The sequence below is a fragment of the Hibiscus syriacus genome, unplaced genomic scaffold (genome assembly GCF_006381635.1).
Source record: "Hibiscus syriacus cultivar Baekdansim isolate YM2019G1 unplaced genomic scaffold, ASM638163v2 tig00112528_pilon, whole genome shotgun sequence".
Taxonomy (NCBI): Eukaryota; Viridiplantae; Streptophyta; class Magnoliopsida; order Malvales; family Malvaceae; genus Hibiscus; species Hibiscus syriacus.
In genome coordinates, this window is record NW_024063356.1 from 345,348 (window position 1) to 489,526 (window position 144,179).

At 34.5% G+C, this 144,179-nt stretch overlaps 7 protein-coding genes, 1 long non-coding RNA gene, 1 other non-coding gene and 1 pseudogene across 13 annotated transcripts; 6 read left to right on the top strand and 4 right to left on the bottom strand.

Moving 5' to 3' along the window:
• Positions 1 to 1,911: 1,911 nt before the first annotated feature.
• Positions 1,912 to 5,684, bottom strand: LOC120181554 (U-box domain-containing protein 33-like). The gene is made up of 9 exons (XM_039186649.1): positions 5,371 to 5,684; positions 5,184 to 5,284; positions 4,961 to 5,082; positions 4,761 to 4,865; positions 4,537 to 4,681; positions 4,259 to 4,405; positions 3,412 to 3,930; positions 2,536 to 3,279; positions 1,912 to 2,400 (listed from the first exon to the last, which is right to left on the bottom strand). Exons 1-9 carry the CDS (start codon positions 5,537 to 5,539, stop codon positions 2,197 to 2,199), a joined length of 2,256 nt encoding a protein of 751 aa, XP_039042580.1. The 5' UTR covers positions 5,540 to 5,684; the 3' UTR covers positions 1,912 to 2,196.
• Positions 5,685 to 24,665: 18,981 nt separating this feature from the next.
• Positions 24,666 to 38,707, top strand: LOC120181487 (mediator of RNA polymerase II transcription subunit 12-like). 3 transcript variants are annotated; one of them, XM_039186596.1, is made up of 15 exons: positions 24,666 to 24,931; positions 25,623 to 25,659; positions 25,771 to 25,961; positions 26,276 to 26,335; positions 27,008 to 27,113; positions 27,712 to 27,780; positions 27,938 to 27,991; positions 28,134 to 28,241; positions 28,380 to 28,529; positions 28,635 to 28,979; positions 29,093 to 31,458; positions 31,882 to 34,434; positions 37,351 to 37,603; positions 37,889 to 38,392; positions 38,475 to 38,707. In XM_039186596.1, exons 3-14 carry the CDS (start codon positions 25,837 to 25,839, stop codon positions 38,339 to 38,341), a joined length of 6,642 nt encoding a protein of 2,213 aa, XP_039042527.1. In that variant the 5' UTR covers positions 24,666 to 24,931; positions 25,623 to 25,659; positions 25,771 to 25,836; the 3' UTR covers positions 38,342 to 38,392; positions 38,475 to 38,707. The 3 variants fall into 3 exon arrangements, with proteins under 3 accessions (XP_039042527.1, XP_039042526.1, XP_039042528.1); XM_039186595.1 differs by lacking the exon at positions 25,623 to 25,659; XM_039186597.1 differs by lacking the exon at positions 25,623 to 25,659 and having other exon boundaries at positions 38,541 to 38,707.
• A 531-nt stretch (positions 38,708 to 39,238) lies between these two features.
• LOC120181532 (rop guanine nucleotide exchange factor 3-like) lies at positions 39,239 to 41,503 on the bottom strand. Its single transcript, XM_039186630.1, has 7 exons — positions 41,098 to 41,503; positions 40,897 to 41,013; positions 40,552 to 40,706; positions 40,380 to 40,454; positions 40,014 to 40,304; positions 39,570 to 39,917; positions 39,239 to 39,405 (listed from the first exon to the last, which is right to left on the bottom strand). Exons 1-7 carry the CDS (start codon positions 41,429 to 41,431, stop codon positions 39,286 to 39,288), a joined length of 1,440 nt encoding a protein of 479 aa, XP_039042561.1. The 5' UTR covers positions 41,432 to 41,503; the 3' UTR covers positions 39,239 to 39,285.
• A 2,028-nt stretch (positions 41,504 to 43,531) lies between these two features.
• LOC120181541 (transcription factor GLABRA 3-like) lies at positions 43,532 to 46,210 on the bottom strand. Its single transcript, XM_039186637.1, has 8 exons — positions 46,042 to 46,210; positions 45,719 to 45,970; positions 45,515 to 45,611; positions 45,392 to 45,406; positions 45,248 to 45,304; positions 44,335 to 45,168; positions 43,805 to 44,260; positions 43,532 to 43,705 (listed from the first exon to the last, which is right to left on the bottom strand). Exons 1-8 carry the CDS (start codon positions 46,167 to 46,169, stop codon positions 43,637 to 43,639), a joined length of 1,908 nt encoding a protein of 635 aa, XP_039042568.1. The 5' UTR covers positions 46,170 to 46,210; the 3' UTR covers positions 43,532 to 43,636.
• Positions 46,211 to 80,359: 34,149 nt separating this feature from the next.
• LOC120181528 lies at positions 80,360 to 81,329 on the top strand. The gene is made up of 3 exons (XR_005521767.1): positions 80,360 to 80,785; positions 80,900 to 80,970; positions 81,075 to 81,329. It is a non-coding gene; the product is annotated as an uncharacterized LOC120181528 (long non-coding RNA).
• Positions 81,330 to 82,188: 859 nt separating this feature from the next.
• On the top strand, positions 82,189 to 99,307 carry LOC120181549 (annotated as a pseudogene).
• Positions 99,308 to 99,919: 612 nt separating this feature from the next.
• On the bottom strand, positions 99,920 to 100,731 carry LOC120181550. 2 transcript variants are annotated; one of them, XM_039186648.1, is made up of 2 exons: positions 100,378 to 100,731; positions 99,920 to 100,285 (listed from the first exon to the last, which is right to left on the bottom strand). In XM_039186648.1, exons 1-2 carry the CDS (start codon positions 100,628 to 100,630, stop codon positions 100,095 to 100,097), a joined length of 444 nt encoding a protein of 147 aa, XP_039042579.1. In that variant the 5' UTR covers positions 100,631 to 100,731; the 3' UTR covers positions 99,920 to 100,094. The 2 variants fall into 2 exon arrangements, with proteins under 2 accessions (XP_039042579.1, XP_039042578.1); XM_039186647.1 differs by having other exon boundaries at positions 99,920 to 100,291.
• A 1,881-nt stretch (positions 100,732 to 102,612) lies between these two features.
• On the top strand, positions 102,613 to 105,737 carry LOC120181548. Its single transcript, XM_039186646.1, has 3 exons — positions 102,613 to 102,884; positions 104,519 to 104,573; positions 105,285 to 105,737. The coding sequence occupies exons 1-3, from the start codon at positions 102,684 to 102,686 to the stop codon at positions 105,647 to 105,649; spliced, it is 621 nt and encodes a 206-aa protein (XP_039042577.1). The 5' UTR covers positions 102,613 to 102,683; the 3' UTR covers positions 105,650 to 105,737.
• A 256-nt stretch (positions 105,738 to 105,993) lies between these two features.
• Positions 105,994 to 106,065, top strand: TRNAC-GCA. The gene has a single exon. It is a non-coding gene; the product is annotated as a tRNA-Cys (tRNA).
• A 2,755-nt stretch (positions 106,066 to 108,820) lies between these two features.
• Positions 108,821 to 115,117, top strand: LOC120181547 (acyl-CoA thioesterase 2-like). 2 transcript variants are annotated; one of them, XM_039186644.1, is made up of 17 exons: positions 108,821 to 108,962; positions 109,125 to 109,217; positions 109,424 to 109,491; positions 109,709 to 109,790; positions 109,985 to 110,031; positions 110,154 to 110,279; positions 110,484 to 110,561; positions 111,158 to 111,245; positions 112,264 to 112,376; positions 113,041 to 113,103; positions 113,204 to 113,259; positions 113,619 to 113,723; positions 113,887 to 113,943; positions 114,153 to 114,242; positions 114,347 to 114,395; positions 114,477 to 114,545; positions 114,691 to 115,117. In XM_039186644.1, the coding sequence occupies exons 1-17, from the start codon at positions 108,947 to 108,949 to the stop codon at positions 114,766 to 114,768; spliced, it is 1,278 nt and encodes a 425-aa protein (XP_039042575.1). In that variant the 5' UTR covers positions 108,821 to 108,946; the 3' UTR covers positions 114,769 to 115,117. The 2 variants fall into 2 exon arrangements, with proteins under 2 accessions (XP_039042575.1, XP_039042576.1); XM_039186645.1 differs by having other exon boundaries at positions 113,622 to 113,723.
• The last annotated feature ends 29,062 nt before the right edge of the window (positions 115,118 to 144,179 follow it).

Genomic DNA, 144,179 nt, shown 5'->3' on the forward strand with positions numbered 1-144,179 from the left:
AAAACCAATAAAACAGTTCAGTAATAATTAGGGAACACACCTCGATAATAGGTTCAAATAGTAGATCTACTGATTGCTGGTTTCACCACGCTCTGCTACAATTTTTGAACCTATTTTATAATAACACTATATTACTTATGGGTAACATAAATAAATCTCTAAAATCATAAAATTTACGGGTCTTACGGGTGAATACTGGCACACGTGGTTTAATTGATCTAGAAGAGTTGGGTCGAGCTGTCGAACGATACGGAGAGTCTCTTGTACCTTAAAACAATAATAATTTATCAGCCTCAAATCTTACTTAATTGTTCAAAGCTAAATTCTTAAGTATATAAGCATTTTCATGGTTTGACTATCAATTTGGAAGATTTCGGGTTTGAATTTGGCCAAACGGATTGCGGAATCAAAATCAGGACGTCGAAAAACATAAAGTATGTCTTTTTGAAAATTTAAATTCTTGGTCAAAGTCAAAGTCAACCACTTTGACCGTCGATTGGGAGGCCTTCGGGTTCGAATTTGATGAAACGGACTTCAGAAACGGATTCGGGACGTCGAAAACTATCAGAATAGGTATACGCGGAAAAGATTAACAGTCGTTTAATGGTCGGTCAAAGCCATTTTAAGTTTTGGTCAAAGGAAGTTAACGGTCAACGGTCGGGTCGGGTCGGGTCAACTGTCGGGTCGGGTCAGACCGGTTCAGACCGGTCAAATCGGTTCGAACCGGTCGAAACCGAACAAACCGGTCAAAATCGGTCAAACCGGTTTTCAGCCACTCACTCTCCCTGCGGCGGCGCGTGAGGCCTCCTCCGGGGGTCTAAAAATTACGGAAAAATTTTTAAAAATTATTTTGAGCGATTTTAAGATACTTACAAAGATCGGTTCAAATTTTTGAACGGCGGAGAGCTCGATTTCAACTCGGCCGAATCTTTGACTGCTCCACCTCCTCACGCGCCGTCGTCGACAGAGACCAAGGTTGACACCGGCGGACTTGAAACGGCACAAGGAACACGATGGTGCGGGAGGTGTCGAAAACTGATCAACGATCGGAGATGAATTTAAGATTTTCTCGGCGGTAGTGCTAAAAAAAGGTCGAGACTTTGACTCGAAATTCACGTCGTTTGGCAGCGTTTCGCTATAATTGATTTACTGGATTTTGTTCACGGGTCGAAGATGAACACGATGGTGGTTTTAATTTGACGGTCGGAGGTCAGACGGCGTTGGAGTCAGGCTTTAAAGTAGAGTGAGGAGGAATTTCACAATTGTTTTCTGTTTTGAAAACAGAAAACCATACATACGTATATATTAAATTTTTTGCCGACACTAAAAGAAGTAATTCAGAGCTTGGTCCCTGAATTTCCTTCACTTCTAATATTACCTACAAGTTTTGAAGATTAAAAAAAAAATTCCCCGGTTTGTTACAGCCACTCAGGTCCATCCTGTATTGACAACGTGGCTCATTTTAATGGCTAGAAACGAATGCAGCCAATAACCAACTTAATATGGCCAGTCATGGCTTATAGAAAGAACCAGTTTTTTACCCTTTTAAGTTGTAGAGAATATGGATGGGATCATGGGACCGTATTGACGGATTTTGATTTAATTCAATTTTATCGAATCGGATATTTTTTAAAATAAAAAATTAAGTTTAAAATGAACTTTTTAGAGTATAAATTTAGATCGACTTTAAATTTAGTTGTCAAAGATATCTTACCCTATCCGAACAAAAAATAATATAATTATCCTATATATTAAAGAATAACTGCAATTAAACTATTCTCGATCTTTTTTCAATTAAATTCTTATTTTATCAAATAAAATTAACACGTTTAAAAATCAACCTCTAACAGACTAGTTTTAAGCTATTTCACAGCTAATTCTCTATTTAAACAAGTATAAAACTAAAAAGTATAAATAATATAACATAAAATTCCATTCATATATATATATATATAATATTTATGTGCACGTATATACATAGTATTTAAACTAGCAACGACATGAAAGTACCGACTTAGCAAATTAAGATATATTTTTCCTTTTTGCTAGGCAACTAACGAGGATACCAAGACTAAAGAAAGTAGAAGCATGCAGCTTAGAACATGGGGAAAAGGACACTAATCGGATATCTCTGGAACAAGTAACAGCAGCATGAAGAAAACAGTGCCAAGGATCAACACCATGTACAACGTTCAGTTAACGCTGCTGCTGCTGCTGCTGTTGCTGCTGCCGCCACTCCAAGATTGCTGAACGAAGCACATAGTTAGGGTTGAGAGTGAGATGAGGGAGCTGATTTCCGATCACAGGAGAGGTATTGTGACCACTATCCAGCCATCTCCGCAAGTCTCGTAATTCGTACGTGTATCCATCGGCTGCTACGTATGGTTCAGCCATCACCTCCTGCAAACATAAGCAAACCAATCATACATGTAGACCCTTAAGACATATTCTCGTTTATATGTTGCGTGACAAAGTAGCTGATTAGTCCTGGTAAGTGATAAATACGACAATCGAAATGGCATGACGTAAGTTAACCTGTGAAATGGGGCAAATGAAGTAATGAGGAGGCTGGTTATGCTCATTAGACCCCGCATGGAATGTTGTTAAGGGTCCAATATCATTTCTAATCTGCTCAAGTATCTTGTAAAAGTCTTCAAGGTCCGGTCGACGACTTTGGTTAGGATCACAACATCCCAAAGCCCAGCGAGTCAACTGCTCAGCTTGTACATAAGGCCAGCCTCCAGCAGAAGGATCCAATAAGTCAATAAGATATTGTCCATTTATTGCAGATTGTACTTTCTCTGCTAAAAGCACGGGTGGTTTCCCAGTAATCAACTGTAGTAATATAAGGCCAAACGGGTATCTATCAGAACTAGGAGTCAATGTTCTTGTGGAGCAAAACTGAGGATCCAGGTAAGGAAATCTGCGGCTTATATTGGTCGTATCACTTGAATTCTCAAGAGAAGAAAGTGCACGGCATACTCCAAAGTCGCTAAGTTTGCAGCCAAAGTTGGTATCAAGGAGTATATTCCCAGGTTTTAAGTTTCCATGAACTAACCTTTGAGGCTTACTGGAATGTAGGAAGACAAGCGCAGCACATATCTCAGTGGCAATATGTATCCGAGTTTGCCATGACAATGGGGGAGTATTATCCTTGCGGCTCAAACGATCTTCAAGGCTTCCATTAGGAAGATATTCATAGATCAAAGCCCATATTTCCGGGCATACACCAATTAGTGTGACCAGGTTTGGATGCCTCAGCTTACTCAAAATATCAACCTGAATATATATATATATATATATTGAATAACTTGTAAGTTTCAGTTATCTTGGGATTGAGAGGTCATGCTTGCCTTCAAAATTTTGAAATCAAGGTCACTAAAAGCAATAATTCAGATGATACTAGCTTACCTCCTGCTGAAATTCCAATGGCCCTTGTAAGCTATTTCGATGGAGCACTTTTATAGCCACTTCGGTGTGACGAAGGGTACATTTATAAATGCTCCCATATGCTCCTTCTGCAATCTTAAAGGAAGGGTCAAAATCCTCAGTTGCACCATGAATTTCGGCAACGGAAAACTCTGAGAAGAATTGCTGCATATGAACATTGGAAGTGTCTTCTTCCTGTTTCATAAAGTGATCTTCAATTAGCTTGCAAGCGTTTTCAAGCTTTATCTGCAACGCATCTCGTTCTCTCTCGCAAACTTTTAACTGGTCCACTGCTGATGAAACCTTAGCTTCCAATACTTCAACACGATCAGAGTTGGCACCTTGATTATCTAATAATAACTTTTGAGTTCTGGCAATGTTGCGTGCTTCATCTCTCTGCTGCTTGATCTGTTCAAGATCCTCGTTCTGCTTCCGAAGTGTTGCTTTGGTTTCCTTCCGGCGTATCAACTCTCTAACATATGAGCTTTTCATTTCACTCACCTGCAAGTCGATAATGGCTATCATTATAGAGTTGTGGGATCAGAAAAAGCAGTTTTGAAACCTATCGGTTGGCGAAAACACCAAAACCTCAGGTCGGAAACCGGGTAATTGGAACTTCGAGCCAAAACTTGATACAGTACATATCCATCAAAATAGACAGAATAAGCAGTAACATGAAATGTCTACTTAATTTTATCCATTCTTCCCTATAAGAATTAGTAGAAACATGTCTCAATGCAACAATCAATTATAACTCTATAGGTTTGAGGCAAATATATACACACAAATTGAGAGGAAAGAAGAGTAAAATCAAGAAAGAGGACATTACTTGGCGTATTACAGCTTTAAGAGCATCCTTATCAGCTTTCATACGCCTATCCAACTCGTCCAATGCCTCTTGATTTGAATTTTCAGCAATCACTACTAGAGCTTGTTCAAGCTTATCAAAGTGTTTATCATCATCACTGCTTCCTTCCTGGGAAAACTCATAAACCATAAAAAATAATTTGCAGAAGGATTAATCTGATCAGATGCTAGATGTATATGTTTAGTTCATTGACGCAAGCTATTAAAGTAATCAATAACTTCGCCTAATTAGAGCAGTACATGGAACTCAAGCCAGTCCGGACTATCGCCCGGTGTCTCAGACGCAGATAGATCCGAATTGCTAGTCACTTTGCCTGAGAATGTCGAATAACTAGAACTGGAAGAAGGGTCACTCAGGTGTGATTTTCCAGTTTCAACAAGCGACCTACAGCAACTAGTAGTTAAAATAGGAATGCAGAAACTTCAGAACAGAATAAAAACAAGACTATAATCGATCGGCGAACCTTGTGCGTACGAGTTGCCCCGCGCAAATAAACCAAATTTTGCAGGAAGTTGGAGCGTTTAGATCCACGTACTGAGCCTTTTCAGACTTTAGATCAGTCATTCCCCTGCAATGTTGAGGCCAATTTGGGCACTAGCATAGTTGTAAAACAAAAATAGGTTTCAGGAAAAAATAATCAAAGTCGAACAAATTAGTTTGTACTCTGAAAAATGCTTGTTAGCTGCAGCTCCCATGACAAGTTTCTTGATGTTGTAATCACGGATTAGCTCAACAATCCCCTTTGCAGCATTATCCATCTCAATATTTAGCTTTGTCGCATGCACCTACACGAAAAGACATAAACAAAGGCCAAAAACATTAGCAGCAAAATGGCTTTCAACTTCTAAAACAAATTCCTTCAAGGAAAAAAAGAAGAGATATTTACACTTCTTTGTTCACATATAAGAAGGTAATCATCCATGACCCTATCTAAAATTTTATTCCCATATTCCTGTGGTTGAAGCCTGCTTGAAAAACTCGTACGACCTAAAACACCGAAAAATGAAAGAAAGAAAAAATCATCAAAATTTTGACATATTTCAAAGAAGTGAAGACGCCCAATTTGAACTTACTCATGTTGAGGCTCAAGTTGATGAAGCTGGCAGGCTGATGAACATGAAGAACGCGAATTTTTGCGGGGCAAAGATTGTTCAACGCCCATGATAAAATGTGCTTGCTTTCTTCTACTGTTTTCCCCACTGCAACATATATGGTTTCATCACTATTATGCGTCCGATCCATTGCTAGTGTTCTCCACTTATTTGCCCCTAAACTGATCACTGATTTTCGTGTTTAAAGGCAATTTTTTAAACATCTGCTACTGGGAAGAAACTTTCATGGGAAGTTTACTAAAGTCAATCCAAGGTATGATTACTGTCCATATTGGAAAAGAAAGAGGACGAGAATCTTTGCCTTAGGACCTAACTGGCTTCTGCTTGGGTCCACACGCCTATTCCCCTACTTTTTGCTCATTATTTGTTTTGTCTTTTACTTTCAGCTTCTTCGAGATTTGTAGGAAGCTACGGAGCATTTACGAAAAAGAAAGTCCAGCTTTAAAAAAGAAAAAGGGGATTTTGCATATGATGATTAATGCTAATATAGTATTAGAGTAAATAATTTTTAATATTATCCATTCGTTCTATTATGATCCCTAATGTTATTAATATGTTCAATTTTAATCCCTTTATCGTTTACCCTCAAGAACCTTTTAACAGAAATATTATGTGATAATTAAAATTTTAAAAAAAAATCCACGGCCTTCTTCTTACTGCATAAACTTTTAATATAAATACTTCTTCTTCTTCTTCTATGAACTTGTCATTTTTCACTATTATTTTCATAAAGTTAAAAAACTTGCAGTGATATTGTATTTCTATTTCATTGTATCTGATGTTTATGGATTTTGATGGCTGTGAAGGGCAACGTGATATGCTTTACAATCAGATGTTCAATCTTGATCTAGTCGACTAACCCATCACCTTCCCAGTTAACATCGTCGTCCTCTGCAAAAAAAAAAAAAAAACCACCTCTTCCCAGTTGGAAAGCGACCAACCCATCACCTTCACCATTTCTCCATAAATATCTTTCTTCTCTTTTTAGTAATACACTTAACTTCGACAATGGCGACTTTGGTTTCGTTTATTGATTATCCCCTAAATGGCCAGCAGCTTGTAATGGTAATGTTTAGAGTCTGATTTGTAATCTTTGATTTCATCTTTTCTGGGTTGTCATTCACATGTTTCTGGGTTTTGAGCTTTAGTTGAGATGAAGATTGTAACCGTAACCTATCTTCAAATGAAAGCGTTCCAGACGAGTTCAAAAAAAAAAAGATCAACCAAACGTATCATTATCGACATTTGCCTTAATACAAATACTTTCCCATGAAAAATTAGGGAGTAATATTAATTACTTTCAGGCTTTAGCGTTGGCTAGTTCTGCATCATCATGAGAAGAAAGTACTGAATTAATTTCATAGTGATAATAATCCTTAGATTATTGGGTTATCTCTTTAACCGTTTCACCATTTCCTCTGATGAACCCCAGAATGGTCATTCAAATCAGGAAACCGTGATCAGGAGTTAAACGCGCTCTCTATTTTGCATGTAAGCCAAGATAATATCATGAGAAATACCCACACTGCAAACTCCTGGATGCACGTAAAGAAGAAGAAGACGACCCCTGGCTTTTGTATTATTTTTTAAGTGCCACGTAAGATATCTGTTAAGGAGTTAAACGCGCTCAAATGCTCCTTATCTATAATGATCGACAAACATCCAATTAGAAAAAAAGGAACGGAAATTTGGGGGTTTAGGGTTATAAATGCATATAAAAATTAATGAATTATTATAAAACCAGAATACGAACCTCTTGTAAAGCAAAATAAAATTTTGGCTGTTAAGAGTGTAATAGTAAAAATTATAAAAAGTTTGATGCAAAGGCAACTTCCACTACACTGCCATCAATCATTCTACATCATTTTCTTATGAAATGTAGATACGAACGAAGGGGTTCATATTATTATAATATGATCATGCTAGGTTAAGGTTATTTTGCATAATTTCTGTTGGGTTCCTGGTGCTGTTCTTGAAGATTTTATTGTTTCTCTCCTTCCATAGCCCCCAATTAATTGTTCTGAAAAGAATTCCCCAGCTGATTCCTTCAAAACTCGTTCTTTTGGAAGTATTGTTTCCCTGTAGCCATTCTTTAAAATCGCTTAGGTGGCGTTTCGTTCGTTAGAATATTCCTGAGAGAATTGAAATCTGTGAATGAATTGAAATCTGTAGGAATTGGAATTTGAAATCTGTTTGGTTGGCAGGAAATTGAATTGGAATCCAATTTCATATTCTGTTTGGTTTGCAGACATGTCAGATAAAATGACAGAATTGATTTTCTTGTTTTTTTGCTTAATTTTAGTTTGTTTTATAACTTACCTGTAACAATATATTATAAAAAAATTAAAAATATTAAATTTTTATTTTATTGATTGATTATTCATTTAAATAAATTATCAAAATCATAGTAATAAACATCATAAGATAAAATCATCCCAATTAGGGATGGCCATGGGTTGGGTTTGGTCGGGTTTTTGGTCCACCCAATCCGACCCGAGAACAAGAGAACCTCCATTCGAGACCCAACCCAACCAAAATAAAGTTTCACCCGACCCGACCCGAATATATGAATTAGAAACCCGACCCGACCTGAAATAATAAAAAAATTATTTTTATTCAATAAAAACAGTGACTTAATTGAAAAAATTAAATATTGAGGTGTATTATTGTAATTATTCCTAAATATATAAGGTAAAATTATATATTTTTTTCTGGGTCGGGTCGGGTATTTTTCACCCTAAACCTGAACCCGACCCAAAAATCACACTTAAAAAAGCCCGACCCGACCCGAATATTAAACTTAAAAAACCCAACCCGACCCGAACTCGAATTTAAAAAAATCCAACCCGATCCTGAAATTTAAAAAAAAATCTGACCCGAATACCAAAATATTGATAAGGGTAGTATGATCAAATTTCACATTCAATCCTCCAACGGATTTCAATTCCATCATATTATGGATGTAATTTTCTTTCTCTCCCTTGATGGAATTGGATTCCAATTCCTCATTTGAAAATTTGAACCAAGCATGAGAAAGTTGTGGAATTGGATTCCAATTCTCTCTAATTGTAAGGGATTCCAACGAACCAAACGATACCTTAATTCAAAACGTGGATCTCCTTGATGAACACCAGTTTTCTCCAAAACAGCTTTGTTGTAAAGCATCTTCTGAACAAGTGATCTAAGCTTTCAATTTCGTCCTGGCAGCTATTGCAATTTGGATTTTGGGTCATCTTTTTCCTTTCCCAAATCTCATTTGTATTCAACCTATTAAGGATCCATAGCCAAATAAACATTCTTATGCGTTCAGTGGTTTCCAATCTCTAAATCCAATCAAGCTTTTGCGACTGCTGTTCATGTGGAATTTTATCAACAATATCTCTAAAAGTTGATTTCACTGTAAACTTTTCATCTTTTGAATAACCCCAGCCGATAACATCTGAATCGCTTATCTGATTAGTCACAGGTAACGGAATGCTTCTGATCTGATTTACTGTCTCACTCGAAACTAAGTTCTGTAACTCCGTGATTTTTCAATTATTATCCTCCAATATGTAGATAGCCACTTTTTCGTTCCTATAGGTTTCTCTTTCTGGATAATCATTGATGAGACCTGATGATCCCACCCACCAATCGTGCCTAAGCCTAGTCTGATATCCAGATCTTATTTGATGTTTACAGCCTTGTTTCACAATACCACCGGTTTTAACTTTTAAGGATACCTTTCCAAGTCGAAGAGCTTGTAGAGCGGTTTTCAGCTTCCATGAAATTTGTGTTTTTTTTAGATATTTCTCTTTGAAAATTTTGGACCACAAAGTGTCTTGGTCTTTAAACAGACTAAATTACATAATTGATACCGTTTGCTTTAAATTTTTTCTTTCTGACATTGTTTGATCAATATTTTCAGAAGTAGCACTCTTTTTGCTGAGTTGGCAAAGGCGTATCCCCGGGGACGCGCTTTACCCGCGGTTTCGCTGAGTTGGATGCCACGTGTGGAAGGCGCGTCCCCGGAGACGCGCCTTTGCCAACTCAGCAGACACGTATTTTGTTTTATAATAAATAGTTTATTTTTATTATTATTATAAATTAATAATATATTATGTAAAATGTTTCGATTATAATGTAAGAATTATTAAATGTATTTTGTTAATGTGTGTTAAAGGTGGAGTGAATTATCTACATTAATATGATATAACAATATATGAAAACCAGTTTTGACTTTATTGTAGTTATAGGAAAAATGTATGAAATTATAATATTACACATATGGTTATATTATTATTTTTGATTTTGATTATCGATCTATTAATTTTATCAGTTAATTATTTAAATGTTATCAATCTAGTCATCTCATATAAATATTTAACGAAAATATTGATGCATAAGTTAATAAATTAGTATAATTACATATTTAATCTTCAAGACTTACATATTTTATAAAATTAGTCTTATTGAAAATTTAATTTAATAAATTTAATCCTCCAATCAGAACATGAAATGTGTCATTGTATACATAAAATTTTTAATAACTTTTAATTTGTTTAATTTATATTTTTCTCTACTTAGAAGGTGGAATTATTATTATATTTTAAAAAAATATATAACTAATAATATTAATTATTATATTAAATAAATATATTAAATATATTTATGTATTTAAAAGTTAAAAAAAATTATTTAGGTGTACATACATTGACAAATTATATAAATGCAATAACATTAAATTATTAGAAACAAAAACATTCATTTAAATACAATATTAATTACATAAGAGTTAACGGTTATATGATGATAACAGAGCTGGACATTTTTTTCTATTGTGCCCGATGTTTCTACAATGCCCACATCGTTTTTGTTCTGTTGACTTCTCCCGAATATCCATATCACAATGTATTCTAGTAGATTTTGGACGACCTGAGTCCCTCAATAGCAATGGATCTGGTACAATTGTAAGCCAAGTTTGAATCTCATTTGGGGGGGCGCCTTCCATTATTTCATCAGAGAATATGTTATCATTGCTCTATTATGTCACTCATGTCCCTCGGGGACACTAGATATATCAGTACCTATTATTTCACTATTCACATGAAGGCGCGTTCCCGGGGGCGCGCCTTCCATTATTTCATCAGAGAATATGTTATCATTGCCCTATTATGTCACTCATGTCCCTCGGGGACACTAGATATATCAGTACCTATTATTTCACTGGGGACATGAAGGCGCGTTCCCGGGGGGGCGCCTTCCATTATTTCGTCAGAGAATATGTTATCATTGCCCTATTATGTCACTCATGTCCCTCGGGGACACTAGATATATCAGTACCTATTATTTCACTATTCACATGAAGGCGCGTTCCCGGGGGGCGCCTTCCATTATTTCATCAGAGAATATGTTATCATTGCCCTATTATGTCACTCATGTCCCTCGGGGACACTAGATATATCAGTACCTATTATTTCACTATTCACATGAAGGTGCGTTCCCGGGGGCGCGCCTTCCATTATTTCGTTAGAGAATATGTTATCATTGCCCTATTATGTCACTCATGTCCCTCGGGGACACTAGATATATCAGTACCTATTATTTCTCAGGGGACATGAAGGCGTATTCCCGGGGGGGCGCCTTCCATTATTTCGTCAGAGAATATGTTATCATTGCCCTATTATGTCACTCATGTCCCTCGGGGACACTAGATATATCAGTACCTATTATTTCTCAGGGGACAGGAAGGCGCGTTCCCGGGGGCGCGCCTTCCATTATTTCGTCAGAGAATATGTTATCATTGCCCTATTATGTCACTCATGTCCCTCGGGGACACTAGATATATCAGTAAATCAGGTAAATTATAACCAAAATTTAACTTCTTTTGAAAGTTCAGCAAGTTAAGAATAACTTAAATTAAAACGTTATGTGAAGTTTGAATAAATTAGATAAAATGTTATGGATAAATTGAATAAATGTGAAGTGATAAGTTGATTGTGACATTGAAATTGTATGGAATAAGCATTGAAATGTGACATTGAATAAATTGCCAATTCACCCCCCTCTTGGCTGATTCCGTCGATCGATGAACTCAACATAAGTTGATTTTAATGTATACGTTTTAATATATATGTTAATGATAAAATCATATGTATGGATAAATTTAATTTCAATTTAAGTATTGTGTACTATAATTGGAATATAACTTTTAATTTCGAATACAATTGGAATATTAAGTTGAAATTTAATGTTAAATTTTGAATACTATAATTTATATTTTAAATTTAAATTTGAATAATATTATTTTTATTTTTATTTTAAATTTCGAATAATATAATTTGTATTTTAAAAACATTTATCAAACATTTAATGTTAAATGTGAATAAAAAATAACATTAAAAATATGTATGTAACAACCATGAAACATTTAAATAACATAACCAAATTACATAAAATTCTGAAATATAATTATTTAAATAACATTAAATATAACTGGATCACCGATGTCGTCTTCTCGAATGAGTTCCACATGGCGGTGGTTGTCTATTTCGTGGAGGATTTCTTCGTGGAACTTGTTCTTCAGTCTCCTCATCTTCACTATCATCATCAGCAGCATTTTCTTCATTTGGTGTAGATGACGCTGAAGGGGCTGAAGGGCCTGTATAAAATAACGACCCTGGAGGAGTGCTAGTAACAATCCCACCGCTCCCCGGGAACTGTGAAAACTGTAGAAATATTGGCATCGATGTATGTGATCCAGATGGAGATTGAGGTGTCTGCGGAGAAGCACCACCAGCCAAATAAGATGCATATGAACCATATGCTGGATCATTAAACATAGTCGTATATGCACCTCCATATGGTATAAAACCCTGCGCGCTAGGCATGTAACCTGGCGGGCTAGGAATGTAACCCTGCGGGCTCGGAATGTAACCCTGCGGAGATGGCATATAAACTGGTGGGCTTGGCATATGAAGTGGAGGTGGGCATGTACCCCTGCGGCATCGACGAATAAGGATGTTGTGGTGGGACTGATGCAGAACCGGTAGCGCCTTCTCTCCGTCCACGCATCGGGGGACGATGATATTGAGACGGTTGACGTCTTTCTCGGCGCCTAGGAATGTTAACCCCTCGTGCTTCCGCCGAAAGTAGAAACGGCTTCCCATTTTCATTAAACTAGTCCATATAGTTATCCGTAACCATATGACCAGTTTCAGCGTAATATTGTCGATGGGCTAACAGTGTATATTGGTTCTCCCAAAGCGCAATCCAATCTCTGTGTCTCACCACCCAGTTAACATCTTTCTTTCCTCGTCTATCTATGTTATGCATGTCGTCTAAATTCCTAGGAGCTCCAGGAATATATTGCGTACAACCATACTGACGGAGCACGCGATCAACTGGATGCCACTCAATAATAGCATAACATATAAGATGTATAACCGATATCCATACCTCTAATGACCCACTAAGGTGGGGTGGGATGCAAGCTTTCACTTCATCGCTCGCATAAGGTATCCACTGAAACTGAAATATAAATATACAATTCAAATAAATAAAATATTCTAATTATATCTAACATTTTAAATTAAAATATTAATAATTAAACAAATTTAAAAACATACCTCAGACCCAGCTTTCGTATCAATAAGTAAACGAATTTCCTCTAACCCAGTAGGTATACTTTTATGGTCCTTTCTTTTCATCAACCACCTATGAAATATAATATAAACTAAATATCACCCTATTTAATTGAAAATATTTAAATCAAAATTTAGTTCGAAAATTACCTCAACAATAAGGGGAATACGTATGGTTCATTCACGATCGGGCATAAGAAAGGCATGCGGAACCACGCCCATGATTGTAGAAGCATAAGACATCCACCGATAGCAGTTTTCTTATAATTCGTCGCCCGACACATTTCTCTAAATAGAAATGCCAAAACTGCAGCACCCCAACTATATCTTCCAGCTTCATCAAAATCGATCAGATGCCGCAACCACATACAATGCACCTGGTTGCGAGATTTGTCGGGCATCAATATTCCTCCAATTATTCGTAGAATATATGCCCGAGCACATGCCTTTGCTTGATCCTCTGAAGCATTTTCATTTAAAACCTCAAAATTAGCTTTCAACCAAGATAAAGCTATTCTACCTCCATTAAACTCTGGCGGAGCAGCTCCAAGATAATCAATGCACATTGATTGCCAATCACCATCCGCCATACCACACATCATATTTCCGTCGACGGGAAGCCCCAGATGCATAGAGACATCCTCCAATGTAATTGTCGCCTCTCCACATGGAAGGTGAAAAGTGTGTGTCTCGGGCCTCCACCTCTCAATCAGTGCAGAAATTAGGACAGGTTCGAGTTTGCAACCGCCTATAATTGTTGCAATATACCCGAACCCGGCAGAAGCCAAATATGGCAAAATACGTTCCGGTATCGGTATACGTGGATTTTTAATAAAAGTCTCTAAAATACGATCATCATCCTAAATAATATACATTATAAAAAATAAAAATTAATATAAATTCATAATAACTTTAAAATAAAATAAATTTAAATATTAACATTAATTATAAAAATATTACCATATCGCTAAAATGTCTGGAGATATGATCAATATCCAATCGCAACAGCATTTCGTTTTCCATTATAACTGTAGACAAAACAATATAATTAGCAAAAAAAATAATAATTCTAAATAATAATAATATATAAATATTATTTTAATAAAAAATAATATTTACATAAATATATTAATATAAAAAATAATAACTATTTAAAAAAATACTAACATAAAAATAAATTTCTTACCACTAATAACAAATTTAAAACTCAAATAGTTGGAGAATTTGAGTTATATAAGAGAGGAGAATATGATTTTGGTGTGAAGAATGAGGGAGGGTTGAGGGGGTTTATATAGGGGAGGAGGAGGGGTAGTTAGGAAAAACGGATGGGGGCATTTATGACATTTAATGGAAGACGCGTCCCCGGGGATGTGCTTTCCACACGTGTCTGCTGATATGGCAAAGGCGCGTCCCCGGGGACGCGCTTTCCACACGTGGCATCCAACTCTGCGAAAACACGGGTAAAGCGCGTCCCCGGGGACGCGCCTTTGCCAACTCAGCAGAAAGGGTGCTACTTCTGGAAATATTGGTCAAACGATGTCAGAAAGGGAAAATTAAAAAAAAATGGTGTCAGTTATGTAATTTAGCCCTTTAAACATCCACCAGATGTTCTTCGCCATTAAAACTAGATTCATCTGTCTTGTCTTGCGTATCCCCAGTCCCTCAACTGTTTTAGATCTTCACACAGTGTACCAGCTGACTAAATGGTTGTGGGAGTATTCGGTATTCCCACCCCAAAGAAAATTTCACTTGATTTTTTTGACGATTTTTTTTTATATATCACTGTTGAACATAATTTTTTTTTATTAGGCACCGTTCAAATTATATTTCTCGATCTAACACTTTTTTGCAAAAAGTTACGGTCACTGCAACGCGTTTTACGTTGATTTTGTGCCACGTGGGGTAAGGCGCGTCCCCTGAAGCGCGCCTTATGCTGACATGGTATACACGTGTGTACAGAGGTATAGCATGGTGCAGGGATCGCTCCTTACCCCATAATCTGTCACGCGTCAGTAAGGCGCGCCCCCTACGGCGCGCCTTGGATAATTACCCACCTACCCCGACGTTTCACACCCCAATCCCTCCCCATAAATACCCACATCCTCAATCACTTTCATCACACCAAATTCTCTCAACTTCTCTCAAATACTCTTATAATCTCTGACTAATGTATGTTTTATTATATTTTTAATATTTTATATTTAATTTATTTAAGTATTTAATTTATTTAATATTTTATTTAATTAATTTTTTTTTGCATATATAAAATGGAAGACGATCTACTTCGCTTGGATGGAAATCATATATCTCGACACTTTGCTAATACGGTAACATTTTAACGTTTTAATTTAATTTAAATTATTAGTAATTATTTGTTGATTTATTTAATGCATGATTATTAGATTAATAATTAATTTTTGTAATTATTTAATTTTAGGAGAATGACCGTATATTAGATCCATTTATTAGGAATCTTAAGTTTTTGATACCTAGTCGTATCTTGTCATATTTAGTAGAGGTTGGATTCGGTTACATAGGTAGATATCAGGGTCAATATAAGATAGAACCAGACCTTATTTCTGCCTTAGTAGAGCGGTGGAGGCTGGAGACCCACACATTCCATCTTCATGCGGAGAGTGCACGATTACACTTGAGGATGTTGCTATGCACCTGGGGCTTCCGGTGGATAGAGATGTGATATCGGGGATCGCGCAGAGTTCTTGGACTGCTTTGTGTCGGGATAATCTAGGATGTGTCCCGGAAAGTTTTAACGGTGATCGAATACCGTTAAATTGGTTAGATGCCAATTTTCGGGAGTTTGAGCGAGGACGCGTCAGATGATGAAGTTAAAATGTATGCACGGGCATGCATACTGCAACTGATAGGAGGGTTGTTGATGCCGGACAAATCGCGCAACCAAGTTCACTGTATGTGGTTGCGACATCTTCTCGACTTTCGAATGGCCGGATCACTCAGTTGGGGCTCGACAGTTTTGACTTTTTTGTATAGGGAGATGTGTCGAGCCACTGACTATAGGAGAAATACTATCGTTGGATGTCTCCTCCTACTGCAGTCTTGGGCATGGTATCGATTGCCCTTTTTATGTCCCGTTGTGAATAACCTATTCGTATTTCCGCTACTCTTGAGGTAATTATAAAACTGATTTTGTATATTAATCATTTTATATAGCGTATAATACATTTTTTTCTTAAATAGGTGGCCGACTGATAGAAAATATCATCAGGAGCTACCTGATGATTTAAAAAAAATTAGGGTGCTCATATATCAGAAGGCTGACACACATGTATGAATTTTAATATTTAAAAATCGATTTTAGATTATAGTTATATAATTAGATTATTATTTTGATAAAAATTATATATATATTTGTTTTAGTTTGAATGGGTGTCATATTCTAATGATGATGTGAGGACGGTGATCCCACCTGAGTTGAGGGGTCCATCAGATGTTTAGATGGCGATAGTCCATTTGATATGTTATGCGACCGTCGAGTGGTAATCCATTGATCGCGTGCTCCAGCAATTTGGTTGTTTTTAACCAATTCCGGAAGCACCTCGCAATATGGACGAGTTGCATAGCACAGATAGACGCGTCAAGACCGATACAGATTGGCTGGTGAGGCATCATGAATGGGTCGTGTTGTGGAAGATCGACATCGACGCCTTTCCCGCAGAGAGCTCATTTTTACTGACCTCTTGATGGTTGTTGAGGGTTATTATGAGTGGTTCAACAGTAACGGGAAACCCTTTCTACTTCCCGATGATGCACGAGGGCGAACCTTTCCACGACGTCGACAGAGACGTTCACCGACACAGCAATATCATCCCCCGACTCGTGGACGGAGAGCATGTACTTTCAGTTCATCCTCAGCTGCACCAGCAGGACCTTCACAACAACCACCGTCTACAACGACTTACATACTGCAACCATATGTTATGTCGCCACCGCCATTCTCTTACTCGATGTCGCCACCGCCACCATCACCTGGTTTTATGACCCCGCCGCCGCCACATTCACAGAGTTATATGACCCCTCCTGAAGGCTATTTTGGGTCTATGTTTGCAGATACGACTTGGGGTTCATATACTGGATATTTGGCGGGTTCAGCCTCATCACCCATGGTTGCAGCACAGACACCTCCTGTACAGTTTTCTCACTTAGCGATGTCTGGGTTTTATGAGTTTTCCCAGTTTTCGCAGGCCGGAGGGATAGTCAGTCATACACCTCCAGGGTCCTTATTCTATGGAGGTGCTTCATCGTCATCAGCTCCTCATCAACAAAATTTAGTTGCTCAGGACGACGACGATGATGGTGATGATGATGACATCGAGGAGTCACAACCAGTGATACGAAGAAATCCTCCTCGAGACCGACAACCACCGTCCTGCGGAACACATTCACGTTGCAGACATCGATAGATTCTGTTTTTTATTATATTTGTATTTAGTACTTTTTATTATAGTTGTTTATTGGACTTTTTTATTGTAGTTTTTTTTTATTATTTATCATTTAATACTTACTTTAATTCGTTCGTATGGTTGGATTTATTTTAATTTATTTTGATAAATTTATTTGACTTTTTGTTAATTTATTTTGTTTATTACCATTTAATATTAATTATTGTAATTTGGTTATCATTTACCATTTAATACTTATTGTATCGTTAATATCAGTTATTTGTTAATATAACGTCAACGTCCAATCTCGTATAATTGTATCATTTTTTTAATCTTCATCAGCGGTTATCGAATAACATTAACTTAAAGTAAATGCAAATTAAAGTACAATAATTATTAAATGATAAACAACTACATCATTTCCTCATCAATTGTTAGAAGTGGACATGTTTTTCTAGTGTGTCATGGGTTTCTACAATGCCCACATCTTCTGTCTTATCTAGATCTTTCTCGAATATCCATATCGCAATGAATTCGATTAGATTTTGGATGACCACGGTCTTTCAATAAACTCGGATTTGGTACAATCGGAAGCCAATCTTGAACCTCATAAGGGTCTTTGTCATTACCTATGGGGGGAACTCAAATTCGTATACCTTAAAAACTTCAGATAGTAGGTATACGTGATCCAAAAAATAGTTATAGTCTTAACGTGTATGCGAGCAAGCTGCTATCACATGAGAGCATGAATATTTCAGAGCTTGAAAAACCCGCAGTCGCACGTTCTATCCCTTAGATTTACTCTTAACGACAAAACTTCAATCCCTTGAAGAGGTCGCTGTAACTCTGTGACAAGAAACATTTCATGCTTTCTAGAGAAACTTGTTACAGACATCCCATTTGATGCAACAATTATTTTTATGTAGATCTACAACTAATCTAGGGTGATACACATGATCGCCTTGCATCCAGGTTTGAGCTTGTCCCCCGAGCTTCGCAAAAAGCGCCCCAAACGAAAATATGTAGTCTTTATCAAAGACGCTAAAGGTAAGTGACGTGCACCCTTTAAGGTTAAATTGATTGCCTATGCCAAGTTGGTCGTCATGTGTCCATATCGATATCCACCATCATATGCGTTTGTCCACATTTCTTTATCGATGAGGCTAATGTAATCGTAACCTTCCTCGTTCTTCGCCTGCAAATCTTGAAGCATTGATTCAAAGATTCGAGGAAGTAGTTCGTAACCTGATCAAAAAATGTATAACGTATTAACATGATCAAAAGGATTGAAAGAAAACAAACTTCATCGGTTTCACTTACCCATGCGCACAAGTAATTGACGCTCATCATTCTTCTTGTATTGATAGTTCGCAACAATGTGTCGAAGATAATACATATGTTGGACAAAGGGTAGTTGCCACATTGGACCCAAAGAGTCCATTGATGCTTTGATCCCAGCTCCGCGATCTGAAATGACACAGATTTTTTCCCTCGTGATAACATGTGCACGTAAATTTCGGAGGAAAAAAGCCCAAGAATCTATATCTTCTCATTCGACAAGAGAAAAAGCAACTGGAAGAATGTTGCGATTGCCATCTTGGACATCTGCCAATAATAAAACTTGTTTGTATTTTCCATACAAGAAAGTCCCGTCGATCTGGACCACAGGCTTGCAGTATGACAACATTAACGCACTGTGGGTAAGTCTAAAAAACCATGTAGAACATCGATCACGGAGAACTCGATCATTATGGTATGCATAGGAGGTTTCGAAGTCCACAATTGTCCCAGGATTCAACCTCCGCACCAGCCTAAACCAGCCTGGATGTTCGTTGTAAGATGCATCCCATTCGCCATGAAGTTTGACAATGGCATTTTGTTTTGCCAACCAAGCTTTTTTATAGGAGACAGTGTATCCATACTGCAATTGTATAGCTGAAATCAACACAACAACAACTATACGAGAGCTTGCTTTTACCATGGGCATGATGGTTTGGCATATCACTTCATAGTCCAAGTTGGGATGATCTTGGTTAACCTATCCAGCACAACATGTGTGAGGATCGTTGTATACTATTAGTTCTCATCTGTTGTTTTTCCTCTTCATCTTTGATACGCGAACCATCCAATTGCATCCGTTTTCACGTCGGGCACAGTAACATACATATTTTTCTGTCGTGGAGCGGTCGACTCTCGATTGAACAGAATTACGAATATTATAATTTTTATAGCCATCATCGCTTCTTCTTTGCTTGAAAATTCCATGCCTAAAGATAACTCACCATTATTTATTGATGAGTAATATCCATAGTCACCGAGATAAGGCATATCCGCAAATTCTGGCCCAAACATTGCACCATAATCAACTTCATACATGTGTGCAGGAGGGTCAGTTTGTGCCATATTTGCTGAAACTTCATCCACATCATCATCATTATCAGAGTTGAATTACGGTGATTCTGGGTGAATGAATAGTCCAGTCTCAGCACCATCCGCACCAGGCTCACGAAGCGGTTCTTCTGGTGGAGATGATGGTTCCTCTATGCTCTCCACATTTAGGTCGAAGAACCTACTACTTGCGCGCCTTCCCCTTGAACTGGAAGGTATATCGACATTCAGATCGAAAAAGCTTGCAGTCGAATGCCTCCCCCTGTAGCTTGAAGCCATCATGTCAAATGGAAACTGCACAGATTATTGCGTTGATGGCATTTCCATATTAAGGTCAAAGGGATTTGCAGATGAATGCCTTCCCCTTGAACTGGACGCGATGTTGCCATACGGATTGTTCGTCAACCCACCTCGGTACATATCGTAAGGAGTTGCGGATGAATGTATCCCCATTATGGCATTAAAATTATTACACATTACTGTCGTCGGGCTGTCAACTTGTTCAGCCAGCCCATAGTGAGAGCTTAATGATTGACTCCGAACGACACGTACTTGAATAAAATTTGCATACATCTCAATATCGGCGTCTGAATAATTACTTTGAGCTTCAACCATAATTTCAACATCATCATTGTTCAAAAGTTCGAACGCTGTATAAGTTAATGACAACAATGATGGTGGAAATTTGTACTACAACGACGACATTCTTCTACTACTTCCAACATGAATTTTCCTCGAAATCTTCGTTATCAGCTCCTCAAGATTTATGTTTCTCTTCAATGATATTTTAACACGCTCATTTAATACGAAAAAACGCCGATTTCATCTTCTCGAATTTCACCATCATAATAAACAATAGCTGAAAGTCATGTCATTCTTTGAGTTTAAAAGTACTGCAATATTATATCTGCAAAAAAAAAAACAACGGAAACAATGCTGATTAAATAAATAATATATGAACGAAAATATAACACAATAAAATTTTTACACATAAACGTAAATAATTTAAATAATATAATTTTATATTATTACTTGTACCGCAAAACTATTTCGACGTATATTCCCGCTTTCTAATTTTACAAACACAGAAATTAATTGACAACAATTAATATAATATTTGTTCAAATAATCATAATAAACAATAAGTATAATAATAAAAAATTATTACAAAATTACCTTATAACGAAAAATCGCATGAACTTCTGAATCAAATATGAGAAGATTGTCGGAGATGTGAGGAGTTACCCCGGGGGAAGGGTATTTATAGTGGGAAAAGCTACAAGACGCGGTACCTGCACCGCACCTTACATAATTATATCAAATAAAGCTAAGGTGCGACCCATGTTCCGCTCCTAATATAATTGTGTTAAAGGTAAGGCGTGACCCCTGCCCTGCGCTATACTCCTAGGTGGCCTAAGGCGTGCCACGGGGCCGCACTTTACACACGTGTATACCATGTCAGCGTAAGACGCGCTTCAGGGGACGCGCCTTACCCCACGTGGCACCAAATCAGCGTAAAGCGCGTTGTAAGGGATGCACCTTTCTGCAAATAATGTTAGATCAAAAAATATAGTCTGAATGATGCCTGATCGGGAAATATACTATTTAACGGTGATATATCAAAAAAAATCACCGATTTTTTCAAGTTTTTCACAAGCAGCCAATGGAAGAATAGTAGATTGCATGGTGTGAATAGGTATCGCAAACAGCTTTGTTATTTTCACAAGTTGATTTAATTAAAATTCTTTTAAAATATTTTATGATTTATCATTAAATCTTACATTTAAAAAAATAAATAAAAGTCTCAAATTATTTTACTAAAGTCCATCCATGTTCCAAACTTTGTACATATAGATATAAAGTAGAGTCATTGCGTCTCTAGAACTGTCTTATCTTCTCAGTTCCCACTACCACAGTGTTTTCCTTTTCATTTTATCCTGTCCATGAAGCTCAAATCTAATAAATTAAAGAAATAAGTGGAATCTGAAAGAGTTGTCCACAAACAAAACAAACTTATCTTGAGATTATTCAAGACCAGAACAAACTCGTAAATTAATATTACTATTAGTATTTATATGTTGTTGTTTTTTAAAGTAATATAATATTATACTTTTATGTACTTTAAGTTTAGGTTCGATTTCGAATTTCAATCGAGTTAAGTTTGAGAATATTTCGAGTTTAAGTTTTTTAACATCGAGTTAAGCTTCAATTTTTTGATTTCGAGTCGAACTTATAAATTTTAAGCTCACGAGCTTTCGAGTTGAGTCAAGCTTCAATTTTGTACTTCAAGTTCAACTCAAGCTCAATAATTTTACACTTATAGATTTTCGAATCAAATAAAACTCAATTTTCTATTCTTCAAATCAAATAAAACTCAACACTGCTCAAACTCATTTACAACTCTAGTTCTTACCCTATTCACTTTATTACTGTAGAACACCTACATGACAGTGAATTTGAATTCTTGAATTCTTTTATTAAGAGACACAATGTTATTTAAAATAATAAGCAAAAAATTAAAGGAAAAAAGGGTTTTTTTGATTGATGAGAAATCACTTAAAATAATAGTAGTAGCTTAATTTAAAGTTGAAACTTCAACTGATGTCTTTTCTTTTTTGGAATATTAAGTTGGGGAATTATTGCATAGATTTGAAGAAAAAATATTAAAAATGAATAATTCCCCTCTATATTATGGTTAATTTTTTATTTTGAAATACAAAAATATTATAAAAACAAATATTTTTATTTTTATATGATATTTTAAATAAAATAACAAAAAATATTTTTTAAAATATTTTAATTTTAAATTTATTAACTATATTAGATTTCTATTAGTTGATATCACTAAGTTCAATAAAAAATTTTCAATATATATCTCTATATATTTACACAATGTAATTTTTAAAAGTCACAATTATAATAATTTACATCTATATAATTACAAATAAAATGATACAATGAAATATATATACACGTATTTATATAACATTTTTATTAATTTGTAATTGTGATTATATTATAGTATATATTTATTGTTTTCTTTAAATAAACTTACACATATTTTATAAATAATATTATTCAAACTTAAACTAATATACATATATATATATATATATATTTTTAAAATTACTCATTTAAATTCATAACCCAAAAATTAATAGAGTAGAAATCGTGATCAATTGTTTATTTTATAAAGAACTCTCTGTTAAAAAAATAATTAATATTATCGATCAAGTATATTTTAATTTTTAAAAGATTGTGTGAGCTTCTTTATTTATGCAAATGATACACATTTCTCCTGCTTGGGAGACTTTCAAATTCGTCAAAAATGGTACACATTTCTCACATCTTTTCTTTGCAGATGATTAATTATGTATGCAAGAGCTGATATTCTAAATGTCAATGTTATTAATTCTATCTCCTGCTTTGGTCAACACTACAACGCTCATCATCAAATCTTTGGGAGACTTTCAGACCAAACATTGCATGGTCGATTGGTAATAGCTCTAGCATATAAGTATGGGACGATTACAAACAATTTTGCTCTTCGCGATCATGTGCGTGAATCCATGGAAATTATCCCAAACAACGACCTTGCTGACTTTGTTGATCAAAATGGCGAGTGGAATATAATCATGCTTTATAACTTGCTAAATGAGACAGCAATTGATCATGCGCTAAGCATCAAACCCCCGTCACCGGACGATTGCAATGATATATGTATTTGACGATGGGGCTCTGATCATACCATTAGTGTTCGTTCAGTGTACGAATCTCAAATACAACACTCTTGGGCAAGCTGCGATCCCAAGTGGCTCAGTCCATGGAATCTTGTTGTTTTAACACTGATTTGGCAGAGAAAAAATGCCTTCACTTTCAACCAAGATCATCTCCCCAATTCAACGACTCTCCAAATTGGTTTTGCCTGTGCAAAACATTTCCATGGCTGCAATATTTCTAAGCAGGATTATGAAGCTCAACTAGGTGCGGGGGACACAATCTCATGAAGTAAGCTGTCACATGGTCGGTGTTGTTTAAATAATGATGGAGCGACATCCCCGAGTTCTAAAAATAGTTAAACTGGCGGTGTTATTCGGGACTGCGAAGGAAATTGGCTTGTTGGCTTCACAAAAAATTAGGAGTCTGCAACCCAATCGAAGCTGAGTTATGGGGCATAATTATCGACTTAAGACTAGCATGGGAGCAAGGTTTCGAGAAAGTAATTATCCAATCCGACAACCTTAATTTTATTCGATTGATTGAAGAGAAAGACGTACTGTGAACTCACATTCTCTAGTTCGGACAATTCACACGCTGAGACAGAAAAGCTGAACAACTATAATTTAATGGACGTCTCGTGAAGGAAACATGGTATTTGATGCTCTCGCCAAACTTAAATCTATCGAACTTCTTCGACATGTTGGTATTCACCTCAACACCGTTGAACATTCTCGCTTTAGTTACGAAGGATATATATGGTCCCTTATTTAAGATTCTACTCTTTCCAATTTAAAAAAAATAAAGACATATATTTATAAATTATTATTGGTTTGGATGGGTGCATGATATTTAAACAATGTAGGTTTGAAAAGTATGCCACGCCCACGCTCTCAACTCCAGAACTCCACGGCAATTAAATCCACTTAATCAACACTTTAAAACAATTAATTCCCCATTATGGCCCCGACATTTTCCTCCTAACCATCCTGTGGAAGGCAGACAAGAACAACAAACGATTCGAGGATAAAATGGGAAACAAACATGAAAACAATAAAAAAAAAATAGTTTTTTTATTTGATTAGATCCCATCGCCCCCCGTCCCCCCAAATCCCTCTCTCCTCTTTTTAATTGTTTGAGAGCAAAGCAGGAAAACCGAAGGCCAATCGCCAAAGCTAACAAAAAAGAATCGCATCGATCACACAAAACGAAAAGGAAAAAAATAGTCAAAGCCCCACACCTTCCCTCCTTCGTGTTTCCTCTCTCTGCATCCCTCCCCCTTTTTTGTTTCCCTGTTTTCTCTCTCTAAATTCCCCTTTCTATCCCTCTCTAGGTTTCGCCCCCCTTTCTGCTTCGAATCCCTAATTTTTATCGGAGGTAGGGTTCATTTCTTTGCTCGCAATCTCAATTTTCTTCGTATGTTTTTTTTTGTTCCTCGTTTCATCTCTTGTCTCATTATTTTACGAATTTGCCATCAAAACCCTAGTTTCAATAATCTGCGAAAAGATAGAAAGTTTCTATCCTTTTTAGCTCACATAAACCCTAGCTCTTGTTTCGTACTATGTAATTTGTGTTTCCCATAGTCTTAGGCTAAAGATTTGGTTTCTAATTTTAGTTTTTTTTAGCATGTAAAGAACGTCGCACGCGTTTAGTTCAATTTTATGGGTTTGCTTGATTCAGTAGATTTGGTTCATCGCTGAAACAAGTATGTAAGTTTTCTTTTAGATATGTCTTCTGCGCTTTGATGGTAAACTGGATTGAGTCACCTGGGGAGGGAAGCATTATGAATTTTGGCACGTGTTGGTTGTTTCTCTTGGTTTATTTTAATAGATCAAAGCCATTTGATTGTTTAATGCTGTTGTTTTGTCATGCGGTGTTTGAGTTTGCCTTCCTGGTCAGCATTTCAGAGTGTTGTGTTATTCACGTAAGATCTAGAAATGACTATTTCCTCAGTTGTCATGGTTTTTGGTTTATTTCATCGATGGTTGCTTTTGTTTGTCTCAAAAACATTATAAAGACATGAAATTTCCCCAAAGATGTGATGTTTTCCTTTTCAATTTGTTGACAGGTCAGAGTAATGTTAATTTGTACATTTCATGTTTGAGGTGACACACTCATTGAATCTGTTCTCTCAATTTTTTTCAATGCCACTTTACTAGTGCCTTTATATGGTAGTTCTGATTTCTATTTCTTTTTTTTTCTTTTGCACTGTGCAGTTTTGATTTGACATTTCTTCTTAGAATTTGATGCTGGAAGAAGTATGCCGCTGATAGTTGGGAGAAATGCAAAGGTATCATGCTACCAGCTGCACTAGTGCAGTCAATAACAGTATAGGAGGAGCCACAGCTAGGGATAATTCCCGTGCTGACTCATCTTCACTACCATCCAACTTCTCATTGAATTCTAGGTATCAAAATACCATATTGTTTGGTGTTCTGTTCAAAGATACTCATTTTCTTGAACTGATTCTAAAATCCGTATTTGATTATATTTTAGGATATTTTTCTTCGATCAATTTTCAATTAATGATCATATTTTGAGAATATTCTGCTCATACTTCAAGAAAACTTTAGTTTGGAATCAGTTTTTCTAAACCTTGTACTGCATACTCTTTCTCTCTTAACATATTATCCTTGACATTTTTGAGAATTGTGAAGCCATCTACTTGCGGGAAGTACACCTTTTTTCTACCCAATGATATTTTTTTATTTTCTTTTGTAGGCGGCATTCTCAGTTAGCATCCTACAAGTTAAAGTGCGACAAGGAACCTCTTAATTCCAGGTAATTTATGCAATTGAATTGAATTGTTGTGTTAATTATATTTATGCAGAGTGATTTAGTAATGTCTCAGAATAAGGTTGTATGCTACTTATAATTGCTTTGTAATAGCAGATTGCAAAACTGACTGAGTTGATTGTCCTATTGACTTGACTCTTACGTAATCTTTTTATAGCTTTATTTAACGGGATGCAAAGCTGACTAAGTTCATGGTCTGATTGGTTTGATTCTTACACAATGTTTGGATAAATAATTATAAAGGAAAAGAAAGGAAAGGAAAGTTAAGGAAAGAAAGGAAGGATAAGTAAGGGAAATGACACAAGGAACTTAGTCTTTATAATGGCCTTTTCCAATTATAGCTTTTTTATAAAATGAATTACTTGGGAGATTAAAAGGATAGAGAAAATATTCTATATCTTAAAAGAATTTTAGTTTCCGTTCCCCAACTTTCCTTTAAAATTGGGATAAATTAAAATGAAGGGTTTCAAGGGATATTCAACTCCCTTCACTTTTCCTGTTTAGATAAGAAAATCCAAACAAGAGAACGGTGTTTACTTTCCCTTCCCTTCCTTTCCTTTCTTCTCCCTTGTTTTAGTCCAATTCAAACAGAGTCTTAAAATGCATTTTCTTAAGTTATTGAACATCATTTGTACCAACTTTTTTATTCCTTTCCAGACTCGGCCCCCCTGATTTTCATCCTCAGACCCAGAATTGTCCTGAGGAGACTCTCACTAGAGAAAATGTGCAGCAGGGATATAAGGAGACCATTGATGGACTGGAGGTATTGTCTTGTGATTGATTAAGATTCACTACTTATGTTTTGCCACAACATCTGTATGTGGATGTTGTGCTGCATGCATGGAAGTGGTTGGTAACTATGGTTTCTTTACCAATCCACATGAATTGCACACACACACACACATTGAACTTAGTGTCATTGTTTTTGAACTCGAGTAAAATGATTGTAATTGAGTCTCCATAAAATTAAAATATTGGGTCATGAATTCTTTGTTTTTTGATATTCTTAATTGAAGTTCAAGTGTAAAATCCATATTTATCACTTTTACTTGATATAGGAATTGACTGAGACCATGTTTTTCTAATATACCAACTTTTCTTAATGTTTGGGAATTAATATCTGATGCATATGCTCCTAGCACTAGCACAGGATTCTCATTTTGTTGTCTTTGTCTCTGTCAAACATTACTTTCTTCTTCCCAATGATGCTTTTTCCTTTGTTTTTATGTAACATTTGTGCTTTCTATGCTTATCTTAGATTGAAATCCGATAGTATCTGTGTGAGGGCTGTTTTGACTGCATACTGATTTAGCAACTTAGCATCCTATTTGTTGTATAACTTGGTACTGTCATCTTTTCAGGATTCAAAAGAGATTTCATTGACTCAGGTTCATGCATTTACAAAGCCAGTTGTTCTAAAATGCAAAGATGTAAGCCATTTTATTGGGATGCTATGGTCATCAAGCAGACCTTTCTATGCATGCTTAATTTCATTTTTCTTAACTGAAAAAAAGGTTTTCCCTTGTAATGTAACTGTCAGTTTTTTTTTTGACTTTTTGATAAGTAGTTCCTTTATCATCTTTGCAGGCAATTAGAAAGTGTCTAAGGGCTATCAATGAATCTCGTGTTCAAAAGAGGAAGGTAATACAAGTTTTATTTTCATATTTATTAATCTATCTGTTTCCTTACTTGTTTCTTGTTTATGTACATGTTTTTTGTGCCCACCACCTCTTTTCTATTCTATTTGCTCCCTTTTCGAAGTCCTATATTTTGTTCTTATCAGGCTGGTCAGGTTTATGGTGTCCCCCTCTCTGGTTCACTGTTAAGTAAACCAGTGGTTTTCCCTGAACGAAGGCCGTGCAATGAAGATTTCAGAAAAAAATGGATTGAGGTAAGTTCATATTCCCTTATGTGGTTGTACATGACTTTCTTTTTTTTCTTTTTGTTTTTGACTTCATTAAATTTGGTGAAAGGCAAACGCATACTTTTTGTGTGAACACAAGGACTTGTTATGTTCATGTTTTGTCAGGGCTTATCACTGCAACACAAGCCTTTGTGTTCTTTGGCTGATCAAGTACCTCAAGGGTATAAGAAGAGAACCCTAATAGAGGTTCTTATCAGGAATAATGTTCCATTGCTGAGAGCAACTTGGTTTATCAAAGTAACATATCTTAATCAGGTACAACAGTCTTAATTTATTTATACCCTCTGGTCATTCTTTCCATAATTGCGCGAATTTATTCATAATATTGGAAGGTGGTGGATTTATAGTTATCTTTTGCAGGTTCGTCCTGGTTCTGCAATTTCTTCTGGAGCACCTGATAAATCTCAATTATCGCGCACAGAGCTATGGACAAAAGATGTTATTGATTACTTGCAGTATCTTTTGGATGAGTTTTTTTCACGAAATAATTCTCATTCTGCTCAACATGGTAGAGAACGATTGCCACAAATGGTTTATGCTGGGTCTTCACACCATAGGAGTGATCAGGCACCAACAATTATTGATGGTGATGAACTGTCTCTTCACTTTAAATGGTGGTATGTAGTGCGGCTTTTGCAGTGGCATCACGCAGAGGGATTGGTTCTTCCTTCACTTATCATTGATTGGGTTCTGAATCAACTGCAGGTATCGTATTCGATTTGTTCATATAATTTTTCCACTGTGCTGAGAGATTTGTTCATATAGGAAATTTGAGTTTATGAGCATTTTCTGTTTTCTGATTATTTGTGCTCTTCCAGGAGAAGGAATTGCTTGAGATTATACAGTTGCTATTGCCTATAATTTATGGAGTTTTGGAAACCATCATTCTATGTCAGACCTATGTACGCAATCTTGTGGGTGTAGCTATTCGCTTCATCTGTGAACCTTCCCCTGGTGGTTCTGATTTGGTTGACAACTCCCGGAGAGCTTACACAATGTCTGCGCTGGTTGAGATGCTTCGCTATTTGATACAGGCTGTGCCGGATACATTTGTTGCTTTAGATTGCTTTCCTTTACCGACTTGTGTACTTTCACATTCACCGAGTGATGGTGGTTTTCCATCCAAGTCCTCAGATGATGCAGAGAAAATAAAAAATCACTTGGCAGATGTGTATGTTGTCACAAGTAAAGGGTTTGATTCTCAATACCAAGCCTTGTCGTTTAATCATGTTGTTTCCACCATCTGGAGACGCTCTGATAATCTTGCTAAAGGTGCAAGTTCTGGATATCCTAGCCAAAGTGTGGCAAAAGCTGTGCAGACCCTAGATAAAGCCCTTTTGCAAGGAGATCTGATAGATTCTTATAATCAGGTCTTCAGTGATCTTTATGATCGAGCAGCTGGCGAAGGTTGGGTAGCAGCAGTCAGTCCATGCTTAAGATCATCACTAAAATGGCTTCAGACTGTGAATTTGTCATTGATTTGCTCAGTTTTTTTCCTTTGTGAGTGGGCAACTTGTGATTACAGAGATTTTCGGGCTGCTACACCCTGTGATGTGAAGCTCACCGGTAGGAAAGATTTTTCACAAATTTATCTTGCAATTCAACTTTTGAAGCTGAAAATGAAGGAGCTGCAGAAACAACTGAAGAAGGGAAGGGCATCAAGAAAGAATACCAGTCAGCAGAATAGCTATTCCAGCAGGGATTTGTTGGGAAATACACATGAGGCTAAAAGCAATGGAAAAGGTGTGAATGGAAGAAACTCTTCTGATATATTTGACAGCCCAGGTCCTCTGCATGATATTATTGTGTGCTGGATTGATCAGCACGAAGGGCATAAAGGAGAAGGTAGCAAGCGTCTTCAGCTTTTTGTGTTAGAACTCATACGTTCCGGAATTTTTTATCCTCAAGCATATGTGAGGCAGCTGATAGTTAGTGGAATTATTGGTACAAATGGATCAAGGGCTAACCAGAGAAGGAAGAGACACCAACAAATCTTGAAGCAGCTCCCAGGGCAGTTTTTACTTGATGCTTTGGAGGAAGCAAGAATTGCTGAGGGCTCAGAACTACTTGAGGCTGTAAATGTTTACAAAAATGAGCGTCGTCTTGTCCTTCGTGAACTTTTTGATTTGTCTAACAGTGTAAACGACTCTCATGTACCAGCTAAAAAGCAAAACTATCACTCTACCTCGGGAAGAGATGTTGCTTCCCAAGTTTCATGTGATCAGAGGAAAACTGTTCAGGCTTTAAAGACTTTCAGGAGAGAAGTGAACCTTGAAGAACTGAAGGCTTCCATCTCATTTTTGTTGCAATTTCCCAGTTCAACATTTACTTTTTCTGATGGTGGAGTGGATGAGTCTCAAGGGGGTGTCAAAAGATCTATCGGGTCAACTTACAATAGGGCGGATTCATTGGAAGGTACTCCTGGGTGTGAAGACTGTAAAAGGGTAAAAAGACAGAAATTAAGTGAGGATAAGAGTTTATGTCTACAAGTATCGTCACCAATTCCATCAGATGACGAAGATAATTGGTGGGTGAGGAAGGGTCCCAAAAACTTGGAGTCTTCCAAAGTTGATCCCCTACTTAAGTCGGCAAAGCAAGTATCTCGTGTTAGGCAAAAGCCTGTCCGTAAAACTCAAAGTCTCGCCCAGTTGGCTGCTGCTAGAATTGAAGATAGTCAGGGAGCATCGACAAGTCATGTATGTGATAACAAGATAAGCTGTCCACATCACAGAACTGAGGTGGAGAATTTGAAACCATCTGACGGGGTCAAAACAACCCATCATGGAGATATTCTTTCAATTGCAAAGGATTTAAATCAGCTTCGCTTTGTAGAGAAGAGGATTGTCACTGCTTGGTTGCTATCTGTAGTTAGGCAGCTTGTTGAAGAGTCCGAGAAATCTATTGCCAAGGTTGGCCAGTATGGGCGGCCATTTGTTGCAGCTGATGAGAAGGGTCCTTTAAGGTGGAAGCTTGTTGAGGATGAGCTATCAGCCATTCTGTATCTATTGGATGTTTCTTGTGATTCAATTTCAGCTGTCAAGTTTCTCCTTTGGCTGTTGCCAAAAGCTATTAGTAATCCCAGTCCTACTATTCATGGTGCGAGAAACAATATAGTGGTGCCCAGGAATGTGGAAAACTATGCTTGTGAAGTGGGGGAGGCATATCTTTTGTCATGTCTCCGAAGGTGAAATCTTTTGTCATCTCTTACCTTTTTTTATTAAATTTATCATGCAAATCATATCTATCATAATTGCTCATCTCTGGGTTGGTTCTTTGTTAGTGACCATTGTATTGCAGTATTATCTGGTGCTCTTGTTGGTTTTTTTATCTTTAACAATAATTTTAGCCTCTTTTCCCTCTTTCCTCAGCAATTTTTTTAAAAGCAAACTGTTCATTTGTTTGCGAATTGTGTATTTTAGTGCATGGAACAGTGTAATGATGCATTTTTGGGGGTCTGGTTGGAATAGAATGCTTATTTTTTTTCTTATTCTTATTGCTCAAGATTGGAATATTGAGCCACTGCAATCATGGCAAAATCTTGTCATTGCTGTCTATGTTTCATGACCTTCATATCCGTCTTACATGCTTAATTATGAATCTTGTTCAGGTATGAGAACATACTTGTTGCCGCAGATCTTGTGCCTGAAGCTCTGTCTGCTACAATGTGTTGTGCTTCAGCTTTTATAGCCACAAATGGAAGAATTACAGGTTCTGGAACCCTAGTTTTTGCCCGTTATTTGTTGAAGAGGTATGGCAACATTGCCAGTGTGAATGAATGGAAGAGAAATTTCAAGGGGACTTGCGATAAAAGACTTCTCTCTGAACTTGAATCTGGACGAACAGAGGGAGAGTTTGGGTTTCCACTTGGAGTTCCAGCAGGGACTGAAGATCCTGATGATTACTGCCGTCAGAGGATAACTGCTGGACGGTTATCTAGAGTGGGTTTAAGCATGAGAGATATTGTTCAGCGTCATTTTGCAGCCAATGCCCCGAAAAGCCCAGTCACTGAAAAAGGGGATGATGATTATCAAGTAGCACAACAAATCATCATGAGACTAATGGATTGTTTTAGGCAGACTGGTGGCGCTTTTCAAGAAGGAGACCCAGGTTTGGTGTCTTCTGCTGTTTCTGCCATTGTTAGCAATGTTGGACCCACCCTAGCAAAGATACTTGATTTTACTGGTGGTAGCAATTATTCAAATTATCAGCCGCCTATGAATTCCTTGAATTTTGCTAAGCGCATATTGCACATTCATTTATTATGTTTATGCCTGTTGAAGGAAGCTCTTGGAGAGCGCAAAAGCCAAGCGTTTGAGATAGCTCTTGCAACAGAGGCTTCTTCTGCTTTAGCAGGAGCTTTTGCTCCTGCAAAGTCCTCTCGGGGTCAGTTTCAGCCAGATTCTCTTGATTCTAATCTAAACATATCTAGTGACAATTCACACGGTTCTGCCAAAGCAACTTTTGGGAAAACTACCAAAATGGCAGCTGCTATTTCTGCCCTTGTCATTGAGGCCATTATTCATGGGGTTATTAGCTTGGAGAGAATGGTAACGGTCTTAAGACTAAAGGAAGGTTTGGACGTTGTTCAATTTGTTAGGAGCACAAAAACCACTTCTAATGGTAATGCCCGATCTGGTGGGGCTTTTAAGGTGGACAACACAGTTGAAGTATATGTGCATTGGTTTCGATTGTTTGTTGGGAACTGCAGAACTGTTTGTGATGGACTAGTTTTGGAACTCTTAGGTGAACAGTCTGTTTTAGCTCTTTCAAGGATGCAGAGGTTGCTCCCGATTAATTTGGTCTTTCCACCAGCTTACGCAATATATGCTTTTGTTATATGGAAGCGATTCATTTTGAATGTTAACATTGCAAGTCGTGAAGATATCCATCAATTGTACCAGTCTTTAACAATGGCCATTGGTGATGCCGTAAAACACAGACCTTTTCGAGATGTTTGTATGAGGGATACTCATGGATTTTATGACCTTGTAGCTGCAGATACAACTGATGCTGAGTTTGCGGCCTTGCTAGAGTTGAATGGTTTGGACATGCATTTAAAATCCATGGCCTTAGTCCCTCTTCGTGCAAGGCTCTTTCTGGACACATTAATTGATTGTAAAATCCCTTCTGCCTTTACACAGGATGATGGGAGCAGGGTTTCTGGACATGGTGAGTCTAAAGCGCTGCGTGCAGAGACTGGGTCTAAGCTTTTGGATGAACTTGTCCGTGCATTGGACACTCTGCAACCGGCTAAGTTTCATTGGCAATGGGTTGAGTTAAGGCTTCTTTTAAACGAACAAGCACTCATTGATAAGATGGAGAACCATGACATGTCCTTGGTGGATGCTATTCGCTCTTCCTCACCCAGTTCTGAAAGAGCCTCGCCTTCTGAGAGTGAGAAGGTTTTCATTGAGATTATCCTCACTAGATTGTTGGTCAGACCTGATGCTGCTCCCCTTTTCTCAGAGGTGATTCATCTTTTTGGGAAATCGTTAGAGGATTCAATGTTGATGCAGGCTAAATGGTTCTTAGGTGGCTCAGATGTTCTTTTGGGGCGGAAAACTGTTAGACAACGACTCAGTAATATTGCTAAAACTAAAAACCTTTCGACAAAAACACAGTTTTGGAAGCCTTGGGGATGGTCCTATTCAGGTGTTGATACTGTGACAAACAGTAGAGTGAAGAAAAAGTCTGAAGTCGCCTCTCTTGAGGAAGGTGAAGTCATTGAGGAGGGTATGGAGTCAAAGGGGTGTGTGAAAGGGTCCACACAAGTGGATGTTGAAGGTTCCAGTAACAGCCAGCAGCATGTAACCGAGAAGGCTTTCGTTGAATTGGTTCTTCCTTGCATAGACCAAAGCTCTGCTGACTCGTATAATATATTTGCTAGTGATTTGATAAAGCAGTTTAACATCATTGAGCAACAGATAAACTCTGTTACTCGTGGCATAAGCAAGCAGACTGGCGCTGCTGCTTCTGGAATTGAAGGTTCTACTATTAAAATTAATAATCGCAAAGGTACAAGAGGTGGTAGTCCTGGATTGGCTAGGCGAACGCAGGCACCTGTGGAGTCTTCACCTCCTTCCCCAGCAGCTTTGCGAGCCTCTATATCATTGAGATTGCATTTTATTGTGAGATTGCTGCCAATAATATGTGCAGATGGGTAAATATGATCTATTTTCCCCTTGTTTCATTTATTCCACTTTAAATAAACATGATCAGTTTCTATCCTTACTGCTTTGTCAGACATTTTTTTTTGTTTTCCAATTTACTAAGCAGCTTTTCTTGTTGCTATGAAAAGATTTCATTGGTTTCTGTAAATTTGTTTGTTTAGCGTCTTGTTTTGGTTTTCTATTAGTACATGCATATTTCTGCTGGAAATGAATAGGTACTAGCAGGGTTTCAAATCGAGGTCACGGTCGCGTTTTCGGTTATTTCGGGTTTACCGTGATTGCGGCCGTCGCGGGTAACTCGGACGGCGGCGAAACCGCAGTTGCGGATCGTTTTTTGAAACCCTGGGTACTAGTTTCCTTCTTATTTCTTACGAAGTCCCCATGGTTAATTGTTTTTATCTTACGTCTGAAGCCTTTATAGTTCCATTTTTTCTGTTGAAAGGAATCTCAGAAATTAGCTTTCATTCTGTGTGTTATCTAGCCATAACACTGACTCATTTTTGTAATACTTCGTAATTGCAAGCCATTGTTTTTTAGGGTAAGAACCTTTAATTTCAGTGATTTGTCAGTCTTTAACCACTTGAATTTTTTTAATCTCTAGTTCATAAAATTCTTAATTTGAAAGTCTTTTGAAACTTGATAGGGATCTTTCTGCTTTGTTTATGATATTTTTGGGGGATTCATTTACTTTTAGGCATCCTCTGGTAATGGATTTTTTCATCTTAATTGATATAAATGGTATTTGGTAGTCCAGGTGCAACACTTTCACGGAATCTTTAATTTTATTATTTGGTCGATAGCTTTTTGGACTGATGTTTGGGTTACTAATCTGTCTCTAAAAGATCAATTCCCCAGAATTTATGCTTTGTCGACCAATAAATGGGGGCAGGTTTTTGAGTTTGGTGAGTTTGTAAATAACTTTTGGGTCTGGAATATTCAACTTAGGATAAACCTATGTGATTGGGAGTTGGACCAGTGGATTGTTTTAATTTCGTTGATTGACCCTATTAAGCTTTCTGATTCGGTGGATGATTTTCTGGGTTGGTCGGGAAAGGGGGATGGCATGTTCTCGGTCAAGTCTTGTAGATTGACGTTATTTGGCACTTATGAAGGGAATTTTTTTTTTGATAGGAATGGTAGGCCTCATTAAAAACTCCTTCATGATTAATGGATCACAAGGTGCTCCTTAATCAGCGAAAGGAGTAAAAGAGTGCCTCAATAATTCATTGATAACCCCAAGATACAAAAACTTAAAAACAACCATACACTTCTCTTGCAGATAACCAACCCAAAACCTAACAGGTAACCCAAAACCCAAACAATAACTGCTTATCTAACCAATACCAGCCTTCGCTAAACTATCAGCCTCAACATTGGCTGACCTAGCAACTCATCTAATACTACCATTCAACCCCCTAAACTTCTCAGCAATATCTGTCACAATGTCTAAGTAAACATTGGGACAGCGGTCGATATTCTTGACCCATTCCACTGCTAGTTTACTGTCTGATTCAACAATTAACCTGTCCTTAAAACACTGCTGAAACGAAACAAAGTTATTGTTTGGGTTTGGGCGGGGTTGGCCCCTCCCAAAGTTCAAAGCTTCTTGTGGCAGCTCTGTCATCGCAAGTTAGCAGTGAGAGTGGAACTTGTAAAAAGAGGGATTCCTTTGGTGGATGTGCTTTGTCCCTTATGCCACTCCCATGAAGAAACAATAGAACACCTGTTCCTCTTGTGTTCTGTTGCTAGAGAAATCTGGACTAAATTTCTAAGGCTTTGGGAAATCTCTTCTGTTCTGCCGCAAGATCCTTCTTCCCTTCTCTGTTCTTGGCCGAACCTAAGGCAGAATTCTACCAATTTGGAAGTTCATCCCGGCTGTTGTTTTATGGTCAATCTGGAACGCAAGGAATCTGGTTGTGTTCGAAAATGGGAAACTTGACAGCTCGGGTCTGTATTTTATAATTAGATTCAGGTTGGCTAAATGGTATTTAGCTAAGCACCCTACTGTTCAGATTCAGACTGACCTACTAGTAGGGGATCCTACGCGGGCTGATAATTTTCATCGTCCTTCTACTCCAAAGAAGAGTATTGGCTGGACTCCTCCACCAACGGGTGCGTTTAAATTTAATGTGGATGGGGCAGTCAATGGAGATGGTATGCAAGGTGGAATTGGGGGTATTTTGAGAGATTCTAACAGTTGTCCCTTAGCCTCTTTCTCTTCTGCAGTAGGGCTTGGTCTTTCTACTTTGGCAGAATTGAAAGCTATTAAGGAAGGAATTGATTTGTTCTATTCGTCTGATTGGGCTAATAAGGGAAGGCTAATTATAGAGAGTGATTGCAAAAATGCAGTGGAATGGATTTTAAAACTGCATTCTGTCCCGGTCTTTTTCAGTGATCTGGTGGAGGAAATTGGGGCTGCAATTTATGATAAGGGCTGTGTTCTTAAATGGATTCCTAGGAGCTGTAATTTGGACGCTGACAGGCTAGCTAAGCAGGGAATTGGTTGAGTGTAGAAGGCCTTTTGTTGTTTGTTTCCTGTCTGTTCTTTGGGTTGTATAGGCTCTTATTTTGTATTAATCTCACCGGTTTGACAATCAGGACTCACCATCAGTTGATGGGGACCTAGCTTAGGAGGTCAAGTCTAAGTGTTGCTGTTTTTTGTTGTTTAAGGGCTCTGTTTGGTTTTTTTGCTTTTGATAGGGGTGCTGTCCTGGTTGTACCTTATGTAATTAAGTTGATGAATGATACTTTAAGGCACTCTTTTCCTCCTTCCAATGATTAAGGAGCTTTCTTTCAAGCTCCATTAATTAAGGAGGTTTTTAATGAGGCCTTCAATTCTTATAAAAAAAAATTAATTCAATAATGTGATAAACTAGTTACCGAGATTCTTTTGTTGGATTATTCAGGGAACCATCCGCACGAAACATGCGGCACATGCTTGCCTCTGTAATACTTCGATTGCTTGGAAGTAGGGTTGTACACGAGGATGTGGAACTGATGCCATCTGTTGTATCCTCAGAAATGTCTGGAGATGGTCTTTTTGATCGCTTATTGTTGGTTCTACATGGGTTGCTGAGCAGTTGCAGACCAAGTTGGCTAAAGTCCAAGGATGCTAAGGATTTTTCTGGACTTGACCGTGAGTCAGTGGAGGGCTTGCAGGTTTGATCTTTTTCATTTTTCTGGTTGAATCTATTGCTGCTTGTTTTTGTAAAAAATAATAAATTATTAGAGCTTTTGGTAGTTCTGGAGGTAAAGAAGTCATAATAATGTGCAGAAATGAGGTTATGAGGTGTTAATGAGAAATATAAAAAGGGTGCATGCTGCATATGCTAAAGATGTGCATCGTCATAGGCACTCAAATTTGGCCAAATGTTTTTGTTGGTTTATGGACTTCAATTGATTTTTACTCTCAGAAGTGGTTCCTTTCTTTTCCTGTGGATGCAGAACGAATTAGATTCTATGCAATTGCCAGAGAGGATTAGATGGCGAATCCAAGCAGCAATGCCAATATTATTTCATTCTCTTCGCAACTCGATCTCCTGCCACCCATCTGCTGTTCCTATTGGTGCTCTTAGTTCACTTCAACCTAGTGTGTCTGTCCCTGGATCTTACACTGGAACTATGAATGCCCCTCAGAGACAGGCTGCATTGGCACGAAATGCAAATAACATGGCAGGAAAATCCAAATCAATGCCAATACTGCAGGAGAATGAAATGGAAATTGACCCATGGACACTTTTGGAAGATGGAGCAGGATCAGGTACATCTTCTAGTAGCACTGTGGCTATTGGCAGCAGTGACCAGGCTAATCTTCGAGCCTCTAGTTGGCTTAAGGGGGCTGTGAGGGTGAGACGGACGGACCTTTCATATATTGGCGCTGTGGACGATGACAGCTGATTTTAGGTTCAACTTCATTTTAGATTTGGTTAACGAGACCCCTCACAACAGGTAATATAATGTGTTATTTGTTGTGGACATTGGCCTTGCCTGTCTCATGTTTGTAGTGGTGGGTCCCCCTCTTAATGTTTAGGGGTGAGCATGCTGGAATCCTTGTGAAAGAAATGTGGTGATGTAGGCCATGTATTCGGCATTGCAGATTTACTGTCATTTTATGCCTCACCGCCATCTGGGCCGTGTACTCAGAGGTGCGGTTCGAGCTTTGTTGTATATATAGAGATAATTACTTCAGTTTACCAATTGATCAGGTATAATATCTCAAGAATTACATGTAGTTATTCTTGCTAATCAATCTTTTAGTGCCTTGAAGTTATCTCTAACACACTAAAACACACAGATGGACGCTAATGCATCACCATCCCATATACATGAATGCTTATGTTGCTGTCATGCATACATTACTGCAAGCTTAAATAAAGTTTGTCCGCGTACATGCGAGGAATACTGTGTTTAAATTTGCATGAAGATGGATGGGTATTTGTAGTTCAGAAAATACATAACATACGGCGGGCTACCGATGGTGATGTTTAAGGCCAGCTTTTGCTTCATTTCAAGTTTTGGTATAAGCTAGAAATTTGTATGCAACATTTTGTCTGTATTTTTAAATTTTGATCTTAATTCGATTGTGTAGGGTGTTGATTTTAGTTTTTATTAATTGTATTATTTGGGGCATTGTTAAAATTTCAGGATACCATAAGGACTAAAATTGATTAAATTATATTACATGAACAAAATTAACAACTGAAAGGACTAATGATAATATTTCCCCTTAAAGTGGTCACTGCTATAATTTTCTCTTCCGACGAGAAAATCCTCAAACTCAAAAAATGCATTCTCTGAAAGGTAATGTAATGTAATAGTAGATAAAATATGCAATAACATTTTCATTTTTTACTTTTAATTGTTGTATCTACAAAAAACACATCTTCAATCCAAGCTACAATGTTGAAAGCTAGACCTTCCAACACTCTTGAATAACTCTCAAGTGTTGCTTGCCCCACATCCTGCAAAACAGAAGAAATTCCATTAGAAACTCCACATTTTATGGTAAAATTCCTCTGAATTTCAGTGCTTTGACAAATATGAAAAAGAATTGGGTTACTCGGACTCCACTCAATTTCCCGGATTCAGAAAGCTGTAACAGCCTTCTTTTTTATCTCCGACTTACCCGATTGTGTTGAATCTTGCATGTGTCCAAGGTGGTCTGTGAAAGTTCAGGATACCTCTGCTTCAAGGCGAACAACAAGCTTTTTGCTCTTTCAGCCATTACATGGTTTTTGTCACTTCCATCGACGTCAGACATCAACTCTTTTACCTTACCCCATGACGATTTCGAATGCTTTATGCATGCTTTACGTCTCCATGTATACATCGAAGCTTCCACCCGGTCCGCTAGTTCGAGTGCTTCGTGTTCTGATGCTATACTCAGACTATCAAGCAGATAGTCTGGGCTGAATTTTTCTTCTGGCGCATGCATGGACCGGGAAATCTGGTCTCCAATACTGTCTCTTCCGCTCTGTACAAGTTTCCTCGCACAAAATTGGGGTCCAAATAAGAAATTTGTTCAAACTTCGGAAGTACTTGCTTCAACTTGATGAGCATGAGTACCAACCTTTGGAAGAGATTCGACGTACGAGTCCGGGATTTCCATTTCGGCAAGAACACCGGTGTTGATAGCCATAGCTGCCTTGTGAATCTGGTTGGCGCAGTCACGTTTGTGTCGCAAGTGTTTCCTTGCTTTCTCAGGGAGACCGAACGGAGGAACGCGTGGCATTGGCACCCACCATTTCTCGTCGTCTCTCTTAACAACCCTTCGAAACGAGCCCGTTCGGCTTGAATTCAACGACAAATTCCCTTCCTCTGCGTACCAGAATTCTCTGTCCTCGAAACTGTCCAGTATTTCCTGTCAAAGGATGTCATAAGAGCTATGAGATGAACCTTTGTAATTAAAAAAGGATTATATATTTTTTGGCATTACAATGAGCATTGCATCCAACTTTCTAAGTGCAGGAAGATTGACATAAATATCTGGTCTTGGTCTGCTTTCCATAACCTAAAAATATCTCGCAAAAGAAAAGAAAAACATCATGTTAAAGCAGGCAGGCAGACAAACATTCAGACAGCTTTGGTCTGGATTATGAAAAAACTACCTCAATAGCTCTTCCGTCGCGCAAATTCTGCGACTTGGTAGTAAATTCGACAATATAATCGCAGATAGATATATGGCAGTTCATCTCTCTTTTCCACATTGCTTTCTTTTCAGGGTTCAAAGGCTCCAACCTCAAATTTTGTCCAAACACAGTTGCTGCAGAAACAAACATAATTAACTAAATTTCATAGATTCGAAACATAAAAGGGAGTGAAATCAGTGATGAAAGTGAATCTTGTTTTCTCTAGAGGACTTCAGTTTAAGCAGTTGTCCCCCCGCGCGCTAGTCAATTGACTGAGAAAATAAAAACAAAGTCATTTTCTTTGTCTGAACATGTTTATGTTACCGTAGAGATTGGTTATGGCGTTCGAGATTGTAACTGCTGAGCAGACCCCTCTACCATTCCCTGACATATCCTCTCCCAGTAAAAGCTTTGCAAATCTTTCCCTCGTCGTTTCAAGTTCTATCAAACAAAATTTTACAACAGTTGGCATAAAAAAGAAACATCATAATTCAGAACAAATACAGTTCTTCCAAATATTTTCACCTAATTCCAATGATTCCAGATACTCAAGCTGCTTTTCATCTGCATTATTTTCGAGTTTCTTTGTTCCAAGCCTGCTAAGAACAGCTTGATTCTGTGCCCCGCCTCTTGTTGCTGCCCAGTGAAAAGGCGAAGCTTCACTAAAACAGCTACGATCATCAACAGGTTCCGAAAATGCAGATCTTCCAGAGAAAGTTCTGTCATACACGAAAGAACCGCCACTAAACGTGGAGTATCCAAGGGTTTCTGGAATTGACTGGTTGATTTGATCGACGGAAGAAGGAGAAAGCTGATAACCCAGATCGTAGTTTTCATCAGAATTTGATAAATTCTCCATTTGAGCTTAAATCTAATCACTATTCCGAGCTCTGCAAATAAGCCATGGAAATTTGGTCAGTGGGGGTTCAATCTTTGAGGACTTTTTTTGAATTTATAGCTGAAAGTGATCAAAGTGAAAAGCAAAAGATGCTGCTTTGTTTACAGTCACAGGTCGTTGTTTCCATCAGATTTCTAAAGCATAGTTCACCGGAAATAATATGAAAAATAAAAGCTTATGCTTAAAGTAACGTTTGCAAGCAACGGTCTTTTGCAACATTCTTTTTCCTTCAAACAATTTACCTTTAAAGGGTTTTAAATAGATTTGAGTTCGAAACCATTGAAGATATTAAGCAATCTGAGGACCATTTGAAATCGTTCCCTCCTAATCATCTTTCCAAAAGGAACACACTAAAAACACCCTCTTTTCTGCGTATAACAAAGGAACAAGGAATCTTGACCGTACGATTTCTGGGTCTTTTCTCAGTTTTCTGATCGGACGAGAAAAAATCCAGATGCAAAATTTGCTGCAAAAGGTTGAATCAAAGAAAATAGAGAGTGGGTTTTGGAAATTTTGCAAGAAGTTTGTATAGCTTCTTTGGTTGACACGGAATTTTTTTATTATAGGACAGGCATGACATGTATGTAATTGAATATTTTAGAGAAATTAATCCCAAAACAAGGTTTTGGATAAAATTTCCTTTTAGTCCCTATATTACCCATATCTTATAAATTTAATCTATATATTTTAATTTAAGGTAAAGTATACATATAGTCATGTGTGTTGTTTTGTTGAGTCCTCCAATTATTAACAAATATAAAATGGTAATTTGATTATAGGATGTTTTATTGAGTCTCCTGACTATTAAACATTATAAAATGGTCACTTGAATGTCCATGTGTTACAAACTCGTTCTTTTCTGTTAAAGAATTGGAGTTTGTCTCAGCTAGACGTTAACTTCGATACGATAAAATCTGATATCATATCCATTTTAATTGTATTTTATGGATTGACTGATTGACTCTATGTTTACATTATGTCGTCGAGCTAATGCTTGAAACCAGAGACGAATGTATATGGCTCCCTAGGGGAGTCACTGCACAACTATTATTTCGAGAAAATTGTTAAATTTAGTTTAATTTGTTAATGAAAATAGAAAAAAAAGAAAAAGAAAAATATGCATACCCAAAAGTTTTAGAATAGAATAATAAAATTTTGGACCCCTATTTTTTAATTTCTGGATCCGCCACTGCTTGAAACATTATACTGTCGAGCAAGTGTTTGAAAGCAACGGCGGTGTCAGTAGACATCATTAAAATATGATTTCATCATATCTCAGTCAGCAAGTTAACGTCTAGTTCAAACATCCGCCATTTTTAACGGAAAATGATGAGTTTGGAACATATGACTAATCAGTTGACTATTTTGCAACTTTTAAAAGTCGGTGACTGAACAAAATAACGCCCTATACTCCGGAGATCATTTTGTAACTTTTTATAGTTGAGGAACTCAACAAAGCAATATCCTATAGTAACTTGACCATTTGTGTACTTTACCCTTTAATTTATAATATTTGTTCAAAATTTATTTAACTAATTGATAACATATGCACATTCTATACACATAATTACTCAAACTTTTTAGCTAACCGATAACGAACACATTCTCAACCTACAACTATACAAATTTAAGACTTCTAAAGATAATAGTATTTTATTACCAGCCATTCAATATTATTAACGTATAACTATGGAAAAAAAAACAAAAATAAAATTTTAAGTGACCTACTTTTTATATTATTAACTATAATTTAATATATTTTGTGAATTTTTTTCATATTGTATATGTAAACGATGTCATATCATTTATCAATATTTAACTGCTGGTTTAAGGGTGGGAAACCAAGCATTAAGAAGATGAAGTCTGGTTTAATATTTTTAGACGAAATTAAGTAATTTCTTGACTGAGATTCAACCTAAAGCCTTGTAATAAACTGGAAGTGGGTAGTGAAATAAATTGAAGATTTTGGTCCTCTTTAACACTATAGTAGCCAAGAGGAAGGCTACAATGGCTGACAACAAATGATTTGTTATCAGTCTTCTTCATTTACCACTGCATTTGCTTGGTTACCAAGTAACCCAAAAACAAGAATTCAGCATACTGAACCCTGAAATCCTACAAACTAGACACCGGTAGATGATTAGTTTATGATTTGGTTTCTCATCCTCACTTAGTTGCAGCTCTTTGAAGCGCTTGTTTGATCATCCCTGCAGGTGCAATTGCGGCTCCTCGAAACTGTGAAAATAAAAAGAAAAAGATTGGTTATCCTAAAGAGTGGAACAATAAAGAACTGGGGATTCTATTAAGAACGAGCCTCTGATCGATCGAATGAACCTTAGATTTCAGGGTTAATGCAACGAGACCGTCGAGAGTTCTCGATTGAACTGTATAGGCATCCAAATGTAGGTTGTTTATAGCTTCCATGATATCCAGCAACAAGAATTCCCTGGAAGGACACCTTATTTCAATTATAACTTCCAGTTCTTTTATGCTTACTCTCACATCAGGTGCAAAGCCATCTTTGGGAGTGCTCCGCTTTAAATCTGAACCGGTTTCGTGGAGGCTTTCACCAACGTCACAAGCCTTCCTCTTGTTTATCCAAGACTTCTTGACATTGTAGACTGTCCCGTTTTCGTAATTATCCGACGTCTGCTCCACCGCATCCCGGCAATTTCGTCTCGGCCTTGCCTCGAACTCCATCGAGTTCTTGCAAGATTCCAGTTCTTCTATCCTTGCTTCTAGTTCTTTCAAGTACTTAATCGTATCCTTGAGAAATGATTCTTTGTCAACCTGCAAAACCAAGCTCTATGTTTGTAGAACACTATATGTATGTTTTCTGTCACAGTGGATGAAAGTCTATTAACCTCACTGATGGAAGGAATCATTGACCCGAGGATCCGGAACTTCTCTGGTAAGGCACATCCTATGGCATTCTCATCGTTTCCCGGTTTCCGAAGGCAATCTTTTCTACCATTTTCCTTCACATACCTAAGAGAATTGCTTCCATGCATTAGAGGCACTGCAAATAGAATCTTCTTAAATATGTTTTGTTGTACCCTTGGTCTATGAAAATTTCCCATCCCTTCTTTCTTCCATCTGATAAAACTAGATTTATAGCCACAGGTATGAAAACTGGGGCTTTCGATCGACCAGTTCGAACTTCTTAGAATAGCAGAAACAGTTCTCTTGTAGTGCAAGTCGTCAACTTCGAGATCCAATGAGCTCAGTGTCGTGTGATTGCCTTTGTGGAGTTCTTTAAATCGAGAATGGTTTGCACTTTCCCGCTTGGGAGAGGAGGTTGCAGCTTTTTCTCGAATACCAAAGTCGTCATCCATGAAATGCCAACTTTGAACATGAGAAGCAACACCGTTCACGTCTTCGAGCATGAACGAGTCATCCATCTGATGATTTTGTCTGCAGTACGAACACTCGTCAGGGGAAATGATATTGAAATCTTCATTGATACTTTCACAAAATTCGTTGAATTCCTCATGATCGAATTCGATTTTCTTAGTAGGGGAATAGAGGTTCTCCAAGTCCAACAAACCAACTATCCCATGGTTGATCTCGGCACGTATAGGATCTTTGTCATCATCTGCATTATGAGGGACCGAAGAAGAGTTCTCGGAGCAAACAGGCTTTGAGAAGTCCAGCAAGGAAGCTTTAATATGCTGTAACAGATTTGGATCCTCCGGAACCTAAATAATTCATAATTTTCAGAGAAAATTACATTCATCTCTAAATTATAAACTCAAATCTCCCGACCAAGGAACTTACTAGTTCAGTCACACCTAGCTCAATAACACCTCCAAGGTAGGGAAAACATACCACAGTCTGCAATATCATTTATGATTCCAAGATAATGAATCAGCATATGAAGATCAGACAGATAATCTTACAACAAGATCTATACAATCTTACCTGAATAGATGCACTCTAAGGGAAACGTTTCGACATCGAGTCATGTAAAGTTCACAGGCAAATGATGTCAGTCAATTGGCATAAGATTAACAGCACTCGAGCCAAGGGGGGGAAAACACCAACCTTTGCGAGCAAGGAGCGGGAGAATATTTTGCTATCTGCATGTTGAGCATTGCATAACCATATGGTTTCACCACTGGCCAGTGCTTTTCCCGGCAACCTATGCAACAATGTAATAAAAAGAACTGATAACAAAACAGAACACCAAAACATACATTAAGCAAAAAAACAAACACATGGAAGACATTAGTGATTCACTAGTATTACCCTTGTCCGGTATCTAAACCAAAGGACATGCAGACCAAGTAATACCACTCTGTATCAGACAAATCCTCCGGTGATAATGCAGCTGAAGGCTTCTTAGTTTGATCGGTGTCACCTTCCAACAGAGATTCATAAAGCTGTCTGAGTTGTTCACTTCTCTGTAGGCCTATTTTATCTGCTTTAAGCTCAAATGCTTGTACACTCTTCCTAGTCTTAATGTCTCCATTGTAGTAACCATCTCCCCACTGAAGCTCCCTGGTGATTTATCAAAGTTAAAAATGGAGATTTGAAACAAAAATATGATTAAAGTTGATGAAAAAAAATACCCTTGTTGTGTAGCTGATAAAGACCAAAAGATTGCATAGCTCCATTGGATACTCCTTACAGCAACTGCAAGCTGTTTCCTTAAGTTTTCTGGCACACCACCAACCTGGTTTTTAACAGCATTAGCCATTCGAAATAACCAAATATGACTGATTTTTTTTCCTCAGTTAACCCAGATGAGATCTTCTTGCTTTCAGTAGACTGGATATGTTCAAACTCAAAAAAGGAAGGACAGGACCAAAGACACAATTTTTGGAGCTTATATTGTTTGTGTTCCTTTTTGAAGATTGCAAGTAGCAAAGGCCAACAATGTCCGAAATTAATAAAAAAAAAAGAAAAAGAGAGGATGCAGAATGATACGGTGACATGTCTTTAGTAAATGGAAAACACAGTTTCTGTCTGCCAATTATCCTTTGCACAGTTTTCCTCATAATTCATTGTGTGTAGTATAAGTTTAATGAATACAATTTTTAAAATATTGACTTATTATTATTTATAATATTCAAAATTAAGAGTCATAGGTACAGAAATTATTAATCTTGTTATCTTTTAATAAAAAGGAATGTTAATAGTACAATAGTTTTGAGTTCTGCAATTAATATCTTTTAATTTAATAAAAAATAAGCTCAAAAATATGTAAATGAATTATTAATTAATAAATACATATGGAATCAAAAAATGCAAGTAGTAATGGGTTTCGGTCCATAGACCACTAGATGTGACAGCTTTATCCATGTAACTTTTCCTGTTTGGTCTTCATTAAAGGCAAAATCTTTATTTGAGTCAACACAGCCCCATTTATGTAAAATAATAATAATAAAAAATAATAAAATTATCTTAACATTATCTCACCAAACGATGGTGCAAAATTAAATGGGATACTCTCATTTTTGGCATGATAATACTAATTGTAAAATTACCTGAGTAAAACGCTCGTAAGTTACTCATTGTGGAAATGGACTGATTTTACCGTAAGGAGAAAAGAAAGCAGGTGCAGGGCAAGAACGGTAGGTGAGGTTAGTAAAAGGCAGGAGCAGTAAAAGGCGCGATGGTAGGCTTTTCTGCTAAACAACCGATTGAAAACCAGTGAGCAAAAGCCGCGGCGAAATTTCTGAATTTTGTAATATTAGTTAATTTTTTTTTGAAGTAATAAGCAGTTTAATAAATTTTAATTAAAGTTTTATATATATAGAAAATCTTTGCTGAGTGATTCACCTATTAAAGATGCGATCTGGGTCGATTTAAATTGGTCTGGGCAAAGCTTAGAATTAGAAGGTAATAAAAAATTATTTATTTTCTATTAATATAATATTTTAATGTTATAATATTCAAATACCACCACAAGACCTTTTTAAATATTTTAATTTTTCTACTTTTATTATATTATTCATTTAATTTTTATTTTATTTTTAAATAAAATTCCTCTCGATGCTACAGCTCTTTCTCTCTCTTTTTAACCTTTGTTTGACAAATAAAGGCATTAATCTTAGAATGGATCCTCTATCATTTGTATTCTTTATTTTCTTATTTATAATATCATGTTCTATTTCTCTTTTACTACTTTTAATTTTAAATAATTATATTTTATGACACTTTTTCTGCCACCTTTTGACATATTTTTAATTATTTGATCGGTTTTTTCGTTAAATTTTTTATGGTTGAATTTGACGTTCATCTCGATTGATTAAGATGGTATTTATTTGTATTTATGTTGATCTTTCATGCTTTTGTTCATCATATTATATTTGGATACACGGTTAGCATCCGTGGATACTTTTCTCACATCGTTCGTCTCTGATTTATAATTTTATAGAATATTTCAATAGTTTGATCTTATTTTATGATTCGTTTACCAATTAATCAGATATATTTGTATCTATATTTTGTTCAAATTTATTGGTTAGATTTTTAATATTTTTCCTTATATGATCTTGATATAATCTCAAATGATTAGTATATTGTGTTAATGATCATATGAAAATATTCTAATTATGTGTTTTGTTTACAATTATGATTATAATCTTTCATTGTAATTTCAAATATTTCTTATTTTTAATAAAAAAATATTATTTTTAATATTTTATAAAAAATATTAATTTTTTAAAATTTATTCAAATGGTAAACTACACCAATGTTCACTAATTTTTGAGTAAGTTTTCATTTTCTCCTCTAAAGTTTCAAAAGTAATAATCGATTTGTAACAAAATTGTCACTAATGTTATCGATTTGTAACAAAATTGGTCAATCCACCGTCATCTACGTTAAATTGATGACGTGACAACGTTGACAAAAAGTTAATATTTTATTTTACCCCTAAACTACTACTAAAATATCAAATAAGTCATTGAACAATGATTTTACATATAATTTACCCCCAAAAGTTTTCAAATTTCCATTTTTCCCAACCTTTACATTACCTTTATTATATTTGAATCACGTTCTTTATAAAATGAAAATCACACTCAAACAATCATGAGTACTTTCCTTATTTTTTGTTTCAATCATACTTAAACAATACCTAAAAGTCTAAAACTATCTTAAGTTGCAATACCAATCTTCGAAACTCAATTTTTTGTTCATATCTTGCAGCGTTGTGTTGAAGTAAAGTACTTATTGGTGTGCTCTATTCTCTCTTCAACATTTGATTTTTGGTTCGTAGGTTACTAGTTGTCTAAAATATATAATGAAATAGAAAAAAAATGACAGGACATTTCACTCTTTTTTACAACAAAAGTGAAGGTAACTTATTATCTAAATATAGATGTTTTGTTTAAGTGTGATTGAAACAAATACCAAGGAAACTACTCCTAATTGTTTAAGTGTGTTTTTCGTTTTGTAAAGAATGTTCTTCGAATATAATGGAGGTGGTAGGGTGTTTAAAAAAATAAATATTAGAAAACTTTGGAATAAACTAGATATAAATTCAATGTTCAAGGACCTATTTGATATTTTAGCAGTAGTTTAGGGGTAAAACAAAATATTAACCTTTTTGTTAATATTGGCATGTCATCAATTTAACAAGGATGATGATAGAGTAACCATTTTGTTATAAATCGATAATGTTAGTGACCATTTTGTTATAAATAAAAAATATTAGTAATCAATTTATTACTTTTGAAACTTCAGTAGAAAACTTATTGGTGTAGTTTACCCTCAAATACCGTTTCATTTATGCGGACTTGAGTTCAGATCATTAAAAAAATTAATTAACAAATCCTTTGATAGATTCTAATTATATATTATAAGCATTAGGAAGTTTGATCATTATTAATTTGTATATCTGTCTCTTTTATTATAGCATATATTTGCTTTGCTTGCACAACAAACAAACCAAAGATAGCATCCACGAATGATGAATGAAAAGATAAGTTGTGGATGTGTTTTTAGTGGAAATTGCTAGCTAAAGACCCATACATATGGAAACCTACAAATAGATTAATGATACAATATTGCAAACAATTCTTTCCGAAATGAAAACTTTAGAATCAATAAAAGGGATAGTAAACATGTAGTTTTGTTGTACGGCAGCTTAATGTAAGGTTAAGGAAATGCACTACTGGAAATGTTACTATTTTTTTAATATTTCTTGTATAGTGCTACCTAAAATGTTATTTTTTACCGAAAATGTTAATTTTGCTACCTAAAATGAATATTTCCGATACTAACATTTCCAATAGAAAAAATAACATTTTAGGTAGCATCCGATATTAATATTTCCTTATACATCTCTAATAGTACACAAGATAGTGGTTTTAAAATAATACGCATAGAAAACTAATATGACTAATGGAAAAATTAGGGCATATCGAAAACAATGTGTGACGTGAACAAATAAAGAAGTAATAATAGAATCGAAAACACTATATAAAATAGATATATCGGGCTTGGAAGTGAATGGAAGGTGCACGCTTAGGGGATGCTCTCGGTGCAGGACAGTTGGAGTATTCTTGTTGATTTTCCTTCGCTCTTTCCATTGATTCTTCTGATTTTTTTCTTCGGAGTCGTTTGATTCTTTGTTTATTTGATTTTTTTGTGGGATTTGTTGCTTATTGTTTGGGTATTTTTTTTAGTTTTTGTGGATGGATTGGAGAGGACTTTTCGTTGCCAACAAGAGGCATTCTCTTTAATTCTTTCAGTCGCAATTGGTGGGCGGTGATTTCTTTGTTGTTCCACCTTTGGACGTCATTGATGAGGGAGTGTAGTTTTGGAAGAATTCCTTGGTGGTGCAATTTTTAGGTAAACCACTGAGTTTTACTATTTTTAAGACTTTAGTCATTGCGATGTAGGGGAAGACTTGTGAAATTGAGGCTATGACAGTTGGGGATTCACGCTTTCTAGTTCATTTTGGCACTTTGGTCATTAGAGATTGGGTTTTAGATCAGAGACATGTCATTTTCATAATTTTTTGGTGATTTTTAAAAAATGAGAGATGAAAAAAATGAGAGATGAATATTCATAATTTAGAATTCAACATGGATTCTTTATCGATTTGGATCCATCTTAGAAGAATTCCGTTAGAGTTATTCACGAGTAAAGGGTTAAGCTACATAGCTAGTGCTCTAGGCACACCTCTGTACATGGATAACATTGTTGTATCTAGACAAATAGTGGCTTTTGTGAAGGTTTGTGTTGAAATGAAAACATATTTTGTGTTTTTCAAGTTCATCAATGTGTTGTTAGGGAATAGTACATTTACTTCTATTAGGGTTGAAGTGTCTTGGTTGCCTCATCGGTGTCTTCATTGTAATATATTTGGATACTCTACAAAGACTTATGATTAGGATTCAAAGCAGGTATGGGTTCCAAAAGGAATTTATGTGGTTGGTTTGGGGTCAGAGGTCACAGTAGCTAAGGAAGTTGATTTTGTTGGGTCTCTTGAAGTTTATAAGGTGGGGGATACAATAGCTTAGGATATTGTTGGGTCTTTTGAAAAGGTGGGGGATACAATGGCTAAGGATGGTGTTGTTGTTGATTTTACTATTGTGAGGGATTCAAAGGCTCAGGTTAGTGCTACTGTTGGAACTCCTGATGTTGTTAGGGTGGGGATTTTTAAAGTTATTATTACAAATGTTTCAGGTGTGAATAAGAGAGGGGTTTGAAGTCTGCTAGAGGGCGAGCTCTTAATTCCAAAAAGAAAGGAAATGTTACTCTGATAGCATTTGATAATAGGTTTTCTATTTTGAATGCCTTAAAGACAGATGATATTGTGAAAAAGTCTATTGTAGAGTCTTCAATTCCTGGAAATATTACTAAGGTGTAGAGAGCAACAACTCAAATAGTGGTTGCCTTGATGTAAAATCTGAAGAATAAGAGGAAGAATCAGATGAGCAGCGGAAATAAAAGCCCTCTATGAGTGAATGCATGGTTTCTACTTCATATTCATGAAGCTGGTTGTTTGGAATACTAGGGGGTTTAATAACTCTCTTAAGCAGAGTAATGTAGTGACTAGAATTCATCAATTACATGTAGATATTATATGTTTGCTTGAAACTAGGGTGAAGGAGTGTAACATGGCTCTCATTTAGTTAAAATGTTTTATTGGCTGGCATGGTGTCTAAAATTATAAAGACGATGTTAATGGTCGTATTTGAGTGCTTTGGAAGTGGATATTCAATTTTGTCCAAATGTAGTTTTTGATCAAGGTATTATTGGGATGGTTAGAGCTAGTGGTCATGATTTTGTGTTGACTGTTGTTTATGCATGTAATCTTGGTGTTGATAGGAATAGACTCTGGAATCATTTGATGAAGTTGTATAATGATTTTCATGATTTGACTTGGGTTGCCCTTGGAGATTTTAATGTTGTTTTGTAGGAATCTTTTGACTTCTCTGGGTTTAATGTGATTAGCGGTGATATGAGTGATTTTCAAAGTTGTTTGTCTACTATTGGTATGGTTGATCATTCTTGTGTTGAGCTTCAGTTTACTGGGTTTAACCACCAGGAGGTGCCTCTTGTAGGCTTGATAGGGTTTTGGTCAATTCTGCTTAGTTTTAGTGTTTTACTGGTCTGTGCTCGCGTGTTGTGAGTACTATAAAATATACGCAAATAATGTGCAAGTATACACAATCGCTCAAGTAATATAATGATGAGTGAGTATCGTCTCCACAGGGATTGGGTGAAATCACAAAAGTCTAACCAAAGCAATGCAATATTCTATTTAAGTATAGTTAGTCTTGATATATACAAATGTCACGGCAATGGATATGTGTATGCTGGTAGATGCGGATTGATGGTGTGATGGTGTAGCAAATGGAAATGCAGTGGCAATGATGGATGTTTAATATTGAGTATGGTGAAATGTTGAGGCAATGAGAAATGGTAAAAACAGTAAATAAAAAGATAAATAAAATAAGAAGAAAATATTCCTCACGTGACGAGCTTCCAATGAAATGAATGGTAAGGATTGGTCTAAGGTTGCTAAACTTATTTCTCAAGTATATATAAGCTAACTGGTCTTTACTTACTCGACAGGGCTTTCCTAAAGTGTTCAAAAGAACCTAACAGAATAGGATGCCAAGGCATTTGCTCTCACTCAACTATGTTGGACAACCTTCCCTATTGATAAATACACCCTTTTTAGTCGTTGAAATCCTATCCTAGTCTCTTCCGAGATCTAAGGGATTAAGTTATAATATTCCTAGGCCGGTTCAAAGCCCCTTGAAAATACCATAACCCATTGCTTATGAGGATCTTATCTTGCGTTTCTTCCGAATACTTACAAGTATTTTTAGCTTAGAATTCTTCCGAATACCTAACCTTCATATAAGAGATGGACATTTCCATGCCTCTTACAAGCCTAGATGGTTAATCATTCATAAGCAAAGCAAATAAAGAACCAAAATAAACTTAAATATACTATTGAAAATAAAGTTCAAACATCCATTCAACCAACCACCACCAAATAAGTTAGTTCATGGTGGGGTTCGAAATATCCAAACACAAAGTCATGAAAATATTCGTTCCAACAACCCACAAAATAATATAAAAATAGCAACAAAAAGGGAAGTGAGAAGAAGCCTTCGACGCTCCACCGGAGGTCTCCTCTCGGCCACCACGAACCACCTAGCTCGCTAGCTCATTTCGGCGCCTAGCTTGCCACTCCTTGGAGCTTTATCAATGGAGGAATATTCCAAGGAAAAAGAAAGGAAAAAGAGAAAATAAAAATTTGAATTTTCTGCTCTATGCGTGTGCTCACCGTCCTCCTTTCTCTCTCTCATGAGGTGTCATATATAATAAATAAAATATCTAGGGGTAATGATGAGTTTGTTGGGTGCAAAATACCCCTCATACCCCTAGAATCACATTTTGTGCATGAACCTTATCCTCCAAGTGGCAGTGGTCCATTGGCAGCTCTGGAAGGCGCTTACAACAGTCCTCCACGTGCAGAGACAGCTGTGCAGTGCCAGCTGTCCTTATGCAGAAATATCTTTTTGTCTTTTTCTGCGCCAGAAATGCCAAGGCATTTCAATCTGCTTTAGCAACGTGTGATGCCGCAACATTACTTCCCAAAGAATCCTTTTTCTTGCTATTCCCTGCACACCATAGACAAACTGCACATTTCCCTCAAATAGCATCATTAAGAAATAAAATAGCACAACCACCACAAATGCAACTATATGCAACTACATGATCCTAAAATGACTAAAATGAGCTTTTAAACAAACAATAACTTAAGTGAAAAGGCTTTAAAAGTAGCCTTTTTAGGAAGTTAACACACCCCTAAACTTAAGCTATTGTTTGTCCTCAAGCAATGGATAGCAGTTACATAAGCATAATGTCATGGCAAAGTTCGATAGTAAGACAGTAGGACAAAATTGAATTTCAACCCTCAGAACGATAGGCTTCAACATGCTAGACTTATCAAGAATTCAAGTACTTTTCCCTAGGTCAAAATCCTTTGTGGTAGTGTGTGCGTGTGATTGTATCTAATTTATACTTAGCGAATTTAGACAATTTCTAATCAAGTCCCCTAGTTTTTGTCAAGGCATTTACTTATCATTAAGCACATTTTTACTCTTTTTTTAGCATGTTACGAAGGGAGTCAGCTCATCACACCTACTCTCCCACACTCTAGATGAAAGGGAGCATACCTTCCATCCCCGAGCTAGTTAAGTAGAGTCATCCCGTGACTTCTTTCATTCACTCATATGCACAAGGCTTCCATTTATTAAAGAAAGTTCCAGGAAATGCCACGGCAAAGAGGAGTGTCCCTCTACAGCTATACTTAAGCATTTATTCACAGTTTCATTTCTAAGGGAGTTTGTTTTTGATTTTTCTTTTAAACACCATACTATATTTCAATGCCAAGACTAACTAAAGTTCCTTCATAAAAATTTCCTAAATTTTCTAAGTATAGAGAACATACAAATCATGTAAATATTTTTCACAAAGCATCAAGCCCTAGAGTGAGTTCTATCATTCTCAACAGTCATTTACATTCAGATTCTAGCCTAACAAAATTATCATCATCGGGTATCCTCAAAACATTTCATCTAACTGTCCTACCATTTACTGATGCCATGGCATAATACTATGCTAATGCTATCATGCATATGACCTACCAAGAACAATACCTCCCCCAAACTTAAGGGAAGCATTGTCCTCAATGCTTTAAAGAGAACTAAACTATCTATAAACTATATGTTATGCAATGAAATGCAACTAAATGAAAATGGATGCAAGAGAGGTACCTCAATGTTTACGTGGTGGTGGTGCTTTGGAGGTGCTAGCAGCTCCTCGTCGGGTGCGCTTTCGGATAGGTGCTGGGCTGGACTCGAAAGAAGTGGAGTAATAGTGCGTAATGCATCCAGCCGTGGTCTTGGTACGGCGACCACTACGTCGTGCATGAGAAGGTTTGGGTGCTGGGACGGGACTGGGTGTTTCTTCGACAGGGACAGTGGACGGATATTCAGGAGTCTCGGACCGGTGTGTATCAGGAGTGGGGTCATCAGCAGGAGGATCAGGTGCATCGTGCTCAGGCTCTGGAGATGCCTCGGCATTGAATGCCGGTAGAATTTCGTCTGGGAATCCAGGAAAATTCTGTTGTCCGTGGGGAATGATTTCTTGAAAGAATGATTCCACCACAGCATCTCTATGCTTCACATATCCAAAGAAATTATGGATGTCACCGTGTAAAGCATGCAGTTGAGCTTGAGTCTGCGTCACAGCTTCCTCGAGAGCAAGTAACCTTGCCTCGACATTCGATTCTGTAGTACCTGCAGATTGCTCATGAACAGGGTCTTTAGACTTGGGATTTTCAAGTCCCAACAATAGTGGAAGTCTAGCCCTAGTGATGCCCGATAATCCATGTAAAATTTCATCAAAAGCATTTTCCTCAACCTTTTTCTTACGACATAAAGCGGTAATTAAATTAGGAAACACCAAAGCACTTGCCTTTTTACCCAAACAGTCGTGAACTTGCTGAATAATGATACGACCCACATCAATCGGACGGGATACCATTATAGAATGTAAAAGCAATAAGCGTGAAAGTGATACCGTAGTGTTGTGGGAGGTGGGCATGAGTTTATGCTTGAGGAAGTGATTCCATAATTTGGCACGCGGCTGAAGACGTTCCCGGTTGACCGAGTATCGGCTCGTCTGGTGACCATTCCACTCAGTGTTTTTGAAACAAAGGTCCTCCAAGACCCCATCGTATGTGTTGCTATCGGGTTCCTCTTTGAACGTGGCATGGTTATCCACAACATCCTGCAAATGAAAATAACGATTAATAGCAGTGGATGTAAAACGAATTTGCTTACCTCGAACGAAGATGGAGTGTTGATTGGGCTTGGAAATGTTCGCATAGAACTCCTTAAATAATGAGGCGTTCACCGAACCAGGATGACGGGCAAACTTCTGCCACTTGAGTGGCGTCATGATGTCCATAACATTGGGTCCAAAACCACCATCGGTTTCCTCGGTAAAAATAAATCCTAACTCAAAAAAGAGTTTTCGGTTCTTGAAGTTTTGGAACCGAGCCTTGGCCTCATCGTTCTCAAACTGTTGCCAAGAGGTCGTGTCGGTTGGAGCCGGTCTTGAGCGCACCATTTTCAGTGTTTTTGATGTAAGAAAAATGAAAAAGGAATAAGCTTTTGAAAGTTTTAAAAAACTTGGATGTATTTCGGCTATGGAGAGAATAAGGGAAGAAGATTAGTAAAAGAGAGAGAAAAAGTAAAAGTTAACATAAAAAAGAAAAAATGAATAAAGAAAGAGAAAAGAAAAAGTTAAAAATTTGGGAGGGAAAAGGGGGTGATAGGACGGTTAAGAGAGAAATTAGTGGGTGGGGGTTGTGCGTGTATGGGGAAGGAAAAACTGCCAAAAAGCAATGATGTGATGGAACAAAAACTGTGGAAAGAGAAAAGTAAATGTCAGAAATTAAATTAAATAAAAAGAAACAAATCAAAAGAATATCTCTCCAAGTAATGCTTTGTCCTTTCCTCTCTTTGGTAACCGCTCCTTGTACATTTTGCAGCAATGTGGTCCCTACAAATCAGATCAAAAATTAATTACAAAATAAAATAAAATAAAACTAAAGAAAAAAAAACTTGATTGTTAAATTTTATTTATGCACAGACACAAATTCTATGCCGAGGCATCGAATTTTGGTTCTCCTCTGAGCACGTTTCAGTATCGTGCAGCCGTAACACGTCCTTGTTGTGCGGTGGTGGAATTCTATTGTAGGCTTTCAGACGCTGGCCATTGACCTTGAAGATCTTCTCATTGTCTATTCTCTTGATGTCAACAGCTCCATGGGGATAGACATAATGCACCTCAAATGGCCCTGACCATCAAGATTTTAGCTTCCCAGGAAAGAGTTTAAGTCTGGAGTTGTAAAGCAAGACTTGTTGCCCCACATGAAAATGTCGTGGCATCAGTTTTTGGTCATGCCACTTCTTGGTTTTCTCCTTGTATATCCGAGCATTCTCATATGCTTGTGCTCTAAACTCTTCCATTTCATTAAGTTCTAATAATCTTTGCTCCCCAGCTAGTTGAGCATCGAAATTCAATCGCTTGATAGCCCAATAAGCTTTATGTTCAAGCTCAACCGGGAGATGACAAGCTTTACCATACACTAACTTGAAGGGTGACATCCCCAAAGGAGTTTTGAATGTTGTTCTGTACGCCCAAAGTGCTTCATCCAACTTTGGCGACCAATCTTTTCGCTTTGGGTTCACCACTTTCTCTAAAATCTGCTTGATCTCTCGATTAGATATCTCAGCTTGGCCATATCTCAGCAATGCCTTGGCAATCAACTTGTTATCAAAATGGGTTCCTTCATCACTAATGATAGCACGAGGTACTCCAAACCGAGTGAAAATATACTTGTGCAAAAACTTGAGTACGGTCTTGGAGTCATTCTTTGAAGTTGCTATTGCTTCCACCCACTTTGACACATAATTCACAGCAAGCAATATATATAATTTTCCTTCAGAAGATGGGAATGGTCCCATGAAGTCGATGCCCCACACATCAAACAGCTCTATCTCCAAAATATTTTGCAGCGGCATCTCATGTCGTCTGGAGATGTTTCCAGTTCGTTGGCATCGATCACATGCTTTGTAAAATGCTTTGGCATCTCTAAACAAAGTTGGCCAGTAAAAGCCTGATTGCAGGACCTTAGCAGCAGTCCTTGCTCCACCAAAATGGCCTCTACTTGGGGCCGAATGACAATGGTACAAAATATCACTTTGCTCCTCTTCAGGTACACATCGTCTAAAGAGCTGATCGGCACAATGTTTGAACAAATATGGCTCATCCAAAAAATAGTGCCTTGCATCGTGCTTGAACTTCTTTTTAGCCTGACTATTCAAATCAAAAGGCACAATTCCACTAACAAGAAAATTAACAAGGTCAGCGTACCACGGGATTGCCGCGGCATATAAAATTTTCTCATCAGGAAATTCCTCTTGGATATCTACAGTGTCATGGCATTCAAAATTGTTCTTTAGCCTAGATAAGTGATCAGCAACTTGATTTTCAGTTCCTTTTCTATCTACCACCTCTAAGTCAAATTCTTGCAAAAGTAAGATCCACCTAATAAGTCTAGGCTTGGCATCCTTTTTGTTCACTAAGTATTTTATAGTCGAATGATCAGTGTGAAAAATAACTTTAGTGCCTATTAGGTAAGGTCTAAATTTATCAAAAGCAAATACCACGGCAAGTAATTCTTTCTCAGTGGTGGTGTAGTTCAATTGTGCTTCATTTAAAGTGCGGCTAGAGTAATAAATAACATGAAAGATTTTACCTCGGCGTTGCCCCAAAACAGCTCCTACGGCATAATCGCTTACATCACACATCAGCTCAAATGGTGATGTTCAGTCGGGAGGGACTACAATGGGTGCCGAGATCAGTTATCACTTTAGCTCAGTAAACGCACCGAGGCATAATTCGTCAAACACAAAGGGTTGGTTTTGTTGAAGCAATGTGCACAAGGGTTTAGAAATCTTGGAGAAATCTTTGATAAACCTTCTATAGAATCCAGCATGTCCAAGAAAACTTCTTATTCCCTTGACCGAAGTTGGTGGTGGCAACTTTTCAATCACTTCAATTTTCACCTTGTCTACCTCAATACCCTTGTGTGAAATTTTGTGGCCTAATACAATGCCTTCAGTCACCATGAAGTGACATTTTCCCAATTTAAGACCAACTCAGCCTCCTCGCATCTCTTGAGAACTTTTGCTAAATTGCCGAGGCATCGTTCAAAATCATCCCCACAAACAGAAAAATCATCCATAAAGATCTCCAGAAAATCCTCAACCATATCTGAAAATATAGCTTGCATACAGCGCTGAAACGTTGCCGGGGCATTACAAAGTCCAAAAGGCATCCTCCTAAAGGCAAAAGTGCCATAGGGACAAGTAAATGTAGTCTTCTCCTGGTCCTCTGGTGCGATGGCAATTTGATTGTACCCCGAGTACCCATCCAAAAAGCAATAGAATGCTTTGTCGGCCAATCGATCCAATATTTGGTCGATGAAAGGTAGAGGAAAGTGGTCATTCTTCGTAGCTTTGTTGAGTTTTCGATAGTCCATGCATATCCTCCATCCGGTCACAGTGCGAGTGGGTAATAGCTCATTATCCTCATTAGTAACCACCGTCGTGCCTCCTTTCTTCGGAACACATTGGATAGGGCTCACCCATGAGCTATTGGAGATAGGGTAGATCACTCCAGCATCAAGCCATTTCAGAATTTCTTTCATCACCACTTGCTTTATAACAGGGTTGAGTCTTCTTTGTGGTTTAATTGAATTACCGTGGCAATATTCTAGCAGAATCTTGTGCATGCAGATCGTGGGACTAATGCCTTTCAAATCGGCCATAGTCCAACCAATTGCTTTCTTATGCTGCATCAAAATACTTAACAAACTTTGCTCTTGGTTAGCAGTAAGGTTAGCGGAAATAATCACCGGTAAAGTCTCATCGCTACCTAAGTAAACATATTTAAGATGCCCTGGCAAAGTCTTAAGCTCTAGATTGGGTGCATGCAATAATAAAGGCTTAGGAAAAATGAATTCATCAAAATTCAGAGGTTCAAAATTCATACCAGATCTAACTTGTACTAAGCTAGATTGCTCCTCCAAAATTGGCAAGTCATCGGACTCCACTAAGCTTTCATCATCCACCCAATATTCATTTTCTGCTAGCTGAATGAAGTTGTTCTGGCAAAGATGTTCAGTCTCTTCTTCAATCACTGAGTTCAATTCAGAAATGCCTTGGCATTCTTCAGTGTCATCAACATATTTGAGCGTTCTAAAAACATTGACAGTCATACACTGATCAGCCACTCTCATGGTGAGTTCACCTTTTTCACAGTCTATCAAGATACATCCAGTGGCTAGGAAAGGTCTTTCCAGAATGATTGGTGCCTTGGCATCAACTTCGCAGTCCAGAATTAAGAAGTCGACTGGAAACACAAACTTTTCCACCCTTACTATGACATCATCGACTCTCCTTTCAGGTTTAACATGGGATTTGTCGACAAGTTGTAAAATAACTGAGGTGGGTCTTGCATCTCCTATGCCAAGCTTCAAGAATATCGATTTCGGCATTAAGTTGACACTTGAACCAATATCACATAAAGCCTTTCCAACGAAATTAGCTCCAATTGAACAAGGAATAATGAAGCTGCCCAGATCATTTCTCTTTGGCGGCAACTTACTCAATGAAGAACAAAATTCTGTTGTCGTGGCAACAGTCTCTACTTTCCTCTTCTTTGTACAGATGTCCTTCAAAAATTTGGCATACATCGGCATCTGTTCAACAGCTTCCAAGAGAGGTATATTGAAATGGAGCTGATCAAGAATATATACGAACTTCTTGAACTGAACTTCATCATTGTGCTTCTTTAATCTTTGCGGGAAGGGTGGGGGAGGTCTAGCTTCCTTAGCTGTAGGAATAGAATTTTCTTTTGCCTTGGCATCAGAATCTGGTACCTTGACAGAATCCTCCTCCTTGTCCTTCTCAGAAACTCTATCATCTTGTAATTCAGCTTCAGTAGTGGGATTAGAATCATCATACTGTGGCCCACTATCCTTGACTTGTCGATTGATTTGTGTTCCACTCCTAAGAGTTAACACATTGCAGTGCTCTTTTTCAGGCCCTTTAGTGACTTCAGTATCACTTGGCAAACGTCCTTGCTGACGCTCTTGCAATGCCGTAGCAATCTGACCAACTTGACCTTCCAAAGCTCTCAGAGACGAGCTATGGCTTTGAAGTAAGGTGCATTGACTATGAAGTAAAGCTCCTTGATTCTTAATTGAAGTAGAATGTTCTTGCAGCATTGTCTTCGTAGTAGATATGAATTCTTGAATTGTAGCTTCTAAAGAACTTATGCTTGCTGAAGATGAAGCTCCTTTGTTAGCATTATGCCATGGCATATCATTTTGGTAACTTTGAGGCTCATTGTGATTCTGTTGCCTAGTAGGTTAATTAGCATTGTGGGCTCCTTGATTTCCCCATGAAAAATTAGGATGCTCACGCCATCCAGCATTATAAGTGTTTGAGTAAGGATTGTTGCTGCCTCGATTGTAATTGCCTACAAAGTTCATGGACTCATGGTTGGTTGGGCATTCGCTCTCGTGATGATTGCCTTGGCATAAAAGACATGCCAGACTAGTTGTTTTCACTTCCTTCACATCAGTGGAACATTGTAAGTTCTTCAACATATTAGTAATAGCGTAGAGTTGAGCGGACACTGAATCTTTGGCTTCTAACTCAAATGCTCCAGGTGCTCTCCTCCCACTCCCAAGTCTTGAGGAAGGAAATTGATAATCATTGTTAGCAATTCTGTCCAAGATAGCAAACGCCTCCGTAGGTGATTTGTCCAGCAATGTCCCATTTGCCGAGGCATCCAGTAACATCCTCGTGGGTGCATTGACTCCATTATAGAACATGACTACTTGAGTCCAATCATGAAAACCATGATTTGAACACTTTCGAAGCAAACTCTTGTAATGATCCCAACACTCATACATGGATTCGTCGTCGCCCTGGAGAAAAGATAATATTTCATTCCTTAGCTGCATATTCATATTCGGTGGGTTGTACCTCAATAAAAAACTCTTGCAAAGATCGTCCCATGATTCCATCGAACCGGCTGGTACACCACTCAACCAAGATCTTGCTCGGTCACGCAATGAATACGGAAAAAGCTTTAATTTAAGAAAATCCTCATGCACTCCTTCTTGGCGGAAAGAATCACAAACTTCCAGAAAATTGCGAATGTGCTGCCTGGCATCTTCAGTTGGCATACCCCCAAACTGCCCAATGGAATTCAACATGTTGAACATGACTGGTTTCAGCTCGAAATGTGCAGCTTGAATTTCGGGTGCCACAATCCCAGGATTCAGATCATCCAGCATCGGATTTAAATGATCTCGAATAACACGAGGCCTGATAGCAGGTTCAGCATTTATTTAATGCTGCGACATTCTGATTTCCGTCGTCTTGACCAATGCCTTGGTTTCCAATCTGATACATATTTCCTTGAGCACGTCTTCTTCTTCTTCTAAAGAGTCTTTCAATCTCAGGTTCTATTGGTTCCAAAGGCTCTTCAGAATTTCTTCTAGGCATACACTAAATAAACCTGAAAAATAAAACAAAAATATCAAGTAAACTATACAAAAAAATAAAAATGCAAAACAAAATAAAATGCTCTGGCAAAACTAAATAACTTCAGGCTGCCAATCTCCGGCAACAGCGCCAAAAACTTGCTCGCGTGTTGTGAGTACTATAAAATATACGCAAATAATGTGCAAGTATACACAATCGCTCAAGTAATATAATGATGAGTGAGTATCATCTCCACAGGGATTGGGTGAAATCACAAAAGTCTAACCAAAGCAATGCAATATTCTATTTAAGTATAGTTAGTCTTGATATATACAAATGTCACGGCAATGGATATGTGTATGCTGGTAGATGCGGATTGATGGTGTGATGGTGTAGCAAATGGAAATGCAGTGGCAATGATGGATGTTTAATATTGAGTATGGTGAAATGTTGAGGCAATGAGAAATGGTAAAAACAATAAATAAAAAGATAAATAAAATAATAAGAAAATAATCCTCACGTGACGAGCTTCCAATGAAATGAATGGTAAGGATTGGTCTAAGGTTGCTAAACTTATTTCTCAAGTATATATAAGCTAACTGGTCTTTACTTACTCGACAGGGATTTCCTAAAGTGTTCAAAAGAACCTAACAGAATAGGATGCCAAGGCATCTGCTCTCACTCAACGATGTTGGACAGCCTACCCTATTGATAAAGACACCCTTTTTAGTCGTTGAAATCCTATCCTAGTCTCTTCCGAGATCTAAGGGATTAAGTTATAATATTCCTAGGCCGGTTCAAAGCCTCTTGAAAATACCATAACACATTGCTTATGAGGATCTTATCTTGCGTTTCTTCCGAATACTTACAAGTATTTTTAGCTTAGGATTCTTCCGAATACCTAACCTTCATCTAAGAGATGGACATTTCCATGCCTCTTACAAGCCTACAAATAAAGAACCAAAATAAACTTAAATATACTATTGAAAATAAAGTTCAAACAACCATTCAACCAACCACCACCAAATAAGTTAGTTCATGGTGGGGTTCGAAATATCCAAACACAAAGTCATGAAAATATTCGTTTCAACAACCCACAAAATAATATAAAAATAGCAGCAAAAAGTAAAGTGAGAAGAAGCCTTTGACGCGCCACCGGAGGTCTCCTCTCGGCCACCACGAACCACCTAGCTCGCTAGCTCCTTTCGGCGCCTAGCTTGCCACTCCTTGGAGCTTTATCAATGGAGGAATATTCCAAGGAAAAAGAAAGGAAAAAGAGAAAATAAAAATCTGAATTTTCTGCTCTATGCGTGTGCTCACTGTCCTCCTTTCTCTCTCTCATGAGGTGTCATATATAATAAATAAAATATCTAGGGGTAATGATGAGTTTGTTGGGTGCAAAATACCCCTCATACCCCTAGAATCACATTTTGTGCATGAACCTTATCCTCCAAGTGGCAGTGGTCCATTGGCAGCTCTGGCAGGCGGTTACAGCAGTCCTCCACGTGCAGAGACAGTTGTCCAGTGCCAGCTGTCCTTATGCAGAAATATATTTTTGTCTTTTTCTACTCCAGAAATGCCAAGGCATTTCAATCTGCTTTAGCAACGTGTGATGCCGCGGTATTACTTCCCAAAGAATCCTTTTTCTTGCTATTCCCTGCACACCATAGACAAACTGCACCTTTCCCTCAAACAGCATCATTAAGAAATAAAATAGCACAACCACCACAAATGCAACTATATGCAACTACATGATCCTAAAATGACTAAAATGAACTTTTAAACAAACAATAACTTAAGTGAAAAAGGCTTTAAAAGTAGCCTTTTTAGGAAGTTAACAGTTTGTATGTTGAGGTTTTGGCTCTTGTACTGATATATTTTGATAAGGAGGTTAAATTTGTGCCTAAACCTTTTAGGTTTTTAATTTCTAGACTCGTCACCCTTTTTTATGGGCTTGATTGAGGAGTTTTGGAAGAGGCCAATTACTAGTTCTAATCCTATGACTGAGTTGTTCTACAAGTTAAAATAACTTAAGCACTTGCTTAAGCAATTTGATCTTTAGCACTTTGGTAACATCTCTGATAAGGTTAAGGGGTTGATACCTGATCTTGAGGGTATTCAATTAGAGGTGTTAGCTAGTGGGAATAACTTGGATCTTGTGTCTATGAAGAAATATGTATATGCGGAACTGCAGGATCTTCCATACTTTGGTTAAGGAGAAGAAAGTTTTTATCGGCAAAAATATCGAGTCACTTGGGTTTAGGAATAAGATAAAAAACTAAGTTTTTTCATGCTGTGGTAGCTAAGAGACATAATAAACATACCATTCTAAGTCTTAACTCTGAGGATGATAGGAAATTAGTGGATTTTGAGGAAATTGTTGAGGAAGCTGTTGACTTTTACAATAAATTGATTGGTTAGGCTGATTCTGAGGTTGTTGGTTGCTCAATTGATGACCTTAGTGTCATTCTTAATGTTATACTCTCTACTAAAGATAAGGATGATATGGGGAGAATTGTTACTGAAAAGGAAATTAAAGAGGCTATGTTTGAGCAAAATGGTGATAAAAGTCATAGTCTTGATGGCTACACTACCCATTTCTTTAATATTGCGTGGAATGTGGTTGGCAGGGATATTATCCAGGCTATCCTATATTTTTTTTATATTTACCAGATGGATAAAGTGGAAAATCCTTCTTTCATGAGAGAATTTAGGCTCATATCTCGCTGTAGTGTGATATATAAATGTATCACTAAGATTATCACGAGAAGGCTTTCAAAGTACTTAATAGAGGTGGTTACGTAGAGTCAGAGTGCTTTTGTGGAATGGAGAAGCATTTTTTTATAACACTTTTGTTTCTCACGAGCTTGTCAAGGGTTATGGAAAAACCACTCTTTCCCCTCGGTGTGCCTTCAAGATCGATATACAAAAGGCTTTTAATACGGTCAGTTGGGGATTTATCTCTAAGTTCTACAGGGCTTGGATGTTCCTAAAGTCACCTTTAACTGGATCATGAGCTACATTACTTAGTTTAGGTTCTTGGTGACTTTGAACGGGGGTTAATAGGGTATTTTGGTAGGGCTAGGGGGTCAGACAAGACAATCTTATTTCCCCTATCTTGTTTGTGCTTGTGATAAATATCTTTATAAGATTGTTGGATGTTGCTGCTAGCCATTGTCTATTTAAGATCCTAAATGCAATCTAATCAAACTTACACATTTAGAGTATGTTAGAAGAGTTTTATGTCTATTATGGGCTCCATTTAATGTTGCTAAGAGCGAGATCTTTTCTACTAGGATTACTAGGAATGAGTAGCAACTTATAGAGAATAGGGTTGTTGTTGAGGTAGGGCACATTCCTGTAAGGTACTTGGGCATTCCCCTTATTAATAGGAAGCTTATGGCTGTTGATTATAAGCTTTTGCTGGATAAGATCAAGGATCATTTTCAGACTTGGGCTACTCAACATCTATCTTATGTGTGCATAATGTAGCTTATTCAGACGGTTGTTTTTAGTATCTACAATTATTGGAACATGCAATTGACGTTATCAAAAAAGGTGTTGCATCGAATTAGTCAGCTCTGCACCCAATTCTTTTGGAATAATTGTGATTATGCTGCTAATGAAGCTTAAGTAAATTGGGGTCCTATTTGTTGTCTGATCGAAGGGTGGCCTTGGGATTAAAGATCTAATTACTTGGAATATGACTTGTTTGATGCAGCTTGTTAGAAATATCTCGATGAAGGAGTGATCTCTGTGGGTGGCTTTGAGTTATGAGTATGTTTTGAGAAGTAATGACTTTTAGTTTGTACAACCTAAAATGGGTTGAAGCTTAGGGCTTTCATCCCTGATGACATTCTCTCTGAGCCTAGAGATGTTTCTACTAGGATTTGGGTTATTGTCAGGAATATAAGTATGAAGGTCCCTGTCATAGCTTGGTCTGGTTTGACCTTTATATCCCTAGGCACTTTTTGATTGCTTGGATGACCATTTTGAATAAGTTGCCTACGAGGGATAAGCTTGCTTCTTTTGGTATTCATGTAGAGGGATGATGTGTCTTATGAGAGGATTAGGAGGCAAGGATCCATGTGTTCTTTGGATGTCATTTCTTGAAGGAGGTATTGGCCACGATTTTAGGAGTTTATGGCCTAAGGCAGGGTATGGGGGGATTCTGAGCTTAATTGGGCGATCGGTAAGCTTAAGAGGAAATTTGTTGTTTCTGCTTTGCTGAAGATGTAACACCCCAACCCGTATCCGACCCGGATACGAGTCCGAGATGTCACATTGACTTTTAAAAACGATAATCTTACAAAATATCAAAACATTTGAACTCTTTTTAAGAAAATACCACAATATTCTATTAAATTATGTCTCAGTATAAAAATCCAAGTCAAAAACGTATTTATGAACAGTAAAATACGATATGAACAATACCGTATGAACATTAATGAACAATACTATGAACAGTACCATGAACAGTGATGAACAATACCATGAACAATACCGAATGTTAAAATTTTCCAGATTGCTTAAGGGGTATCGATTCCCCTGCTAAGGTACTGCTACAGTACCTCGGCAAAAACATGTATAAAACTCATAAAATTTAAAACGTTCATCATTATACATTTACTATTTACATATATACGTTTAAAACGTTACAAAACTTGATCAAAGCGTATCCATTACAAATCCTTTTTACTACATGCCAACTAAATTCTTTCTAACAAAATACATGTAATTCAATCTACATTTCTGATCTGATCTTAGGTAAGGAGAACTGACATGTCTTGTTCTTCTTTACTTCTCTTTTCTCTTTCCAAACCTACGTGTGAAACAATCACACGCTAAGTCGATGACTTAGTGAGGCATATAAAACATATAATAAACCATAGAACATTTCATATAACAAAAATGCATACATGCATCTATACCATCATTATCCACAACAACCTCATTATCATGATCTCTATCATTATCATTAACCCATTTATCATATGATATTTTACTTATCTTTTATGTGTACCATATAATATCATATAATTCCCGTGAAACATTTCATATCACCAAAAGCATATACATAACATATATTGTAGTGATTATTATCTCTTTATTAGCTCATGTACACAAAGAATTCAGTGTAAACAATAATAGAACGATATCATATAATAATGCAAATACTTTTGATATCTTTTATAGGCCCATGTACACTATTGAGAACTGAAGGTATGTGAGTACATTGAGGTTGTGCACCACTATGTTGTCACCACAGCTCGTATAAATGTCCCGAATGACCTATCCAGAGGTCATAAAGAACCTCAACAACTATCTATAGGTCCCGAAGAACCTAGATAAACTGTTCATATGTTCTTTAGAACATAGGTATATTGTCCATATGTCTCAAAAGACATAGGTAATTTTGTCCATATGTCTCAAAAGACATAGGTAATTATGTCCATATGTCCCGAAAGACATAGGTAATTCCTCGACTCTTAGCATGCCAACTATACACCTAGCTCTCATATCACATAACATGGGCATTATCATTTATAACAGTTCACATATTCATATCACCTCATTCTTTCACATAGCTCTTTATCACATTTCATGTAATCATATATTTCTTCTATTCTATCACATACTGCATGTATGTGTAACCATCTATCTCATATCATATAACATGTATCACATATTGCATATTCATATAATCATATAGATCATGTCACATAGCTTATATCATTTCTCATATTCATATATATATATATATATATAGTTCACTTTCACATATCACATTTTCCTTTTCTCTTATTTTATTCTCGAATATTCACCTAACTTGGATCAAATATACATATAGTCACGTAAATCACTTTTACATAGCTTATATAAACTTTTCATGTCATTTCACACTTCTTGTTACATTGCTTATATCTTACTATTATGTATTCTCATATACATATATTCACATATACATATCATTTCATTATTTTTATTATTATTCTTATCATCACCATTAATCCCTTTTTCTTACCATATTCATATCAATAACACATATATATATATATATATCATAACAAACACATACTTCTATGAATTTATACATTTTACTATTGGAAATATACTTATCACAAGTCTTATTTTTCATTGAACATCATATACTAAATAATGTATACTCACCTTAGCCTTGCTTTGATTCGATCCTAATTCTTTGATTGTTCCAGAACTTGTTTAGGCTCTATATCTACATAAATATAATTTTCAAAACAATTATCAGAAGTCTAACCCTTAAACTTGATGTTAATAACTTAAGCTAATTTAATGAACTAAAATTTCATTTTTCCTTTAGGGGGAATCGATATCCCCAGAGGGGTATATGTTCCCTCTGCGCAATCTGTAATTTTTTGTCCAGAAATCACTGTTCATTGCACGAAAATTCACTATTTCCACTTCAATTCTTCATGTTTTATTCACTTTTCTATTCTTAACTCAAATATACATACTTAAACTAATTTATATCCATTTATTTCATCTTAAACCTTAAAAGTATATTCTCTATATAGAAATTGTAACACCCCAATTTAGGGGCTAAATTTAAGAAAATATAAATTGGTGGATTTAATTTGGTATTTTGAAAGAAACAGGGGATTAAATTGTAAAGTTCTAAAGTTGGCAAACCGTTTTCAGAAGTGCAGAAAGTTCAGTGGCTAAACCCATGATTTAACCATTTTTTTAATATGTTGAATTATAAATCTGATTCTCGTGCGCAGGCAGCAGAAATTTTCCAGATTTCCCTTCTCCAGCAACCCAACTTCCAACTCCGATCTACTCGCCGTCCGACCTCCAAACGACGAGCCGAAACAACCATCGTGTTCGTTGTGAACCGAGGAACAAAACCCCTCAAACCTTTCGTCGTGAATCATCGCCGTTCGTCGTGAATTTCAGTCGGAAGTATCGTCGGTAATAACTCGGTTTTAGTTGGTTTTTCATCGATTCACGACGATCGGGTCATCCGTTTACGACACCTCCCGCACCATCATGTTCCTTGTGCCGTTCCGAGTCCACCGGTGTTCTCCTTTTTCTCCGGCGGCGGCGGCGCGTTGGGAGGTGAACCGGTCAAACTTCCCGATTTGTTGAAATCGAGCTCTCCGCCGTTCAAAATTGTGAACCGAGCTTTGTAAGTATCTCGAAATCGCTCAAAATAATTTTTAGAAATTTTTCCGGGATTTTATCACTGTTCACGCGCCCCCACGCGCCGCTACTGCGCGTGGGGAAGGGAAAAGTGACCGGTTTGACCGGTTTTGGAACTGTTTTGACCGGTTTGACCGGTCACAACCCGACCCAACCCGTTTACCCGACCCGACCCGTTTACCCGACTCGTTGACCCGACTCGACTCGTTGACCCGACCCGTTGACCCGTTGACCGTTGACCCGTTGACCGTTGACTACTGTTGACCAAAACTTTGACTGGCTTTGACCGGGCATTAAACGACCTTTGACTTTGACCGAGTATACCTATCCTGACATTTTTCGACGTTCCAAATCCGATTCCGCTGTCCGTTTTTCGAAATTCGAACCCGAAGGCCTCGAAATTGTCAGTCAAACCCGTTGACTTTGATTTTGACCGAAAATTCCAAATTTCCGAAAAGTCATATTTTATGCTTTCGACGTCCTGAATCCAAATCCGAAGTCTGTTTCGCCAAATTCGAACCCGGTAAGCCGTCTTTCACTGATTTATCACCCGTTTCGATCCGTTTATCGTAATTAAGCTCCGTTTCTGATATAATTTATGTTGATATGTATCTGAGGAATTATTGGAAGTTGAATTGAAGATCAAAGGCGTTCGAATGAAATTTTTATGGTCGATCAGTATTGCACGGAAATCGAGGTAATACTTTACTACCTCTTTATGCTTTATGGAACATGTTGATATTGGTAAATGCATGAATAAGATAATGTTGGTCACTTTTGTGGAGTTGAATAATTTATTCACTCGATATGAATGTGGTAGAAATTCTGTAACTGAATACGGATCGAATGACTAAGATAAGAGATTGATAATTGTTAGAATTAAATTACAAGTTTGTGATTGGTGATAAAGAAATCAGCTCTGGATTTGTAAGTTATATTTTATATCATCAAGGGTTAAATGTTAAAGATACTTGGATGAAAAATTATGAGAGTTTGTGAAGGAATCATTTCAAAATCAAAGAATGTTCGGGAAAGCAATTGATCATAGGATCTCTAAATTATAATTATTTTCGTTAAGTGCTAATATTGAAATTATTTGGTTAAGAAATTACGAAAATGCCCTTGAGAGATAAAATAGTCTGAATTGACCCTGAATGAAAGAGTACTTTGAGGATTTGTACTTAACTCGATTAAGTACGAATTTAATTGTTAAGATCCTGTCTTTGTACAGAAAAATTTATAATATTCCGTTTGTAAAATCTGAGAAGACACTTGACCCGAAAATATTCGAATAAGGAGTAAATACTTGAAGAGTAATTTATTGGAGGTATTCTGCTGACAGAATTGTTCGAAAGGACTGAAGTAAATGATAAGATTGAATTAAATAATAAGACCGGATGGAAGGAAATGATTGAAATATTCTAGAATTATAAAATGACCAAATTACCCCTGGAATGGAACTAACTCAAGAATGTCACCAAGCTCAGGAATGAATGGATATACTCAAGCTTTGAAATGAATAGAAAAAAAAATGTTAAGCACCAAAATGACCAAAATGCCCTTATGACCTAGAATAAGTAAATGTATTGGATTAATTAAGAAATCCAAATAAACATGGATGTTGTGCTACCAGTAAAAGTTATGGAACGCAACTTAAGTGATCAACCAACGCTAGTGCTATATCATTACCTGAATGATATAATTACCACTTGAATGTTTGTTCGTCTTCTCAAATTTGGATCGATGATAATTCTGGAAGTACTTGGTTCAGCTCAACTTTAGAGTGCATACAGTACTAATAAGTGGGTGTTCGTGAGATAAATCAACCACGAATACCAGAATGACTTTATTATATGACTAAATTGAATTGAAAGGAAGTGCAACATGTATTTGAGATTCAGAAATGTCTGAACTATTCTGGAAAACTCTAAAGTAACCGGGATAAACTTGATTACTAAATGAACTAAGTAACCTCAATGACCGAGGATTAAATAGGTGATTGGATGAGTTTGGAAACATTGTATGAATTGTCCTTATGGGTTATGAACATGAATCAAGTACGTCCATATTTTCTGATATCGTTGAAACATGGAAATGTAATAAAGACCGTTGGAAGATCTATTCAGCGATAATTATGGGGATGATCTATTGATATGCATTTTGGTATTAAAGAGTGAATGCATTGGAAGGATAATGAATTGATTTGTTGACATGCATCAGTCTGTGAGTTGTGTAACTTGAGTTGTTTGATAATACTATCGATAGTCATAGATCGTAAATGACTTGAATCTTCGATTACATATTTTGATCTAAAATCAATTCGGTCATGTTTGAAAACGCAAGTAACGCAGAAGGAAAAGATTCTGAATACCTCATTTGGTACAATTGGGCTGAAATCCTATGAATTCAAAGTATATTCCTGAATACCCCTGATTGTTTGGGTAATGGAATCACTCGCAGTAAATCTGAATTTAGAATTATTATGTAAAAGGTTCCTGAACGTTTTCCTGATGCACATGGAAACTTAGTGGAATTCTAAAGTATCAATCAGAAATGTCTGATTATATCGGTTAGAAATCGATTCTCTTCAATGAGATCTTATTCCTGGAATCTGATCAAATTGCACAAGTTCGTGTTATCTATATTGATAACTACAAAATGCGTCTGAAAAATATATGGATTCTCTAGTGTGTTCCTTATATTTTGAAAATAATTGTTTTATTGTTTTAACACGTGGTACACTGAAATCTATGGTTTCTGTTTTATGGATGCACCGACTTAACGGTGATGGCTTATGGATTTGTATCATTGTATAAACTGTATCTTGGAGATACAGATTTGTAAAGTACAGCTCTGATCAAGCTGGAAAATATTTATGGACCTAATGTGACACTTAGGTAGGCTCTGCGGCCCTGAGATCATTCTCGGGTAGGCCCTGCGGCCCTAAGATGTGTTCTTAGGTAGGCCCCACGGCCCCGAAATCTATCTTGGGTAGGCTCTCAGGCCCTAAGATGTTCCCTTAGGTTAATTCTTTGTAAGATGGTTTTAAAATACGAGTTTAAAAAGCTCCACTACAATATGGTTTATGGGATTTTACTGAACTATTATTTGATTAGTGTACCTATTATGATTTTATCGTATTGATGAAACACACTAGACATCCTGTTCGACCTCATGAAAACGTGATAGTATGAAAGATTTCTTATGAACTGAGATTCATGGCTTCTACTCGATGAACTTCTAAGGGAACCCCAAATTATTCTGCAAGCTGGTATACATATGATTCAATAAGGAAATTATATGGCTTTCCATTTATCTACATGTCATGTAGCATCATCTGGTAGTTCTGTATTACTGAGCTTTCCAAAGCTCATTCTATTACTCACCTTTTCAGGTTAAAACAATTGTACCAGTGCATCTATCGACTTCAGTAAGAGAGTTCTTCCGGCGTGGTTGCAGAGTATGGTACTTGTGATTAGGGGGCATGTAATTGTATTTTGATTTATATACGAGTTTGGAAATCTGTTTTATTTTTAAATAGTGATAAATGATTTTATAAGTTTACATGTTCTGATAAAAAGTTTTAAAATTTCCGCTATTTTTACAGTGGGTCGCTCCGGTGACCCTAATGTGACTTCCCGAATCGGATCGGGCTACCCGCATCGGTCTGGGGGGTTACATTTAGTGGTATCAGAGCTATGGTTTGAGTCAAAATTTTTCAAGATAGATCGGCCGGTCAAATGTCAAAATATGTCTGATCAGTACATGCCCCTAGACTGCAATCGTACCTCTCTGAGCCGGAACTCCAGGGCTGAGTCCCTATCTGTATTGAGTAAACCAAAGTTTCTATCTGCTAAGGCTATACTTGTACAAAAAGGAATACCAGTAACATCTGTCTTAACGCAGTAAAGTACCTTAGCCATGTGAGAGTTATTCATCTGAGAATTTCTGACTCGACTCCGGAAATGAAATTGAGATATGTTGCTGCTCTACGAGCCTATTCACGTATCCAATGCTGAATTGATTTCACAAGGATAAAGTTGTTTTGATTATTTACTTGGACTGAGGGAGAATTCTGAAGAGATTGATTACCCGAGAAAATTTTCATTCAGATTCTTTTATTGAAATGAGGAAAAGTTCTGATAAGAATGTATACTCAACTGGTTAAGGATTAGTGAAGGATCTGTGTTTCTAGATATGAAAAAAAAAACTGATGAAAGTTTTATTTTTGCAATAATGTGACATGAATGAATTTCGAGGACGAAATTTTTTTAAGGAGGGGAGAATTGTAACACCCCAATTTAGGGGCTAAATTTAAGAAAATATAAATTGGTGGATTTAATTTGGTATTTTGAAAGAAACAGGGGATTAAATTGTAAAGTTCTAAAGTTGGCAAACCGTTTTCAGAAGTGCAGAAAGTTCAGTGGCTAAACCCATGATTTAACCATTTTTTTAATATGTTGAATTATAAATCTGATTCTCGTGCGCAGGCAGCAGAAATTTTCCAGATTTCCCTTCTCCAGCAACCCAACTTCCAACTCCGATCTACTCGCCGTCCGACCTCCAAACGACGAGCCGAAACAACCATCGTGTTCGTTGTGAACCGAGGAACAAAACCCCTCAAACCTTTCGTCGTGAATCATCGCCGTTCGTCGTGAATTTCAGTCGGAAGTATCGTCGGTAATAACTCGGTTTTAGTTGGTTTTTCATCGATTCACGACGATCGGGTCATCCGTTTACGACACCTCCCGCACCATCATGTTCCTTGTGCCGTTCCGAGTCCACCGGTGTTCTCCTTTTTCTCCGGCGGCGGCGGCGCGTTGGGAGGTGAACCGGTCAAACTTCCCGATTTGTTGAAATCGAGCTCTCCGCCGTTCAAAATTGTGAACCGAGCTTTGTAAGTATCTCGAAATCGCTCAAAATAATTTTTAGAAATTTTTCCGGGATTTTATCACTGTTCACGCGCCCCCACGCGCCGCTACTGCGCGTGGGGAAGGGAAAAGTGACCGGTTTGACCGGTTTTGGAACTGTTTTGACCGGTTTGACCGGTCACAACCCGACCCAACCCGTTTACCCGACCCGACCCGTTTACCCGACTCGTTGACCCGACTCGACTCGTTGACCCGACCCGTTGACCGTTGACCGTTGACCCGTTGACCGTTGACTACTGTTGACCAAAACTTTGACTGGCTTTGACCGGGCATTAAACGACCTTTGACTTTGACCGAGTATACCTATCCTGACATTTTTCGACGTTCCAAATCCGATTCCGCTGTCCGTTTTTCGAAATTCGAACCCGAAGGCCTCGAAATTGTCAGTCAAACCCGTTGACTTTGATTTTGACCGAAAATTCCAAATTTCCGAAAAGTCATATTTTATGCTTTCGACGTCCTGAATCCAAATCCGAAGTCTGTTTCGCCAAATTCGAACCCGGTAAGCCGTCTTTCACTGATTTATCACCCGTTTCGATCCGTTTATCGTAATTAAGCTCCGTTTCTGATATAATTTATGTTGATATGTATCTGAGGAATTATTGGAAGTTGAATTGAAGATCAAAGGCGTTCGAATGAAATTTTTATGGTCGATCAGTATTGCACGGAAATCGAGGTAATACTTTACTACCTCTTTATGCTTTATGGAACATGTTGATATTGGTAAATGCATGAATAAGATAATGTTGGTCACTTTTGTGGAGTTGAATAATTTATTCACTCGATATGAATGTGGTAGAAATTCTGTAACTGAATACGGATCGAATGACTAAGATAAGAGATTGATAATTGTTAGAATTAAATTACAAGTTTGTGATTGGTGATAAAGAAATCAGCTCTGGATTTGTAAGTTATATTTTATATCATCAAGGGTTAAATGTTAAAGATACTTGGATGAAAAATTATGAGAGTTTGTGAAGGAATCATTTCAAAATCAAAGAATGTTCGGGAAAGCAATTGATCATAGGATCTCTAAATTATAATTATTTTCGTTAAGTGCTAATATTGAAATTATTTGGTTAAGAAATTACGAAAATGCCCTTGAGAGATAAAATAGTCTGAATTGACCCTGAATGAGAGAGTACTTTGAGGATTTGTACTTAACTCGATTAAGTACGAATTTAATTGTTAAGATCCTGTCTTTGTACAGAAAAATTTATAATATTCCGTTTGTAAAATCTGAGAAGACACTTGACCCGAAAATATTCGAATAAGGAGTAAATACTTGAAGAGTAATTTATTGGAGGTATTCTGCTGACAGAATTGTTCGAAAGGACTGAAGTAAATGATAAGATTGAATTAAATAATAAGACCGGATGGAAGGAAATGATTGAAATATTCTAGAATTATAAAATGACCAAATTACCCCTGGAATGGAACTAACTCAAGAATGTCACCAAGCTCAGGAATGAATGGATATACTCAAGCTTTGAAATGAATAGAAAAAAAATGTTAAGCACCAAAATGACCAAAATGCCCTTATGACCTAGAATAAGTAAATGTATTGGATTAATTAAGAAATCCAAATAAACATGGATGTTGTGCTACCAGTAAAAGTTATGGAACGCAACTTAAGTGATCAACCAACGCTAGTGCTATATCATTACCTGAATGATATAATTACCACTTGAATGTTTGTTCGTCTTCTCAAATTTGGATCGATGATAATTCTGGAAGTACTTGGTTCAGCTCAACTTTAGAGTGCATACAGTACTAATAAGTGGGTGTTCGTGAGATAAATCAACCACGAATACCAGAATGACTTTATTATATGACTAAATTGAATTGAAAGGAAGTGCAACATGTATTTGAGATTCAGAAATGTCTGAACTATTCTGGAAAACTCTAAAGTAACCGGGATAAACTTGATTACTAAATGAACTAAGTAACCTCAATGACCGAGGATTAAATAGGTGATTGGATGAGTTTGGAAACATTGTATGAATTGTCCTTATGGGTTATGAACATGAATCAAGTACGTCCATATTTTCTGATATCGTTGAAACATGGAAATGTAATAAAGACCGTTGGAAGATCTATTCAGCGATAATTATGGGGATGATCTATTGATATGCATTTTGGTATTAAAGAGTGAATGCATTGGAAGGATAATGAATTGATTTGTTGACATGCATCAGTCTGTGAGTTGTGTAACTTGAGTTGTTTGATAATACTATCGATAGTCATAGATCGTAAATGACTTGAATCTTCGATTACATATTTTGATCTAAAATCAATTCGGTCATGTTTGAAAACGCAAGTAACGCAGAAGGAAAAGATTCTGAATACCTCATTTGGTACAATTGGGCTGAAATCCTATGAATTCAAAGTATATTCCTGAATACCCCTGATTGTTTGGGTAATGGAATCACTCGCAGTAAATCTGAATTTAGAATTATTATGTAAAAAGGTTCCTGAACGTTTTCCTGATGCACATGGAAACTTAGTGGAATTCTAAAGTATCAATCAGAAATGTCTGATTATATCGGTTAGAAATCGATTCTCTTCAATGAGATCTTATTCCTGGAATCTGATCAAATTGCACAAGTTCGTGTTATCTATATTGATAACTACAAAATGCGTCTGAAAAATATATGGATTCTCTAGTGTGTTCCTTATATTTTGAAAATAATTGTTTTATTGTTTTAACACGTGGTACACTGAAATCTATGGTTTCTGTTTTATGGATGCACCGACTTAACGGTGATGGCTTATGGATTTGTATCATTGTATAAACTGTATCTTGGAGATACAGATTTGTAAAGTACAGCTCTGATCAAGCTGGAAAATTTTTATGGACCTAATGTGACACTTAGGTAGGCTCTGCGGCCCTGAGATCATTCTCGGGTAGGCCCTGCGGCCCTAAGATGTGTTCTTAGGTAGGCCCCACGGCCCCGAAATCTATCTTGGGTAGGCTCTCAGGCCCTAAGATGTTCCCTTAGGTTAATTCTTTGTAAGATGGTTTTAAAATACGAGTTTAAAAAGCTCCACTACAATATGGTTTATGGGATTTTACTGAACTATCATTTGATTAGTGTACCTATTATGATTTTATCGTATTGATGAAACACACTAGACATCCTGTTCGACCTCATGAAAACGTGATAGTATGAAAGATTTCTTATGAACTGAGATTCATGGCTTCTACTCGATGAACTTCTAAGGGAACCCCAAATTATTCTGCAAGCTGGTATACATATGATTCAATAAGGAAATTATATGGCTTTCCATTTATCTACATGTCATGTAGCATCATCTGGTAGTTCTGTATTACTGAGCTTTCCAAAGCTCATTCTATTACTCACCTTTTCAGGTTAAAACAATTGTACCAGTGCATCTATCGACTTCAGTAAGAGAGTTCTTCCGGCGTGGTTGCAGAGTATGGTACTTGTGATTAGGGGGCATGTAATTGTATTTTGATTTATATACGAGTTTGGAAATCTGTTTTATTTTTAAATAGTGATAAATGATTTTATAAGTTTACATGTTCTGATAAAAAGTTTTAAAATTTCCGCTATTTTTACAGTGGGTCGCTCCGGTGACCCTAATGTGACTTCCCGAATCGGATCGGGCTACCCGCATCGGTCTGGGGGGTTACAGAAATCAATAATCATACCAAATTTTCCATGTTATCCAAACTTAATTCTAACACTTCTAACTTCTTATTCTCATAGATGACATGTCAAATTCAACTTTAAATTCAACTTATCAACTCTTTTCCAGAAATTCTCTTAAAAACCCATTTTCTTTAATCTTTCATAACTTCTTAATCTTTTAATTTTAAGACAAATTAAGCTTTCCTTAAGCTTAATTATCATCTAAGGATCAAAACCCAACCTTTAATTGAACAAATAATCAACTAATGAAGAAACTTACCTTTTTCTTGAGCTTTTACGTGGAGAAGAGAAGAAGATGAAGAAGAGAATTGCCTAGAAACTTATCTCTTCAATCATTCTCCACATGGGTATTATAATACCCATTAATTATTATTTAATTATTTTGTTTGTTCTATTACTCATTTGCCCTTTGACTCCTTTAATATTTACTAACAACTTTCAGGAACTATCTCCACATAAATCATTGAACTATTCAACTATTCTACTTTTATCCTCAAATTCTAAAATTTTATAATTTAGTCACTAACCCTTAATTTGAGATGTTACAGAAGATATCATGGAATGTGATGATTTAATTTGTCTGCACGGAAACTAATGTGATAATATTTCAGTGGAAGCAATGCTCTGTACTGGAGATTGTCAACTAAGTACATGATGTGGTCCATTGGAGGCTTTTGGGTTAAAATGTTAATAGTTTAAGTTTGATTAATAGGTAGCTGTGTATAGTGTGGAATTTGGGTTAGTCATGTTTGTTTTGGAACTTTGGGATTGCTGGGGTACGAGCTATTATGCCGGAAAATCACGTACCTATTTTTTTTTGGAATTAAAAGGCCAAAGCCATGAGAATTAAGTAGTTGCTAACAAATCACTACTACATGCCTCTTATTGATTTCCAGTTCTCACTTCCTTTAATCAATAATAAAAAAGGATAAAGAAAATATCACAAACACATCATTGATTGACGAGTTGGCCCCCTGTTCTATGCAAAATAATGTAATGGGCTTAACTGGCACACCACATCACATCTCTGCATCAAATTTGAACGTTATGTTATACATGTCTCGTTTATAAAATTTTAAAATTTTTATTTAAATTGAAAAATTATAATTATACTTTACAACATTACAAAAAAACCCTTAAATTTTCTAAAAAATCGAATTTTAATCATCCTTCATTCGCCGATCTCTACCACCACCATTGATCGGTCTATCACTGCCGACCAAAGACTCACTGAAAACCCTTACTTTCTCAACATTACTACCGAAATCCCTAAATCATAATATCCAATTCCCCATATCAAAACTTTAAATCCTTAAATATCAAACATCAAATTTTGAAATCCCAATCGATTTGAGAAATAAATTCGTCGATGTTTACACATGAGGATCGGGATTCATACGTGGTGGTTGGGGTGACCCCACGTTGTAAACAGTGGATTGGGGAAGGGGAGGCACGAATGAAGGGAATTTATTTATTTTTTTTTAAAAATGATTAGGGGTGATTTTGAAATTTATTAAACATTTGATTTTTTAAATAATAATTTTATTTTTATTTTTTAAAAATAAAATATTTCAAAAAAAAATATGAGGCCAACAAGTGCCAGTTAACAACATAATTTAATGATCGTTATAATTTAGACACCTAAAAGTATAACAAAAAAACGTTAGATACTTATTTTTAGCGAAAAATTCTTTTAGCACCAAAAATAAATTTTGAATATAATTTAGGCGCTGATTTTATATTAATCCTAATAAAACATAATTATATTTAATTTTATCATGTTTAACAATATAAATTATAATTGTATAATTTCAAATTATTATATTAATTATAACATTAAAATGTAATTATATGCACAATTATAATAATTAGTACTGCTGTTTTCAAAAATTAAAAAAATATAATTAAAATCTTCTAATTACATTTAGTTAGTGGGATTCATAAATTTTAATATTATCGAGACATTCTTCCTAATTTAAACCAATTCAAAATCCTAAACAAAGAACCTAAGTTAAAAGATTTAAAAGATATTTAATATTTAGTTTTAGTTTCATTTCAGTATGTATCATTAAAATGTTGATAATGATGTTGATGTGTCATCATAAGATAATATTATGTCATCATTTAAAAAGCAAAAAAATATCACGTTGTTGGTTCTATTTATTTTTTAGCTATCTGTGATCAAAATAAAATTAAAATTAAATGTTAAATATGATTTTAAAAAATATTTTGATGAAAAAATTAAATAAAAATAATAATTGATGTAATAAACTAGTAGTTTACCGTCGAATATATTGATATTGATAGACTGAGGATTAAAATAAATATATCAAAAGAAATCAAAATTTAGAATGGTATACATAGTTTGGGAATCGGAAAATAGTACGCTCTTGGATCCATAAATGATAAAACGCCATCGTTAAGCAAGTGTTTATTTCCCTCATTTTACCCGCCACAAAAAGCCACTCATCGCTCCCTCTTTTCCGTTGAGTTGGCCGAAAAAATTTCCGATGCAAAAGAAAAAGGGCAAAAAGAAAAAATGATCCGATTCTTCTAAATCAAGGAAATTCTTCATAAAACTGAAGATGTTTTCATTTCATTTTGTTTGGAAGTTGATCTCTTCGAAGTGTTCAATTACATTCTAATTCAGGCAATTACCCCAAAAAAATGGCGGTTTCACAAGTTCAGTTGTTCAATAGTTTATGCACGCCGCGTGCGCCGCCTACAGCTTACTCAACATTGCATTCTTGGTCTCTAAACTCATTGAGTTACGAATCGTTCCGTGTCAAGGGAGGTTTAAGTTATTCTCCTTCCAGGTCGTCTCGGGTTCGAGCCCTACATAGAGATAAATGGGAAAGAACAGAGCATTATCCACTCGCCGATGATTCTACAGATAACAATCAGGTAAAAAAACAAGATGTTTCCAATCCATTATTTGTATTTGATTATTATTTTCACTAGAGATAGAATCAACTGAGAATCTAAAGCTAAATGTCTCTATTTTTTGGTGGGATGCAGACTCATGGCCGAGGTCATTACAGCGTAATTTTGCTGGAACACCTTATGTTCCTGTATATGTAATGCTGCCGGTAAGCATTTTAAACTCGATCCAATGATATTTCTTTCGGGAATGTTTCTTGGCGAATATTAAATTGTTTATATTGTTTGTGTTATATAATGTTGGGGTTGGAAGGTGGGTGTTATTGATATGAATTGTGAGTTGGTTGACCCAGAGGGTTTAAAGAATCAGTTAAGGATTTTGAATTCAGTTAATGTGGATGGTGTAATGGTTGATTGCGGGTGGGGTATAATTGAGGCGCATGCCCCTTAAACGTATAATTGGACTGGCTACAGGAGGCTTTTCGAAATTGTGCGTGATGTTGGGCTTAAGTTGCAGGTGAGTAATGGTGCTTTAATTCATGTTTTGTTATGTTTGTTTTAACAACTATACATTCTATAACATATCTCTTGTATTCCCTTCACTTTTTTTTGGGTACGATGTAGGATAGAAAAATACTAGTTACTAGTTATTCCACATTTTATCTTTAAATGATGAGCTTGTGGTGACCTGACTTGATCTTTAAACACAATCTGAATTATTACCTTTTGTAGTCTATGTAAGCTGAAACTGAGATAAGGTGGTTTTCTTCTCGTTGTTTATTTGTCAATGTCCTAGTTTTGTTTCATATAGGATCTTATATCATTTATATGAAATATTTACATGGAAACCAATATCATTCAACTGAGATTAATTGCCCCTTTATCTTTTGAGAATCATTTTCCCAGTCCTTGATATGAAATGGGCACAGATTGTAACGTCATTTCACGAATGTGGAGGGAATGTCGGCGATGATGTGAAACATTCCACTCCCTCAGTGGGTAAGAGAAATTGGGGATAGCAACCCTGACATATATTTCACAGATAAATATGGAAGGCGCAATACTTAATGCCTTACGTGGGGAACTGATTAGGAGCGGGTGTTAAGGGGCCGAACTGCTGTTGAGGTAATAGTAATTAGACTACACTGGATATTTATGCTTCTATCTATTACTAATAACTTTTGACATTTTGGTTCTGCTCTCTTCCTGCGTAGCCGAGATTCTGGACGTTAATAAGTTGATTTATTAAGATTTTTTCCTTTTAACTTTTTTCTCTTTTTTATTTTTTTGGTTGAGGTGGCTTTGATATATATATAAACACACACACACAAAAGTTGTACACCGATCATATTTTTACCTTTATGGAATTTTTTTTACAGTGCCTATAATATGTCAAGTTAATCGTCTACGTGATGGTAGAAATTTTGCTACCCGTAGAGTAGATGCAATACAAAAAGGAAAACACCATATTTACATTATTAGCGTCCTTTCAGGTATGAAGTATCTTCCTCATTTTATATTCAAAGGTTCCCTCCTATTTCCCTAATTCTTCAATTATTGATCATTTAGTTTCTGTATGATCTTGACTTACTTGAACAAATATTGACAGGTAGGTATAATTGTTATATTATGTATCTGAGAAGAACTATCATGATCCACTTTTTCACCTTCATGGAATAGTAACTTTGTGTAGTGTTATCAGTAGGTCTATATCAATGGGATAATTTTTTTTTGGATAAAAATGGGAGGCCTCGTTAAAACCCCCTCAATAGGATAAAATTAAGGATGTGCAAAACTCGACTCGAAAAATCGATTTTTTTTCAATTTCGAGTTATCGAGTCAACTCGAATTATCAATTCGATTTTCGAGTTCGAGTCGAGTTGAAATTTTGAAATTTAGAGTTACTCGAAAACTGAAAATTTGACTAAGTATTTTGACGGTTTTACGATTTAGTCCCTGATTTCATTATTCATTCAATTTCTCCTTCATTTTAAGTCCATTTTTTTTATCAAATTTGAACCACATGCTCCTAAATCATCTTATAATACATATGTACTTTTAATTCCTCTTTTTGATAATAATTTTTTTTTCAATTTAGTCCCTCAATTTTTCATAATGTCCTTATTTCTTCAATTCATCCTTTATTTTAAGTTCGTTTTTTACCAAATTTGAACCACATGCTCATATACCACAATAGAATACCTATGTAACTTCAATTCTTACTTTTTACTAAAATGTACTCTCTTTTTTTATGTAGTCCCTTAACTTTGCATTTTACTCAATTTAGTCTTTTGACTACAATTGTTTGCAAATTTTTTCTTCCCATCAATTCTTCGACTCCTTTATACTCTCATCAATATTATACCCTAAAAATACTTTCTTTTTAAAATATAATATTATGAATATATTTTATAATTTTAGATTGTATTTGATATATTAAATAACATTATAATGTGAAAAGAATATAATATATGTATATCTTATATGATTAAAGAAAGTCAAAAAAATAAAAAAATGGAAACATCCTTGCCATAATACTATAAATAATTATAATAAAATTAGTATAGAAACTCGAATAACTCGACTCGAATTTCTTAAACTCGACTCGACTCGAGAAAATTTCAAGTTAAGTTTGAGTTGTAAAATACAACTCGTCAACTCGAATTTGTTTTACTCGACTCGACTTGACTCGATCTAATGCTCACCCCTATAAAATAGTGTAAGTGGTGGTTTTAAATAATGCTAAAGATAAGTAGATCTGTTCTACATTGCTTATTCCGTTCTTTTATGAAGGTTCCAATGTTGCTTATTCTGTTCTTTTACCAAAGCATTAGAAAACGAGTTGAATTTTCCCTTTTCAACTTGTTAATAAACCAATTATTTTATCTATAAAAATATGCGAAGAAGATATTACATTTTTCGGTGTGGAGGTAGATGTTTGATAATGATGATATGTAGTACAGTATGTTTTCTAGAAGTCTTTTTCTCCATTTATTATAATTTGTTTATCGTCGTTGGTTGGTGTGCAGTAGTATATGGGTCTCATTGTTCTAGGAAACTTCCTGATATGTTGTAATATATGAACACGTGATAACTGCATTCACTGATCTTACAGAAAGAAGTAGGGTTTGATCATCAAGAAGCAATGATGCCATCTGTGCCAGCTCCAGATGGGGTAACTATGCTTAAGTCTTTAACATTTCCCCTCATTTGGTGTAGTGAATAATTGGATAACAGGATTACTCTTTGACCTATTGCAGCTTCTGTCATTGGATGAGATACGAGAATCACGTCTCACTGATCCCCGTCTACCTGTGTAAGAATTTTAGCACTCACACTTGAAGATACTAATTTTTTATCCATATTTTTATTATTATTATTATTATTATTATTATTATTATTATCATTATTATTATTATTAATAAATATATATTAAATAAATATATATAAATAAATAATTACAGACCAATTACAACTGGACCGGCCAGTTACAAACAAACCAGAACCGGTCCAAATCAAACCAGAAACCCTAAACATTTGGGGTTCCAGTTAGGGTTTCCTAACCCTAATCTAGCCGGCCGCCTCATCACAGCCGTTGGATCTGAGAGATCCAACGGTCCAGATTGCCTCAGATGGAAACCCTAGGGTCTGATACCCTAGGGACACGCGGCCGCCGCTGCTATCTCGCCGCCTCCGCTGTTGCCACGTCCCAACCGAAGACTCCAGAAGCTAGAACACCAGCCGTCCACGCCATGGCTACGGGGTGAGTCACCACTGGTAGTCCGGTGACTCACCGAGACCCCCTCGTCGGACCGGTCCGACGGCCACACCGGTGGTGGCTATAAAAGCCACCACCCCAACCTGAAAAAAAAAAAACAGAGACAGAAAAAAAAACGGAGACAGAAAAAAAGAGAGAGACAGAACCGGAGAAAGAAAAAAACAGAGAAAGAAAAAAAAACTACTAAACCAACGATCTCAGTCAAACATCCAGCAACCAAAAATAGAAGAAAAAGGAGGAGAAAGACTTACCGAGGAGGCCAAACGTCAGATCTCACCAAAACCTTCGAAAAGCCGAAGGTATTCTTTTAGATTTGCTCCGATTGGGAGCCGTTTAACGGAAAAAAACATCGGAACCGTCATTAGGACGGTCCGATCTACATTTAGATGTAAAAAAAAATTTTCCGGCCACCGGCGGCGGTGGTTGACGGCGGACGAACGCCGGCTAACGGCTGCCGGCCGGCTGGGCTTCTCTCTGTTTTAGAGAGAAGCGAGAGAAAATTTCTCTCTCAGAGAAGAGAGAGAGAAGGAAAATGATGAAATGAAGCTGGCCCTTCGGGCCAGCCGGTTTTTGGACTTTTATAGTCCTTCCCGAACGACGTCGTTTCGGGAAGGACTATGCGCGTAATTATAAAATAGTTAAACCCCGTCCGCAGTCCTCCGAACTTGTAAACTTTACATTTTAGTCACTAAATTGAATTTATAATATTTTTAATTCAGTTTTCGAATTTTAATTTCTTTTATTTTAGTCCTTCATATTAAAATAATATATTTAGGATAAATTACAGATTTAATCCCTTAATTTTAATAAATAATATTTTAATCCTTAGTTTATATTTTTAATTTATTTTATTCTAATATCCGAATTTTAGATAATTTTATTTTAGTCACTAAATAAATAAAATAAAGAAATAACATATTTATCCATATAATTTGATTAATTATGAATTTTTTTAATTTTATTTTTATTGTAATTTAGTCAGTTATTTTATATGCTTTCATTTATTTATTGTTTTTAAATATATTGTTTAGTAGTATTTTTTTTTTTTTATTATATTATTAAATATTTTTATGTATTCATAAATATATATAATAGTAATTTTTAAATATTTATTTTTAATATCGAAGAAAATGACAGTCTTAATACAACTGGATGTCCTATTCTGATATTTTAAAATTAAAAAGTAAACAATATTATTTAAATTAATCAATATCAAGAAAAGAGCTGTCTTAAGGTACCTAGAAGTTATTTTCTAATATTTTTAAATAAATAATATTTTTTATATAATTTTGAAATAATAAGATTATAAATTAAATATATATTTTTGAATTTTTAAATTTCCAATAATAGAGACAATTTATAATTAAAAAGTACCAATTTTGGGCGTTGTAGGGGTGCTAATCCTTTCCTAAACGTAACCGACCACGGATCCCTTTTTATTATTAAAAAGAACGAATTTTTGGTTATAAACGCAGATCAGCTCATTTTTTTAATTGGTGTTTTCTTAAAACTCTTTTAAAAAAATAAATTTTAGGTATTCGACCTACCTGACCCAAAAGGCCGATGGCGACTCCCAAATTATTTTCAAAACCATTTATTCACATCAATTTCTCCGCCAAATTTAATATATTCGTGCCCGGACGAAAACCGGTTACGACAGCTTGGCGACTCCGCTGGGGACTTGGTCAAACTTTAAAATCAATTATAAATTGTCTCTATTAATTAAAAATTAAAAGTTCATATATTTAATTTTTAATTCTTTCTTTTCAAAATTTTTATATTTACTTATTATTTTCATAATATTTATATGTTTCATTTTACTTGTAAGTATTTTATTTCGTTATTTATTTTTCTGTCAAAGGTTTGAACATTTCTCCTCACACACAACACTTGCATTGCATAACATAAAGTTCTATAATTTAGTTTGTCCCTTTTAAGTGGGAGTGAAAGCGACGTCTTCGTGAGAATTTATTCTCGTGTCAGACCTAGCAAGTAACTTTCGGGGTTCATATGCTCTATGTCTTCGTGAGAATTTATTCTCCGTGTTAGTCATAGAGAAATGTATCCCCTCGAATTGAACTCGGCCCGTTTAAGTCTGTAATGGACTAGGATTGAGGGTTTGATAGCCCAAGGGGGCATCAACAAGGACAGTTCGAGTACCTTTACTCCTAGAACTGAAAACCTGCATATAATAAACCCTAGAAACTCTCTCGATCTGAAACCATGCCGAAATTTTGTCAGTAGGTATACACAAAGGAGAAATAAGCTCTAGCTTTTAATTTATTTTATTTCTTTTTCCTGAATAAATGCATGCGAACTAGAAATCGTGCGGTTAAGTTAAATTTTCCAAACAAATCATGGAACTAGAAAACATGAGGTTAAGATTTATACATTGATAAATAGATTTTTTTAGTTGGTACTAACTATTCTATTTTTTTTTTCATGCATATTACATTGCTCTAATATGTTCATATTGATTTCTTTTGTTTGCATTACATGATCATGGCATAACAAAGGTGTTGGCTTAAAAGACTGTTCATCATATTGGAAAGAAATCGTAAATGGACAAAAAGTTTTATGATCAAACAAAATATGATACGACCAAGGAAAGACATCCTGAAGAAACTACGAGGATCGAGGGAAGTTCTGTACATAGAGAACCGGTTATATTAATACCAAAAGTATTAGACAAAGATCCTACCAGATTGATACCAAAAGCAATCTATGGTAAGAGCATCAGTCAGGGCATTCAGAGTAGTGGAGATTTTTATGAAGCTCAAGCATATTATTTGAAGGACTTGAACGACCAAAAAGAAATTGAGCACAGAAATGAAAACCATGCATGAAGATTTTCAGAAGATCAGTCAAGCCTTTCAAAATGCTGGCCTAGGAAGTACCCCAGAAGAAGGATAACAGGGGTCACCAAGCTGAAAAAGAGCTGCAACATATATGAAGATCTTGTTCAAGAACTTCTTGGACAGAAAAGTTCTCTTACAAGGGAAAATGAGCAACTCCGAGAAGTGACACAGAAGATGAAGGAGAATGTCATGGAAGAAGTTGCAGTCCAGACAAACAATATGTCCCTTAAGCTGATAAACTAATTGGCTTTGGAGAAATTAGGAATAAATATATCCCTATATGTAAAGTTTTGTTTGAGTACCGAAACTTTTTTGTTCAATGAAATCTGTTCTAAGATGATCACTCTTAGTAACACTTTTTCATGCATACATTGCATTTTACATCCTTGCATTTTCATTTTGCATTATACTGTTATGTTTGCTTTTGTATTACACGATTTGTATTCTTATTATTACATTCACATATTTACATTTGCATTTGGCATCTTTGCATTTTTTTAATACATTAAAACATTCATTCATTAAAATAAGGATTTCAAACGAAGTGATCTTGGTTTTTCCTTGAAGCAAGAACGCTCAGTACGACACAAGAAAAATGTCTAAAGAAACTGAAGATAGGCTAGCCAAATTTGAGATAAAGCAGAAAGAAATACAAGAGGAATTGAGGAGCAAGTTGGCACAAATCGAAGCTAATTCTCAGATCGATCTACTGAACAATATGAAAGAAATGATTGATAAACATTTGACTGCTAGAAAGAGTCTTGTTGAAAACTCCACAAATCCTTTGGGTATTACACCTGTTCATATTTCTGAGTTCACCTCTGTACTCCAGGAAATTCAATCACCGATTTACTTCGCTGTTAAGAACTCACCATATCAAGCTGGAGCATCATTCCCCACTGATTGTCCTACTACTTCTGAGTTAAAGCCTGATGAATTTTGTATTAGTAATGAGGTCCTTGACCTAAACAAATCAGTTGAGAAGGAAAAATTCATTCAACGACTGGAAAATATAGAAGAGGTGATAAAATCTATAGAGACAGTTGAGTCATTTTATGGGTTTGATGCCAAAGAACTAAGTTTGGTCCCTGGCCTGGTTATTCCACCAAAGTTCAAGGTTCCAGATTTTGAGAAGTATAATGGGACCACATGCCCTTCATATCATATCACTATGTATTGTCGTCGTATGACTGGCTATGTAGAGAATGAAAAGTTGTTGATCCACTGTTTCTAAGACAGTTTATCTGGATCTGCATCCAGATGGTATAATCAGCTAAAACGTACTCAAATACGTTCTTGGAGGGATTTAGCTCAAGCTTTTTTGGGTCAATACAAGCACATGACTGATATGGCCCCTGATCGAACAATGTTGCAAAACATGAATATGAAGTGCAATGAAAGCTTTCGACAATATTCACAACGATGGAAAGACGTTGCTTCTCAAGTACATACACCATTGACTGAAAAAGAGTTCACTACTTTGTTCATCAGCACATTAAAATTTCCTTATGTTAATCACATGATAAGGGTTGTCTCTAATAATTTCTCTGACATCATCATAAGTGGAGAAATCATCGAAATGGCTATCAAGAATGGCAAGATAAGAGGCTCTGACAATACTAAAGTCAAGAAAGAAGCTGGGGTTAATACAATGAGGTCTTATTCAGTTAAACATGGTGCCAAACCTTATAGTGATCAAGAAAAAAGAATATACAGGGATTTCAATTTCCTCCCTTCCACTGTTCGAGTGAAAAATTACATCCAAAAATGCTCTCAGCCAGATCAATTACTCCACAACTTGATCAATCACAATGGCCTCCAAATGAGAATTGGACCTATAAGGAAGTTCCTTGGATAAATCAGACTAGAATTCCAAATTGTTCAGCTAAGGTTCCTGGTAACCTTAAGGGAAATTTCCAAGACCCTTTAGAGCAAGCAATTCAAAATGCAAGATAAAAGAAGGGGTTAAGGTTCAATGTTCAGAAACCATTGTTGCAACAGAAACTAATATAACCAAATCCTACGAAGAATATCAGGCATAAGAAAATGGGAAAAGAAATCAAAAGGCTCCCATGGATGTAATTCGAGATTGGCCTATAGGTCTAAGAAAGAATGAGGCAGATATAACCCAGAAGACACCTCAGATACCTATATCAGATTTTCTAAAAACCAGTAAGGCAAGGGGAAACTTAAGGAGTTTGGTTAATACTACCCCAGTTATAGCTGAAATGAGCATTCAGAACCCCCTCAATAACATGAGAGCATTCATTCGTTCAGAACAATCAAAGAAAGTGATAGCCTCGCGAGCAAGAAAAGCTCTAAAGGTGTTTCAAGAATCTATCTCAGACCTATACCCTCATTTTGTTAAAGGTCAATACATTACACCAAGATTGGTGAAGGTATCACCAAGGCCTTATGCTCATTGCTATGATCAAAATAGCTTCTGTAATTTTCACTTGGGAGTATCTGGACATTCAACAGGGAATTATTGGTCACTGTTAAAGGAAATAGAGACGCTCGTCGATAAGGGAGTCTTGACACAAGAAATGATCAAGAAATGGGGAGCAAATAAGGATAAAAATCTTGGGCCAAGTACATACCCAACAATAGAGGAGTAATGATGCATAAACAAATGGAAGTGTTATCTACCACTATAGTACTTTCTATTTTCAGCATCTTGTTTGAATATGTTTTTTGTTCCTTTCTCCGCCTTTTATGCAATAAATAAATATGTGTTTCTTTTATGGTTATGAGCAAGGAGACAAATTTTAATATTGAGATTATTGAGTATCAAGTAGATTAAATATTCTTTTAATTTTTCAAAAGTTATAGATCTATTGGCAAGTAGTAAAATTATATATCCCATCCAATGCCAATTACTCGACCCTTACCAAAACCAAATCCTGACACTACATTTATCTGAGATTCTTAAGAAATGTCTCTACTTGTTTTTGAGACATCAATTCTAGATGTTTACCTTCTCGGATATAGTTGGTTGGTTTATGATATTATACCTTCCACCATATACGTGACTTTAAAAGTCACACATTTGCCCTTCCAAACACAAAACCATCATAAACCAAAAGACCTCAAAAGAACCAAACTTTCAATTATTCATGAATTTTACTGCAAGAAGAGACGAGATGAGACATCATGGACCAACTCATTGATGATAATTCGAGTGATTAGGGCATACTCAAAGAAGAAGGGGAAAGTGATTAATTGAAATAAATATATCATGCATTGATTACATTTTTCATGTAAGTAAAATTAATCTTGAATATTCATCCCCCTGCAGATACCTCTTTTTACAAAGGTTTCTGTGTATGAGATGACGAACGACATTGTTTCATTTATCCTTTAATATATATATATATATCCTTTGTTGTCCCCACTTGAGCCTGAATGATTTTTCTTCTGATTCAACCCTAACCAAGGATCACCCTCCACATTAGGGGGCAAGGTGAAGGATATTTTCTCACAAGAATAAAGATTGTCAATACAGAGTGCTTGAAGATCAATCCAATCAAGAATAATGGAAAACCTCCAAAATGCAAAAGGAAAAGGAGGTGCTCAAAGCAATTGAAGTATTAGACTCATCCAGCAAAGAAAGAACCAAAAAAAAAAAGAAAAGGAAAATTGAATCAAGATGGGTGACTTATTGAGCCTCAAGTTACAAGGTTGATCAAGTACAAACAAGAAGAGTAAGAAATGCTGGAGATATGAGAAAATGGAAATGAATCCAAAATTTGGCAGTCTAGAGGGATCCAGTTGATGGAAATTCCCCAGCAAGGCAGATCCAAGTCAAACAAAACAAGATTGATGCATCAGAATGAATTGATCCTTGGTTTGATTACCCTTAAACACTTATTGGGCCTTTTTATCCCTTTCTTTCGTAACCATAAGCCATGGCTACGTTACGTATCTGAAAAGTCCATTTTAATCATACAGGATTTCTAAGTAAAGAGAATATCTCAGAATTCATTCCGCCTTCAATTGATTTTTATTTGCAAAATTGGTTTTTAAAATCTTTAATGCATGATATGAAAAATGATAAAAGGAGGGTTCAGATATAAATTTTTAAATAACATCTTAGAACCAAAGGAGGATTCGAGTTGAAAACCTGAAAAGGCGGCTCAAATATTGAATGGTGCAAACAAACGACATAAGAGATGATCTTAAGCTCTTAATGAAGCACCACACATCCCAAAGACGTTCCTGAGATTCTGGAATCAAGAAGTATCTCTACAAGATGATAACAACCATTTCTTCAAGTTAATGGAAGCCCAAAGAGACATATATGCTGGACTAACTGAAAACCTGAGAGACCTTACTATACCAGAATCAACCTACACCTCAAATCAGTCAATAATTTTGACACTTGCCATAGGACTATGATTTTGAATGATTTAAAAGTGAGTTAATTTATTTGATTTATTAACTCATTGTTTATGATTTGATTTTATTGTGAACCTATGATATGCAACATTCTACAAAATTCTTTCATTCTCAATAAAGAAAGGAGAAAAAAACTTTTCAAACAGGACAGTCTCAAATGAGGAAGGTCTTTGAAGCAAGTTGATGCCCATTCTACTTCAATTGTAAAAAAAAAACGAGCCAGAATGATGAAACACTTCACACATTTTTGAAGACAAGTGGTACAAGAAGTCAGAAAATCTGGAGATGGAACTTGTAACGCTCTCCTGTGACATTATTAGCAATCTATCAAGAAAGATTATCACTTATCTCAGCTGAGAACAAGCATCACCAGATAGATTATTTTTCTCAGCCATCAATCCATGTCTCTAGAAGATTACATCACAGAGATAAGTCCAGTAAGATGTATTATGGGAATGAACAAGTCATTACCTGCACTCTGGTTATACTGTGATGCTGGCTCAAGTCTTGATACATCATTGCTGCTTTTTCCATGCTGATCATTTGCCAGGATTATATCCATTAGGTCCTTCAGAAAATTGCTGAACTTGAAATTGAGAACTTATGGCACATAATAAGGCATTGGAAAATTCTACACTTATAGACCTTTCCATGGTTCGGGAAGAGTGAGATATGCATCATATTTTGGAGCAGAAGAGACATTCGTTAGCAATCATTGCAAGAAAATGCACCAACAAAAATCTTCAGTTCATCTTGATGATGTTTATTTCTTCCAGTAAGGTTGTTACACTGGATGCCACTGACAGCAAGGTTGAATCCTCCAAATCTACTCATCAATTGCTCCAACCGATCATTATTCAGTTCTTGCACATCTGTTTTCAAATATATACTAAGACAGTAGAAGACGATCTTTGCAGCACTGATTCCAGCAAAAAGAAACAAGACATTGATATCACTGGGAAACATGTCTCTATACAGATCCTTCTGTATGGTTGATAAAGAAACCTAGAAGTATTTCCACCTCATCAGGTACAAGTGGAGCAACTTTATTCCTTCCAACCCATACTAGATTCCATTTTCAGCACTCATCAAGAACACACTTCTGGATACTCGAAGGTGGCTCATTGACATAAGCTTCAAGAGCCTTACAGATCCTTTCTGTCAATTTGGTACTTCCTGTACATGTTTATAAACAATTCAACTTTGTTCTTGGATTCCAAGAAGGCCATCATTTCTTTGTCAATGGAAAAGCATCAGCACATGGAGGAAGCAGAATAAGAGAAACTCTGTTCTTAATTGGCAGAATTATGAATATAGCCTTTTTCAGTGTAGTAGCATGGAAATGCTTCGAATCTACAAATTCTGGCTCTACATCAAATAAATATTGTGATATCCTAGTCCAAACATTAACTGAAAGATGAATTTGCCAATAGCATCTTCTGGAAGTGTTCTTTGAATTATCTGATCTGGTTTGGCAGAACAATCATTGAGTTTAGAAGATGAATTTGTCAATAGCATCTTCTGGAAGTGTTCTTTGAGTTATCTGATCTGGTTGGACAGAACAATCATTGAGTTTAGAAGATGAATTTGTCAATAGCATCTTCTGGAAGTGTTCTTTGAGTTATCTGATCTGGTTGGACAGAACCAATCATTGAGTTTAGAAGATGAATTTGTCAATAGCATCTTCTGGAAGTGTTCTTTGAGTTATCTGATCTGATTCAGTAGGAACCCCAGAACCGATCGTTGGAATTGAAAGATGAACTGCATGATCATCTTCATTAAGAAGCTTATTTTCAAGCTTCTTCTGCTTCTTCCTTTTCAAAAATCATAGCCCAAGTTTTGCCTTTGCTTGTAATTGGGATTGCATAATGACTTCCTATCTTTTACTAGAAGAAGTACATCAGCAGCCTTAGTCATTTAAGCAGCACGTATAAAATTTGCCAATTCTGCAATTGATGAATTTGGACCACACATCTCTACATGGCTATTGAAGCTTCAGCCTTTAAGAATCCCATTTTTGTCAAGTAAACAGTTTATTCTCCTCATCAGAATCAGAATCAAGATTTCTCGGTATTAAAACTACGATATCTGTGAAATCATCTTGAAAGGTCACTTCATAATCAGAGAGTTGTTATCAGAATCAACATGTTGCCTGAATGCAAGCTTTTCAAGAGTTTATACTATTGAGTTTTATTCTCAAGAGGTTTTGTGACATTATATCTACATCTACATTTGTCAAAGATGATAGATTCTTTGATTTGAAGAAGACAGATATATTGGGTTTTTACAATTGAAGAAATACTCAATTCACCAGTCTGAAATCAAACAACTTAATATTCATGCATCATATTTAGGCATTTGCAAAAATAGATGCATTTTCATTCATTTTTATTCTTGTTGAATTTTTAACAGAAATTTCAAAGATTTTAGCAAAGATTTCGAATCCACTTGATGGATCATTTCTTCCAGAGAAAGTTCATAATGAGAAGAACTCATCTGAAGAAGGAAGAAGAAGTTCATAATGAGAAGAATTTGTTCAACCTTTTACCTGAATCCATCATTTGATGGATCAGTTTTTCCAGAGAAAGTTCATAATGAGAAGAACTCATCTGAAGAAGGAAGAAGAAGTTCATAATGAGAAGAATTTGTTCAACCTTTTACTTGAATCCATCATTTGATGGATCAGCTTTTCCAGAGAAAGTTCATAATGAGAAGAACTCATCTAAAGAAGGAAGAATTTGTTCAAACCTTTTACATGAATCCATTACTTGATGAAGCATCATCCCCAGCGGAAAGTTCATAATGAGAAGAACTCATATGAAAAAGAAGAAGAAGTTCATAATGAGAAGAACTTGTTCAATTTTTTGGTTTGAATTCATCATTTGATGGATCAACATTGCCAGGTAGAGTTCATAATGAGAAGAACTCATCATCTGAAGAAGGAAAAAGAAGTTCATAATAAGAAGAACTTGTTCAACCTTTTGGTTTGAATTCATCATTTGATGGATCAACATTGCCAGGAAGAGTTCATAATGAGAAGAACTCGTCATCTGAAGAAGGAAGAAGAAGTTCATAATGAGAAGAATTTGTTCAACCTTTTATCTGAATTCATCACTGGATGGATTATTTCTTCCAGAGAAAGTTCATAATGAGAAGAACTCCTCATATGAAGAAGAAAGAAGAAGTTCATAATAAGAAGAACTTGTTCAACTTTTTGCATAATTCTATCACAGAAGGAGATAGATTAGCATCAGCCTTTCTAGAGAAAGTTCATAATAAGAACTCATCTGGAGAGAGAGAAGAATTTATTCAATATATCCATTATGATCAAAGTAAAGCCAAATGAATAAAAAATTTTATTATCTTTTCATCTTTGCCCTATTCTTGTTAATACAAGAATGAGCAAAGAGGGGCAGCTGAAGATACTAATTTTTTATCCATATTATTATTATTATTATTATTATTATTATTATTATTATTATTATTATTATTATATTATTATTATTATAATAAATATATTAAATAAATATATAAATAAATAATTACAGACCAATTACAACTGGATCGGCCCAGTTACAAACAAACCAGAACCGGTCCAAATCAAACCAGAAATCCTAAACATTTGGGGTTCCAGTTAGGGTTTCCTAACCCTAATCTAGCCGGCCGCCTCATCACAGCCGTTGGATCTGAGAGATCCAACGGTCCAGATTGCCCCAGATGGAAACCCTAGGGTCTGATACCCTAGGGACACGCGGCCGCCGCTGCTATCTCGCCGCCTCCGCCGCTGCCACGTCCCAACCGAAGACTCCAGAAGCTAGAACACCAGCCGTCCACGCCATGGCTACGGGGTGAGTCACCACTGGTAGTCCGGTGACTCACCGAGACCCCCTCGTCGGACCGGTCCGACGGCCACACCGGTGGTGGCTATAAAAGCCACCACCCCAACCTGAAAAAAAAAGCAGAGACAAAAAAAAAAAAACGGAGACAGAAAAAAAGAGAGAGACAGAACCGGAGAAAGAAAAAAACAGAGAAAGAAAAAAAAACTACTAAACCAACGATCTCAGTCAAACATCCAGCAACCAAAAACAGAAGAAAAAGGAGGAGAAAGACTTACCGAGGAGGCCAAACGTCAGATCTCACCAAAACCTTCGAAAAGCCGAAGGTATTCTTTTAGATTTGCTCCGATTGGGAGCCGTTTAACGGAAAAAAACATCGGAACCGTCATTAGGACGGTCCGATCTACATTTAGATGTAAAAAAAAAATTTCCGGCCATCGAAGACGGTGGCGGCGGCGGTGGTTGACGGCGGACGAACGCCGGCTAACGGCTGCCGGCCGGCTGGGCTTCTCTCTGTTTTAGAGAGAAGCGAGAGAAAATTTCTCTCTCTCAGAAGAGAGAGAGAAGAAAATGATGAAATGAAGCTGGCCCTTCGGGCCCCGGTTTTTGGACTTTATAGTCCTTCCGAACGACGTCGTTTCGGGAAGGACTATGCGCGTAATTATAAAATAGTTAAACCCCGTCCGCAGTCCTCCGAACTTGTAAACTTTACATTTTAGTCACTAAATTGAATTTATAATATTTTTAATTCAGTTTTCGAATTTTAATTTCTTTTATTTTAGTCCTTCATATTAAAATAATATATTTAGGATAAATTACAGATTTAATCCCTTAATTTTAATAAATAATATTTTAATCCTTAGTTTATATTTTAATTTATTTTATTCTAATATCCGAATTTTAGATAATTTTATTTTAGTCACTAAATAAATAAAATAAAGAAATAACATATTTAATCCATATAATTTTGATTAATTATGAATTAGATTTTTAATTTTATTTTTATTGTAATTTAGTCAGTTATTTTATATGCTTTCATTTATTTTATTGTTTTTAAATATATTGTTTTAGTAGTATTTTTATTTTTATTTTATTATATTATTAAATATTTTTATGTATTCATAAATATATATATAATAAATAGTAATTTTTAAATATTTATTTTTAATATCGAAGAAAAGGACAGTCTTAATACAACTGGATGTCCTATTCTGATATTTTAAAATTAAAAAGTAAACAATATTATTTAAATTAATCAATATCAAAGAAAAGAGCTGTCTTAAGGTACCTAGAAGTTCTTTTCTAATATTTTTAAATAAATAAATATTTTTTATATAATTTTGAAATAATAAGATTATAAATTAAATATATATTTTTGAATTTTTAAATTTCCAATAATAGAGACAATTTATAATTAAAAAGTACCAATTTTGGGCGTTGTAGGGGTGCTAATCCTTCCCTAAACGTAACCGACCACGAATCCCTTTTTATTATTAAAAAGAACGAATTTTTGGTTATAAACGCAGATCAGCTCATTTTTTTAATTGGTGTTTTCTTAAAACTCTTTTAAAAAAATAAATTTTAGGTATTCGACCTACCTGACCCAAAAGGCCGATGGCGACTCCCAAATTATTTTCAAAACCATTTATTCACATCAATTTCCCCGCCAAATTTAATATATTCGTGCCCGGACGAAAACCGGTTACGACAACACTAATACTATATTTTATTTATATATGTAAATTTTCCATGGTTCAAAGCTTTAATATGATTTCAATACATTTGTTTCTTATTTCATTTTATTCTATATTTTTACTGGGTTACTTCTTTGTTTTGTTGTAAACTCTGACATCACACACACCCACCCCCCCAAAAAAAAAGGGGGGGGAGGGGGGGGAATGGAAAAACAATATCTGATGGCCTTATATTTGTCTTTGGATAGTTTGCTTTTTTATTTTTGTTGTTATATGGAATGCCTCAGTCTTTTGTTTCAGGAGTTACCGGAAAAAGGTGGCCACAACAAAATTTGTTCCTTGACCCATAGAGATAAGGTTTTGTGAACCTAACACTAATACAAACCAGACTAAATCTGAACCAAGGTTAGGCATTTTTTCTGGCATTACAAAATCTTAGCTTTTCCAATTCACTTAGAAATATGAATGTTATATATTAATATGCATTAACCAATTTAGTTTCCACATTATCATTTTTCGGTTCAGTGCTATATCTTATTTGAAAATGATTTTTTGCTTTACAGTCTGAGGTATTGGTTTAGAGCCAAAGGAAAGCTTTCAGATGATCAAGCTTTGCATAGGTCGGTGATCCCTTTAAATGCTAAATGCTTCTCTTTTTGTCTATACATACACCTTTCTTCTTTTGCTCTGCTCATAACTTGGCGAAATTCTAGGAACCTTTTTTTGCATATAATATAAGCTTACTTGAGTTTGTTCTGTCCATGGCCATTCGCACATCCACATCCACTCTACTTCCTCATCTTATCAGAGAATTATTAGCTTATGGCAACAGCTGTATATATAGGTTGGGGTTGTAGATCAAGCTTTCTTATCTTTTATTAATTTTCTGTTTTACAGATGTGTAGTGGCTTTTGCTTCTGATCTGATGTTTAGTGGTGTTAGTTTGAACCCACACCGCAGAAGAGGTTTTAAGTTAGTTTCCCTTAGCCTGGACCACTCGTAAGCATCTGCTATAATCTACCTAATATCGACAATTCTTTCATCCTTGAGTCACATATTCCACAACTCAAAATTCATTCTCTTGCTTGCTTGCTTCTGTATTTAGAAAACTTATGCGTATATGACATTTTTACTCTTTTGTTTGTGTTTACCAGGATGTGGTTCCACAGGCAATTTAGGGCTGATGACTGGTTATTATTCGTGGTAGGTTCAAGACGATGTATATTCTCGTATGAATTACGTTTGAATTTGTTTTCACTTTCTTGATGAAAGAAAATCGTTTACGGAACCATGCCACACAGATTGCAAGTCCTACTGCCTGTGTAACTCGTGGTTTTGTTTCGGGCCAAATGTTCAACACAAAGGAAGAGGTATTTAGTCTATCATTTCTTTATCTCGTTGTTCCTTCCCTTGTTCCACCAAATTCCTTTTTTGTGTCATAGACCTAATCATCATACTTGTATATCTTGATTTGTAGCTTGTTGTGTCAGACTCAAGAAGCACTGCTTAGGATGGCTAGGCCCCCAAATCTGTCGAGTGTCTCGAAGCTTTGAACGACCGTATAATAATAAAATATTTAGTAATGTATTAATCTTTATGGTCAAACTTGATGACCTTTTGGCCTTAAGGACTCTTCGACATAGAAAAACATCCCCTCAGGTAAATGCTCTTTCCGACAGCAATAAGCTTGTAGGAGGTTCTCAAGTATGGGAAAACCGCCAACTCCTAATATACTTCAACCACATCATTGATCTGGACATCGTGTGATTTTACATGGTGTCGGGCTAGTGGGGGAGTTGTAGATGGGAGTGGGACACTTTATGTTCTACTTGTCGTAGCGGGGTCCAATTGGGAGACTTTTCCCATACATACAAGGCTACCTTACAAGCATTGCAGGAAATATGGTGGGATGATTGTGAGTGCTTATCTATCAGAACTCACTGGAAATAATGAGATTATTTTGAAATAATGAGATTATTTTGAAATAAATGTTGGGCTATATGAAGCATTGAACGCTTATTTCTTCAAAGTCTATAATTACTATGTATGTAGTGATTCTTTAAATGGAATTGTTACATGAGTTGAAGATCTTGTAGTTTTTCCTATTTTTGATTGCCTTGTTTTGCCTCTCAAGGCTTAAGAGTATCTTTTAGCTCTCTTTTAGATGATTTTAACGTTAGGTCAATTTATCACATTCTCTCGATCAAGTGAGACAAGTGTTGTATTTCTTCCGCAAGCTATACCTCCATTGTTGCCTTAAGAGGAACTCCTTTGCTGATCCAAGTTTTTGAAACATTGTATCCTTATGTAATCAACAGATCTTGACAACCCACATAATCTGTTAAAACTGATTATGTTATCTCATAATCATATTGGTGTAATTAGATTACTTATTGAATAATCATCATGATCTTAGACCTAACATTAACATTAAAATCGAGGTGTTATTTACCTATGAAGATCTTGACTCTTGATTAGAATATCTATGCAATAATTTTGCTCAATCTTCTTTAAACTCTTGATATGTTCAAATCGTCTTATTTATCTAAATATGTGGTGTCGATAACATAGAAACTAAAACATAAAATACACGCCTAAAATAATTTGCACATCAATACAAGGATGCCCCCTCTGTTGATTATCAACAAAGGGCTTTGCGTTACAGACAAGGAAATCAATGCTTTCAAGTAGTTACACAGCTACAAGGGTTAAAAAGACTAATGAAAATCAATCACCATTGATGAACCCTATGAAAAAAAAAATCAACTTTCATTGACGGACCACTCTTCTCTTCTTAAAAGCAGGATGTATAACGCCATTGCCAGAACTCAGCACCTCCATCCTTGAAATACACTTCTTCATTCGATTCAAAATCGCTCGCATTGCTGAAATGTTACTTGAAATTTTCTCTTTAAGTAGCTGTATCTTCTCTTTCGTCCTTTGCTCCAACTCCGTCTCCTCTGAATATATGAAAACCAAAATATTTATGTCAATTATCAGGAGAGATTTGTCGATCTCGATTTCACGAACCCCAAAAAGTTTATGGAACTACCTGGATTAAGCTCTCCGGATGATCCAGGCTCCGATCCGACATCGGGAAAGTTGGGTCTTTGAGAAGAGAAAACTGAAGCTAGAGTGTCTTTGAGTTGATCTGGGATAGTGGATCTGTATTCTAGAATCTCCTCCGCCATTTTCTTCACATCGGCTTCCAGCTCCTCCAAGTCTGCTTCGGAGTCAAGCTCCGGTTCAACTCGTCGATTGTCAATGCCAGTCTCGGGGGATTTGTGTTTGATGTTAAGAGCCATGGAGTAAAAGGGGAAGATTTGAAGTTTTTTTTTCCCTTTTGGGAGGAGATTAGGGTTTTGAAATTTGAAAACTCGAGCTTAAACGGCAAACAAAACTGCAGTCGGAGAGATTTCCTAGGCGTTTTGATTTGATAGGGACACACTCTAAAATGTGCGCAGTCTAGAGGAAAGCGAGACGACGTCGTATTTGTCAAGTTAACGGCGTCGTATAGAAGTTTGACCATTCCTACCCGCCAGAAAATCAAGAAGGGTTAAAAGAGAACAAAATCATTCTTCCTTTGTGTTCTTTTTCTCACTAGTAACCAAACAGAAAATTTCATTGACTCGATTCCCAGGAAAAGCACACGAGGCGGAAATTTTTCATGGTCAACATCTGTGAAAAGGAAGATAAAAGAACGGAAAAAAGAAAAGAAGATTAACTTTGATGACTCCGAATCTCAAGATTACGATGAAGAAACATTTGTACCTTCCTACAATATTAACCGTCACTGCTTCCAATTTTTGCCATTTTTCGATAGCTTAAGTAGTTTTACTTTTTCGGTCCTTTCATGTTTCAAGAACTCCGCGCTATCGGTTTCGCGATCACAATGGAAGATGTCATGCCATCTGCTCCTCCTTCAACTTAAACTCAGTGCCAAAGGAAAGCCATTAAACCAGAGGAAAACAGCTGAAATACACCGAGATCTGACATTGGAAATTAGACCTTCCATCTTCAAATTTGCAAATGTTCCGAAGGAAAACAATTAAACCAGTGGAAAACAGCTGAAATAGTTGCAGAAAAAAGGGCATATGTGGATTCAAAGCCGGCTCTCTCTTCGTACATATACCCCGAACCAGTCAAAATGTAAGCTCTCTTGGTCTACCTTACTGATTTGCCACTTCAGGTTGTTGTAAGCATCAAAACGGAAATTCCATTTCGTATGATAAATAAGCTTTCATGAAGCATTTCCATAGAACTCAACCATGGGGAAAAACAACGCAGTGTAATCCACAACTTTAAACTGGCAATTTTAAACTGGCATGTGGTATATTGGTCTCATATACTGCAGGAATTGTAGAACCGTTCTCTAAAAGTGCAGAACTTGTGGCTTGAATGGTTCCCAGAAACATGAGGTCAGTAAGAAGCCAATATATTTTGTATTTACCAGAAATTGTGTGCAATATACATAGATATCCTATGATTATCGTTTCTTTGCGCATGGTTCAACCATACTGTTGTGTACATCTAGATTCTAGGTAGCAAAAGGCAAAGATATTAAATTTTTTATCACTTGAACTCAGTTGTACCTTTATTTTATATAATATATTTACTTAATACAATTAAATATTTTAAACAATGAGAAGAAACACGTGATTAATGAAATGTACTCATATTAAAAATTAGAAATATTATTATATCAATTGAAATAAAGGAAAAAAAAGTTCTTCATTTATTAATTATTTAACGATGAATAATTAAAATTTTAAATTTAAATATCAAAATTAAAAATTTTAAATCTAATGGATTAAAATAAAATCGGTTCTGAAATTAATGACATAATATTAATCACTTAAATAATAAAGTGCGTATGAATTATAAATTTAATATTATAAAAAGTTAATGTCTTAATTACTATTTCTATTAAATTTAGAGTAAATTAAAGGTTAAATTTAATTCTAGATTAAGTAATAGTAGTAGGGAAATATCTTAAACCAAATTTTACTAGTATAATTTATGTATTATATATAAATTGTACATTCAACTTATTCATTTTAAATCCTATAATTTGATCTTGTTACTTAAGTATTACTTGAGTTAAATTAAAAGTTTAATATAAAAATTAAAGCTGATCAAATCAAGGAACTAAATTATTAATTTATGCATAATATAAGGACAAGTAATAGTATTTGACCATTTAGAAGAGGATAGCAGGGTCGAAGAATCTAAGGAGCAGATAGGACATTGGGAGGTTTATTAAAGGGTCTCCGAGATCCGAGTGGCTTGTTTAGTGAGGCAGAAAGTCTCCGATTGAAAGAAAAACAGTCCATCGTTTTGCTATTTTCGACTGTGAAAATGGAAGAGCCGAAAGCTGCCCCGAACCCACCAACAGCAACCGCCAACGCAGCCGCTCCTCCACAGCAGCCACCACCCACAGTACCAGAACAGCCGGCTAGCAAGAAAAGACCTCTAGAAAACAGCAATAATCAGTACCAAAATTCTCCGTATTTCAAGATGCGTCTTGCTCTCAAAGATCTTCGTCCTCATTTCATCGAGGTGTATTCATATATTTCCAAAATTTTCCTCTTCTCTTTTCAATTTATTTATTGTTTTTATTGTCAATTTCCCCCATTTATTGCATATTGATTTCAAATAAGAGAAAAAGAAACCCTTGTTTGTGAGCAAGTTTCGGTTTTCTGGACTAGCCTCCCCTTGACTTACCCAATAATTTGTATATGGCAGTAAAATTGGATTATAATTGTTCAATTCTTGAGTTTGGGTTCTTAGGTGTTCTTATTTTGTGGGTTTCTCTTAAAGTGTTCTTATTATTCTTGGTTATCTCGAAGTTTATTTTTTCTTTAACTAAAGATAGTTTTCATGGTTTGTTCCATTGTGCATGATGTTTGGTTATTGAAAGAGCAATGTAAAGGTTATGGCAAAATTTATGTGTGCCTGAAGTAGTTTCATCAATCTGGATTGATTGTATGAGTTACTTTTTGTTTTTATTTTCTTTTAGTGCTTTCTATATCCGTGGAACATTTTGTTGATATGATGCGATATTGATTTTCTGTTTGAAGACACTAGTTTTTTTTCATTTGGTTTATTTATTTATTATTATTTTTATTATTATTTTATTTATTTTCTATTATTATTAATATTATTATTATTATTACATGCCTAAATCATACTCAACCCAATTACAAATAGGGAAAGCTCAGAATCACAATCCCAACCCGATCTGGCCCAGATGACCCAAACCCTCCTAGAGTTTGTATCATCTTCTTCAGCCGTCTTTCTTCTCCACCGTTAGATCTGACCTTGATCCAACGATCCACATGAGTCCAGCATGAAATCCTAGGGTTTCATAACCCTAGGTTATCACCCAGCCGCCGCCTCAAGCTTCCAGTCGCCTCTGCCACGCCATTGTCGATGCTCCCATTGTTAGGTGACCCAACCCGCTGCAACTACGACGTCGCCGCCTCGAAGAAGTATCCAAAAGCGTCGTGTCACCACCGACGTCGAGACCCTATTATGAGTCACCACTAGAAGTTTTAAAGAAAATGACTGTCTTAAAAAAATTGGAAGTTTTTTTATGATATTTCTAAATAACTAAATATCATACTTTTACAAATTATATATATATATTAATTTATTTTAATTATTTTTTGAGAAATGTTTTATTAATATTTTTTTTTAATATTAATAAAATTATTGTCTTAAAGCAATTAAAAGTCTTTTTCTGATATTTTTAAATAAATAAATATTTTATTTATAAAAATATAATATATATATATATATATATTCTTAAAATTATAGTAATAAATTTGAAATAACAAAATTATGAATTAAATATTTTTTTAAATTTTTAAATTTCTAATAATAGAAATAATTTATAATTAATGAGTACTAATTTTGGGCGTTATAGGGGTGCTAATCCTTCCCTAAACGTAATCGACCACGAATCCCTTCTTTACTAAATTTTTTTTGTTATACGCAGATCAGTTTATTTTTTAAATTATGTTTTCTTGAAAATTATTTTAAAAGATTGTTTTTAGGTATTTGACCTACTTAACCCAAAAAAAGCCAATAGCGATTCTCAAAATATTTTTTAAATCAAAATCATTTATTTTTTCTGCCAAGTAAAAATTTCGTGCTCGGGCGAAAACCGGTTACGACATTGTTCCTTGAAGGTTCTTAGTGTGTCTGATTTCCGGAACTGCAGGGCCGCCGATGAAATCAAAGAAAGTAAGCTCACAATATACATTTTTAAGTTATGCAACTGTTGGCTTAGTGAATTAATCCATTTTAATACTATATTGTCTGTGGCTCGGTAACTGTCGCAAACTGCTGTCTTCATGGATTTGATTGGTTACTGCTATCTATCGTCTTAGCCTGTTGGAAAAGAAAAGCACTAGCATCTTATTAGTTTGTTTGACATCTGTTAGCTGCCATTTAACTTTGGTTCTTTTAAGTGGAAACGCAGATTTTTCCATTTCAAAAGGCTTGGATGGAGAAACTTCAATATGACTTGGCTATGTGAAACCTCTGTTAATCCACTTGTTGGCGTTTAAAAAGTCATGATCTGTTTTACCAGAAAAGCCTAAGAACCTGAGCATCTTGATTCCACATTAAAAAGGTTCATTCCAGAGCCAGATGGGCATTAAATAATATTGTATTAGTTTCCCTATTTCTCGAATCACTTCTATTATAAGGAGATATTCTCTTGATGTGGCTTCATACCACTTGTTTTATGACAGAGTACTGCACCTGCAATTTTGTTTTAGGTAAACTTTTTATAACATTAATTTGCAGTTAGCCGGTTGCTAATGTTGAACATTTTGTCATGTAAACCACTTGATTAGAATATGATCTATCGTTGCTGATCACATTGTGCTGAGGATATTAATGTTTGATTTGTAATCTAAAGTTTACGCTTTCAAAATTTGTGATTTACAGAGACAAAGCGTTTAGTGGAATTGTACAAGCAGATGTTAGCCTCCGTAGAGAAAAGTAACAATGCACCCGGAGCCGGAGGCCAGACACTGCAAGTTGAAACTGGAATGAAGCAGAAGCCCCAGGAGCAAGCGCAAGTCGTTAAGCCAGCACCAGCAGTACTATCCAAAACCAAGATTTTGCAGTCAAGTAGTGTCACCGGGAAACTACAAGCTGATGTTGGTGAAGCTCAGGGAACATATATTGTTGGAGGCTCGGCTTTTGGGTGGAACTTTATCACCTTTACAGGGAACCAACCAGTCTATTATGGAGTAACAAAGGAATCGTTTCGAAGTGCTCAAGCAAGTTCAGGTCTAGAGGGAGAGTGAAAATCTTTCTGACATGTATTGTGGGCTAAATATTGCATAAACAGTAAATGCTTTTGGAGCTCAAACGTTGTATTAACATTTGGGGAATCGTCATGTGTATAAGTATTGCTTTTTAACTTACGTTTTTAGTTGGATTTCTAACTTTGCTACTTGCTAGTATACTCTTGTTATCTCGATTCCGTAGTTCTTGAAATGAGAAAAGGAACTGGAGTGCCATTGACTTAGAACTAGTAAAGAGTATCTTAGAAATTGAATGTGCCTGATGTACAATATATCTACCATTAATTATTAAAAATCTTAAATTTTAACTATATAAATTAAATTTATGAAAACTAGATCAGCAAGGGTCTATAGCTCAGTGGTAGAGCATTTGACTGCAGATCAAGAGGTCACCGGTTCGAACCCGGTTGGGCCCTTTTTTTTATCTCGTCCTTTTAATGCTTAAATTTATAAAATGATGTTCTATAAGCCTGGCCATCAAGGGTCCATATCTCAGTGGTAGGGTATTCGACTGCCAGATCAAGAGTTCACCGGTTGGGCCCTCTCTTTACTATTTTATTTTATTTAGACGTGCAACCGTTTTATTCGTTTAAATAAAAGTAATACTAATAAATTTATGATTTAACCTAAATATTAATCTTTCATTTGAAATTATGCAATTTATTGCTACGTCAGCTAACTATGTTATGAGCAAAAGAGACCATGATCTTAACAGTCAGTAAATGTTAAGGCTTAAATTAATAGCAAGTAATTTTAAGTTTCAAACTAACTAACTTTTCCATTTGCTTACACTGTTTTATTGTATTTTGTTATGAAATAATTTTTTTCTAAATAGTATCATTTTTTTTGTTAAAATGGTATGTTTATGAGATTAATAGCAATTTTTTATTTTTATATAAATAAATATCATACTTACTTACGAAAATTATTTAAAAATATAAGTTTAATATACTAATTATATATTAAATGCATTTTTCTCTAAAGTTAGATAGTATGAGGATTAAAATATTTTTATGATTTTTCATTCAAATATTTATAATTTAATATTAGATTTTATTTATTTTTAAACATATATCCCAAGGATAATTTAGTAAAATATGCAATCAAGTAATATTAGATTCATCTAATCAAACATTGCAATTTTACATTCCTGCTAAACAAACCAAACAAGACGATACAACATTCTCAAAGTAATGTTACATTCCAGTAATGTTATTCCAAAGGCAACCTTACATTTCGTGAACTAAACTTCCCCTAAAAGAATAGTTGTTATCCTTAAAGGTTTTGGGTTCGAGCAATATCAATTGTCATGATATTTGATTGTTCATTTCAAATGTTTGAGTCTTTAAAATATATATTACTGCTTGTAATCGCCCTAAATTAATAAAAAATAATAATTGGTATTTGAGCCAGCACATTTAACTGGTTGGTCAAATTGTTTTAGGTCATGGGTTCCAGACTCAATGAGAGCACTCTCATTCTTTCTCCTAGAATCTCCTTTCCCCTTCCCTCCCGGATAGAATTAAGATTAGATTTACAATTTATAGGAAAAAAATTCAATTGATATATGTGCTTACCTTAAAATAGGGTAAATTATATTACTGATCTTTTTCATTTTGACCATTATTTTTAAAAAGTTGTCAATCAAATCAACCAATTATTCAATCATGCCATTTTCGTTAATATTTAATGAAATTGTTAGCATTGTAATTAATAAACTTGATTGAATTAAATATTTGATCTCAATATTTATAAATTTTGCTTTTAATGATAATTGAACCAGTACCTTAGAGCACTCCAAAGAACACCTAGGCCATTGGGATAAGCCCTCACTTAGTAATATTTAAGAACATTTTATATATTTGGTTTCCAGCTGAAGACCATCTAATGTAAAAAAAAAAAAATTTGAAAGGAAAATAAGCAGCTAAAGAGAAATGAACTCATGTCTTATGGGGTGTTTGGGTGAATTATTACCAATGGACCGATGCTCAATTTTAGTTCACATCTTACGACATATTACATTTATCATGTATTATAACAAAAGAGAAAATAACTTCAGTAATCGAAAATACTTTATAATAAAATAAATCAAATCTTTATTTTTAAGAAAGTATATAAGCACCGAAACTATTTAAGTATAATTAGTTAACGATCTACTAATATATACATTTCATATATATTTTAAATTCAATTCAATATGTATAAAATTAAATTTAATATTGTTGAACTTAAAATTAATTTCACCAAATTTAGATTTTAATTACATTTATTTTTTTCAATAACTAAAGAATAATTTTAATTTTTATCATAATTAATAATCTTTAAATATATATATAATTTATTCATATATAATTATTAAATAAAGTTAAAATTATTAATTATATTAAAAAGTTAATTTAATGATTATATATAAAGAAATTATATAAAAAAATAAATCTAGTTAAGAAATATAAAAATTTAAATTTTATTTTTTATAAAAAAAACTCAATTTGATGATTATATATATATATATATATTATAAATTTTAATTTAATATAAGATTTGGTTTAATGGCTAAAGTGAGTGCACTCCCTCTTTCTTTCTTTTTTTCTTTTTATTTTTTTGAAAATCGTTGCTCCCTCTTAAATTCTTAAGTTTAAATCCTTTAAAAGCATGTTGGTTTCCTCTTTTTTTTCCTCTGTCATTAGTTATAACAACTTATATATAAAAGTTTTTAAATAATAATCAAGTGAGAGGCCCAACCTGCTGGTTCAGGCGTGCTTTGAGGTGACTTAATGTCATTGGTTTAATCCCTTTTGGACAGATTTATGTTACACAAAATATCAACTCGGTAATAATACGTGTCGTCATTTAATTAGAGATTAAATTTATTAAATTGAATTAAAATTTGATCAATTTAATAGAATATATAAATTTTAAAGATTAAATATAAAATTATATTAATTTTATTAAAGGTCATATCAATACTTATTTTAAATATTAATGACTTAATTGAATATATTTAAATAGTTAAATGACTTAATTAATAAAATTTAAAAAATAATGATCAAAATAAAAATAACAATAATTAGATTGTAAATCGTATAGTTTAACCTAAAAAGTTGGATCCTCACTGGCCAGCGTTATCTTCCTCTTATGTGTGTAATATATGTGTGATATAATCAAATCCACGTTTTAACCCCGCACTCGCCTGATCCCCACAATTCGTTAACGGTTATCCATCTCAGATCTCACACAAGTCCTTTTGCGTTTTCCGCCTCGCGAGATTAAGCTCATACCGTTATTCCAAGCTTCGGTATGAACACCGAAACAGGTGAATGTTTCTGAGTTTTGGGTTTGTTCGTTAGTTTCATGTCTTCCTCCGATTGGTTAACGGGAAACTGCGATAAGTGTTTTTTTGGGGCACAATTTAGTCTTCCACCTCCTAATAATGCTCTAACTTTCTGCGATCTCTGTGATACTTTTTTTTTGGCAGTGGTCGAGTTTTTAGGAAATGTTCCGTTGCTCCAGAGACTACCGAGTTCTTCGCTCAAGAGAATAGCTGAACTCGTGAATTTTAAGCACTTTGGTAATTTATGATGTTCTGATCGAAATTCAGCTAAATGAAGTATTAGCGTTTTCATTTTTCATTTGATCCGCGTTACTGCGTCTGTTTTTCTTTGATTTGCTGCAAATGCTACCAAACAGAGTCTTTCATCTGGTTAAATCAAACTACGAAGAAATGTTCTAAAAATGATTATTTATTGGCTTTGCTTAAAATAATTTGCGTTGCAGAGAAAGGAGATTATGTCGTTCGGGAAGGAGAAGTTGGAGACGGAATATATTTCGTGTGGGAAGGAGAGGTCTGTTTTTCTTTTTTACATACCATTATTTATTATTTCTTCTGTTCGGTTGTTTTATTTATTTCTTCATTTGCTTGTCAAAAATTATTAATATATATGTTGACGATCAGGAAATATCTGATAATTTTGTATTTAAATAATTGATATTTGTTTCCAGAAGCAAATATATAAACCAAATAGATTCCTTTTTGCTGAGTTTCAATTTCGTGCTTTATAGGCTGAAGTATCTGGATCAGTCCATGCTGAAGAAGAAAATCGACTTGAGTATCAGTTGCAGCGATATGATTACTTTGGCCATGGTTAAAGCTTTTTGATCATTCCTTCATGTGATGTTTTAACAATTTTCAATATCGGATTGTTTTAGTATGTAGAGTTGTCTGTGCAATGTGCATTCATGTCTTTGACTAATCTTATATGAATAGGAATGGTCTAAAATCAACTAGCAATGGAGACATTAGTCCTAAAATGAATATAATTGAGCTTGCTTTTGCAGGTAATCCCACATCGGTTCATGTGGCAGATGTGATCGCTTTAACTAAGGTATAGCTATATATTTCTTACTTTTTTTTCCCATAACTTTCCTTGATAGAGCGTTCCAACCACTCTTGACTTTATAAAAATGCACATGATGATAAAAATAATTTGGACTACCGTTGCTACAGCTGACCTGCCTGTTTCTACCTCATAAACATTGCACTTTGCTTTGGTCAAAATCTATCTGGAGCAAAGATAAGACGCCTGAGACCTGTGCACCTGTGGAAAGTATATTGCATCTAGAGCCAATAGAAGTATGTTTCTGTTGTCATTTTCCTATATTTATTCTGTTGCCATTAGAAAGCGAGAAGTTTTAAGAGTTCATGTTTTCTTGGTATACTTCAAATTCTAACATTTTTCTTTCTTTAGAAACATGTTAATAGTGTTGAAAAACAACTAATCTAACTAGTTTCTTCTAATAACCTCTATACTTAGACTATTTTTCCTATTTGTTGAAGTTGAACATATTCCAAGGGATTACTCTGCCAGATGCACCAAAATTTGGGAAGGTCTATGGAGGACAATTAGTTGGACAGGCATGTTTGTACTTCTATCCCTCCTTTATCCACCTTGTTTACCCATGGTTCCTCACTTTTACCTTGTATTATAACATAATTTAGTATGCTTCCTTTGTATTTATTGGTTTGCTTGATGCATATTGTTGTCAATATAGTTCAACACTGTTGTTTTAGGTTAAGATAGTAAGTTTCCAGTGGTAGTTTGTGAGGTTAAACGATGACCTAATATCTATAGTTTTTTTCCTGATTGGTACAAATGATTTAAAAATGAAATTGCTGGCACTCAAACACTAAACGTATTGAGTGTTGAACAAATGGTAAATATAAGGAGCTTTACTCATTAGTTTATTTATATGAATATATAAAAGGTTAGTAATTAGGTCATAGCAAGGCATTACACTTTGTGCACAAATTTTTGAGAGAGAGAAGGAGAATATAAAGAAACTTGGCTTGTGTCATGATATGCAAATATTGTGCGTGCTTCTGATTTGTCAACATTAGGTGGTTAAATTTACTATATGGCTTCTTGTCTTTTTTGCTTCCTGTTGATTTTCATGCTATTTAAACTGAGGTGATCGCTTCCTTCTTTTTCATTTTTGTCATCATTTATTCAGGCACTTGCAGCAGCATCGAAAACTGTTGATTGCCTTAAAATTGTGCATAGTTTGCAGTCTTATTATCTTAAGGCTGGGAATTTTAATAGTAAGTGCCTTATCTATGAGAATTTCTGCAGAAAATATATTCATTATATATTTTTGGTTTTCAGAAATCTAATACTATTTGTATGATTACAGTTTAACTAAATTTCTGCATGACTCACCGTGAATGAGTCATTTTTCTGCATTTCCAATCTTCACAACTTTAGCAATTTGAAATACGTCCAAGCTAATAAATCCCATTCTTCATCCACTGTCTTCCTATCATATGGAAGGATAACATAGCCTCCTGTACTTATTAAACTTGAAGTTAGATAATGCGAGTAAATAAAGCCAGAAGATAGAAAAACTAGGTGCCAAAATGTCAAGTAGATAGAGAAATTATAAACTCATTTCCCACATTCATTTCTTTAGGAAAAAAAATTGCAGTAAGATAAGCAAATTTGTTTCACTTTAGGCCTCCAAAAGATTATCAGTTCTACTTGTTGCTTAAGAATTTGTCTTAGAAAGTACGGTTGGGTGAAAGGCATTGAGCATGGTTGTCTAGCTAGTGTTTGTATTTAATGTGTATGTAATTTTGTTAGTAAATTGGTAATGTTCCTTCAACACCTTTCAACTCACAACTGGACATATCAAGAGCTTTAAATTGTTCTTTCTAGTGCATATATGTGACACAGTATGTTTAACAACTCTCCTGGTCACTTGGCTAGATAAGTTAATATTTGTTTTGTTGATAAAAAAATCATTGATCTTTCATGTCAAGAAAAATAAGCACCATGAATAAATCATAGCTTTTACATTGCTTTTGCTCATAGAACTTTGCATGTTAAACTCAATGATCCATCTTGATATTGAAATTAGCAGCTCAGGTGAAAATGTTCTTAATGGCTGTTACAGATTCTTAGGTTAATTATCTTCAGTATAACATATTATGTTACCTAGTTTAGCATGATTAGAGTTGTATCTATACCCCTCTCTACTAATCAGTAAAATACAAGAAAAAGTATTCTACTACAGATTTCTACAATGGCAAATCTTTATATCCGTGCTGTGCTTTTTTACAGTACCAATAATATATCAAGTTAATCGTCTACGTGATGGTAGAAACTTTGCTACCCGTAGAGTAGATGCTATACAAAGAGGAAATATCATACTCACATTATTAGCTTCTTTTCAGGTATGAAGTATCTTGCTCATTTTATATACAAGATTTCCATCTACTTTCCTAATTCTTCAGTTATTGACTCATTTAGTTTTTCGTATGAGCTTGAACGTTAAATAACATTAACAGGTAGGTATACTGTTATATTATGTATTTGTGAAGAACTATTATGGTCTACATTTTAACCTTCATGGGATAATCAGTTTCTTTATGTGTAGGCTGATATCGATGGGAATAAAATAGTATTAGTGGTGTTTAGAGAACACTATTAGAGAACACTAAAGATAAGAGATCTGTTTACGAAGATCCAATTATGGCAGAATTTTTGGATGCTAAACTTGACAACTCTACATATTACTATCAATGCGTAAAACAAGATGAATTTTCCTGTTGTCAACTTGTTAATAAATCTCTTATTTTATCCATAAAAAAATATTTGAAGATATTTACATTTTTAGGTGTGGAAGTAGGTGTTTGATACCATACACTACAATATTTTATCCGGCAGCCATTTCTCTATTAATTGTACTTCTTTATACTGGTTGGTTGGTGAAGTAGTATGCGAGACTTGTTATTTTACAGTACTTCAGATCTGTTGTAATATATGCTCTCGTGATAACTGCTGAATGGGTTGTAGTAGCATCTCAGATTAATTGTACTTCCGCTTGTGGTTTTACAGAAAGAAGAAGAAGGGTTTGATCATCAAGAAGCAATGATGCCATCGGTGCCAGCTCCAGATGGGGTATCTAATATATGCTCAAGTCTTAACTCTTTAGTTCACATTTCCAGTCAATTGTTGTGGTGGATAATTGGATAAATTATTACTCTTTTACCTATTGCAGCTTCCGTCGGTGGATGATATAGGAAAATCATCTCCCACTGATTCCCCTCTTCCTTTGTAAGAGTTTTAGTACTCACTAATACTATATTTTATTTATATATGTAAATTCATGTTCAAAGCTTTAATATGCTTTCAAATTTACAATACATTCTCTGTTTTGTTTTAAGAGAATAATTTCCTTCCATTTTTCTGTCTGCTGGTATACTTTATATGGTATAGCTACCTCCTTTAGAACTTGATTAAGTTCAACAAAATTTTGTTCAATTTTTACAACCCAACTCCACCCCGTCCCCCGCCCCCAAAAAAATGAAAAGGAAAGAAGGAAAAAACCAATCTAATGGCCTAATATTTACACTATTTGGATAGTGTTTTTTAAGTTTCAATTTGTTATGTGCCGTGACTCTCTTTTGTTTCAGTAGAAACCGGAAAAAGGTGGGTGTCAAGAAAATTGTTCCTTGGCCTGTAGAGATAAAGTTGTGCCCACCTAACACTAATCCAAACCGGAAGAAATCTGATCCAAGGTTAGGCATTCTTTCTGGTGCTTCATAATCTTAATTTAGTTTTTCCAGTTCACTTGGAAATATGAATGTTATATATTACTACGAATTAACCAATATAGCTGCCACCTTAACATTTTCCAGTTCAGCGTGATATCTTATTTGAGAAGGATGTTTTGCTTTACAGTTTGAGGTATTGGTTTAGAGCTAAAGGGGAACTTTCAGATGATCAAGCTTTGCATAGGTCAGTGATCCCCTTAAATAGTTAAATGCTAATTTCTCTTGCTTTTTGCTATACATATTCCTTATTATTTATCTCTGCTCATGACTTGGCAAAAAGACTCGAGCTTACTTAAGTCTGTTTTGTCCATGCCAATATTCAGACGCACACATTCACTCTAGTTTCCCGTCTTGTCTGAGAATTATTGATTTTATGCGGTTCCGTTTCTGTAGATGTGCAGTGGCCTTTGCTTCAGATATGATAGCTACTGGTGTCAGCTTGAATCCACACCCCCAAAAGGGTTCGCTTAGCTTGAGTCACTCGTAAGCATCTGCTATTTAGAAAATTTATACCCGGCGGCAAATTCCTCAACCCCCAGCCTAACCATACATACGATATCATTTAACCTTTCATTCTTGTTTCCCAGGATGTGGTTCCACCGGAATCCTAGGGCCGACGACTGGTTATTGCTTGTGGTAGGTTTATGGATTATGATTAAATTACGTTTTTCACTTTCATAATGAAATAAAATCATTTGTGAAATCAATATTATGCAGATTGCGAGTCCTACAGCCTGCGACAGCCGTTGCTTTCTTTCAGGCCAAATGTTCAACAGAAAAGGGGAGGTATTTAGTTTAATCTGTTTTCCTTTTTTTTAATCCCAATTTTCTTCCCTTCTACTTTTTAGTCCCGAGTTGCATTCTCTTTTCCACCAAATCTCATTCTTGTGTTATCGAGCCGATTATCATACTCGTGTATGTTGATTTGCAGCTTGTTGTATCATTGAATCAAGAAGTACTGCTTAAGCTGGTTACACCTCCGAACCCATCAGTCAACTCGAAGCTTTGAACTGCAAGACCATTTTGTATCATCACTTACTCTCTTTTCAATTAACTAATTAGTTAATATCATTGCTTTTGATCCTCTTCCAAGTATATACCGGAACATTGTTACACTAAGTTCCAATTATATCAGATATTAATAGAAGGTTTAGACACGTATCGAGATCGGTAGTAGTTGATGGATTGTGAAGAGATTATAGAAAGTAACAAGTGGTACTGAATTCGGAGAATTTCTTTCTAGACTTGCCAAAAAAAAAAAGTCTTTCTTTTCATCTCTGAGGACAAGGATACTTATCGAGTGGTGGTGTACTGATATGCATCAGTTTCATATAAATAAAAATGATTCTGATTTGAGATCTCTGTGTTTAGTTAAACGTTGTCGTTTTACAATTGTTATTATATTTTGGTTCTTTAATTAAACGATGTTATTTTAATATTTATAATATTGTATGATTTGCAGTTAACCGTTACGTTGTTTTGTATTGGAAGTGAAAACCCTGAATCAACTTTTCTTTGTATTCCCTCGTCAATTTTTGATGCCTTTCTATCACACTCTCTTTAGGTATTCAATTCTCCTCTTAATTCTATTTAAATTCTCGTTTTAATCACCATCACGCACCATGAGTAGGTTGTTAAGACTTCACCGGCACGACGCACGAGTAGGTTGTTTTGAATCTAAGAAGCTCCTTTAAAAATTGAGAGTGATTGGAGACAAATATTGGGGATCAAAAAGGAAATTAATGCATAATAAATAGAGTTAAACCGGCCCAAGCTCAACAAAGCAGGTCAGGCCAGGGTAGATAAATATCGGCCCAAATATGAAAAACCGATTCTCGCGGGTTTATGCTTCGGACAACGCAGAATATTGAACAGAAAACTGAACACCTTGCGAATCAAATAAATGTTTAGGGTTTAAGCAAAGGGGCTGAAGAACGACCTAATCTTATTAGTTAGTCGGAGGCGTTGCGAGCAGGGGAAAATGTCGAAGAAGAATAGTTTAAGCTCGTAGAGAAAGGCAGCACGAATTCGAACTCCAAAGCAGCTCAAGCTATGGAGCTCGACAAATGAGGTTTGTTTTATCTATCAACATATTCTAGGGATTTGTTTTTCCTTCTCTGCTGGATTTTCCTTATCGAGCTTAAAGTATTTGAATGCTTTGGATGTTTATTCAGTGACCCATTTTTACTAAGATAAATATGTTTATTAGTTTGGAATACATGTTTGAATAAACAACACGACTTACAGCCTAGTCTGGTGAATACTTGTTTTCCTTGAATCATCTTTTTCGAGCTGTGAATTTTTATTGGAATTTGTTATGTGTAAGTCTGCTACTGCTGTATGGATACATGATGGCAAGGCAAGAAGTTTGTTGAGGGTATTCTTTAATTCGACTTACCCAATATGGTACTAGGAAAAAAACACCTTGGATAGTTGTTTCCACCGTGGTCGAGTGTTTATTTGAGATGATTTTCTTCAATTCAAACGAGCCAGCACTAAACTCTTTGTTGGATATGACCGAAATGGTTTCCAATGTTTTGCAGAATGCAAAATTTGGTACTTGTTTGTGATTGTGCCTTCCCACTTGAACATGCTAACCAGCCTTGGCTATTGACATTAAAATGTTTCCATCTTATGCACTTCATTTTGCATAGTGAACTTAGAGGTGTTATTTTAGAGTCTTGAAGCATTTATGTTTCAAACAAGGACAGAACTAGGATTCTAGTTGAAGAGGGACGAAATATAATTAATAATAAAAAATGGGAGGGGCAAAATCAAAATAAACCAAAATTTGAAGGGTCAAATAGTTAGTTATCGCTATATATTTTTAATTATAAAAAAATTGGGAGGGGAGTGGTTTCAAGTATCGGTAGAAAAAAAAACACAGTAAATTAATTTTTTTGTGTGTGAAAATATTCTCAGTTTTAACTTTGAATCTCAAACATCAATTTAAACTCATCCAATTATCTTAATTTAGTGTAAAATTAAAACATTTTACATTAAGTAACTAAATCCTACCTGTATATATATTATAGAGGTGTGTGATGGTAAGAGTTAAAGACCGAATGACCCAAGTTATTGAAATTTCTCTATTTAATCTCTGCATTTCGTATTGTAATAAAATCCATCATGAAATTAACAGTTTTTCAACCATTATAAAAGAAAGGGTAAATTACATCATTCTTCATTCTTCCCTGTACTATACTTCTCTCCTATTCTTCTCACTAAACTTTCAATTTTTCTATTTTGCTCACTAAACTTGCCAGATTTAATCATTTTGCCCACTTTGCCGTTAACTTTGTAACGGCATTATGACGTGGCACATGAATCAAACCGATGTTGTTTTGAAAAACTCAAATATACTCTGTCGTTTTGGTGAGTAAAATATGAGATAGAGTAAAGTTTAATGACTCATGGTGTAATTTACCCTTTTTCTTATCTTCTCCATTTTTTCCTCTACCGGCCACTGACATTTTCATTCCGGTCACTGTCGACCCACGTATATGGTGGTCGTTCGGTCCCAAAATGGGAAGGGTCGGTTCGTCTCGACCCCCTAAGTTCGAATATGATGGTTGTTTCACCAGAAAATATCCCAAAACCTGTGAATTTGGACTGAAACGTTTTTGTTTCCTCACTTTCAATCTCAAATTCGTGGACTTCAGAGCAATTTTTGACAAAATGGAGTTTGGATTCGAACTCACGATGTAGAGGCGAAGCGACCCATCACATTTTGGGACCAAACGACCACCATCTACGGCGATCGACGGTGGTTAGTGGTGACATCCAGCCATTTTCTATTTTCTATTTTATTTTTCAAATTATTTTATATTAAATAATAATAATAAAATGTCACATCAGTAGCCGTTAGAGAGAAAACGGGGGAGTGAGTAAAATTATTCAATTTGTAAAATTCAATAAGCAAAATAGAAAAATTGAAAGTTAGGTGAAAAAAATAGGAAAGAAAATATAGTACAGTGAGTAACGGTGTAATTTACCCTAAAAGAAATCATCTTTATATCAATTTTCTAACCAATAAAGATTTTTTAACTTCAATTTAGAAAGTAGAATAAGTAAAATGCATCATTGTATCGTATTGTCTTTTACGGTTTTACAGTGGAATTTTTAGTCATTGCACGCATCGTCATCTTTCTCTACTGCCTGGTGTTGGCCGGTGGACCACACTGGACCTTGAAATTTGTACAGTCCAATCCTCACAATTCATGCCAGAAGTTATATTATAATCTGATAAAAGTTCTAGACAGTCCTACCTGATGGATACAGTAAAGTTATATATTATAATCGTGTTGTTAGTATATTAAATAAGGATGGTCAAAATACTTGAATATGATGATTCTCGACTCGATCCTATTAAGGTGAGATTTTTTTTTTTTAAATTCTGAGACTCGGGCGGAGCAAGACGAGATATATAATGTATAATTTTGGGTTAAAGGTGAAAAATCGTCGATCTAACCATATATATATATATATATATATATATATATATATATATTATTTTAGGCTTTTTACTTTATATTATTAAAATATATTATTTTGATTATTAAAAATATAAAATATATTATTTTAATTATTTTAAAATAATAATATATTTAGATCAAGTCGGGTTGGAGTTGAGGTTTTAGTCTAGAAATAAGGGCAGGTTTGGGCCAGAAAAAACTTAAAATTCATCAGGATAAAATGGAGTTAGGTATGAGATTTATATTTTTGGGTCGGGTCGGGCAGTAAAAAAATCAGCTCTCCCTATCTCGTGCACATCCCTAATATTAAAATTTAGGATAAATTACGTGTTTAGTACCCAAGCTATCAATTTTGGTATGTTTTAGTATTTAAATTTTCAAAAAAACAAAAGAATACCTAAAATTTAGTTTTTTTTTTTTTCATTTTAGTACATATGTTCAAAATTTAACGTCAAGTATTGGAAACTTTTGAAAGTTTAGATACTAAAACGAATAAAATTTAATACTTTAGGTACTAAACGCGCTAAATTTTTAACGGTGAGGGTACTGAAATGAAATAAAAACTAAACGTTAGGTATATTTTTGAAAAAGTTAAAAGTTTAGGTGCTAAAACGGACCAAAACTGATAATTTAAGTACTAAATACATAATTTACCCTAAAATTTATTTTAAACATTATTATAAAGACGAGTTAATGGTACTATCAAAAGTTGTAGAGTACGTTTAGTTCATAGAATGTAAGGTTGTCTTTGGGAATAAGATTACCGTAATATATTATTACTCTGAGAATGTTGTATTACCATGTTTGGTTTGTTTAGTAATAATATAAGATTACAGTGTTTAGTTAGAGGAATATAAGATTACTTGGATGCATGTTTTGCCAAATTATTCTTGTGATATATATATATATATATATATATATATATATATATTGTAATACCCCAAATTTTGATTAATTTGGTGTATTACATATTTTTTAACAAGTAAAACTTTAATTTTAAATTATAAATACTTGGATGAAAATTTATAAAATATTTTAATTGTTACTCTATCTAAATTTAAAAAACAATTATTTAACATATAATTAATATAATTAGTATATCAAACTTATACTTTTAATTGATTTTCATAAGTACCATGTTTTCATAATTTTCATAAGTATCATATTTATGTATATAAAATACAATATAATATGAAAAATAATATTGCAATCTCGAGTAGACAAACATGTTATTTTTAAGGCTTAATAGTCAAAAAGGTGTCCAACATATGCCTCTTTTTTCAGTTTGGTGCTTAACTTTTTTCGGTTCAATTTGGGACGAACGTTTCATTCCGTAACTCACTTTGGTGCATGTCTGCGACGGACAATTAATTTGGGATGTTACATGTCACCTGGCATGGGTATAATAGTCAAAAAAGAATTTTGTAATTAAAATAATAACAAATCATTGAAAACATTTTGATATTTCGATATAACAAATTAAGATAAATGAATTTTAAGATTTTTCAAAAGATTTTCTAAGTATATTCGATATAATTATTCGAATATCAAAATATTACTACAAATCTTTCAAATGTCATTTTTAATCCTTACTCAAGTGTAAAATTAAGTTTTAAACTTAAAATAATTTCAAAACAATTTTACAAAATATTTCGAACAATTTCAAAGCAAAAAATTTCAGATTGCTCAGAGGGAACCGATTCCCCCTGAATGGTTTGGCTCCGAGAAAAACAGAATGCTCAGAGGGAATCGATTCCCCCCCCAAGGGAGTACCGATTCCCCCCTGTTTAACGGTCAAAATATTTGAATTTTACACTTAGGGAACCGATTCCCTCACGCTCCAAGCTGTTGTATTAATGGTTTTCACACTTAAACAGCTCCATTGACTCCACTAATCATCCCCAACGTTCAGAATCAATTGAGGGAGTATTTAAATAAGTTTTGAAGCCTTTGATCAACAAGAAATCATAGAGAAACAAGAGAGAAAGCATCAAGCACCAAGTTTGTGCAAATCAAGCCAATTTTCCTTTCAATATTCATTTTGCTTTCAAGAACACCATTTATGCTTATTTGTAATTATTTTTTGAGTGTTCTTTTCTTGTTCTAGAATTGTGCAAACATCTTACCTTGTGAGGTTTTCCTTGTAAGTTTGCAAATTTGTGTATTTCTCTTTGAAAAAGAGTGTGCTCAAGAATTTGGGGTATAATTCTTGAGGGAGTTGTAAGGTTACTCTTTGTCCTCAAAAGAAAGAACAAATTAGTGAATTTGTTGGAAAATCCTTAGTGTGGATAGCTAAGGTAGTGGACATAGACTTTGGTTGAGAAAGTCGAACCACTCTAAATCGCTGTGCAATTACTTTCAATTTTCTGCAAAAGCTTCCACCAATTTTTTAATTACCAATTCACCCCCTCTTGGCTGATTCCGTCAATCGATTAACTCAACAATTGACATCAGAGTTTTACTCATTTGAAGGTTTAACCGCCTCTTGAGTAGATCCGAGAAGAGTTAAATCGATAAAGATGGCGTCCACTTCCGGTTCATTCTCCATGGAAGAATCCAGACCAATTGACGTGTCTCCACACTTCAATGGAACAAATTATCGTCGTTGAAAGAAGCTTATGATGATATTTATCCAAGCATTTGATATGGAAGCTTGGATGATGATAGAGAAAGGATATTCTTCTCCTACAAAGAAGGCAAAGAAGTGGAGTGATCAAGAACGGAAGAAAGCTCAACAAAATACAAAAACTATGCACATGTTGTGTTGTGCAATTGATCCTAATGTATATAAAGAAGTTTCTTATTGTTCAAATGCCAAGGAGATGTGGGATAAGCTTGAGGAGATCTATGGAGATAAGGAAGAAGAATAACCAATAAAGGTGATGTCTTTATTAGCTCTCATAGAGCCAAATGTATCTTTTAACTCAAATAGATTAAATTCAAAATCTTTTAATGAGTTACAAGATGCTTATGATGAATTATTTTCGGAGTTTGAGACCATGAACTCCAAATACAATAAATTGATTTCTAAATTTATTGCTAAAAATGATCTTCTTTTGAAAGCTAAAACAGACTTGGAAAATCAAAATGAAATGTTGAGAAATGAGTTAGAGCTTTCAAAAATAAAATCTGAAAACTTTGAAAAAGAAATTTTCAAATTAAACAAACTTCTTCTAGAAACGAAAATGGATTTTGAAAATCAAAATGAAATCTTGAAGAAGGATTTAGAGCTTTCAAAAATGAAATTTGAAAGTATTGAAAAAGAAAATTTTGATTTGAAAGTTAAGCTTAAATGTTTAACAAAAGAAAAAGAGATCATTTTAAATAATTCATCTAATTCAATAATGACAATATGTTCACGTTGTCATTATCATGGTCATAAGGAACATACTTGTCCTTTAAAGAAAGGAAAACAATTTAAAATTAGACAAGTATGGGTTCCAAAAGGAACAAGAGGCATTGAAACTAATGTTCAAGGATCCAAAGCAATTTGGATACCAAAATCTACTTAAATGTCTCTTGTAGGTGTGTGGGAGCAATTGTGATGAAGATGATGATATTCAAGATGCTCTAGCCACACATGAAAAATGAATGGGTAACCTCTAAACTTAATATTTTTATTTTATTTGGTTGCTCATTTAGTTTATGCATGCATGAGGTTTTTAATTCTAAGTGATTATGTTTTATCTCATGTATGTTGAAAAATATTGTATGATGAACATAATAATTTTTGGTAATGTTTTATAAACTCTAGTTCATCATATTAATTTTTGGTCAAAATTGTTTTTAAAATGTAATTGATATCTCTTTAACAATTGATATCGATTTTTCAGGAACTTTGGTTTTGCAAAAAAAATTGACCTTAACTTTTTTAATGATTATGCATTTTTTTTTAATATTATAAAGTTTTAATGCATAACATTTTTTTTCAAAAACTTTATGCATGTGCTCTTAATCTCGATTATCAACATTGCATAATGTTTTGTATGTGAATGGATTAAAGCATAATCTGATTAGATGAATTTGACAAAAGATACAATGCCTTATTTTTAAATTAAGTGTTTAATTGATTGACATTGCATCTACTTTGATTATGCTTGTTGGTCATAGAATAGGAAACATTTACATGATGCATTTAGATTGAGTTGCTAAGGATGAGCATGATAGTTGGTTATGGCATAGGAGACTAGGACATGCTAGTATGAGTGTTTTGTAACGGTTAATTCAAGGAGACTTAGTAAGAGGGTTGCCTAACCTGAAATTTGATAATGATAAAATATGTGATGCTTGTGCTAAAGGAAAACAAAAGCGAGTTTCTTTTAAATCCATTAATGACGTATCAACTAGTAGAGTATTACAATTGATCCATATAGATCTTTTTGGGCCAACTATAACTACTAGCTTGGGTGAAAAACAATATGCATTTGTCTTGGTAGATGACTATTCTAGATATACTTGGGTTCTATTCTTAAGTACTAAAGATGAAGCATTAGAAAAAATTCGTCACGTTTCAAAAGTAATCCAAAACGAAAAATGTTACTCTATAACTAGTGTTAGGAGTGATCATGGAATTGAATTTGAAAATATTGTATTTACTGAGTTTTGTAATTATAATGGTATTAGCCATAATTTTTCATCACCTTAAACCCCTCAACAAAATGGAGTTGTTGAGAGAAAAAATCGAACTTTAGAAGAAATGGCTAGAACCATGCTTTGTGAAAACAATTTGCCAAAATATTTTTGGGCAGAAGCCACAAATACCGCTTGTTATATTATTAATCGAGTAATGATTAGGCATATTTTTAAGAAAACTCCATATGAACTTTTTTAAAAATAAAAAGCCTAACATTAGTTATTTTCATCCTTTTGGATGTAAATGTTTTGTTTTAAACAACGGTAAAGACAATCTTGGCAAATTTGATGCTAAAAGTGATGAAGGAATTTTTCTGGGTTATTCCTTAAATTCTAAAGCTTATCGAATATTTAATAAAAGAACTTTAGTTGTAGAAGAGTATATACATGTTGTTTTCGATGATAATCTCCTTCCAATGAAGGATTCTTGTTTGAATGATGATGTATGTATTATAAATACAAATGACGTTAGACATGACGTTGGAGAACCATCATCAAAGGAAGAAACGAAAGATGAGGAAACTCATGATCCTCTCGAGAATCCAACCATTGAAGAAAGGGAAGCATCTTACCCAAGAGAGTACAACTATGTCAAGGATGGTGAAATCATAGGTTATCAATCCAAAGGGGTAACAACTCGATCTTCTCTTAGAAATATTTGTAATTATGTTGCATTTATCTCATGCATAGAGCCTAAGAATATTAAAGAAGCATTAAATGATGAACATTGGATTATGACTATACAAGAATAGTTAAATCAATTTGAGAGAAGTAAATTATGGACATTTGTTGAACTATGTTTCGATATAACAATTTAAGGCAAAATGGTTTTTAGACTTGAATTGAATTTACAAAATGGTTTTTGGACTTGAATTGAATTTACAAAATGTTTTTGGACTTAATTGAATTTATTCAAAATTTACAAAAATAATTCAAAGTTCTTTTAATTTAAAATTGAGCACAAAAATTCCAGTTTGTAAAAGGGGAACCGATTCCCCCCAAGGGGGTACCGATTCCCTCACTGTTCATCAGCCCAACGGTCATAATATTTGAATATTATGAAGGGGTATCGATTCCCTATGAAGGGGTACCGATTCCCCCCATTCTGGGCAGCCTTTTTGAGTAGAAAAATCATTCCCAAACGGCTCCAAAACATCCCCAACGGCTAGATACGACTTCAAACTCATTCCAAGCTATAAATACAAGTTAAGGACACTTGAAGAAGTAAGAGAACAATTATCCAAGCAATCAAACACAAGAGAAGAGTTTTTCAATCTTATTTCATCTTTCTCTTGTAAATATTTTGTTCTTGTGAGCTCAATCTTGTAAACACCTACCTTAGAGAGGTTTTCTTGTTTACATTTCTTATCCTTTTGTAAAGGGGAAAGGTTCTAGCTTAGCCCTTGTAAAAGCTAGGGAAAGGTTCTAGTTTAGCCCGGAAAAACTAGGGAGTTTGTAAGGTTACTCTTTATCCTCAAAAGAAAGAACAAATTAGTGAATTTGTTGGAAAATCCTTGGTGAGGAGCTAAGGTAGTGGACGTAGACTTTGTTTGAGAAAGTCGAACCACTATAAATTGCTGTGCAATTCTCTATCTTTCAATCTCCTTACTCCCTAAACACAAAACCGTTCCGACCCCTCTTTGCAAATCGTTCCGGTTGTCGTTTCGAGCTTCCGAAAATCCTAACAACATTAGTTGAAAGGCCTAGTAATAAATCTACTGTAGGTACTAGATGGGTATTTAGGAATAAGCTTGATGAAAGTGGTAATATAATGAGAAACAAGGCTAGACTTGTTGCTCAAGGCTATACTCAAGAAGAAGGCATAGACTATGATGAAACATACGCTCTTGTAGCTAGGATGGAAACAATTAGAATGTTATTAGCATTTGCATGTTTTCATGAATTTAAATTATATCAAATGAATGCTAAAAGTGCATTTTTAAATGATTTTATAAAAGAAGAAGTGTATGTGGAACAACTTCCAGGTTTTGAAGATTCAAAATTTCCAAATCATGTTCTTAAATTGACAAAAGCGCTTTATGTTTAAAATAAGCTCCTAGAGCTTGGTATGAAAATTTGTCAAACTTTTTAATTGAAAAAGGTTTTTCAAAAGGGGAGGTTGACACTACATTGTTTTTAAAGCATAAAGGTAAAGATTTATTAGTAGTTCAAATTTATGTTGATGATATAATATTTGGTTCTACTAATGATGTTCTTTTCCAAGAATTTTCCAAGCTAATGCAAAGTGAATTTGAGATGAGCATGATGGGGGAGCTCTCATTTTTCTTGAGACTCCAAATCAAGCAAAAAAAAGATGGCATCTTCATCAATCAAGCTAAGTACGTCAAAGATATGCTCAAAAAGTTTGGACTGGAAAATGGGAAACCTCATGACACTCCAATGAGCTCTTTTACAAAGCTTGACTTAGATGAAGGAGGTAAATGTGTGGATGTTAAATTATATAGGTCAATGATTGGTTTTCAAAGAAACAAAATTGTGTTGCATTATCTACCACTGAAGTCGAATACATTTCAGCTGGTAGTTGTTGTGCACAAGTTTTATGGATGAAACAACAACTTTTTGATTATGGAATTGAAGTAGGTACCATTCCTATCAAGTGTGACAATACTAGTGTTATTTGTCTCACTAAAAATCCCATCCGACACTATAGAACTAAGCACATTGAAATAAGACATCACTTCATTAGAGATCATGTCGCTAAGGAAGATGTAGTTCTATAATTTGTTGATACTTTGCAGCAATTAGTGGATTTCTTTACAAAACCTTTAGACAAGGAAAGATTTTGGACACTTGGGGAGAGAATTAGGTTTAATTGACCTATCTTCACTCAGTGTTTAAAATAATTTTAGCACTTTTAAGAGTAAATGAAAAATGCTTATAATAGTAATTTCTGATTACATTCATTGCTATTAGTTAGGGGGAGTTTATGATTCTTGATGAAAAATTAACTTTATATTCAAATGTAGTTTAAGGATTAATTTGATTGATTGAACATAATTAATTTTTGATATATGAGTTGACAATACCACTAGAGAAGATTAATTTAGCATTTTGAGTGTTTAAAATACAAATTTTTGAATTATAGGGCATAGGGAATCGATACCTCCTTGAAGGGGAACCGATTCACTCTTTGAATGGGAACTGATTCCCTCCTTTAGGAAATCGATACCCCCATGAGTTATGGTTATTAAACGCCCATAAAAACTTTTTCTCTTAAAACCCTCTCTTCTATCTTAAACGTCGTTCATCCTTTCTTTCTCTCTAAATCTCCATTTTTGCCAAAATCATCAAATATAAGTCAGAATTAGATCTTTCTTCAACTTCTAATCCTTGCAAACATCACATTCTCATAAAATCCAAAATTTCAAGGTAATATTTCAAAATCCTCTATTTCATTGATTTTTGAACTTAGGACTAGTTTTGATTAGTTCTAAGATGAACATTACATCGGGCATTGGTTATATGATGATTTTACAACCAATTTCGTCAAAAACACTCAATTTTTCAAAATTATCTTTTAATTTCGAAATAAAAAAATCGAGAATTGTTGTTTTAATTGATGTTTTTGATTCAATTATGTTGTTTTCATAAAAACTATGCGTATTATGATTTTCAAATATTATTTTCCAAATAGTTTTTCAAAACATTGCCCTTTAGGATTTAGTTTAGAGAACCTTGAAATATTGAGGACTCATTTGAGTTTTGGGTTTTGATTATATTGCATACATGTGTTTAAATTTGCAGGTTACATATTCTATTCCGATTCTTAAACCATGTCAAATCCTAAACGACCTAGGACATTGTCTAGTCGCTCAAGTCAAAACGACCTCTTATTCCTCCACCCAATCCAAATAACCCAAATATAACCATTCTGAACTCTTGTTTCACATACCTGGTCGTAGACAAGATCTATATCATAGGTACCATACTTGTTTTGAGTCATACAAAATCCGGGAAGAACGTATCCCTTCGATTCAAGCTATAGAAGATATGGACTTCCAATATCTTCATACTCTTAAATCCTAGAAGTTTGATAAATTCTTTAAACTCAAACCTTTGGTTTATCATCAATTAGTCCGCATTTTTCTATTCCAATGAGGTATGTGTCCAAAACGAGCGCCGATATGAAATTATAGGAATTCGATCTTATCTTTTAGGACAATTCATTTTTATTGACTCCGGCACAATCGCTACCTATTTTGGACTAGATAACTCAGGTTTAATGAAAAAGAGACTGTGGATTCACCCTATAAGTCTAAGGATAGTGAGAGTACCCTAAGAACTTATCATGATAAATTCATTCATTATATGATCTCTTGGTGGTATAGACCATCCGGAGATAGGTACTCCTCCCTTAGGAACATAGATATATGGTGGATATACTGTATCCAACATAAAAATAAGATTAATCTGCCACATATCATCTTTAGTGAGTTTCCATAAACACTATTCCTTCTAAGAATATAGAAACCTTGGTTTATGGTTGTCTCCTTAGTAATTTGTTTATCAAACGCGGTCTTAGGGCCTCTTCTGATATTCATATCCCTCTTCAAAACCAAATCAATCTTACTTTCTTGAAGAAAGCAAGATAGAAAAATGATAAGGAAATGGGCCAATGGATTTATCATCCCGAACTCAAAACTTTGAATTGTGAAACATTTTGATGTTCATGGATTGTTTTATTTTGGATGTTTGAATTTGATGGATAATTGGATATTTGAACTTCCATGCTTATATATTTGGTTTGATTTTCACTTTCATTTTGAGCTTGATGTTTATTTTTGCATCATTTACATATTATTTGCATTATGACCAATTTTTTTGTCATTTCACATTGTTTATGAATATTGAATTATGGAACTAATGGCTAATCTTTCTCTTGATTATGATCTTAGCAGCTTACGTTATATTTAGTTATCAATTTGCTAATTGTTTTTCAAAAACTTGTTTAAAATCTTTTAAAGGTCTTTTTGATTTAACAAAAAGGGGGAGAAATATTAAAGTGTTTTTAAAAGGGGAGAAGTGTTAGAGTAAGGGGGAGTAATTTCAAAACTTGATTTCAAAATCTTAAAATTACTAAAATGTTTTGTTATATCAAAAAGGGGGAGATTGTTGAAAACATTTTGATATTTCGATATAACAAATTAAGATAAATGAATTTTAAGATTTTCCAAAAGATTTTCTAAGTATATTAGATATAAATATTCGAATATCAAAATATTACTCCAAATCTTTCAAATGTCATTTTTAATCCTTACTCAAGTGTAAAATTAAGTTTTAAACTTAAAATAATTTCAAAACAATTTTACAAAATATTTCGAACCATTTCAAAGCCAAAAATTCCATATTGCTCAGAGATAACTGATTCCCCCCAAGGTCCCCCCTGAATGGTTTGGCTCCGAGAAAAACAAAATGCTCGGAGGGAACTGATTCCCCCCAAGGGGGTACCGATTCCCCCTGTTTAACGGTCGAAATATTTGAATTTTACACTTAGGGAACCAATTCCTTATGAGGGGAACCGATTCCCCCCACGCTCCAAGCTATTGTATTAATGGCTTTCACTCTTAAACGGCTCCATTGACTCCACTAATCATCCCCAACGTTCAGAATCAATTGAGGGAGTATTTAAACAAGTTCTGAAGCCTTTTATCAACAAGAAATCATAGAGAAACAAGAGAGAAAGCATCAAACACCAAGTTTGTGCAAATCAAGCCAATTTTTCTTTCAATATTCATTTTGTTTTCAAGAACACCATTTGTGCTCATTTGTAATTATTTTTTGAGTGTTCTTTTCTTGTTCTAGAATTGTGCAAACATCTTACCTTGTGAGGTTTTCCTTGTAAGTTTACAAATTTGTGTGTTTCTCTTTGAAAAAAAGTGTGCTCAAGAATTTGGGGTATAATTCTTGAGGGAGTTGTAAGGTTACTCTTTGTCCTCAAAAGAAAGAACAAATTAGTGATTTTGTTGGAAAATCCTTAGTGTGGATAGCTAAAGTAGTAGACGTAGACTTTGGTTGAGAAAGTCGAACCACTCTAAATCGCTGTACAATTATTTTCAATTTTCTGCAAAAGCTTCCACCAAATTTTTAATTGCCAATTCACCCCCCTCTTGGCCGATTCCGTCAATCGATTAACTCAACATAAATTAATTAATTGAAATTAAAAAAACTATTTACCTTTAACCCTAAGTAATTTTCCCTCTTTTCCCCATCACTCTCTTTTCATTCTCCTCCACCTTTTTTTGAAATTTAATTGAAGAACCCTAAGTTCATAAATATACTTTGTTTTTTGTAATTACTGACTACACATTTTGCATTCAAATTTCACACAAAAGAAATTCAAATTACATATGCAGAAGAACGTTTTAACCCAAATTTTGTTTTGGTCGAGGAATCAATCAACCATGGTTTCTGATAAGGAAAAGATATCGTCTTTATCTTCGAGAAAATTTATGTATCCTCTGTCGAGAGAAGAAACACCTCCCATAGGAGAGCAGAAGTCGTTATCATTGCATCCAAAGACATTGACCAATGTTTTTATAGCCATAGTCAGTGTCGGCGTTTTAGAAATGTCTTACGCTTTCAAGAAAACTGGATGGATCATGAGCTTGCTCATTCTTTTCTTCATTGTTGGTTCTACCACCTACTGTATGATGCTTCTAGTTCAAACCCGACGTAAGCTCGACTCAGTTGACAATGGCATCGCTGAAGTTAATTCTTTTGGTGATATGGGTTTTGCTGTTTATGGCACATCTGGAAGGTTTCTTTGTTGTTTTTTAATTACGTTTTGAATTCTTTCCTAGATTTAGATTGTCTTTCTTTTATTTCTTACATAATCTTCTGGAATTTTAGTTGATCTTAAAGGCGTTCATAATTAGTTTTACATTAGATTGCCATATCTATCATTTAAAGTTCTTAAAAAATGAAATGAATGCACCAATAATTTTCCTTTTTACCAGAAAAAGGTGGAGAATAATGGGAAGAGATTGATGGGGAATAGAAGGAAGGGGAATAGAGGGAAAATTATATAAGGTTAAAGGTAATTTTTTTCTTTTTTTGTTTAATTTTCAATTCCAATTAATTAATTTGTTATTATTTTAATTAGAAAATCTGTTTTTTGACTATTATACCCATGTCATGTGGCATTTAACGGCCCGTCACGGCCAGGCACCAAAGTGAGTTACGAAATAAAATGTTCGTCCGAAATTGGACCGAAAAAATATTAGGCACCAAACTGGAAAAAGAAACATACGTTGGGCACCTTTTTGACTATTAAGCCATTTTTTAATGTACAATATCTATTTTTTTAATAACTCAATTAAATATTCATTCTGTCCCATAAAAGATGTCTATTGTTAACTTTTTTTGGTCAATTTTTTTTAACTTTGACTAATTATTATTTAAAATTTGTTATTGATAAAAATATCTAAAAATATATTTTAAAAACCTTAAATCAAGTAGTTTTCAAATATATATTTTATAAAATCCAATTATTTAAAATAATCACAATCAAAGTTTAAAAAATTGACTTTTGAAAAGTCAATAAGGGACATCTTTTATGGGACAGAGGGAATATTGTTTTAAGTAATTACATTTTTTTATAATAATAACATTTTCCCTATAACACCCTAAACCTGAAGTGCCACACTGGGTTGTCGAGACAACACCTGATTTTTAAAATATGTTCATTTTATTTTCAAAACATACTGAATGGTATCATAATAGGCATAAATAACAGTTATAAAAATACTTTTATAAATCAAAACTTCGTGACACATTGTTTTAAACCAAAATAATAGAAACATAGAGTTCGATAAATCAAATACATGAGTAAGGTTCTAAGAATACATATGCCCACTAAAGCTACAGTACAATACTCTGAGGAAGATGCTTGAAGAATTGTTGCAACGGTGCTCCTCGAACTGCTCAAGCTAATAACCTACGAACGAAAAACATTTGAACACTGAGCTTACAAAGCTCAGCAATATAATCGTTAAACGATAACAGATTTATGAGTCTCGTAAACATAAGCATACTAAAGACATGAGACTAAGCATAAGTACAAGCATGATCTTATTCAATTGCTACATACTTAAGGTTTTACTATTCTATTGCTGAATTAGGAGTCTCGTATTTCCCTTATCCTCAACTAAGGGCTTTGCCATGAGTAACCCTCTGAATGTAACATTACTAGTAGCTGGTCTCACATAACCATCAAATACTAGTTAGCTAAGGGAACCCAATGTCACATAGCATCGGTAAAATTCCCACTAATATATTGAATAATCTCCTGGTCTCACATAACCATCAGGTAGATCATGGAGGGGGAACCAAATGTCACATAACATCGGTACAATTCCCGCTCAACTGAAGCATTGGCTCGATCTCAAACAGCCATCAAGACAAAATTTAAGGATATTTGTTGTACTGGACTGGTACAACTACACTTGCATATCTAAGGGCCCTAAGGCCACACAACACTAACAACGTTCCACTACGACAATTGAGGTAGCCTAACTACACACTTATGTAGCTCAACAATTAAAGTGAGCTTAACCCCTCACTAGATGTTATCTCTTTCATTCTCTCATATATAATATTATGTGAAGGTTTAGTTTGTTATTTTTGATAATTTATTAAGCTATTATATGTTGGTCATTAACACTTAAGGGTATTTTAGTCATTTATGTCTTTAATGAGGTCTATATGTTTTTTATGATTTTACGACGATTATTGTGTTTGTTATTCCCAGGTTTTTGTAATATCTCAAAATTTTGGTTATTGGCCAAAATGTAAATTTTAAAAGTATAGTGGCCAAAATATAAAATCAGGAAAAGTTTAGGGAACTAAGTAGTAATTTTCCCAAAAAGAATTTTTATTCCATAAATGGATAGTTTACTCTTGAGAGTAGGGTTTTATTGAAATCAAATTCTTGATCCAGAATTGGTGTTAGAAATTAGAAAGTGTTAAAGTTCGATAAAAATTCGGCAAATCAGATCAAATAGAAAATTTGAGAAAATTTGAAGCATGATAAATTAAGCTTAGAAATATTATTTCCAAATTTTGAAATGATGGAAAATAATATGAAATATTATTTTTGAGAAATAATTTCCATGTTCAATTTGGAACGTTGGATGAAAAATGGCAATATTGAAATTTTGAAAAAGTTGTATGGGAAAAGTTGTAAAGGGGAAATTAATTTGTTTATATTTGAATTTATAAATATGATAAGGGTTATTTGCTTGGTATGGATGTAATCAAGTTTCATTAATGGTAAAGTTGTCATTTCTCATTAAATGAATTTTATATTCATTTAAGCTTAAATACATGATAAATTAACATGAAATTGACTAAAATTTCAAGAAAACTTGATCATCTTTCTCCTCCATTTCGTGGCCTTCATACCCTAGGTAAGAGAACTTTTATTTTTCATTTTTAGCCAATTTATTAGGTTTTTGGATTAAGACATGAAATAGAAAATTGTTTTATTCGGTGGGCTCTATCATTTGATACCATTATTGCATGCTAATCTTGCTTGAGTTCAAAGATCCCAAATTCTAGGGTTTATGTTCATATTAGGGTTTATGGAATTGATGATGGATTTTAATGATTTTGATGTTTTTGAGGTTGTAAAATCATTTCCAAGCTTGTTTGATAATTAAATCATGATCAAATATCTTAGAAATGCATTTGGTAGTTTTGGCCTAACCCTACAAATTAGGGAAATTTTTTATTTAATGAAATTTGATTAGGGATTTGATTGTGGAGATTTTATAAGGTTGAATAGAGGTTGATTTCATGCTCGAATCGAATCAAAACCAAGTGAATTCATGGAACCCTAGACTTGTACTATTCGACCTTGGCTTTTGAGGATGAGAAAAATTATGGAAATTATGTAGGGCTTGGAAATGATGTAGGAAGAATTCTACAAGCCTTAAAAAAATTGGGACCATTTTGAAATTTTATGAAAGTTGGGGGACCTATTGGAAATTATTGAAAATTATGGGATCTATGTGTAATGGTTCAATAATTGATGTACTATGATGGAAATTAATGTTAGAGTGTTGAAATTGATGTTAGAATGTGAAATTGGATCATTTTGGAAACTTGGTAAGTTTGGTAAGTAGTTTGGGAAGTTTGGAAAGTATGGAAAGTTTGGAGGGTTTAAAGGTAATTATGCAATTGTAAATGTACTAGATTGGTTATGTTGATTCGATGCTATAATTTTCAGTATTGAATTTGAATTGAGCAAAGAGTAAAAGACCATTTCGAATGAAACAGAAAAGTTGAGATGAATTCTAAAAGAATCCATAATTTGTGGTTAAAAATGCAAAGTTGAAAATGTTATGTGAAGTTTGATGAATAAAGATAAAAAGGGACTTGAATGGTCAATTTTCAGTGTTATGGTCAACAATTATGTTGTGACATGGAATTAGTATTGAATGAGCATCGAAAGAATTTTTGGGAAATTATTTTCTATTGTGTGCCTATGTTAGTAAGATTCTAACATGTGGTTTGAATTTGTGTATGTTTGTAATGATGCTCATTTAGATTGTGTGCTTGAAATAAAGATCAAGCGATATTAAAGCTAAGGAAAAGCTTAAGGATGGAATGTGAATTTCTAAGGAATGTTTACAAGCTAAGGACACCAGGTAAGTGCAAATTTAATTTGTACTTATGTTATCGAACAAATATTGACTTGCGATGAGTCAGTAACAGAGTTACTATGGTAAGATATGACTCTTAATTGTTATGTGTTTTATGGTTCATGCATATTTGTTCATTTGGTGAGCTAATAGAATTAGTGAATAAGTTGAAAATGCAAATTGGTAAAATCTGTCATGATATGTGATTAGAATAGTAAATTTAGAAAATTATTGAAATTACACATAAATAATTAGAGGATGAATCTTACACCGTTGGATACATATATCAGTATAGTTCTGTTAAAAACAAACGAATACTAATTCTGAGGAGTATAAAAAAATATGAATTTTTAATCGATGATAGGTCAGAAAATAAGGTGCAGATTATGCTCAAAACAACTTCTAGAAGTCAACTTTGAAAAATCATTATAAATTGTAAAAATCGAACTAGAAGAAATGCCTTATATGATTAGATTTATATTCAAATCTAGTTTTCAGTGGCATAAACAAAGTAATTTTTAAATGTATATATTAATACATAATAATATTTCTTTAAAAGTAGTGCAAATTGCTAGAGTAGTAATTTACGATAAAATTTGTAACCGAAGTAATTGAAAGCGAAGGGATAAACCTAAAGCTTAGTGAGGCTTATATTTTGGACCTATAAATAAAGTGTCAAAATGAGTGCATTATTTAAGTTATAAATAAAATGTCAACCTCAAATGATTTAAAAGAAAAGTTTAAATTAAATTATGGGATATTTCCATACTGATTAATGAAATGATTTATAACATATTTGGATATGAAATATCCAATATGTTTTTATATGATATTTTATAAAAATATATTTTAATGAAATTTCTAAAATGATTTTTACGCAAGAACGACTCAAAGTATGTTATGTGATATATATATTTTTAATTATTGATGGTTTCGGGTATGAACTGTGTAATGCACTGATTTTGATAAATGATATTGAAAAATGCTACCAATTGAAAATGTTGAATTATAAATGATAATAAATTAAAGTAAAGCCCATTGTATGTGGCATTGAGAGTCGTAGGTACAATTGGCATGCCATGAGGTGGAATGATTCTGATTCTGATATGGTACATTATGTATCGCAACGTTGGTGCAAATGATATGATTGCACTTAGAGTGCATAGTTTGAGTTTGATGAAAGCACTAAAGTGTTTATTGCGCACACTCGTATGACTCACGTACCTTGCATTCTTTGTAAATATACATTGGGCTATGAATATGAAAGTAAAGCTATGAATCTGAAATAAATTGTGAATTTGGAAACTTCTGAAATATATCTGAATGAAAAGAATATGACGTGATTATTATGTTTGATATTGATTATCATGGTTTTGACAAAATCATGAGATGATGATTTTCAGGTTTTTGATGAGGAATAGCGGCTTGAATAAGTCGGTTTGAATATTTAATGATTTTATTTAAATTCAAGTTTAAAATTTTAAATTATTATAATATTATTAAGTTGTTTTATATATGATATCACTTTAGTTTATTTATAATGCCTCATTAAGTGTATACTTAGCGTGTGATGATTTTTACGCGTAGGTAAAGAAGAGAAAATGAAGTAATGAGTTGAGCTTGGCATCAATCAACCAATAATAAATATAGTTATAAGTAATGTCATTCTATTATTTTAATTTCCTATATGGCATGTATGCGAATAAGATATGCATGCGATATATAATTATGAATCTAAGATATGTGAGTAAAAAATTATATTTTTATCATAATAAGAAACATTTTAAATTAGATGACTGTCGCAGTTTATTTTATGATAGGAAACAGTATAAAACTATCTAGTTGATGCCTAAAACTATTATTGATTTGGGTGCTTTAAATATTATATTATGATTTTACGTGACTAATTTATTATATTGAAAGGATTAAATTGGATAAGTTTTAAATAAGCAAATTTGTACAGATTTTTCAACTATAAAATGTCTGTAAATGTTATGTGACATATTTGACTCGTATTCGGGTATGTATACAGGTTAAGGGAATTACAATTGTAATACTAGCTAGTATGATACCTGACTTGGGTTCATTACTGGGTAGCGACACTCTAGTCGCTCTTATCACACTTCTTTTCAATACCCCTTTAATTGGAGGGATGACTTATACATTCTCGATTCATTGACGTTCCCGGAGTGCACGATTTCACTATTAAGTAATCTGACTTATCATACCAGTTGTCAGCACATTCTATACAACGATCCTCATTCTTAATTATTCGATACCTACTCGACTAAAAATACTTGAATATATTACGCTTAGTATGGTTACTTCGGTTGTAACCCACTCCTACGAGTATTTTTATGCCATATTGGTCATTTATGTCCCTCACGGATTAAGTTCTACCATTACAAATAATTATTCACTCTTACGACCCTTAACGAGGTTAAAAATCTAACCATCTAAAGTGGATAGTATCGATACTCACTTACAATATCAGTTCTTTAGGTTCAAGTATTGATACCCCTATGAGTATCGGTACCAAAAGTAGTTTTTGTTTGCTAAAAATGGATCAGTATCGATACTCCCTACAAAATTACCCAAATTCACCCTAAATCATCTAGTATTGATATTGTTCACCCAATATCGATACTCGAACCCATAAACCCTTTTTTAAGCTTGGGAAACACCCAAAAATCATCCTCAAGGTCTTGGTTTATTTTTTAATCATGTGCTAAAACTTTAGGAAGCTACTTTGCATCATAAAGTCCCATAAAAACACATGTTTTACATAAAAAAAACGTCATCTAATCATGAAATCAAGCATGAGCCCTAAAATGCTCAAATACTCAAATATTAACAAATCATCATGCTTATGAAAACCTTAACACCACAAAATATTCGAAATACACTACCTTGATGTTAGAAACCCGAAATGAAGCTCCTTTTTCAACAAACTTTACTTCCTCTCACTCTTCTTGAACTAAGATGATTTCCACCCTTTTCTAGCCAAAAAGGAGAGAAATGGTTTTCTTAACATAAATGGTTGGAGGAAGACTAAGGACGGATTAGAAATTGCTGGAGACAATAAAGGAACTCTTACCATCCACCTTGGATCTATGAATGTTTAGAGTAAAATATAAGATAAAAAAAAAAGAAGAAGGAAATATGAAGGTGGAAATGGTTTCCCTTTTAAAATCCACGCCCCACTTCATCTAAAATCCTTTGAAATCAGCCTTAATTTTTAACAATGGTCTAATTTCACTTGTGGTCCTTAACATCTTGCCTTATATTCAAAACTCCCCTTTTTATGGTCAATCGGGCTCAATTCTCATCCAATTAAGCCCGAATTTGGCCCAACGACTTCAATTATGAAATCTTCGAGGTTCACTAACCTCTTGGATAAATCCGAAACTATTAACTCATAATTTGGGGTGTTACGTTCATCTCGTAAATTTATAAAGTGATTAGTATTCCAAATATTAAAAATACAAAATAATTTTAACTACTTAAATTTATTAATATTTTACTAAATTAAGTTTATAATTTTGAGTAAAGCATGAAAAATAAAAATTGAAAATGATCCATATGAAAAAAAATTATTATTTTAGGAGTATTTGTGTTAAAAGTGGTAGGAATTGATTATTATATAAGAATTTAACTAACCTAAGTTGGAATAAAAAATTTGTACGTTACTAAACCAATTGAAAATTAAATGAAGTATGAAGAGAATCTGGCAAGCTGACATGTGCACCTCCCATCGACCAAATTAAATCTCTCCTTTGTGGCAATTATTGTAAAGGTCAGTTGTCGTGAAATTCAAATTTTATTACCGACGGTGAAAGTTAAACAAATAAAGAAAATTGTAAATTTGCAAATCTCTGTATATAAATATTTGAACTCGATAAGATGTAACACGTGGATAGTGATGGACTATGAGGAGACTATTCTCATTAAAATTTATTTTTTAATTTTTATATAATTTAATTATTTCTTTATTAATAATATAAATTTATTTTTCTGATATAAAAGTTATGTATCTACATCCATGTTTAGTCTTAAACATGTATAACTAATATGTCACATAATTTATCAACGGAGGTTGGTTTAAGTAATAAATAATTTAATATTATTTGAGTAAGTCAAAAGTTTAAATCTGTATCTAATTGTACGACTTAAATCGATCATAATTAGACAAAACAATAACTTGAGAAACCAAAAAGCAACAAAGAAAAACGTGACACATTATTTTATACGAGACTATTGTAAATCTCTATGTATAAATATCTGAACTCAATAATATGTTTTGTCAACATCACCTATGCATAGACAAAAATTAAGATATTTATTGTCATTGTTGCTTTTCAAATGTGTTTCTTTAAATATATTTTAAAATTTATTCTCCCTGTTTTGGATCAATCATATGCATCCCAAGTCCTTCGAACCTTTAATTTTAAAATATTTTAAAAGATATAATATATTTTATATTTATAATAAAATAAAAATTTTATTAGAAATTTCATTTATAGTTCTCAGAAGCATACCGTTAATGGTACCATAATTTCTTTTGGTTTTAAGGAAAATATAATTGATTAGTTTATACATTGGACAAAATTTTTATTCTACAACTATTTGAAAATGACATTCTACTAGAAAAAGATGATATAATCTAACATGTAAAACTAAAAAAATTATCCAGTAAATTTCTAATAGAAAAATATGAAATATATTTCTTTCGCGTTTGACACAGACTTTCTTTAAAATTTTCAAAATTCATCTTCTACCATAAAAATTTATGTCTATCTTTAATAAAAGTTTATACTTATAAGATTATCGGTGGACTTAATATGGAAAATTTTGCACTAAGAGATTTACCTATATCAAAAAGGCTATAAATTTAGTTTGCTTTAAATTTAATATTAAATTATTGCTTGAGTTATTCAAATTTTTAGAAAAATATTTTGTTATAAATTTTATCATGTTATAAATATAGAATATACTGTAACTTTTAAATTTAAAATAAAAAGTTGAATTTTGGGTCATTATATATGACACCATTTGATTTGAGGGTTAAATTTATTTTAATTTATTAAAATTAGGACAAAATATATAAGTAACAGTGACCAAATGTGTAATTATATCAAATATTTAATTGTCATATCAACTTCTTCGTTAAATATTAACGGTAAGTGGCTTAATTGAATGTATTTAAATAGTTAAGTGACTTGATTGACAAAATTTTAAAAATATCGGTCAAAATAAAAAGGGACAATAGTTAAGTGGTTACTAGTATAATTTATCATATATTTTAATTAATTTATGATTATACGTTGAGTAATTTAAAATTTAATTTTTTATAAATTAAATTAATGATATTCATCGTCAATAATAATCATCGTTACCCATCGAGTGTTGTAGAATATTTGTTTAAAAAAATTATATAAAAAGCAGCAGATAAACCCTGTATTAATATTTTAATTTTATACCTGCAAGGAGTTGCATTAATGATTAAACACGTCTTACCACATATTTTATGATATCAACTACTTAACTTTTATGTCCCGACACCTACAAGGTCAACGTTGACCCGTGAGAGTGAAGTATTAATAAATAAGCTAAAAGCTGGCTTTATTTGTTTGTATTTTTTTATTACTGTATTGTATAAAATATTTACCTTGATATAAATTAATAATACTGAGATCTTTAGGCATATGCGTAAAACATTCTTAACTTTTTGTGCCTAATGAAACGGCGTTATTATATAAAGGCTTAAATATATAAAATGTGTCTATTTTTTTAATTTAGTGTTTAATTTTGTTTAGTTTGGTGTCTAATGTTTCATTTCGTTATTCAAAATAGGTCATACCGTGACGGACCGTTAATTTTTTCATTAAGTGACACGTGTCAATATTTAAAATTAAAAAATAAAATTATATATTTTAAAAGAAAAAGAAAACACAAATTTTGAAATAACTCAAAAACTTTGAAAACCTTCATTTCAACCTATTAACCTTTAACCCCGTCATCGAACCACCCTTCTCCGACCGATGGTGGTATATATTGCCGCTCCCATCGAACTCAACAGTAACCGACGACCTTAACCCGACCCTCAGATCACTCAAAATCGGTTACCGTCGAGCTTAATCGCAAGAAAAGCATTCAGTCGCCCACCTCCAACCTCGACCGCCGCTCATCGGGAGTCATCACTGCCTAGCCTAGCCTAGTGGAAGCGTCATCTCGGACCGATCATAGCCCAGTCATCCACTTGCCTTCAGTCGCAGCCGTTCGTAGTGGAGTGACGTTTGAAAGTCTGACGAAAAGCCCCCATCATCATTCGATTTTTGTGATTTTCGGACGAAATCGCCGCCTTTCTGCCTCACCACCACCGAAGCTGAGCTCGTCGGTCCTGTTCGACTAACACCCAACCGATTTGGTAAGCCACCGTCGCCGAGCGGACGAGCTTGGAAGAGGGGTGACCGAACAAGTTAGGGTTGAAATGAAGATTTTCAATGTTTTGGGATTATTTCAAATTTGTTGTGTTTTCTTTTTAAAAAATATATAATTTTATTTTTTAAATTTTAAATATTTTTTTTTAAATTATCAGATTGTGACACGTGTCACTTAACGGATAAAACAAACGGTCCGTCATGAAGTGACCCATTTTGAGTAACGAAATGAAACGTTAGGAACCAAACTGGAACGAAAAAAACGTTAGATACTAAACTGAAAAAACAAGCATACGTTGGACACCTTTTGTATATTTAACCCTTATATTAAAAAACTTCTAAAAATTCATTTATTGAACAATACCTTTCAAACAATATATTTTTGAAAAATACCCACAAATTGTCCACGTAAGATGACATCGTGTTTTGTAAAAAGCGATATCATATCTTACGTTTTACGAAAAACGAGTTCTATGTATTTATTTTTTGTTTTATAAAAAAATTAATTTATCTGAAAAGTTGATAGGTATTGCGTCTAATAAAACGTGAGATCCATTAAACGTGTTTTGTAAAACGCGAAATTATCTTACGTGTGCTGTTCGAAGTAATTTTCTAACAAATCTTGTTTAATATATATTGGTTCAATAAATAATTTTTTAGGTGTTCTTTTATATAATAACACCCAACGAAACTGTCTATTTTTGTTATCTGAAATATCGTGCTTCGATCAATTGTTAAAGAATTTAATATTTTTAAATTTATATTTGAATTTTGTGAATATTGGATTCATTTTATTTTATTTAGGAGTTTATTTTAATTTAAATATTGAAATAGTTGGGGGTTTACTGAAGATTTAAGAGTATTGTACTTAAAACAGTTATGGATATAGTATATCTAAATATAACAAGATGTGTCCAATATTTATGTTTGCAGATTTGACATATCCAATAATTTAAGTTAAATTTATTAAAATAATATTATACGGTGAAAGACTAAGGGGTTGTTTGTTTGTCTTTTAATGGAACCATTCAGCGCTAAATGCTGAACCGTTTAACATTCTGCGTGTTTGTTTCGCACTTCTAAATGATTCAGTGCTGACTGATTCAGCAAAACAGTATTGAATGATTCAGCACAGAAGTACATTCTAAATCATTCAGAGCCAGTTATCAAACAGAATGTCACATTCAGAGCCAAACCATTTAGAGCCTCTGAATCATTCATTATTTGAATCATTCAACGCTTAATAATTCTAAAATAAACAAACAACATCTAAATGTCACTTCAATACATTTTTAAAAATTGATTTTAAAAGTGTTATAAAATAAAATTTTAAAAATATTATAGAAAAATATAGTTCAAAATTTAATTATTTAAGTTTACAGTTAAAAAATAAATTTCAAAAGATAAAAGATCCATTATAAATATTATTTTATTAAGTAAAAATATATCATTTAAATTATATTTACATTTATATATAAATCATATCATTTTAAAGTATAATAGATTCAAAAGATATTATTATATATGAATTATATCGATTTAAACTATAATAAAATATAAAAATAGAATTATAATAAAAATATATTTTACATAACTCACTATTAATATTTTAATATGTAAATTTTAATTTTTTTAAAATAATTAAAATAAAAAATTAACAGTAATAAAATATATTTTTAAGGATGTTAGTATTAAATTATTAAAATAAAATATAAATATATAATTACATAGAGCTCATGCATTAATAAGGGTAAAATTATAATTTGTTTCCACACGCAAAGTTAAAAATAAAAAAGTTAAAACCGTAGCTTTTACAATTGATTTGAAATCATCGTTTCTACCACAATTTTCTTTCTTTTTTTCTTTTTATTTTTTACCCGTTTAGTATTGATTTTACGGTCTACATAAAACATTTTCCTGGTCAATAGAATTTTCTTTTTTGTTTTATGGAAAATGACTTACAGTATAATTTTTCGTAAGTCATTTTCTGAACTTTTCACTTCAAATAATAAATACTCAAAATAATTTTATTTTATGAAATTAATATTAATTTAATATTTTAATATCATTTTAATCAAAATATTAATTATTAAAATATATTTATTAATATTTCTAATAATATAATATTATATTTTTAATATTATAATAAAATAATCAATTCTATTATAATAATAAAAGATATTATATTTTTATTTTAATAATATATAATAAATTATTAATAGAATTTATATTATTTATTAATTTCATAGAAATAATATTATTAAATTATTAATAATGAATAATATTATTTATATATTTAATATTAATGTAATAATATTTTAATAAAGATATTTAAAATATACTAATTAATATTTTTTTAAATATAATATAACACTATTACTTAAATAAATAATTAATATAATTTATAATATTTTTATTTCAATAAAATATACCAATATTAATATTTTTATTAATAAAATTATAAAAATAATATTTAATAATAAATAAATTATTTTAATATTTTAAAAATAATTATATTAAGTTTTATGATAAATAATATTATTTATTGTATTTAATATTTTTAATAAATAATTTTAAAAAACTCATCGACTAGTGTAAAAAAATGTTTAACATCGTAAAACGTTTTTCAAAAAATACAATTCAATTTTCAGAATTCAATTTTCAAAAAATTAATTACAAGTTGGGAGGGAAATTTCTTTGAACGGAGAATCGGTACCATCTTTATAGAATTATCATATACTGTTTTTGGAAAGGAATCTAACAATGACAATGGTCGCATTTAATTCTATGAATCACTCAAAAGATCCACTTTGCCATTATTTTCTTAACCCATTGCAAATATTTTAAAATTTCGAGTTTGGTAATTCTTAAATTATATATATTTCAACACTTCATTAATGTTGAACTTAATTCTATTCCTTAATTTGATTAATATATATATATCTAGATTAATACACACCTATTTATATAGATTAGTATGATATTTTAGATTAGTTTTTAATATTTTTTTAATTAATTTTCAACTTTCCTAGAAAACCATCATTCTTAATTCTCTAATATATTTTTACAATCATCCTGGACCCCCAAAATCACTATTTCCTAAAATCTCTTTAAAATCACGAAATATGCACCCAAAAAAATCTATAATTTTGTTGGGTTTAAACACTTTCTCATATTTAAAAATTTCGAGGTGTTTGTTCGAATTCAAATGACAAAAGATGTATATTTTAAGAAAACGAACAACGTACATCGAAACTACATGCGCCAAATAATCATTAAATGAGATCAAAGCTTTAGAACTCAAACATTTATGTGTATTTTCACAAATTTTAAGTAAGTTTTATGAAGAACAATTATAATAAAAGTAAAATGAGTGAAATGTAAACGTTTCAGTATCGATATTGTCGTGAATGACGACCAATGATGGTCATCGATTGATTGCCAATGACAGTTGAAAGAGTTGACTATCTTATGTAACAAAAACAAAAGAAACGACCATATCATCGTTGTTGTTAACAATCTAACGGGTCGTTGACAAAGAAAAATCAGCATAAAGAAATTAATGTTAAAATTAAAGTATTTTAAAATTTAACGATTAAATTGATATGAAAACTAAATTCATTGACTAATAGAATAGTTTACCCATAAAATTATATATAAATTTCGAGGAAAGGGGGGCGATGAGAAAGTTGGGGGAGGGGGGTGATGTTATCAATGCTCGGACGAAGATATTTTGAGACTGATGGTCTGCCTACACATAGAGCATTATTAGTGGTAAACAGAGAAAGGTCACATGCAATGCAAACCAAACAAAGCCTCTGCCCCCTATTCTTCTCCCCCCTTCACCTCCTTCTTGCGTCCACACCACGCGCTATTTTTTCAGATAATAACTACTTCTTTGAAAGGCTTTAATTAGTATTATTTTATTTATAATGCAATAATAATTTTTACTGTAAACTACTTTTTTCTTATTGTAGAATGTTAAAAAGGCTGGAAGTTTTAATTTTTAATTTTAAAATGTAAATAAAACATAATAGAAAAATAGAAAGCACACATGTAAAGAGGGCGCGTGGGAGGAGCGACCAGACAAGGTTATTTCTTGGGGACAGAATTTAATGTTAAAAAATTCAACTTCAAACAAGGAGGGCAAAATTGCTTGGACGAGGCATTTAAAAAAATTATATTTTTATTTGGAGTGCTTCATATTTT

What these genes read in the sequence shown, in the direction of transcription:
- LOC120181554 (XM_039186649.1), bottom strand. Translation starts at nt 5,539, where the DNA reads ATGGATCGGACGCATAATAGTGATGAAACCATATATGTTGCAGTGGGG. An exon ending in CGGACTGGCTTGAGTTCCAT is followed by an intron (nt 4,406 to 4,536) that starts GTACTGCTCTAA and finishes GAGTTTTCCCAG; the next exon opens with GAAGGAAGCAGTGATGATGA. An exon ending in TTAAAGCTGTAATACGCCAA is followed by an intron (nt 3,931 to 4,258) that starts GTAATGTCCTCT and finishes ATCGACTTGCAG; the next exon opens with GTGAGTGAAATGAAAAGCTC.
- LOC120181487 (XM_039186596.1), top strand. Translation starts at nt 25,837, where the DNA reads ATGCAAAGGTATCATGCTACCAGCTGCACTAGTGCAGTCAATAACAGT. An exon ending in GGGTTCTGAATCAACTGCAG is followed by an intron (nt 28,980 to 29,092) that starts GTATCGTATTCG and finishes GTGCTCTTCCAG; the next exon opens with GAGAAGGAATTGCTTGAGAT. An exon ending in AGTCAGTGGAGGGCTTGCAG is followed by an intron (nt 37,604 to 37,888) that starts GTTTGATCTTTT and finishes CTGTGGATGCAG; the next exon opens with AACGAATTAGATTCTATGCA.
- LOC120181532 (XM_039186630.1), bottom strand. Translation starts at nt 41,431, where the DNA reads ATGGAGAATTTATCAAATTCTGATGAAAACTACGATCTGGGTTATCAG. An exon ending in ACGTCGAATCTCTTCCAAAG is followed by an intron (nt 39,918 to 40,013) that starts GTTGGTACTCAT and finishes AAACTTGTACAG; the next exon opens with AGCGGAAGAGACAGTATTGG. An exon ending in GCAAGATTCAACACAATCGG is followed by an intron (nt 39,406 to 39,569) that starts GTAAGTCGGAGA and finishes TCTGTTTTGCAG; the next exon opens with GATGTGGGGCAAGCAACACT.
- LOC120181541 (XM_039186637.1), bottom strand. Translation starts at nt 46,169, where the DNA reads ATGGCTAATGCTGTTAAAAACCAGGTTGGTGGTGTGCCAGAAAACTTA. An exon ending in TTATCAGCTACACAACAAGG is followed by an intron (nt 45,971 to 46,041) that starts GTATTTTTTTTC and finishes ATAAATCACCAG; the next exon opens with GGAGCTTCAGTGGGGAGATG. An exon ending in CATTAACCCTGAAATCTAAG is followed by an intron (nt 43,706 to 43,804) that starts GTTCATTCGATC and finishes TTATTTTCACAG; the next exon opens with TTTCGAGGAGCCGCAATTGC.
- LOC120181550 (XM_039186647.1), bottom strand. Translation starts at nt 100,630, where the DNA reads ATGGCTCTTAACATCAAACACAAATCCCCCGAGACTGGCATTGACAAT. An exon ending in ATCCGGAGAGCTTAATCCAG is followed by an intron (nt 100,292 to 100,377) that starts GTAGTTCCATAA and finishes TGGTTTTCATAT; the next exon opens with ATTCAGAGGAGACGGAGTTG.
- LOC120181548 (XM_039186646.1), top strand. Translation starts at nt 102,684, where the DNA reads ATGGAAGAGCCGAAAGCTGCCCCGAACCCACCAACAGCAACCGCCAAC. An exon ending in TTCGTCCTCATTTCATCGAG is followed by an intron (nt 102,885 to 104,518) that starts GTGTATTCATAT and finishes TGTTCCTTGAAG; the next exon opens with GTTCTTAGTGTGTCTGATTT. An exon ending in CGCCGATGAAATCAAAGAAA is followed by an intron (nt 104,574 to 105,284) that starts GTAAGCTCACAA and finishes TGTGATTTACAG; the next exon opens with AGACAAAGCGTTTAGTGGAA.
- LOC120181547 (XM_039186644.1), top strand. An exon ending in CGGTGCCAGCTCCAGATGGG is followed by an intron (nt 113,104 to 113,203) that starts GTATCTAATATA and finishes TACCTATTGCAG; the next exon opens with CTTCCGTCGGTGGATGATAT. An exon ending in ACGACTGGTTATTGCTTGTG is followed by an intron (nt 114,396 to 114,476) that starts GTAGGTTTATGG and finishes AATATTATGCAG; the next exon opens with ATTGCGAGTCCTACAGCCTG.